At 42.6% G+C, this 144,179-nt stretch overlaps 1 pseudogene; it reads left to right on the top strand.

Annotated features, from left to right (window-relative positions):
* The first annotated feature begins 22,798 nt into the window (after positions 1–22,798).
* Positions 22,799–114,861, top strand: LOC132508413 (lipoxygenase homology domain-containing protein 1-like; annotated as a pseudogene).
* Positions 114,862–144,179: the final 29,318 nt, after the last annotated feature.

A 144,179-nucleotide genomic window follows, 5' to 3' on the forward strand; every position in this document is an offset into this window, starting at 1 on the left:
TGCTCCGCGGCATGTGGGATCTTCCTGGACCAGGGCTCGAACCCGTGTCCCCTGCATTGGCAGGCAGATTCTTAACCACTGTGCCACCAGGGAAGTCCCAAGGCCCAGTTTTATATTTCTATATTGTGGCATGAATCCATGGAGCAATGTGACAAATCACACTGCATAAGAAACATGTACTTAGTTAAATTTTTCACAGAAGGAGAATTTAATCTTGTGTCAGGAAGTAAGGGCAACTAAATCTGGGAAAACCACCTTAAGTAAAATTTTCCTTGGTTGAAAATAGCACGCTAACTGAAATTTCTAGGAATTTTTTTTTATGAGTAGCAAAATGCTTAACAGAAAATCTTTTATATATTTTATGCAGATTTTTTCTGGCAGAAGCATTTAAAAATGTTACCATTGTTAAATTTTTTTTTTAAGTTTAAGGTGTACAACATGTTGATATGATACATTTATATATTGCAATACGATTGCCATTGTAGCATTAGCTAACACCTCTACAGTGTCGTTTATTTACGTCTTCTCTGTGATGGGAATAATTAAGATCTAGTCTCTCAGTAAATTTGATGTTTATAATAAAATATCGTCTATAATCACAATAATGTACACGAGATCTCCAGGTCTTATTTGCAAGTTTGTACCTTAAATATTCCTCTTATTATCCCCCTCCTCCCAGCCCCTGTCCTTGGTGGCCACCATTTTACTTTCTGATTTCACGGGCTCGGCTCCTTCAGCTTCCACATGTAAGCGCCACCTTATGTGTCTCCGTCTGACTCACCTCACTCAGCGCAGTGTCCTCAAGGTCCATCGTGCTGCTGCAGATGGCAGGACTTCCTTTTTTCTCGTGGCTGAGTAATATTTTATATACATTATTATTTATGTATTGTATATGTTTTTGCTCTCTGTTCATCTGTTTAGGGGCACTTAGATTGTTTCCACATCTTGGGTATTTTGAATAATGCTGCAGTAAACATGGGAGTACATGTATCTCTGTGACGTCCTGTTTTCACTTCCACTGGGTAAATAACCAGAAGGGGAATTGCTGGATTGTGTGGCAGTTCTATTTTTAACTTTTTGAGAAACCTCCATAGTGTTTTCTATAGTTACTGCACCAATTTACATTCCCACCAACAGTGCACAAGTGTTCCCTTTTTTTTTTTTAACATCTTTATTGGAGTATAATTGCTTTACCATGGTGTAAAGCTTCTGCTGTATAAAAAAGTGAATCAGCTATACGTATACATATATAACCATATCCCCTCCCTCTTGCGTCTCCCTCCCACCTTCCCTGTTCCACTCCACTAGGTGGTCACAAAGCACCAAGCTGGTCTCCCTGTGCTATGCGGCTGCTTCCCTCTAGCTATGTATTTTACATTTGGTGGTGTACATATGTCCATTACACTCTCTCACTTCGTCCCAGCTTACCCTTCCCCCTCCCCATGTCCTCAAGTCCATTCTCTACATCTGCATCTTTATTCCTTTCCTGCCCCTAGGTTCTTCAGAACCATTTTTTTTTTTTTTTTTAGATTCCATATATATGTGTTAGCATACGGTATTTGTTTTGCTCTTTCTGACTTACTTCACTGTGTATGACAGACTCCAGGTCCATCCACCTCACTACAAATAACTCAATTTCGTTTCTTTTTATGGCTGAGAAATATTCCATTGTATATATGAGCCATATCTTCTTTATCCATTCATCTGTCAATGGACACTTAGGTTGCTTCCATGTCCTGGTTATTGTAATAGAGCTGCAGTGAACATTGTGGTACATGACTCTGTTTGAATAATGGTTTTCTCAGGGTATATGCCCAGTAGTGGGATTGCTGGGTCATATAGTAGTTCTATTTTTAGTTTTTTAAGGAACCTCCATACTGTTCTCCATAGTGGCTATATCAATTTACATTCCCACCAACAGTGCAAGAGGGTTTCCTTTTCTCCACACCTTCTCCAGCATTTATTGTTTCTAGATTTTTTGATGATGGCCATTCTGACTGGTGTGAGGAGATACCTCATTATAGTTTTGATTTATATTTCTCTAATGATTAGTGATGTTGAGCATCATTTCATGTGTTTGTTGGCAATCTGTGTATCTTCTTTGGAGAAGTGTCTGTTTAGGTCATCTGCCCATTTTTGGATTGGGTAGTTTGTTTTTTTGATATTGAGCTGCATGAGCTGCTTGTATATTGTGGAGATTAATCCTCTGTCAGTTGCTTCATTTGCAAATATGTTCTCCCCTTCTGAGGGTTGTCTTTTGGTCTTGTTTATGGTTTCCTTTGCTGTGCAAAAGCTTTTAAGTTTCATTAGGTCTCATTTGTTTATTTTTGTTTTTATTTCCATTTCTCTAGGAGGTGGGTCAAAAAGGATCTTGCTGTGTTTATGTCATAGACTGTTCTGCCTCTGTTTTTCTCTAAGAGTTTTATAGTGTCTGGCCTTATATTTAGGTCTTTAATCAATTTTGAGTTTATTTTTGTGTATGGTGTTAAGGCGTATTCTAATTTCATTCTTTTACATGTACCTGTCCAGTTTTCCCAGCACCACTTATTGAAGAGGCTGTTTTTTCTCCATTGTATATTCTTGCCTCCTTTATCAAAGATAAGGTGACCATATGTGCGTGGGTTTACCTCTGGGCTTTCTATCCTGTTCCATTGATCTATATTTCTGTTTTTGTGCCAGTACCGTACTGCCTTGATGACTGTAGCTTTGTAGTATAGTCTGAAGTCAGGGAGCCTGATTCCTCCAGCTCCGTTTTTCTTTCTCAAGATTGCTTTAGCTATTTGGGGTCTTTTGTGTTTCCACACAAATTGTGCAATTTTTTGTTCTAGTTCTGTGAAAAATGCCATTGGTAGTTTGATAGGGATTGCATTGAATCTGTAGATTCCTTTGGGTAGTCTAGTCATTTTCACAATGTTGATTCTTCCAATCCAGGAACATGGTATATCTCTCCATCTGTTTGTATCATCTTTAATTTATTTCATCAGAGTCTTACAGTTTTCTGCATACAGGTCTTTTGTCTCCTTAGGTAGGTTTATTCCTTAGGTAAGTATTTTATTCTTTTTGTTGCAGTGGTAAATGGGAGTGTTTCCTTAAGTTCTCTTTCAGATTTTTCATCATTAGTGTATAGGAATGCAAGAGATTTCTGTGCATTAACTTTGTATCCTTCTACTTTTCCAAATTCATTGATTAGCTCTAGTAGTTTTCTGGCAGAATCATGTATAGTATCATGTCATCTGTAAACGGTGACAGTTTTACTTCTTCTTTTCTGATTTGGATTCCTTTTATTTCTTTTTCTTCTCTGATTGCTGTGACTGAAACTTCCAAAAATATGTTGAATAATAGTGGTGAGACTGGGCAACCTTGTCTTGTTCCTGATCTTAGTGGAAATGGTTTCAGTTTTTCACCATTGAGAATGATGTGGCTGTGGGTTTGTCATATATGGCCTTTATTATGTTGAGGTAGGTTCACTCTATGCCCACTTTCTGGAGGGTTTTTTATCATAAAAGTGTGTTGAATTTTGTCAAAAGCTTTCTCTGCATCTATTGAGATGATCATATGTTTTTTCTCCTTCAATTGGTTAATATGGTGTATTAATTAATTAATATTGATTGATTTGCATATATTGAAAAATCCTTGCATTCCTGGGATAAACCCCACTTGATCATGGTGTATGATCCTTTTAATATGCTGTTGGATTCTGTGTGCTAGTATTTTGTTGAGGATTTTTGCATCTATGCTCATCAGTGGTATTGTCTGATAGTTTTCTTTTTTCATGACATCTGTGTCTGGTTTTGGTATCAGGGTGATGGTGACCTTATGAAATGAATTGGGAGTGTTCCCCCTCTGCTGTATTTTGGAAGAGTTTGAGAAGGATAGATGTTAGCTCTTCTCTAAATGCTTGAATTCACCTGTGAAACCATCTGGTCCTGGGCTTTTGTTTGTTGGAAGGTTTTGTGTTTTTGTTTTTGTTTTTTTTTTTTGCGGTACGTGGGCCTCTCACTGTTGTGGCCTCTCCCGTTGCGGAGCACAGGCTCCGGAAGCACAGGCTCAGCGGCCATGGCTCATGGGTCTAGCTGCTCTGCGGCATGTGGGATCTTCCCGGACCAGGGCACAAACCCGTGTCCCCTGCATCGGCAGGCGGACTCTCAACCACTGCGCCACCAGCCAAGCCCTGTTGGAAGGTTTTTAATCACAGCTTCAATTTCAGTGCTTCTAATTGGTCTGTTTATATATTCTGTTTCTTCCTGGTTCAGTCTCAGAAGGTTGCACTTTTCTAAGAATTTGTCCATTTCTTCCAGGTTGTCCATTTTAGTGGCATATAGTTGCTGGTAGCAATCTCTCATGATCCTTTGTATTTCTGCAGTGTCAGTTGTTATGTCTTTTTCATTTCTAAATTTATTGATTTGAGTCTTCTCCCTTTTTTTCTTGATGAGTCTGGCTAATGGTTTATCAATTTTGTTTATTTTCTCAAAGAACCAGCTTTTAGTTTTATTGATCTTTGCTGTTGTTTCCTTCATTTCTTTTTCATTTATTTCTGATCTGATCTTTACGATTTCTTTCCTTCTGCTTACTTTGGGGTATGTTTTGTTCTTCTTTCTCTATTTGCTTTAGGTGTAAGGTTAGGTTGTTTATTTGTAATGTTTCTTGTTTCTTGAGGTAGGATTGTATTGCTATAAACTTCCCTCTTAGAACTGCTTTTGTTGCATCCCATAGGTTTTGGGTCGTTGTGTTTTCATTATCATTTGTTTCTAGATATTTTTTGATTTCCTTTTTGATTTCTTCAGTGATCTCTTGGTTATTTAGTAGTGTATTGTTTAGCCTCCCTGTGTCTGTATTTTTTACAGATTTTTTTCCTGTAATTGATATCTAGTCTCGTAACATTGTGGTCAGAAAAGATACTTGATACGATTTCAATTTTCTTAAATTTACCAAGGCTTGATTGGTGACCCAGGATATGATCTATCCTGGAGAATGTTCCATGAGCACTTGAGAAGAAAGTGTATTCTGTTGTTTTTGGATGGAATGTCCTATAAATATCAATTAAGTCCATTTGTTTAATGTATGCTTTAAAGCTTGTGTTTCCTTATTTATTTTCATTTTGGATGAGCTGTCCATTGGTGAAAGTAGGGTGTTAAAGTTCCCTTCTATTATTGTGTTACTGTTGTATTCCCCTTTTATGGCTGTTAGCATTTGCCTTATGTATTGAGGTGCTCCTGTGTTGGTGCATAAATATTTACAATTGTTATATCTTCTTCTTGGATAGATCCGTTGATCATTATGTAGTGTCCTTCTTTGTCTCTTGTAATGTCTTTATTTTAAAGTCTGTTTTGTTTGATATAAGAATTGCTACTCAGCCTTTCTTTTGATTTCCATTTACATGGAGTATCTTTTTCCATCCCCTCACTTTCAGTCTGTATGTGTCCCTAGGTCTGAAGTGGGTCTCTTGTACACAGCATATATACGTGTCTTGTTTTTGTATCCATTCAGCCAGTCTGTGTCTTTTGGTTGGAACATTTAATCCATTTACATTTAAGGTAGTTACTGATATGTATGTTCCTATTACCATTTTCTTAATTGTTTTAGGTTTGTTATTGGAAGTCTTTTCATTCTCTTGTGTTTCCTGCCTAGAGAAGTTCCTTTAGCATTTGTTGTAAAGCTGCTTTGGTGGTGCTGAATTCTCTTAGCTTTTGCTTTTCTGTAAAGGTTTTAATTTCTCCATTGAATCTTGCTGGGTAGAGTAATCTTGGTTGTAGGTTTTCCCCTTTCATCATTTTAAATATGTCCTGCCGCTCCCTTCTGGCTTGCAGAGTTTCTGCTGAATGATCAGCTGTTAACCTTATGGGGATTCCCTTGTATGTTATTTGTTGCTTTTGCCTTGCTGCTTTTAATATTTTTCTTTGTATTTATTTTTTGATATTTTATTTATTATGTGTCTTGGCATGTTTCTCCTTGGATTGATCCTGTATAGGACTCTCTGTCCTTCCTCGACTTGATTGACTATTTCCTTTCCCATATTAGGGAAGTTTTCAACTATAATCGCTTCAAATATTTTCTCAGTCCCTTACTTTTTCTCTTCTTCTTCTACGACCTCTATAATTCGAATGTTGGTGCATTTAGTGTTGTCCCAGAGGTCTCTGAGACTGTCCTCAACTCTTTTCATTCTTTTTTCTTTATTCTGCTCTGTGGTAGTTATTTCCACTATTTTATCTTCCAGGTCACTTATCTGTTCTTTGGCCTCAGTTATTCTGCTATTGATTCCTTCTAGAGAATTTTTAATTTCACTTATTGTGTTGTTCCTCATTGTTTGTTTGCTCTTTAGTTCTTCTAGGTCCTTGTTAAACTTTTCTTATATTTTCTCCATTCTTTTTCCAAGATTTTGGATCATCTTTACTATCATTACTCTGAATTCTTTTTCAGGTAGCCTGCCCATTTCCTCTTCATTTGTTTGGTCTGGTGGGTTTTTACCTTGCTCCTTCATCTGCTGCATATTTCTCTGTCTTCTCATTTTGCTTAACTTACTGTGTTTGGGGTCTCCTTTTCACAGGCTGCAGGTTCGTAGTTCCTGTTCTTTTTGGTGTCTACCCCCAGTGGCTAAGATTGGTTCAGTGGGTTTTGTAGGCTTCCTGATGGAGGGGACTGGTGCCTGTATTCTGGTGGATGAGCCTGGATCTTGTTTGTCTGGTGGGCTGGACCCCATTTGGTGATGTGTTTTGGGGTATCTGTGATCTTATTATGATTTTAGGCAGCCCTTCTGCTAATGGCTGGGGTTGTGTTCCTGTCTTGCTAGTTGTTTGACATAGGGTGTCCAACACTGTAGCTTGTTGGTCGTTGAGTGGAGCTGGGTCTTAGCATTGAGATGGAGATCTCTGGGAGAGATTTCACTGTTTGATATTACATGGAGCTGGGAGGTCTCTGATGGACCAATGTTGTGAACTCAGCTCTCCCACCTCAGAGGCTCAGGCCTGACACCCGGCTGGAGCACCAAGACCCTGTCAGCCACATGGCTCAGAAGAAAGGGGAGAAAAAAAATGAAAAACCAAAAAATAAATAAATAAAATAAATAAAGTTATTAAAATAAAAAAGTAGTAAAAAAAAGAAAGAAACATGAGAGCAACCAGACCAGAAAACAAATCCACCAATGATAACAATCACTAAAAATTATACTAAAAAAAAAAAAAAACCCCAAAACGGACAGACAGAACCCTAGGACAAATGGTAAAAGCAAAGCTATACAGACAAAATCACACAAAGAAACATACACATACACACTGACAAAAATAAAAAAAGTAAAAGAATATATATGTGAAAAAAAAAGGAAGAGAGCAACCAAATCAGTACACATATCTACCAATGGTAAGAAGCTGTAAATACTAAACTAAGGTAAACATAAAACCAGAAACACATTAGATGCAGAAAGCAAACCCCAAGTCTACAGTTGCCCCCAAAGTCCACTGCCTCAGTTTGGGGATGACTCGTTGTCTATTCATGTATTCCACAGATGAAGGTACACCAAGTTGACTGTGGAGATTTAATCCGCTGCTCCTGAGGCTGCCGGGAGAGATTTCCCTTTCTCTTCTTTGTTTGCACAGCTTCTGGTGTTCAGCTTTGGGTTTGGCCCCGCTGCTGCCTGTAGGTTGCTGAGGGCGTCTGTTCTTCACTCAGACAGGATGGGGTTAAAGGAGTAGCTGATTCGGGGGCTCTGGCTCCCTCAGGCCAGGGGGAGGGAGGGGTACGGAATGTGGGGCGAGCCTGCAGAGGCCAGCGTGACGTTGCACCAGCCTGAGGCGCACCCTGCGTTCTCCCAGGGAAGTTGTCCCTGGATCCTGGGACCCTGGCAGTGGCGGGCTGCACAGCCTCCTGGGAGGGGAGGTGTGGACAGTGACCTGTGCTCACGCGCAGGCTTCTTGGTGGCGGCAGCAGCAGCCTTAGCATTTCATGCCCGTGTCTGTCATCTGCGCTGACAGCTGTGGCTCGCGCCTGTCTGTGGAACTCAGCTCCAAGCCCCAACCTGTCTTGGCAGGTGAGCAGACAAGCTTCTCGGGCTGGTGAGTGCCGGTCGGTACTGGTCCTCTGTGTGGGAATCTCCCCGCTTTGCCCTCCGCACCCCTGTGGCTGTGCTCTCCTTCATGGCTCCGAAGCTTCCCCCTGCCCAACCCCCACCTCCGCCAGTGAAGGGGCTTCCTAATGTGTGGAAACCTTTCCCCCTTCACAGCTCCTTTCCCGAGGGGCAGGTCGCATCCCTATTTTTGTCTCTGTTTTTTCTTTTTTCTTTTGCCCTACCCAGGTACGCAAGGAGTTTCTTGCCTTTTGGGAGGTTTGAGGTCTTCTGCCAGCGTTCAGTAGGTGTTCTGTAGGAGTTGTTCCACATGTAGATGTATCTCTGATGTATTTGTGGGGAGGAAGGTGATCTCCACGTCTTACTTCTCTGCCATCTTGAAGGTCCCTCCTCAAGTGTTCCATTTTCGCTACATCCTCACCAACACTTGTTATCTCTTGTCTTTTTGATAACAGCCATTCTAACAGGTGTGAGGTGACATCTCATTGTGGTTTTGTTTTGCAATCTGCTGCTGATTAGTGATGCTGAACATCTTTTCAAGTGCCTGTGGGCCTTTTGGTTGTCTTCTTTGGAAAATGTCACTTTAGTTCCTGTCCTTTTAAAAATTGAATTATTTGTTTTTTGTTATTGAGTTGTTCTTTATACATTTTGGATAATAATCCCTTATGTGATGCCATTGTTAAATTTGCAAGTATTGGAAAGTGTAAGTTTTATACTGAGGCAAGGCAGACCAAATCATTTTCAAAAATGATAAAATTAGGCTTCATGATAAATATAGACCTGTACAAATCATTCTTTCATTTAATAAATCATCAAATATGTGTTGCATGCCTACTTAATGTCAGATATAAGGAAATATAGTGATGGGTACAACATCTGACCTCTAGAAGTTCAGTCTAGTGATCCAGATAAGCATTGAACCTTTACACAGAAATATACAGTTAAAAATAGATAAATGAGATGAAGAAAAATATCTAAGGCAAGCTAGACACAAAATAAAATTTGTCATTAATTCATTGTGCAAAGACATAAGTTCTGTATTATAGTTGACGGCAGTACAGTAGAAATGAAGAGTGAGCGTAATTTATGAAGCTATTTTTTTTTTTTTTTTGGCTGAGTTGGGTCTCAGTTGCTGCGCGTGGGCTTTCTCTAGTTGCAGCGAGCAGGGGCTACTCTTCGTTGCGGTGTGCAGGCTTCTCATTGCGGGGGCTTCTCTTGTTGCGGAGCACAGGCTCTAGGCATGCGGGCTTCAGTAGTTGTGGCACGTGGGCTCAGTAGTTGTGGTTCACGGGCTCTAGAGCGCAGGTTCAGTAGTTGTGGTGCATGGGCTTAGTTGCTCCTAGGCTTGTGAGCTCTTCCTGGACCAGGGCTTTAACTGGCGTCCTCTGCATTGGCAGGCAGATTCTTAACCACTGCACCACCAGGGAAGCCCCTATGAAGCTATTCTAAATGCTGACATGGCACAGACTTTGGATTTGGACATGAAATCCTGAAAATCCAGATGATAAAACTCTCCTAATACAAATGCCATCTACGAAATGCCCATGACTTGTTTAAACTTTGCCTTCTCTGGTTGCAGTAGAAATGATTTTTATAAGCATCCGTGACTTAAGTGGAGAAAACATCTCTTCCCATATGAACATTACCTAGAAGACTCTCATTCATTGCTGATTAATTAGATCATGACTCTCTTCAGTTGTCTTCTTTCTACCTCTACCAAACCATAGTTAAAATTTGTTTCTCAAAAGAATACCTTCCTCTTGCGTTTGCAATTTAGCTGTCGTGCTAGATAGATTTGGGTTACATTAGCCATTCATATTAAAATCATGCTAGTTGAAAAATACTTCAGAAGACATATTTCATACTTTCAAAGACATCAGAGACAGCTGTCACCTCCTGCAGAATGAGATTATGTTTGTCAGTGTACTTTCAGGGTAGGGCAAGGTGTTCATTCACTGTTCAGGGAATTAGGTATTGTAGATAAAATAAACCTGTCCTCTGTATTCAAAATGCTCATTTAGTAAGAAATAAAAATGGGACTGTTCTCATCTACATCAAAGGCAGACAAAGATTTAGAACTTATAGTACCGCATATACAGTAAACGGTGCTTTTATAGAGGTAAATAGAGGTGCAGTGCTTGAAGTTGCAGTGCTCTCCTGAGGGCTATGGGTTGGATCATGTTGCTGGTTCTGTTAGGGAAAGTAGAGCTCAAGGAAGAAATCTTGTTTTTTAAAAGAAATTTTTAATCATGGAAAATTTCAAACATAAATAAAAGTAGAGAGAATTGAATAATGAATCCTCAGGTATCCATTGCTCAGTTTCAAAAATTACCAATATCTGCCTAATCTTGTTTGTTTAGAACTATAGATTTTATTCAGAAACACCCTGAAGGGGTCTGTCAGTTAATCCAGAGTCCCCATCAAATATTCTTCCAGCTTAGAATATTTTAAATCTCCAGTCGACAAAATCAAGGGCTTTTATGTTTCTCAAACAGATAAATTTATGGTCTGAGACTAATGGACTTTGGTTCATTTCCAAAAGATCAGGGCATTGAATTGAATTCATATTTAATTGACAACAGCACAGACTTTGATACATTGTTCTGTATTACAGGTTACACCACGTTCAGTCATCAATTTTTGTAAGGTGAGTGCACTCTGAAGATGTGCTGTGTTCATGCAAATGTTTTATGTTTGTGAAAATGCTAGAACGGGAAGAAGAGGCTTTGGAGACTAGCAACTTGTTTGCAGGTTAAATCACACAAACAAGCTGAGCTCAGACACACACGCACACACACACATGCAGACACACACGCTTGTGTGTGCACACCTGGAAAGCTAAACCCAAGTAACCACGGTCTGTGGACCCCACCCCAGCGTTCGTTCGTCTGTTTGCGGTTCCCGGTTCATCGTTCGTTTGCTGGCCTTCCTGCCCGGGTCTCTCCCAGCTCCATACAGCTTACCCGTTTCAGGCCGATGTTTCTAATACTCTAATCACCTTACCACCAGACTTTAGCAGATGGTGCCCGCACAACTGTGTCCCGACTCCCTCCCCACCTACCCGCGCCGTCTGCCGCCTCACTGTCTCTCCTCTTCTCACGTGACATCTGTGTGATGTCATGGTCAACACATGTCACCACGTGTGGTCCTCCCATCGTGCCCTCTGCTTCAGGCCTTTGTGCATGTGGACCTGCTGTTCCCTCCACCTGGAATGCCCTTCCCTTCTTTCTGCAAAATTCTGATTCATCGTCATACATCCAGCACGTGATTCCCTCAGGGATGCCCCTCCTGCCTGCCCCTCCACAGTCAGTCAATCCCTGCTCTCTGCTACATCTCAGCTTCATAGCATTTCTTTTGTTTTCTATGAGTGTGTCTGCTTGTTTGAAATCAAATACCTATACATCTGCCTTTCCCACTAGGCAATGTGTATCTCCAGGTTGAGATTTTCATTATTTTTCAAAATTTTAATCTCTGTCGTCAATATTTAGAGAGCCATGAACCACACACAGTGCCCAGCAAAATAATAGGAACTACATAAAGTTTTCTTGAATGCAGTAAAAATAATCCTTTTTGATGACTAAGATGCTGATTAAATGATTAGCCTCCTACAGCAACTTTTACTGACCTGGATCACTGGTTGCTCCCTGGCACTCACGAACGTGCTGTGGAGTTTTCCTCACTAGAGATCTGACCGCGCTCTTGTCTTGGGTCTGGAGAAGTTCCAAGTGGGTTTGCAAGGTTCCTGATGGTGCTTGACTAGAAATAGCGAGAAGAGTCAGCCAGCATTTGGGTGTTGAAGGTTAGATTGTGTCAGCAAGATTCGTTGGACCGATTTTTTGTGATCTTTCCCAGGGCAGCTACCTTTGATACTTCATCCAGGATGGCATGGGGCTCACGCTTGTCTGCCTAGGGTTCACGTTGAGTTCTTTGTTGCTGCCTGTGTAGCTCTGGGCAGACGATTCAACCTCTGAGTTCTGACCTGTCCACCTGTTTAATAGGGCTCCGTGCCTCTTAGGATAGTGTGAGGGATGAGCAAGGTTGACGTGACGCTGCACGTTCAGTGTGTAGGACAGTGCTCGGCACAGGGTGAAAGGTCTCGTGTCCCGGGGAACCCATGTCTAGTGGAGCAGCCCCATCTGGCTTGTTTAAGCACTGAGGCTTCGGAGTGTGACATCCCATCGTTTCCTTATTGCATGACTTGGGCATGTTAGTTAACCTCTGCCTCTTTTTCTCATCTTAAAATGGACATCAGAATTTGACTGACTTCATGGGGTGAGAAATGAATATGAAGTATTCATCACAGACCCTGCTATATAATAGGAGCTTGATAAATGGTGATTATTATAATTGAAGGGAAAAAAATGCCAGCTGTTATAATGACAGAAATTACCCAGTATAGTAAAGGAGGAGCAACTATTAAAAATGAATGCCAGTTCTTTCTTAGGACTTACAGTTTTTGTGTGTGTGTGTAGTTTTTATTTTAACATTTCTTCATCAGAGCAGGAAATAGCTAGTTATTTGCTGGGTTTGTTGTCATCGTTGTTGGTGCTGTACTGGTGAGACCGTAGGTGCTACCTAGGGTTGCCTGTAGTTTCAAGGAAGAGTCTTGGCTTCCTTTTAGCCATTTGACCTGAGGAAATCTGTCTCATTTCCTAAGTCTGCAATATTTCTACCTGAAAGTATCAGTGAAGAGCTGACGTGAGATTCTTGGGTCAATGCAGACACCAGTGCAGTGTAGCTTGGTACCCAGGATCTCCTTAGATGCGCGTACAGGCTAAAGCGAGTGCAAAGAGGGCAGCAGTTGTAACCCAGGTGTAACCGGGGCCTCGCTTCCTAAGCATCTCGTGTGGATGAGGAGTGGCTGTTTGGTGACTGCCGGCGGCTGCGGCCGCTACGGGGCAGGACCTGTTCCTCCCGCCACTGCAGCCTGGCCTGCTCAAAGCACCTCGGAAACCATTTGCATTTGTGACAATCCTACCTTCGGCTCCAAAACCTTTCACTGTTCTCTCTGATAGGGTACTTTTTTTTCCAGAAACAGTTCAAAAACTTTTCTGTCTCTTTCATTTGTCATTCTTACATCTCATTTGAAAATGTGTTTTAATTGCACTTTTCTTTTGTTAATTTATATTGTAGTCGTTCTGTCTAAAACTGTAAGCCAGGTGGGCAGATTCATGAAAAAACTGCAAATTCCAGCATGTACCCGTGTTGTGTTGAGGACAAGTGAAAGATTGCTAGGCACGTCAGATGGTTAACGCTCTAATTTAATTTACTTCAAGCAGTTGAGCTTCAGCTGACCAGAGCCCTGCTGTGAGGAGACAAGCACAAATCAATGCCCGGGAGTTGTAGCAGCTTGGAGCCTCCCTGTCCCACCCCAGCCCTCCCCGCTCAGGGTTGGTGTCCTTGGGCTCCAGGTGACAAAAGATACTGTCAGCCTGATGTTGCATCTGATGTGCTACTTTTTCCCCATAGCAGAAATCAGACCTTCCCAAAGCCGTGAGACTCCCCTGTCGGAAGATGAATGGAAGGTGTTAGTGTGACGGGAAACACAGGGACTCGAGCCAGTGTCCCACTCTGGGTGTATGGAGACCGGGGTGTCGCTGGACCAATCCCTCTCAGCAAGGACAGCCCAGAGCAGCTGTTCCTTCCCAGACAGGAAGATACGTTTCAGGTGGGCAGCATTGACCATCCTGTTGGTTTTATGAACATTTCAAAGGAATTTCTATAACACAGAGGGTGTGATTGTGTGTGTGTCCTATATAAAGTAAATCTCCGGTCCATTAGAATCCCTGTGAATGATGCTAATGCCTATTGTAATTATCAAAGGAAGCATTTTTTCCCCTACATATCTTATATTAGCCAAGTTGTAGAAGAAAATTGCTTTCTTTAAAAACAGCTCATGTTAAGCCATTGGTTTGAAACTCTCCCCATAAACTATCAACCTCAACTCAAATTTTAGCCAGATTATTAGCCATTTAGAGATTGTTCTGATGATGAAAACTCTTCTTTTATATGCTTGCATATACTCTTAGATGTTGCTCTGCTGACCTGTGTGGGTGTGAAATCATTTTCTTGACATCTTCAGAGGCTATTTTTTGAGGTTCTGCCAATGCTCATTTGAATATCTCTCTCCTTAGCATCAGAGAACACTGAGCTGCATTGTTTTGAGAATTTTGAGAATCGCTGGGTGCTTCCTCCAGTTCCTCAGGGCTTTGGACAGTTACATTCCACTTCGCTGATTCACCGCACTCCCACAGGGTGAAAGCTAAACAGGTCTGTGGTGCACTGTTCAAGGGCAGGTTTTCTCCCTGGGGAATGTTCCTTTGTGTCCTAAGACTAGACAGAGAATAGGGAATGATTGGGGCCAACTCAAGTCACCAGGAAGCCAAGGCTGCTTAGGTTGTAGTACATGGCCATCACTAATACTTACGTAGTTTACAGATTTTCAGACCTGAACCTGGCATTCTTCTTTTGCAACCATTAGGTTTTCAGTCAAGACTGCAGTCATGAAGGAGCACTTTGGACCAGTTCACAGGCAGTCATACCTTATACAACACGTGCATTTCAAAAGATTATTTGCAGATGATTGTTTAGAATTTAATATGCATGTGTTATGGCTAGATCCCTGGGCAACCCCACAAAAGTCTATTACCGAGAGTATACTTTGTGGTGTATGTATTTAATGTGTCGGTAAATCCTGTCAAGGTTTTCCTGGGAAGGTTCACCCAGGGTCCTACCTTGGAGTGGATGGCGTGGATTCTCAGTCTTGATTACACATTGGAATCATCTGGGGAGCTTTAAAAACCACCAAAGCCTCCTTGTTTTACCTCCAGACATTCCCATTCTAGGGTGCAGCCTGGGCGCTGAGGTGTTTAGAAGCTTCCCAAATGATTGTAAAGTGCAGCCAAGGTCGAGAATCCCAGTTGCAGCATTCGACTGCAGATCAGGTGAGCTGGATCAGAGCCCTAGCTTTCTGTGTATTCACTGTGTGACCTTGAATGTGTCCCTTATTTTCTCCAGGCCAGGATTATATTTACATATAGAATGGAGGAAATGATAATCTGTTTTTTCCCTAAATTCCAAGGTAGTCTGATGACAAAAAGAGACAATGTATATACATTAAAAAAATCCTATGGACATATAGAGAATGTAGTAAATTGGTTAAGAACAGAGGTCTTGGAGGTATAGAGACCAGTTTCGAATCCAGATGGGACACTCATTAGTTCTGTGTGACCTTGAGCAGATTGCTTATTCTCACTAATCTTGGATTTCCTTCCTAGTAAAGAGGGGGAGGTGGGTAATAATTCTACTTATTTAAAAGGCTCGTGAGGTTTAAAGACTGTCTGGGAATGTGTGTGATGGGCAGTGCCCCTGGGAGGTGGGTATCGATTACAGTTGCCGAGGACTCTCTCCTGGCCAGTGGCACCAGCATATGTTCCTATTGGCTGTGAAGTGAGAGCAGGACTTACCCAGCTCTAAGCTACTACCTCAACTGCAGAGGTTAGGGATGGGTACAAAAGTCCCCAGGAGTTTAGGGCCTTGTGGACCCTCAGCCAGCAGCATGGGCATCACCTGGGGCTTGTGAGACATCCAGGCTCTTGGGTCCCACACCAGACAGACTGAATCAAAATCTGCATTTTAACAGGATCCCCAGGTAATCTGTGTAGACACTAATGGTTTTCTGCATCCCTTACTTTCTTTTAATATTTTTTATTGAAGTATAGTTGATTTACAATATTGTGTTAGTTTCAGGTGTACAGCATAGTAATTCAGTATTTTTGCAGATTATACTCCATTATAGGTCATTATAAGATGATGGGTATAATTCCCTGTTCTATGCAACATATCCTTGTTGATTATGTACTTTCTATATGGTAGTGTGTATCTGTTAATCCCTTACCACTAATCTGTCCCTCCTCCTTCCCTCTCCCTTTGGTAACCACTTCTTTGTTTTCTGTCTGTGAGTCTGCTCCTGTCTTGCATATATATTCATTTGTATTATGTTTTAGATTCCACATATAAGTGATATTGTATGGTATTTGTCTTTCCTGTATGACTTATTTCACTTATTTAAGTTATTAAATAATAAGGTGGTGTATTGCCCTTTTGAATCCTCACAGTCCAATGGCCTAGACATATCTTACTATAGTGAAAATGTCTGCTTATAAATCTCCCTCCCTCACTAGACTAGAAATTTCTCTGAGTTAGGAACTATGCCATCACCTTCATCTTTGTATACCTGTGGCCTTGCACATTTCCTACATTATATGTTAAATAAACATTAATTTAGTTGAACTGAAAATTGTATGCAACAGACATTATGTCCATTCAACCCATAAAGAAACTGAGGACCAGAGATGTAAAACAACCTATTTTACCCAGATCACAGCATCTAAGATACCAACAGAGCCCAAAGTGATTCCAAAGCCAGTTCTCCACAATGCCACCTGGATAACAGATAGTCTTGGATCATGTCAGACACTAAGCAGGTGCACATGCTGTGTGTGCAAGTTTGTTTCTCTTCCTTGAGCTTTAAACATCTATGTCTTAGCCTATGAGTCTAACTGAGAGGATTTTCAGAGTAGAAGGAAGTTCTAGACTCACTGGTACTTTTTCTTAAGCTTGTAGAAATAGCTATATTTAACTTTGATGAAAATTGGTTTTTTTTTCTTCTTAAAATAAGAGCCCATCTTTCTGTCATTGGAACTGAGCTCAGAAGACGTTGGCTTCCAGTGAGACTGCGGTAGTCAGAGGACTGAGCATATGCATGCTCTTATCCTGTTCTTTCAGCTGACTCCTTCTGCATATTTTTTTTGTCAAGCCTCATGATATTTCTGTCTCATATTCTGTGTCTGTGGTGCCCACTGATAGCTTCTCAGGAGGGCTTAATCTGTAGACTCTGAAAGGGTCCCTGAGAGCTATTCAACTACAAGGAACAAAGAATGCATTTCGTTAAGAAGAGAAAGAATTTTTTAACATGCTTAACTTAAAACAGTCTTCTAATTTTTTCTTTGCATTTCATTCAGGTTGAAATAAGAAGCGTTGGTAAGATATATAAGGATAGGACATGATGGAACCGAGTGGAGCTTACAGAGGGTAATGTTTTTTCTTTTGTGCTTCATAGTTATTCCATTATGAAAAGAAATAAGCAGGATTATTAAAGCAATGAGAAAGATAACATATTTCTCTAGTTGTTGTGCAAAATGTGAACAAAATTTTGTAGATATTACACTTCAAATACATATGGTTCATCTTCGAGAGTTTTTTAAAAGTAGCATTTTAATTGTATTTGCAAAGGCAATGTGCGTTCATGGGAGATCTGAAGAATACAGTGAAGTATAAGAATGAAAGTAAGTAGTTATTCATTGATCATCAGGTGACCACTGGAGTGGTTCTTTTTCTTCAAATCCTTTTCCTATGAGTCTCTCTCACGAACTCTGTCTCCCTAAACACACAGACACACACACACACACACACACACACCCCTAAACATGTAAATGTTATATGTATGGAAGAATATATATTGTCTATGTACACTTACGCATATCTTGCCCTTTTATGAAATTGAATCATGCTATGTGTGCACTTTGGAATCCTACCTCAACAGTAACAGTAATAGCAATACCAGTAATCATAGGTGTTTGCTGAGTGCTTAGCATATACCAGCTGCCTTACAAATACTATCATATTTCTGTTGCCTAACAGCTACTCTTTGATTTAGGTGCCATTGATATTCCTATTTTATAGATAAGAAAACTGAGGCTCAATAAAGTTAACTAATTTGAAATAAAGTAATTTGAACCAAAGTCACTTAAAAATGGTTTTACTGTATTTTGGGCTCTGGGGACTGAGCTCTTAAGCACCATCATGGACCTCAAGTTTGTTTTCAGAAATAGAGAGCAGTTAAATTCTTAGAAGCCATGAGATTTCTGTATGGAAGCAGTAATTATTGTAGGGTCAGATAACATGGTTTGAATCATAGAACATCTCTGCTTTCTAGCTTTAAATGCAGAGTGTCACTGATCCTTTACAGGAATGTTATGATATGTTATTTAAAATTTTTTAAGGTTTAAAACTTTGAAAACCACTGACAGAATCTAGAAAATTTATCATTTTTCCATTTAAAAGTTTCTTGGCCTTATCTGTGATTTTTAACCTTGTGTGTTTGGTCATATAATGAAAGTAAATGAGAAAATGTTAAATTTGCTGAAATGTTTATTGTAGCATTTCTTAGCACATAACTAATACTATAATGAAAACTGGCATTCTTACCATATAGGAGCAGGTAAATATGTTCCAGTGAGTTAGGCAAGAAGTATTTTCCGAGCACCTAATATATGACTTGCGTTGTGCTAAGTGCTGGTGAGAACGGGAGAAAACCATATGGAGGCTTTAACGTTTTTCTAGTCAGAAGCTTTGCAGGGTTTCAAAGCAGAGACAAAAAGTGACCTTTTAAGAAGAAGATGCGAAACCCGTAGAACCTGCAAAATTTAGCAAAGTTACCAACTCTGTACTTGTGAATACTGGGAAAGACAAGTCAGAACATCTCAGAAAAGACCTGCCCGTTTGTCAAGTTGGCCTGTAGTTGCTAGCATGACTTGTGCTTTCTCTGGGGCCCTGGAATGAGAAGGGTGTTCAGGGTTACAGCAATATCACTGTGCAATGATCCTCCAGCTGGAGGGGAAAGCATCCCTGGGCAGTGGGCAGGGGCGCTGAGGGGAGGCAGGACTCCAGCCCTGGCCAGGCCTCTGCACGCACAAGATGCTCCCAGTAAATAGTTCCGTGGTGAAACACTGAGTTTTCATTCCTCTCTTGGAGATCTGCAATGCATGTTGATATGGCTAAGGCTCTGAGATGCCCTGGAGTAAAAAAAAATCTCACGGCATTTCCAAACTAAATGCACCATCAGACCATATTTTGCAGGTAGAATCTATTAACATCCCTTGAAATGAATATAGAGTATCATGCATTACTATAGAGGTTTGAGGTATTTGGGGGCCAATCGAGGAAAAACACATGACCACAAGAACAGCAGCAGTAGCACACCCGAGCTTCTTGTGTGAGGCCTCGCCAGGTTTGCACATGGGTGTGTCCCTCATAGCAGGAGTCTGTTCCTCCTCAGAAAGGGCAGAGGGCACAGGAGCTCCCGGGGAGAGGAAGATCTGGGGAGGGGGGTTTATACGTCTAGATGACGTCTCTCAGCAGCACAGTGGGGCGTCTCTGTGTCCCCGAGCTCCAAAGGACAGCAGATAGGGGCCTTATAACTGCAAGGCCCTATTTTCTCAAGGTAGGAGCTGTTGGGTGAGGTTTTTGTGGGGTATGCAAAGCAGGCAGACTGTAAATTGCTACAGATTTGCTTGTTGGAGCTATTTTTTTTTTTTTTTTATTGTGGAGAAAATCATTTGGGCTGTTTTAAAGTTATAAAATTTGAGTTTGCTGCCAGTGGGTTTTTGAGCTAATGGGTCTCTGTCTGCAGTGAAGAAATAATCAACCTATGGGCCAGTATACAGAGGTTACCTTTGACTCATTTATATAACAATTCCACACTGGGAAATGTGACAAGTTTATATGAATCCAATCATAGTTAATAATATGTAGGGGTTTATAATTTATATGATTTGGAAAATGACTAGCTAATGTCTAATCCACTCTTTTGAGCTCTCCAGGCCTGTGGAGAGCTCTAGGAGAGGTGATCAAAATGATCCTAAGGGACCATCTTTAACCTGGAAACAGCGCGGTGAATTATTGGGTTGCGATGGTATATCCAAGAGAAAATGATGGACTCACCACATGTCTGGCTTAGCCATTGCAGTGATACAAAATTAGATTCAACCATGGTTTCTGCTTTCAGTCTGCATGGAGAAAGAAGATCCAGTAGCAAGCATGCACAGAGTAGGGGGCAGTTAAATGCTGAATTGTATGTTCAGGCCCTAGTCGCAGTAGGTTTCCAGTAAGAGGTACCCGTGTACCCTGGAGGAACTGGGAAGGTTTGTGGACAAGGAGGTGTGAACAAGGGCAGAGCAGGGAGACGTGGGGAGAGGAAGGCTGCTCGGAGACGGCCTGCTTCAGTTATCAGTGCTGCACATGCGTTACCATGAAATATTATACAATTACAAGCGTAAAATGACTTGTCCCCCCACGAGGGAAAGTGAAGCTGAAGTAGTTTCCTCATGTTTGAACGGTGCTTTAATAGCCTAGAGTTTGTCAGACACAATTTGCTTGAGCTTGTTTAGGTAGAGTCAGTGGATAAATGCATTGACTTAAGGACCTTCCATCACCACGTCTTGCATTCCTAGAAAGGAATCTGTCTGTGACCAACATCTTCTGTTGATAATTACCCTCCAGCCATTATATCCTTTCTCAGTATTTCACAACTGCACGGGAAGTTCATGTCTGTGCAATAACAAGCTTTAGTCATCTCTATGCCTTGCCCAGAGGAGCAATGCAGTGATGTTTACATCTTCTACATGTTTTTCTTAATCAATATTTCCCTTTTCTTCCAGGACACCACCCCCCCACCGCGGCTTTTTTTTTTTTTTTAACTAGGACTAGCATAGTCCTACTTAAATTAGCTCTACATTTTAGGACAGAGCAGGACCAAGATAATTTCCCTTTTATATTTCAATATGCCTGGGTGGGAGGAAGAGAGCAACAGAGCTCTCTGTTCTGGACTTCGTTGCTCAAGTTAATAGTAACGCAGCCGCATAAAGGCGTGTATAATTGCACTCACACTCCAGGTACTCCAACAGGTTGTGCTGGAGCCCCCATGATGTAGAAGGGGTTCTGCCAGGAGTTCAAGCATGCCAGCATGACTAAGACGCAGCTCTTGTCTTCGATGAGTTCATTCCACAGTTGATCCGACTATAAGCCAGGTTGTGGTTTAGTTCTCCTCAGAGTTTTAATTTTAATAGTCATATATCCAAGGCAATGCCTATCTCACTACATCTTTCTTCCAGAAGATTTATTGAAGGAGCTAATTGATTTCTGCCATTCTCTCAAGTTCTGAGCAGAAATGGTGGGTAACCTGACTGAGGTGTTATAACCTCAGTGTTGAATTCTGATGTGTTAATTCAGGCCTTGTAAGTAGTACTTTGTGGCTGTTCCAGTGAGCTATTTTTGGGACATGTATGTACTCGGTTGAAATTTCTTAAAGTAATCCAGGAATTTTAGGTTTCTGAGAAAGCAGGAGTGAGTTTTTATGGTAATATTTTCTTGTAAAACGACTAATTTTTGCTGCTGTAAATCAGCAGGGGGAGCTCAGCAGATGAACTTTAGTTTCTACTGAAGCCATTCCTAAAATTCTTTCTATTCATTCAGAAAATTAAAACAAATGCTGAAGACTTAATATTATAAAGACACTGCTCTTCCTTAAGCATTTTATTTAGTTGTTTGTCTTAAAGGGGAAATGAATGTATGTTTCCATGAAAAAATACTTTTGGAAACTCACCCTTTTATTCCTCACACCCATCCCAACAGAAGATGGCTTTGAACCTTAATATCTCTGTATTTTTTTTCTCAGCCATACTTACTTTTTGTAATGCTCACATCTGGCAACTTTGTCTCAGAGCTAAAGCAACAGTCAGGGCTTCTGGTTTTTTCAGTAGAGTATACTGAGGATGCTGTGGTCTGAGAGCCAAAAGGAAATACTGTTTCCAAAAACAGAACGGTGGGTTCTATATAGATCAAAGGCTACCTTTTGTGGACTCAGAAAATCTATAAAGTCTGCCATTATTAGGATATGTGCTGTGAGGGTTTTTCCCCCATTGATAACGATGAACTGTTTACAGCCAACAGTTTCTTGTGATGAGCAACGAGAACACTTACCGGACATTACTGTTTGGGGGAACCAGTGCTTCTGACACGTGTTTGTTGGAATTATTCCTAGTATCCCAAGTTGAAATGGGTGAAAACATGCTCTTTTGCTTAGCATTTAGATTTTCAGGAGGGAATACCTGCCCCATTTCGTGACTCTCTGGCAGTGTGGGGTCTAGTGGTAGATTTTTATGTCATTCAGAGTTTGAGAGTTTTCCTTGATCATAATTTAGGTACCTCTTTGGAGGTCTGACTTGCTATTTCAGTCACAGTAATAACACATTAATACAGTTGTGCTAGCTAGCTTCCAAAATACTGATATAAATTATTAATCCAAGTCACTGAATTGATTCCAGGTAACCGATAGCTTGGAGCCCAAATAAAATGGCTCTAACTGGACACTGTCATATAGTAATTAACTTTGAATATTGAACAAAGGAGAGGGGCAGTCCAAGATGGTGGCACAGGAAGATCCTAAACTCATCTCCTCTCACAGACACACCACATCTCCAGCTGCATTTCAGAGGAACAATCCCCTCTGAAAAAACCCTGAAAACTAGCTGAACTGCTCCTCCACAACAAAGGATAAAAGGGCACATCAGGCCGGATAGGAGAGGCAGAGATGCAGGTAGCCAACAACCCTACGCCCAGCGTGGCATCCCTCGATAGGGATGGACTCACAAGTCCGGAGCTTCTCCCAGAGGACCTTCTCCTAGACCTGCACGGGAGAGATGAGCCCCCAAGACATCTGGCTTAGGAAACAAACGGGGCTGGTTCTCCTTTCAAAGGGCTTACATGTGATCTCTTTTGCCCAGGACCCAGCACAAAAGCAGCAGTTTGAAAAGCACCTAGGCTATATGTGAGGGGGATTCATTTGCTAATCTTAAAGCATCTACTGGAGGGGCAGGGGACGACTGGGACTCTCCAGGGACAATGGTGCTGATGGACACGGTTTTTGAACTCTCCCTCTACCCTGCTGGCATAGGTGGGAGAGTGCAGACATGGCACCTTCCTGAGCCCTGCTGAGGCCTGCAGGGGCAAGTGGCCATGGCACTGTCCTGCTGCCACGAAGAAGCAGGCAGACACTCTTACCACTCGCGGTTGGGGCTGGTGAACACACACACACACACACACACACACACATCACAGCATCCTCCTGATTCTTTGCTAAAGTGGATGGGCACCCACAGACTAGGTATTTTCCTGCTGCCTTGCTGAAGCCGGGAGTGTATCCCTCCCCCCGTGCTCTCCAGCTGCCTTGCTGGGGCTGGCAGGTACATGCATTCCACATGGAGGACAGCCCTTGATTACCTGGCCCTGGCGGCCAAGGGTGTTGCATTCCTGCACTCCACAGGATTGTAACAACTGGAAAGATGGTTCTTGGGAGGCTCCACTCCCAGGGCACTGCCCAGACAGCAGACTGAAACAGCTCCCCAACTCTTCCTGTGAAAGAGGCCTGTTTACTGGTTCAGGAGCTTCAGCCTGAGGGACAGGCTTCAGGTCTGTGCACATCCAGAGGCTGCAGACGTGCTCTCAGGGAGCATCAGCAGGGAGACACCATCCTTGCTAAGTCCTTAGGCCTCACTACACTGTGACAAAACCTCCCAGAAAGGAGCTTGTACACTCAGCCACGGGATACTTCATGCTCTCCTGGTCTGGAGGCCAGCAGGAGTTATGATTGTGACCCAATAGGACTAAATATATTTGCATACTTTAAAAGCTGCTGCCTCAGGGTTTGGCTTCCAATCACCTAAAACTAGGTGCTAAATGAGATCACTCCACCTGGAACACTGACACGTCTTGGCATACCCTCAACAACAGGGACCATGAATAAACCAGGCTACTTAGACAATCACACAGGTTTGAGAGACAACCAAGAGCTAGTGCAAGCTCGAACAATAAGGTCCATCACCTACACAAGGCCACTCCTTCAAGACTGGAAAGGTGGCTCTTTCACCTAATACATAGACAAAAACACAGAGAATCAGGCAAAATGAGGAAACGAATATGTTCTAAATGAAAGAACAAGATAAAAACTCAGAAGAAGACCTTAATGAAATGGAGATCAGTAACCTACCTAATAAAAAATTCAAAGTAATTGTCAAAAACATGCTCACTGACCTTGGAAAAAGAATTGATGAACATGGTGAGAACTTCAATAAAGAAACAGAAAACATAAAGCATTGAACAGAAGTCACAGCGCTTAAGGATACAATAATTGAACTAAAAAAATGCATTAAAGGGGTTCAACAGCAGGTTGGATGAGGTAAAAAAATGAATCAGTGAGTTGGCAGACAAAGCAATGAAACTCACTCAAACAGAGAGGCAAAAAGAAAAAAGAATTTTAAGAAGTGAAGATAGCTGGATGTATGGGACAACATCAAGCAGGATAGCATTAACATTATAGGGGTCCCAGAAGAAGAGGGAAAAAGGGACAGAATACTTATTTGAAGAAATAGTGGTTGAAAACTACTCTAACCTGGGGAAGGAAACAGACATTCAGGTCCGGGAAGACTGAGAGTTCCAAATAAGATGAACCCAAAGAGATCCACACCAAGATACACTATAATTAAAATGTCAAAAGTTAAAGATAGAGAAAATCTTAAAAGCAATGAGAGAAAAACAACTTGTTATGCACAAGGGAAATCCCATAAGGCTATCAGCAGATATTTCAGCAGAAATTTTTTGGGCCAGAAGGGAGTGACATGATATATTCAAAGTGCTGAAAGGAAAAAAAACTTCCAACCAAGAATACTCTATCTGGCAAAGTTATTCAGAATAGAAAGAGAGATAGAGTTTTCCAGACACAAAAACTAAAGGAGTTCATCACCACTAAACTGGCTTTATAAGAAATGTTAAAGGGATATCTTTAAGCTGAAAACAAATGACACTAGTTAATAACAAGAAAACATATGAAAGTAAAATCTCACTGGTAAAGGTAAATATATAATAAAGACAGTGGGTTAATCACCGATAAAGCTAGTATGAATGTTGAAAGACATAAGTTGTAAAATTAACGAAAACTACAAGAATTAAGGGGTATATAAAATTAAAATGTGACATTAAAATGTCACATAAAATGTCGAGTGGGGGAGTAAAAATGCAGAGTTTTGAAGTGAGTTCAAATTTCAGTTGCGAACTAGCTTAAAATAGACTCTTATATACATAGGATGTTATATGTGAACATCACAGTAACCACAAAGCAAAAACCTATAGGAGAAACACAAAAGAAAATGAGAAAGGAATCTAAATATAATACTAAAGAAAGTCATCCAACCATAAGGAAAGACAAAAAAGAGAAGAAAGGAACAAAGAGGAACTACAAAAATAGCCAGAAAAAAATTAACAAAATGGCAATAAGTACATACCTATCAATAATTACTTTAAATGTAAATGGACTAAATTCTCTAACAGAAGACATAGAGTGGCTGAAAAGGTAAAAAACCAAGACTCATTTATATGCTGCATACAAGAGATTCATTTCAGATATTAGGACACACACAGACTGAAAGTGAAGGGATGGAAAAAGATAGTCCACGCAAAAGAAATGAAAAGAAAGCTGAGGTACCTGTATTCATAACAGACAAAACAGACTTTAAAACGAAGATTGTAAGAAAAGACAAGGAAGTGCATTATATAATAATAAAGTGTTCAATTCACCGAGAAGATATAATGCTTGTAAATATATGTCTACCCAAAATAGGAGCACCAAAATATATAAAGCAAATATTAAGACCTGAAGGGAGAAACTGACAGCAGTGCAGTAATAGTAGGGGACTTTAACACTCCATGTACATCAATGGGTAAATCATCCAGGCAGAAAATCAAGAAGGAAAAGTCGGCCTTAAGTGACACATTAGTTCAGATAGACTTTATAAATGTGTACAGAACATTCTACCCCAAATCAGCAGCATACACATTCCTCTCAAGTGCACATGGGACATTCTCTAGGGTAGATCACACGTTAGTCCACAAAACAAGTCTCAATAAATTTAAGAATGAAATCATATCAAGCATTTTTTTCCAACCACAATCGTATGAAGCAAGAAATCTGAGAAAGAGACAAAGCCTGGAGAGCTTTGGAGGCTTGGCTGAGTCATGCAAAGTTAGTAGCTTTCGAGGCCAGAGCCCCTCCTCCTGACCCTTGGCCCGGTACTCTCTCCAAGTGTCTGGGCTGTCTCTGTAGCGTGTGCTACATGTGACCTGGATAAATTGGCTCACTTGGAATAGGAACTCTCTGGAAACTTCTTGATTCTTCTGAGCCTTTGAATTGAAATGAGATGTAGGTTTTCGTGTATTTGTTATTATTTTAAAATTAGTACTACTTGATGTGAGCTCTAGGCAGCCTTGAGATTAGCTAAACTAGGTAAGAGATTGCTTTCTTTCTTTATTTTTTGAAGTTTTAAGGCATCTTGTAAATATTTCCAGGTCCTTTTCATTTTCAGTTACTTCTTCACTTCAGGATTCTAGAAAGAACCACAAAAGAGAAAGAGCAAATTCTGAAATGCAGTAAGAAAAAGATTTGTTTCTGAGGATTTTCTGGTTCAGTGAATAGCAGGCAGCACCAGCTTCCTCTTCTCACAACATCTCCAGTCAAGTGTTTAATCTCGAAAGACTCCAGAAGTTCATAGAAACGTTCTAAAAGTTGTACCAGTTCATTTGAACCAAAGATAAATTCATGCATTTAATAGCTCCTCAGTCAGTTGCAGTTACCATGCTTGATCCTCTTTGTATAGTCCTTGTAACAAATAGAGTATTATCATGAGGAACAGACCAGAAATAAGGAGACTTAGAAGCAGGCTTTCACTTCGTATCAGATTTGCAACAATGCTTGGAGTGTTCTCTGAGAACAGGTTTAAGCCTTGCTCTCTTTTCATTTTTCCAACTCCAGAAAGAAAGCACCAACACTGGCATTAGTACTTGCACCTCCTTCCCTATTACCAGATCTTGTAGAACAGCATAAGCACTTTAAGTGCCCAACAAATGTGTTGGTGACTAGTTGCCTTTATTATTCATGTTTTTTAAGCATCATCGGACAAATTGAATACATAATAGAAGTAGAAGTATTTTTTTGTTTTATATTTACAACAAAGGTGTGTGACATTTCAGACTAGGATTCCTCAAAGTATTTTCCTCAGCTTTTCTCATCCTAATACATTCTGTATTTTATATCCAGTGTCCAGCAGACAACTAGCCTCAAGAATGTGTTTGTTGACTTTGACTATATATCGTTTCTCTTCCAAGAAAATATAAGATTGAATTTAGGATTAAATAATACACGTGAAGAGTGTTTCATAAAACAAAGTAGAATAGAAATATAGGTGGTGGTAATTGTTGTTGGTTAGTAACTGCATTTAGTCTGAGTCCTCACAGGCAGGAAATGAAGATGTGAGCCTGGGCCAGGGAGGAGGCCTTTACATCATTTTAAACTTAAAGCATCACCTACAGTAATAACATCACCCTTGCCAATAAAATACTGATCATGAAATATCCTCCTATGTCATACATAAAAGAACAGCTTTTTTTGTTGTTGTTTTTAAAGCTTTCATTTGTCTTTTTGAAAAAGCTATTTGCTTTTTTGGAGCATTTGCTCATAGTGTAAAAATGCCCATTTATAATTAAAATGAATGATTGAAAGATCAAAAATCTCTCCATAGATACAGCAAGTCCAGATTAGAGGCATTCTCATACAATGATTTTTATTGTAGCGTGGCCCATGGATCTGGGTTCCGTCTGTATGAACTCCCAGGTGATTAATTTCCTTGTTTCTCTCCCCTTTGCTTTGTCAGTAGTGAGATACCTTGCTGACATCCGTAACTGGGCAACTGAAGGAAGCAGAAACGGAGGCCGAAGTATCCCTGTGTCTCTGTGGGACACTGTGTCTCAGAGGTAAGACTCTGGTCTATGACTGCTGTACAAATCCAGCATGCCAGTGAAACTTCAAAGAGGACAGGTGTGTCTGCACAGATAACCTTCCCATGTTCTTAGCAATCTCTCCAAAGGTGGCCATACGTGATTGAAAGTTGACAAGGGCTTGACACCCTTCAAGTTTTCGTTTTAGAACATCTTTAGCACAAGTTTTCCTGACCCGACTTCCTAATGTGCTTTGTTTTAGAAGTTTTTCTTGAAAGAAAAATGGGACACACTATACTAGCAATGAATAATAGAACAAAGAAAAAGACATTAAAAATTAGTGAGGGTGTAAGTAAAAGAAAAAAATGAGATTATATCAGGGAAAAATATATGTGAACATACCCTGTCAGGACTGGGAAGTACAAAGCCTTATTCTAAAAGGTCAAGTCATAGAAGGGCCATTATAGGATATTTCTCAGAATAACGCAGCACCCTTTCTTTAAGACATCTTGAACGGAGCCAAATACATTATTCTCACACCTTAAAGCCCTTCATATTCCCTTTTGTCCTTTATATACACATATGAGTCTTTCTATATAGTAGATGTTTGAGGAGTTGCAGTGATGTATATAATCAACCCAGTTAATTTTTAATGTTATTTTGTTGTGTATAGAAAAAAAAAAGTACAATTTGGGGTCTGAGATTAAGAATAGGGATTATCTACAGCATGAGTACATTTTTAAGCAAGAAGACTCCCGAACCAGTTTGAGAGTGCTGTTTTTCAGACTGTTTTGTACTTGTAGTTTATGAAATATTTTGAAACATCAGAGCTCTTAAAGCTCACCTAAAGCTTTTATTTGTCACTGCAGGTAACACAGCTTTCATCACAGTGAGGGAAAACAACAAAATTATGCCTCATTTTTGCTGTTACAAGTGAATTATTAATTTTGAGCAGAAACAAAGTTTTAGATGCCATGATATTATTATTAATATTACACCAAGTGATCAGTGAAGCTATCCTGGCTTTCATTCCCAGGCGCTTTGACCCTCCCACTTGGTGGTGGTTGGTGAAGGGGCCGTCTCTCCTGGCCGCCTGCTGGTGGCTCGGCCCGCGCGGCATGGTGTGGGATTACCAACTAAGGTTTTGCAAGTGAAACGTCTGCATGGTGAATCGTCTTCAGTTCATCATCGTGTACAGCACCTCCCAGAGAGTGGGAAGGGTGTATTATAGATTGAAAACAATCCAGTGTATAAAAAGAGTAAACAGTGTAGGTTTAGTGGCATGTTCTATAGTTTAGAGTCAGAGATGTAACTGCTTTTCTTCCCTAGTTCATTTTAGAGTTCTCTATTATCTTCCTCAATGGATGGAATGTAATGGAAATGCCAAATGGTTTCAAGAGTTCTGCTGCAAGAAACTGTGGCAACGATCTTGTAGTTAATTGCCAGGATGATTCCACACGAACCACAGCTCACATCCTTAGCCACATCCTTCCCATTTTGATCATTTGTGACGTCAGGCAGGAACACATAAGGAAAAGGCTATTCATTTTTCTAAACCGAAGGGCCAGCACTGTCCTAATGTCTCTCCATGGGTTTATCTCTTCTGCTCATGTCCTCCCTATTTGCCCCTCAGAGGTGACCCCGTAGCCCTTTCCGTCCATGTCCTTAGGGCCTTGGGCTGGTTGTTGTCATTTTCTCTGCAAAGTGTACAGCTGTGTAGTCAACAGGCAGCCACACACATAATAGACCTAGTTTAGTTCTGTCTTCAAAACTAAAGATACTTGAAGAAAAAAGAGGAAACAGGAGAGCTGGTTCAGGCAATCTTTCTTGACCTTGAGGTATCCTCATTCAGATTTGCTTCGAAGCAGAACGTGAAGACCAGGGTAGTTGATCTGGGAGGGGATCCCAGTGTGACCTGAAGAGAATGGAGAAAAGCCCGAGAAGAGACAGTACTGAGCTGTGGCTACTGGGACTCCTTGCTAGAGAATTTCAGAGAAACCCTGTGGACACCCCTCAACACTGCCCCACCGGCGAAACTCTCAGGAGAAGAAGCCGTGAGCTGTAGGGTGTGAGATGGAGAGCTGTCAGCACGCCTGCACTATGGACCCACAAATGGCCCCAAGGACAAGGCTGGGGCCCAGTCGTATCTACCACCACAGGTGACGTGTATCAGGAAATGTCCCTTTTGAAGCACACTGGGGGTGCAGGAGAGTGACAGCGGGACTGTGCAGGGACACCAGGAACACACACAGTCACAATTTGGTGACCAAAATATCACAGGACTAGTGATGGTTTGGGTTTGGCCTAAACAGGAGAAGATTTCCATCAACAGCACGGAACCAACAGCTGATGCCAGGTAGTGTGTCTTCAAATATGAAATTGAAACGTACTCTAGTGCCCGTGCAGGCAGCTGCTCAGACAGCCTGTGCCACAGAAAAGTGATGCTGGATTTGCACTTCTACCGCAAAGTAGTGAAACCGTAGTTAGTATTCAACTGTCACTTCTGGGAACGTCGCAGACTTAATTAAATTCCGGACCCTTTCCTCAGATGATCTTCAGGTGGTCTGTTCTCAGCAGGAGTCTGTGAGGAAGTGACGTGTGAGTTCTTTCTCTTCCAACCAGCGTAGCACCTACGTTAGGTCCTGCGTCTCTGGAAACCTCAGTGAGTTTTTGCCATGATAAAATGAAGGTTCCAAGATGCTCTTTCACAACAAACCCGACGGTGTGCTTCACGTTATTTACAGAAGAAGGTGTTCGAGAAGGTTTATTGGGGAGAGAAAGGAGGGAGAGAAGGAAGAAAGGAAGGAAAGAGGGGAGGGAGGGAGAGAAAGGAATTTGTTCCTCCGTGCCTCAAGGAGAATCAGCAGTCATGGAAAGTAAGTGTGCTGTCAGGCCCCCACGGTCGCCAGCCTGATCATCTAGCAAACTGCGTCCCGGGGGCAGGAATCTAAGCAAGAGAAGAGCGCCAAACTGGAGGCCTTTGTGTTAGGGTTTGTTTCTTGGTTACACTGGACACGACCACAGTGGAGGAAATAAAACTCCAGGAGAGAAAAAAGCATAGCTAGAAATACATCTTTAATAGATAAAAAAGTAGTTGGCTTATTTTTCTTTCCTTACTACCCCGTTGGATGCTAGCTGTAGTAGCATCTCTGCCGAAGTATTGTGCTGCTCTCGGCACCCCTCGGGCTGTTATTATTGCCCCCATTCGTCTTGTGCTGGACTCACGCTATCTCTCTGGGGTTTTCTCTGCCTCCGGCACCGGGTGGATGCATTTCAAGTGGAAGCAGTGTCGCCTGGAAAACTGCAGAAGGCGCTGTGGCGCTGTGAGGCCAGTGACAAGTCTCAGGGCTGGTGCTGCAAGTTGGTGGTGGCCAGGGAGCCAGGGCTGCGTCCGCGTCCACCTTCTCCTGTGAAACGTAGTGCTGTCCCCGTGCCGCCTCAGAAGATGGAACTGCAGTGTGTGTGAGTGCGTTTGTGTGTTTAGGTGCATGGATTTGTGTCGTTTCCTCAGTATTCCACATCACGCATCACTCATCGAGTGTTTCAGTAAATAATCTATTGCTAAGCATCGTAAGGAAATCTTATCTTGTAATTTCTTATTATTTCAACTCGCTCTAAGTCACAAAAGGACAAAAGTTTCACACTGGAAATTACTGCCTACAACGTGAGAATATTTGTTTAAATATTGGTCCCTTTACGTTACTAAAATGGTAACGTTCTAACAATTTCATATCGAATTAAGCAAGGAGACTTTTAGAGGGAACTCTCAGAACATGAGAAAGACAAAGATGGAAACCTAGATAACTCGGGCTTTCCCGCAGGCCTCATAAGGAACAGACCGCAAGCACCTCCCTCCATTTCTGATCTGACCCTACAGCCTTGAGGTTAAGCTTTGCTTTCTAGATCCCTTCCTTTCTCAAGAAAACCCAGCTTCAGCTGGCTGGGGCCAGGAGGGGACCCAGACCCAAGACAGGACAGGTTTCTCCATGAAAACCCAATCTACTGTGGACATGGAGTGAGAATCCTGGAGCTCTATTCTGAAATTGTGGACCCTCAGTGTTGGGGACAGCCTTATCTTTCCAGATAAAGACAGATTATCTTTCCAAATAGATAATCAACCAGGAAATGAGGCACAGACAGGGGCACTGGAAAATTCAAGGGGGCAGATTTGGAGATGCCAAAGCCACTACGACTTTAATTACTAAGCAAAAAGCGGGTGAAAAACAATGAGTCAGTTCAACTAAAAATACTCACCATATACCACCAAAAACTACAAACACAGAGGTGATTGGCGGGGCTGCAGTCAATGGAGCAGCGAATGGCGCAGCGGGAACCAGGCCAGGGCAGGCTCGCCCGCCTGTTCCTCGCCTGGCCGGCGTTCGGTCGCTTTCTCAAGAGTTCCCGCTGAATTCATCCCGCTTCCTCCGTTGCCACTTCCTCCACCCTAATCAGCGTCCTTGTGTCTCAGCCTGGGTCTGAGCCGTCCTCTGATCGTCCCGGCTCTTTCTGCGCCCCTCGACCCCGCTGATGGCCTCCGCGCCGACTGTACTCTGGTGCTTATCTTGCTGATCTTCATTCGGACTCAAGCTTGTCTTTTCCTCTTTCATTCTTCCTTTGCTCTATTATGACTTTCATTCTCTAGCATTATATTGTATAGTTTTGCCCTAAATTTTTACAAGAAAAAGCGTGGGGGGGAGATCCTGTTCCTAAAGCAGTGTTTTAATTACATCATCCTCCTGTTCAAAAATCTGTATTAATCCCCATTGCCTACCAAAACCAAAACCAAACCTCATGATCTTTCCATTCAAGGCTTTATACCAACTGACTCCATTGCTTTCCCCTCCAGTCTGTTGCTGTAATTGTCCTCTTGCAGGATCTCAGTGAAGTCAGACCACCTGACTTCACCTCTTTGCTTCTGTCCCGCGGAGCGCGCTATTCTTCGCCCAGGTCGCCCTTCCTTGCTCTGCTCTGAGTGTCCTGACCCCGCCCACCCTTTAGTTCCCACTCAGAGTCCGCCCGCTCGCATGAGCGAATTGGCCCGATTAGCAACAGTGTCTCTCTCCTCCCGTGCTTACTCAGAGCTCAGCGCAGACGCCCCCGGCTGCTGAGTGGCAAGTGCGCGGAAGAGGCTTCAGCATCACAGCCCCGCCCACTCCCACCCCAGCACCGGGCCTCCTGGGGGCTGGGGGCAGCTGCATTTATTCCCCACGGCAGAGGAGCTAGGGAGTGATTCATCTAGGGTTTTCTTTTCAGGTTCTTAGGTTCTGACAAACGTTATCACATTAACTCAGCTGATTTATTTAGTTTTATATTTGTTTTTATTTTTTATTGAAATACAGTTGATTTACAATGTTGTGTTAGTTTCAGGCTTACAGAAAGTGATTCAGTTATACATATATATAAATATATATATTCTTTTTTAACATTCTCTTCCATTATAGATTATTACAATTTATTGAGTAGAGTTCCCTGTGCTATACAGTAGGTCCTTATTGGTTATCTATTTTATATATAGCAGTGTGTATAATTTAATTCCAAACCCCTAATTTATCCCTCCTCCCCCCTCTCCCCTTTGGTAACTATGAGTTTGCTTTCTATGTCTGTGAGTCTTGTTTCTCTTTTGTGTGTAAGTTCATCTGTATCACTTTTTTAGATTCCACATGTGAGCGATACCATGTGCTATTTGTCCTTCTCTGGTTTACTGCACTTCGCGTGATAATCCCTAGGTCCATCCACGTTACAGCTGATTTCTTTCCAACGTGAAATCTCCCAAAGATAGTTTGGATCCGTTCATCACACTGCCGTGCCTGCGCCACCGCCAGCCCCCCCGCTCCCATCCCCTCCTGCATCCCCTCCTGCATCCCCTCCTGCATCCCCTCCTGCATCCCCTCCTGCATCCCCTCCTGCATCCCCTCCGCGCACGTCTGTACTGTGCCAACGTGGCCTCGACTAGAAGTAAGTCGCCGAAGTAATAGCTTAGCTTAGTTTCAATGGGTTGTAGCTGAAACAATTTTAATTATAGAATACGTTAAGCGACCAAATGTCATATGACAGGTACGCACTGTCCTGGCGTAACAAATGCTGCTCTGATGTTCTGCCCGTCGCGGTAGGTCCCGAGAAACGGCAGCCGGTGCCCACTCACACAGCACCTGATGAAGAGGGTGAGCTGCAGCCCCCCTTCCCCCCCACCTGCAGACGCGGAGACAAGGCAGGTCCCACTTGCTTAGAGAAGCAGAAGAGCAGCGGCACCAGGGATAGCGCTCAGGCTGAGCCGACCGCTTTTACAACAGCAGCGGACTGCCCGGACCCGCTCGCGGTTGCCTCTGTGCCCCCAGAGCCTTCTCTCTGCGCGAGAAAGGTCCAGGACAGCTTCCCCGGAGGCGGGTGCCGGCCGAGAAGGCTGCGCCGACGGCTGAGGACACGGGCGCTGGGGCGGGACCTGGACCACCTGCCTCCTGTCACACCTCGGGCGGCGGGGGGCGGAGGGGCCAAGCTGGGCTGCAGGGTGCGCTCGTTGTGGGAATGAGATCTGGGGCGCTGGCAGCAGAGGCGCACATCAGCGGGGGAAGGGAAAGGCAATCTCAGTCGTGCTCCCGGAAGCTTCCGCACAGACAAGAATGTACAGCACAGCTGAACTGAGGCAGAGAGAAAGCCCACCAACGTTTCGTTCCTTTCCTAACTTAAGGGGGGAAGAGGCTTGGCTGAAATACAAGGCCCGGCGACTGGGCGAGGACACTTGTGCACCGTAGACGCCTCCTGAGAGGATTCGCATCTCCTCTTCAATTGAACACCCACGTCCTATGGCTTTATTTCTGTACCTGAAGATTTTATTTTTCTGCCTTTTCTGCAAAACTAGAGTATACGGCACTGAATTTCTACCATTTACACATAAGATTTAGCTATTTGAGGTTTGGAGCAAGCAAAATTTGCGTTTGCATGGGGCGGACATTCAACTGACTATGAACTGAAGTAAATATTCTTATTTACTCTTCGTATTAGTCGCTATGAATGCGGTAACAAAACACTATACACTTGGCGGCTTAAAGCAGCAGAACTGTGTCCTCTGACAGTTCTGGAGGCCAGGAGGCTGAAATCCAGGTAGGCCGGGCCCTGAAGTCTCTGGGGTGCTCCCTTCTAGCGCCGCTGCTGGTTGGGTGCGGCCCGCAGTCCTTGGTGCTCCTGGGCTTGCGGCTGCCTCGCTCCAGCCTCTACCTCTGTCGCCACAGCCTCTCCTCCTATTCTGAGGAGGACCCAGAGCTGAGGGCTGACCCTGCTCCAGTCTGATCTCATCTGAATCAGTTACATCTACAAAGAGCCGTTTCCACATGTGGCCGCGTTCTGAGATTCTGAGCGCACGTGAATCTGGGGGGCACTGTTTAACCCAGTGCACTGTTTGAGTGGACCCCCCAGTGTATTACCCACTGCAAGTTCATTAGCATTGAATTAGGTATCTCTAGACTTTTCTGTTTGTCATCAAACTTGTGCTATTGTGTACTCGTGCCTGTGTATGTGTGTGTGTGTGTGTGTGTGTGTGTAGACCTTTAATGAAATCATTTAAAAGAAGTTAGTATCTACCTTTAAATAGCAACAGTCTCATTTATGAATATATTCATTAACCCACTTGACCTAGAAGAGTCTAGATTCGCACACAGTTAGTAGCAAAGTTCTTCAGCTTCAGGACGAGGCAGCTTCCCAGCGTCGCCTTCCATTCCTCCCGACTGGTCTGGGAAGCGGCATTGACGTGAGTGGGTGCGAGCAGGTTATCTGAAATAAGGGCCTACTGTGGGCAGCTCTAAATGGGAGGAGACTTATGGATAAAGGAACTGAAAAGTTAAATACAGGTAAATGATACCTAAAACAGCTGCCTGGCTGGACTTGTCAGGGCACAGCAGAACGACCAGCTTTGTCTTCACAAAACCAAATCATGGTCAGATTCATGGTCAGATACGTGGGGTGACCCCAAGGCGTTTTGCCCTAAGGAGGGAGGCCGGGCAGCTGCACAGTTGTCCCCAGGGCTGAGGTTGCAGCCGACACTTGGAAAGTGTTCTAGCCTCACTGCTAGTCAGGAGGCTTTTTGTTGTTGTTGTTGAGGAAGGTTGAGATCATTTCCTTTGTGTAAAAATGGAAGGAAAGAAGACTTAAGAAGGTGTCCTCTATGGACGGCATAGACCACCAGCAAGTCCTGGATGCTTTCCGAAGGTGAATGCCACCACCACCACCCCCCGCCCCGCCCGCTCCAGGCCACGCCCCCTCAGTGCCTTCTTACTAATGTTGGAAAGAGGGTCTGTTGCGCCATTAGCCATTAAGAGGACTCACCTGCCCGCAGGCCGGCGAGGCAAGCGTTCGAGCAGAGGCGGGTAGGACGGCCTCCCCCCGGCCCCCTCGGGATCCCTCTCTGTCCTGGAGGCGGCCTCGGCCACACCCTGGGGTCGCTGCCAGGCCAAGAGGCCGCAGACTCGGTTCCTCTGTGCTCCCGGGCGGTCCCAGTGCCCTTCTCCCAACCTGCGCTCGCCCCGCTGCTGCTCGGCCCCGGTGCCCGGAGCCTAGCGCGCCCTCAAGGTGAATTTACTGTGAATTACCAAAAGGTATGTCCCTTCTGCCTGGAGCCTTCCCTGCAGCCTCGGGTTGGGCCAAGTGCCGCTTCCCGGTAAGCTTTTCCCAAAGCACATAACCCTAACCCGGTGCTTCCTATTCCTATTTCTGTGTTTCTGTCTAGCCTGCCTCTTCCAACTCGCGGAAGACTTTCCTCAAGGTCAGGTCCGTTGCTCCCCGTTTTTACTTACAGCCCCACCACGTTCCCTGGAATAGAACAGGTTAAAATTGCATGTTCAACGGAACCGAAGGGCGTGTGTTCTTGAAGACACCTTAAACCCTAAGGGAAATCACATGAAAGAAGGGATTGGAAATTAGAACATGGAATCTAAAATTTAGTTTAAATACGTCTTAATCTCACTAAGAGGTGTAGACAAAGTTAGCACTGAATATTCATTTGTAAGTATTAATACAGTACCGAAGAGTGACTCTTGGAATTAGCACAGGAGTTAAGAAGTCTGCTGTGCCACTGGTATAGATATTTAGGCAAAACACACTTTGTTAGAGCTACTTCAAGATATCTCAGTCTGGAAAAACTGAAGTTTATATATTTGTTTACTTTCAAAATACTTCAGCCCATGTACAAATTTTCCCTTTCTGGGAAAGGGGGGGAAATGATAAATTACATAGATAAGAAAGGATGTTGAAATTTTGATAAAGTACAGAAATATAAAACACTATGTTTATAGGGAAGAGAGAATAATAAAAATTATCATGAGACAGCGAGCAGTCATGTAACTTCACTGATTTTTTCTCCTGACAGAGGCCACTTTAATCATTTCTTGCTATTCTGGGCATGTTATTTGTGCTGCTGCAGGCTTCTGTGCTCTTCTTTGTCAGTTTGAGCCATTCCTTGGTACAAAAGTGACAAGTGGTGGTGGTGGAAGCTGACAGAATGAGGTGCAGGGCTGCGTCTTGCTCATTTTGGGGATGGGGGTGGAGACACAGAGCCTTCTTACAAGCATTTAGGTTTCTCCTGCTGTTTGCAGGGTGAGTGAGTGGTTGCCATATCTGAAACGTATCTCAGACAAAATCTAATCCCTACCACCTTCTTATACCCCCTCTCCACCGGAAACAACCCACGTGTCTTAGGGCCACATCACACAAACACATTCCATGGCTGTCTACTTTAATCATGAAAGACTAGAGAAATTTTGTTTGTTTCTGTATCTGTGTTTCCCAGCTGTCCCAGTGAAAGGGAACTCCCTGGTGACCTGGGGGTATTGAGGTGAGCTTTTGCTGTGGCTGCATAATGTGTACGGCGTTCTCGGGCACGCGAGCTCCTGCTGTTGGCGTTTTGATTCCATTCCTTTAATATCACCACGCCTCCCTCCAGGCTCACTGCTCTCATACTCCCACCTGTTCACTGGCTTTGGGGGGATGTTCACATCCTGATGTAAAATGTGGTTCACAGCCCTCGACCACTGGCCTTGGCTAGGTCACTCAGCTTCTTTTGCAGCACATGATGGAGTAGAAATTGAAGGATGGGCGTAGACACGTGCATAGGCAGGTAGATAGAGGCACATGCAGAAGAAACTACGCGTGCCCTACAAATGACTCTCATCGAAAGTAGCTAAAATCTATCCTGTTCTATTAGAAATGGTCCATGAGGAAACATCTGATGGCAATGTAAAACTGATTTTTTTTAAAAATCCCATAGAAATGATGGCCACTGAAGGGAATTAAGAGTTAACAGTTTTGATGATTTCAAGTGTATAAGAATCTAATCCTGGAGCCATCTAGAGGGAGTTATTTTTAGTACATATCTAGTGCTCAGAGGTCTCTGTGGCTTTCAGGGCCAGGGCATTGCTTTAGTCCAGTAGTTTCTGAAAGAAGAGAAATCAGAGAAGAGACATTCCATAGGTAGACTGAACAAAAGACAAGACTAGAGTATGATTTTTTAAATGTTAATTGGTCAGTCAATAAACCCTGGTTTGGTTGCAAGGATGAGAAATTCATGAAAGCTAATTTTAGAAATGGCAATTTTGAACGTGACTGTCATGGAATCCAGCTTTAAGAAATAAAGCTCAGGGTTTCCCTGGTGGCACAGTGGTTAAGAACCTGCCTGCCAATGCAGGGGACACAGGTTGAATCCCTCGCCCAGGAAGATCCCATATGCTGTGGAGCAGCTAAGCCCGCGCACCACAACTACTGAGCCTGCGCTCTAGAGCCTGTGCTCTGCAACAAGAGAAGCCACTGCAATGAGAAGCCCGTGCACCTCAATGAAGAGTAGCCCCTGCTCGCCTCAACTAGAGAAACCCCATGCACAGCAACGAAGACCCAACATAGCAAAAAATAACTAAATTAAAAGAAATAAAGCTCAACTTTGTAAACTAGAAAGTCGCCAGTCAGCCCGTCACTCTCTGAATTTTCAAAGTGTCTCTTCGTTGAAAATCTCCATTCTTCTCTCTGGAGATCAGATTCTTCTGGAAGGTTCTTCTCACCCATCTCTTTGGCTTGCAGCAGGCTCGGGTTCCAGAGTACCAGCTGGCCTTACCAGTACCAGTACCATGAAGCCTCCTTGGGCACCATTCTCGGATCATAGTTGCTGTATCTTTTAGGTCAAAATATTAAGAGAGAACATCTGATTAACTAATCTCCAGTCGGCTAGGATGGAAGGCAGGTTCTCTGGTACAAACCTTGCTCTCCAAGGCTTACTTCTTTCTGGAACATCTAAAAAGGGGATGGGGGATGGGGGATGACCGTCGCCTGAGTTACATTTGCTGTGACACCAACTATGTACAAGGTACTGTGTTTGGCAATGAGAGAATATACTAGTAATGATACTTCTTGACCATTTATCACATGTCAGATAGCAGGTGTCAGATGAGAAATTTAAATATGTATGTTTAATCCTGCATCCTTATGCTGTAGGTATGATTATTACCTATACTTTACAAATGAGGAAACTAGAGGCTTAGAGAGGTTAAGAACATGGGCCGGGCAGTCTGACTCCACACCATTCCTGAGCCTATGTTCTTACACACAAAAAGGTGACCTCCTTTGTCCTGGCCTGTGAAGGAAGCTATGCAGCCAGTCGTCTAGCTGCAAAGATGGGTGCATAAACCCAAACAAAGCAAGATGGCATAATTAGGGGCTAAGTCAATGCATAAAATAATGCTATGTTATTAGATTCTAGAGGGGGGAGAGAAAGGACACTGTGAGCTGAGTGGTCAGAGGAAATGAGGTCTCTCTTTGCCTTTGAAGGGTGCAGGGAAGAGCGGTCCTGACAGCTTAGTGGAATGTGTGAGCTCACAGGTCTCCTGTCAACCCCACCTGTTAGCATCCTCCAGTGATTTCCAGGCCAGTGTGGTGGAATTAGTGCCACAGCTCGGCCTCTGAACTCCTTGGCGTTCTCGTCCCCCTCCAGTGACCCCCGTGGCCCCCCGACTGCCCCATTGCACCCCCACCTTGTCTTGCCAGCAGCCTCCTGTACCTCGGCCCTGCAGCATCTGCTCTCCGTGCCTTCACCTGTGCTCCCCCTCCCTGCTGCGCCCTCCTGACCTCTGGCTTCCTGTCAAGCACCTGTTCACCGTCCAGATTCCAGCTGCATCGGCACCTCTTCGTTGAAATGTGCCTGTTCTTCCCCACTCTGGGCATTCGGAGGTGGCCAGTCCCCTTTCCTGCTCCTATAACACCTGGAAGCATTTCTTACATCACGTACGACGCTCTGCACAGCCACACGTTTGCACGTTCATCTCTCCTCTTATACTGAGCTTGTCTCTTGTTCTTGCATCTTCAGCACTTAGCAGAGGGCCTGGCACACACAAGGCTCTTCCTGAACGTCTGTTGCCTGGGTGGATGGATGGAAGGCATGTGGGATAACCGTAACTGTGGTTACCGTGGGATAATGGTAACATTCAGGTACCACTTAGTAGGACAGGCAGTGTTTCCACAAGGCTGTGCCTTTCAGCTTCATCACAGCTCTGAGGCAGGTAATCTAGTCAAGGAGACTGAGCTTCCAGAGGGTAACATTACAAGGCCAGGAAGTACTGAAGCTGTGTTTTCTGAGCTCAGCCTTCTTCTGCACAAGTTGCTTCTAACATGGAAGTGGGTTTGTTTAGAGGGAAGCTGCCAGGATGTGCTGTTACTCCCCGAAAGCACATTTCCCAAAGTGGGAATATTTGCCCTGAATTTTAGGTAATGTGATTCTTTTTGGAGATGCCAAGGAAAAGCTACTAAAGGAAGCTATGTGAGAGCAAGATAGAGTCGCCGCTCAGGATGTGCTAAAATGGTGTCACCTACCTTTCTGTGCCGGATTCCTTGAGACCAAGGGGTGGCCACTCTCCGCCCGAGCCCGGGGTCAGGCTCAGAGTCTCAGGCCCGCCCTTGGCCTCGTCACAGCCCCGTCATGAACAGCGACCCGCTGGGGGCCCGGCTGCATTTATCAGTGTTAGTGCGTGAGGACTGAGAGGCAGATGGTCGGTCCGCAGGTCTAGCAGTTCAGACGTTTCATTCTTCAAGCCACAGTTACGGCATCATTTTCCCACACTGATGAGTACACAGTAGATTGGATTGTGTTTGACTTTCTAAAAAGATACTCTTATAATTACCTTTTAACTTTCAAAATTAATGCAGAATCAAACTTATTGTAAAAATAGAGAAAAACAAAAATTGATTTTCTCTCCTGTTTTCTTCTCTCTCTCTCTCTTTTTTCCTTTTCCTCAGACGGCTTCCCTTTATGTCTCAGGGCATAATTCATTCAGAAATCGAACTTTATCTACAAGGTGAGGATTAATGACAGCTTCAATAGAAGAAAGTACAACATGATTTTGGTACAACTGACAGCTGGGACATCCCCAGGTGCCCCCAGGATGTCCCTTTAGGTAGCTTACCCTTCACATCAGATTTCCAGCTATTCCTCATGGTGAAAATAGAAGCATGTGTAAAGTGTGTCTTGGCAATGCAAATGCCCTCCTGTAAGTTAAAAACCAACCCAAGGATTTGCTCCCATTTAAGAGTTAAAGTCACACTTTTTTTTTCTCCCACTTATAATGTCATCAGACAGATCTATCATTAACTGCACTTTGCTTTTATTTTTTCAGAAATGCAAATAAATCATCAAGCTAAAATACAAGAGGAAGCAAATGGTAAGTGGTATTGCTACCCTTTGTCTTTTTAATTATCTGAAATAATTTATTTCTGTTTTAAGATTACCTGCCTTGTACAATTTTTAATATATTCGTATTGAGTTTAAACTATTGATTAAAAATACTTAAAATGAATCTAGAAACAGGTATTAAATTATAGCTTGATTTATAAAGAAATGAGCATAAGTAACTTTAGCCACAAAAGCTTTTTCCCTTCAATAACTTAAATGTATGGGGGAAATAATTGTTTTTCAAAGGATTAATTTCTATTAATATACTTTTTGTTAGCCACTAACTTTGCATATTGGTTTCTCAGTTTTATTTTTAAGTCCTTTGAGATTAGCTTTTGCTATTAGATCCTCTTAAAATCAACTTGCAACTGTGTTATTAATATGTTTACACTTTAAAGCTGATCTGAGTGAGGTAAATACGGATTCCTAATATGCATGTCAAGTCAACAAACGTCTATGTTTTCAACAATGTTTGTACTGTGTGTGGGAATTTGAAACCAGGCTAGGTTTAATGCTAGCATTATTATATTCATAAAGTCCCGTACCGACGAGGATGGTTGCTGAGATGCAAGCATCCTGTCCAGGCTGATGATTAGCATTTGCATTTATTGATGTTAGAAATTGCATTTCGGCTTAGATTTTACTTTATGTTTTTTAGTTATTTATAGAGAAAAGGCTGTGCATGTGTTAATATGGACAGGATTTTATTAATGTTCTGGAATCACTTAGTAAGTAACTTTAAGGGGTCTCAAAAGGTCTGTGTCTTACAATAAGCCCTTAAGTAATAGAGCTTGAAATGACATTCTAAGTGGAAAATTATCCATTAATTCCAGAACTCGGCAGGGCATATATGAATAATAGAGGCTAATAGTTTTAAACTGAAGATTCTAATTAAGGATGGAAGTGTTGAAATTCCTTTGTTAATAATATTAGCCATGTAATCAATATAAGTGTTACTGAACATAGTGAAGTTACGTTATACAGCAGAGGTGTTTACCTAGGAGTTTGGTAGATATAGTTTATCAGTGTAATTTTGGTTAAAATAAACTATTATAAGGTGGTTTTTCTGGTTATTATTTCTGTGGTTTTAGTTTTTTCTTATGGCCTCACTAAAATGTCTTCTTTTTTTTAACATTTTTATAGGAGTATAATTGCTTTACAATGGTGTGTTAGTTTCTGCTTTATAACAAAGTGAATCAGCTATACGTATACATATATCCCCATATCTCCTCCCTCTTGCGTCTCCCTCCCACCCTCCCTATCCCACCCCTCTAGGTGGTCACAAAGCACCAAGCTGATCTCCCTGTGCTATGCGGCTGCTTCCCACTAGCTATCTATTTTACGTTTGGTAGTGTATATATGTCCATGCCTCTCTCTCACCTCGTCCTGGCTTACCCTTCCCCCTCCCCGTGTCCCCAAGTCCACTCTCTATCTACGTCTTTATTCCTCTCCTGCCCCTAGGTTCTTCAGAACCTTTTTTTTTTTTTTTTAGATTCCGTATATATGTGTTAGCATACGGTATTTGTTTTTCTCTTTCTGACTTACTTCACTCTGTATGACAGACTCTAGGTCTGTCTTTGTTTTTACAGTACTAACGTGGATTAATCGCAGACCTTAGTTCGTGAGACACTATCATTGGTCTGTGAATGATCCTCTTTTATTTTATTTCATTTTTAAATTCTGAAGAATATGATCTTTAATATGTCTTGGGATATTGTTACCGAAAGTGGGGTCCCTGCTCCGTTTCAATATGATTCTAGAAATACATTGATAGTCTTATAGTTAGGTGAATAAGCTAATTTATGGTGTGGCAAGAACCTTGAGAAGTTAGGAAGCCTAAGCTGATGAGGCGGGGTTCCCTTGTGGTTCAGTCCTGAGGAGCAACCATGAGTCTTAGATTTTGAAAGTGTATGAAGCACATGTACATAATTCATCCCTTTTTATGTTGCTGCATAAAATATGCCATTTCAGTGTAATGGTAGAAGGAAAGGAAAAGGAAGGAATCAGCTGAGCTAATTTCATTTTGGGGTGATTAATAATAAGTACAATTAGGTACCATCACTAACTCTGTGCCATGTTTAATGAACTCCCATAATTATCTAAGACATATTTTCCAAAGCTTGACACCTTATAAACATAAGTATAATTCTATAGGTAAAAATCATTACCCTAGTAAAACTGCATTTCTGAGTTAGACTGGACTTGGTCATGAGATAATAGTTGTAATGTACATTGCTGGATTGAATTTTCTAACTTGTCAGTGCCTTCTGTGTAACGCTCTTATAGCTAGCCACTATGCTAAACCCTCTTATTAATGCCAATACGTTTATATTAATCCTATAATAATAAGTACATTTAAATTAAATGTGATTAAATTAAATCTGATTCTAATACATTTTCACAAGATACTTTTGCATGATCCGGAAAAACAGCCGTATCACATGTGAATGATCATCATGCCCCTTTTCTTGTCCTAAGATGCTGTCTAGGTCCCTGGTGCAATGTGGAGAAGCAGTAATGGGAGCATTAGTAGTGAACACATATAGGATTTGCTATGTCGGTGCTGAGCGTTTTAGATATACTCATTTATGTTATCCTCAAAATAACCCATGAGGTAGATAGTATCACTGCTCCATTTTACAGGTGATGAAACTAAAGGACAGAGAAGCTTTTTGTTTGTTTGATTTTTTTTAGCTTGCCTGAAGTCACACAGGTGGCAAATAGCAGATTTAGAATCTGAATCCAGATGGTTTTGACTCCATAGCCTGTACTGTTCTTGCTTTAAAGGAGCGCCTTCTAACTTCCCACGGACATTAAGAATGCGTGTGTTTATGTGTGTGTATATATCATCTATATCTTTGGGTTTACTTTGTTGTGTTATTTTTCTAACTTATTAGGCCATATTTTTGGATTTTTAGCTTTCAGCCTCATTCCGGGCCCAAGTGAAAGTATGTTTTTAACTGTCAGGGGAGATTATTATTGTTATTATCCTTATTAATCTCTTTTCCACCTAGAACCTTTGTGGAGACAAATTGTGTTTCTGCTAAACCCCCTTTGCTGACAGTTATTTGCTGGCCCACCTCTCACCAAGGCTGCAGCCCCTTTGGGCTCACTTCCAAAGTTGCCAGGCCGGCCTGCTCCCACCCGCTTGGGAGCCCAGCCCGGGGCCTCAGCACCTCCACAACAGGTCAGCCGGGCTTTCTTTTTTTAAATTTTATTTATTTTATTATTTATTTGGTTGCGCCGGCTCCTTAGTTGCGGCATGTGGGCTCCTTAGTTGCGGCCGGCAGCCTCCTTAGCAGTGGCATGCGAACTCTTAGTCGCGGCATGCCTGTGGGATCTAGTTCCCTGACCAGGGATTGAACCCGGGCCCCCTGCACTGGGAGCGTGGAGTCTTACCCACTGCGCCACCAGGGAAGTCCCTAGCCGTCTCGATTTCAACTGTGCTCACCCCTCGGTTTCTGCTGATGGCCCCTTTTATCGCTATTGTTATTTGGCACTGGGGATTTTTTCTTAACTTCCTTGGGAATGAAATAATGAACTAAAAAGTTTGGGGTTTTGAGTTTTTTTGTGTGTTTGTTTTTGCCATTTATTTGGAATCTAATGGTGTTATAGTGCAGGGCGGGGGGTGGGGGTGAGGGGATGGTGGTGGTGGTAAAAATCTCATCCCAGGAAACTGGCTCAGAAGTATCAGAAACTGGTCTTAAGTCAAGCAGTTAGTGAAAGAAAGAACTCAGTGCTTCACCGTTACACAAAACTGCTGCACTCCGAATGGCTCTGCTTCCTACACGCCCTCGAGGGTTTCTGACTGGAGGGACTGTAACATTCTTGGAGCACTTGCTCATTTGTTTACAGGCAATGCCAGCTCTTTGTAGCCTGATTATTAGCGACTTGGTGGATTATCTGTGGTAAATAGATTAAAATATTTCCTGTCTTCGTGATTCTATTTTCCATATATGCTCACTGGCCTCACAACCCACATGGCATCTGCTCTGGGGAAGGAACTGAAATTTAATTATTAGCCTCAGCTAAACATAATTAAGAACATAAACTATCCTATGAAATCCTCCTGCATCCCGAATTTAATGTCGATGGCTTGGGATTGCCCCCTGCTCCCATCACTTACGGCACAGTTTTCAGTGGCTGTGGGGACAGTAATGAACTCCTGCGTCAGAACCTTCTGCCCGTGTCAGTCTGGCTTCCTGGAGAGGAGGACACAGCGGGGGTGCCTGGGAACCGGTGGGGGGGTGCGGTGAGGGGCCAGCGTCGCAGAGAAGTGCCCGCGGTGTGTGCAGCGCACGTGCCAGCGAAGCCGCCTCTGGGCTCTGCCTCACCGGCCCTGACACACCGCCTGCAACCGGGCCATCAGACTCCAGGGGCTAATGGGCAGGAGGGGCCGTGTGTGAAGAGGTGTGGAACCCGAGGAGGAAGGTGAGCCTAGCGCGCTCTCCGCAGCAGAGGCCAGATGTTTGCTGGGACTTGCTGTTGGGTGCCCGGAACCTTCGGCGTGGGTCTAAGGAAGAGCTAAGTGAGCAGCCAGGAAGAGGACACAGGGCTTCCCAGGCCCCGGCTTGGCTTTCGCCTCATTTTCTCCTGCCGTTAAATAGCCAGTGTTTGGCTAGTCATTCGTGTGCCATTGATTCTAGAATATTGGTCCACGCCTTTCCCTGACTGAGACAAAAAACCCGTAATTCAACACAGTAATTGAATGGAGTGGATTTGACATTAGCACAGAAATACTGTGATCTCAGCATCTTCAGAACATCCAACAGCTATGCAGACACATTGCCACAAAGAGCCTACTTTCACCCAGTTTGTGTTTAGAGATAATTCACAGATAGCAGAGTACGGTTTGGGGTGAAATAAATTAATCGAGTGGTTCTTACTTAATCTGAGGCAAGGTTTCTCAGCGTTGAGACTGCTGACATTTGGGGCTGGATAATTCTTTGCTGTAGAGACTGTCAAATATAGGATGTTTAGCAGCATCCGTGGCCTCTACCCACTCCATGCTAATAACGTTCAACCCCAGTTGTGACCATAAAAAATGTCTCCAGGCATCACCACATGTCCCCTGGAAGCAAAATCAGCCCCCTGTTGGGATCCACTGAACTAGAGAATCGTGATTCTGTTGGAAAAGGGGGCTGAGGGGAGTCAGAAGGGGGCAGACTGCATCTGCTACACATGTTTGCAGTTATAACATTTCCTGTCCCATACACTCTTCCAGAACCTTGCCAATTCCTCATCACAAGGTGGAGTCACCTGGGCAAACTTTTAAGACTCCCTCAGCTAAGCGTGTGGGGCAGAAGTTACACTATGTGACATTTCTGCTGTGCACCGCAGGTCCTGAAAGGCGGATGTCGCTTCTGCCTGGCCCTGCCTCTCTCTCTGGGGATGTTTGGAACCCAGCCCCCATGCTACGGGGAGGCCTAGACCACGTGGAGAGGTCTGCTTGCGGAGACACAGAGGCTGTTGCCCTGAGCCCTGGCGGAGCTTCCAGTCATGTAAGAGCCATCCTGGAAGCAGATCCCCCCGCCCGCAATGGAGCCACCCCAGCTGACACCGTGTGGAGCAGGGAAGAGCCTTCGCTGCCGAGCCTGCCCCAAACTGCAGACACATTGGCAAGAGCAGCAGTCGTTGCTGTCTTACGGCATCAAGCTTAGGGTGGTTTGCTGCACGGCAGTCGATGACCGCAGCAGCAGAACTGGTAGAGGGTAGCTCACGGAGACATGCATGCCTCAGTCAAGACTTGACGTCTACGTAAAATGAAGGTCATGGGTTGCTGTTCTAGTGACTGGTGTACAGCGATGTGCTTCTGAAGGTAGGTTGGGACCTAGTACACTGCTTGGCGATCAGAACACAAAGTACTTGAGAACTGTTAGCAGATACCCACAGGGAGGCCTCTAGGTCAGCCAGAGTGAGGTGGTGGTGAGCAGAGGCCTCTAGGTCAGCCAGAGTGAGGTGGTAGGTCAGCAGAGTGAGGTGGTGGAGAGGCACGGGGAGAATTAGCAGCGAGTGTGAGTCTGATGGGGATTTTGTGATAGGACGCCTCTGATGAGAAGCTGGAATCCAGGCTGAGGCTGGTCACAGGGAACCTGGGCACCTGACAGGAACTTGCCGTTTAACTGTGATGCCGTCTTCCCTGCCAAGGGTCAAGGTTTGAAGTGGAGCTGAATATACCCCCCAGAGGGGCAGGGGATTCGTGGTAAACTGCCCTAGAGAACAGTCATTCTACCTGAATAGTGACATGTAACGGGTTCCAGCGTGCAGAGAGGCTACTGAGCATCTTGGTTAATAGCGTGGATTCTAAATCTTGATGGTACCACTTACTCCCTGCATGGCTTGGGTAAATCACTGTATTTCCCCGTGTCTCAGTTCCTTCTTTTAAAACGAAGACAGTAATAGAAACGATCAGGCTGCTGTGAAGATTAGGTAAAATTATATCTGTAAAGCGCTTACACAGACCCTGGTGCGTCGCATGTGCGCAGAAGATGCTCATTTTTAATCTCCTTTCCCTGGTGATGAGATGTGTCATGGGTCTTGAGCATCTGACAGCAGCCCCACTGGACCGGCATCTGGGCTGGAGAGGGGAGCAGGCTGCACCACTGTCCACGGTCTCTGGCACTGCTTCCCCACTTAGAACTGGGGTGTCCTTCACACAGCAATACACACTGAACAGAACCTGAGAGACGACAAGAGATTCCCCCTAATCCAACATCAGTATGAAATATATAATAGATTCATTGCTGATAGTGTTCTATGGTTGTTTTCCGGACTTAAAGTGGAGAATATTAAGCATTGTTTGAAAGCGTTTTATTCTAGGAAGCATAACTGTTTCTAATTCAGAATCAAATGTTTCCCAACTCGTGTGGTAGTCAGCATGTAATTTCTCTATTGCTTTACGTGTATAATAGGATTAATAATATTTGTCTCTTGGAAGAATAAAAATATTTGTAAAGTACTTAAAAATTTCAAAAAAATCTCATGATCCTCTTATGAGGTTGTATTTTGAAGGACTTGTGAGTTTATATACATAGAATTGTTTGGAGATAAAATGATCAAAATTAGAATAAAGTAACAATTTGTCTTATTTACAATGTCTTTGCCAATCTTATTGAAATGTATTTACTTACCCTTCAAAATTTGGGTCATACGAGGTCAATATTGTTTCTGTTATCTTTGTGCTAATAACAAGACCAATTATGAGGGAAATAACAATGTCCTTGTCCTTTGTACAAAAAATAACACTGATGACATATCATCAGAAAGACTTGTTCTTTGTTAATTGAGAAATATTTTTATATTGTGCTGAAACATTCCTAATAATACCTTGAATGCCCTTCCTCACCCATGAGGTCTTTACTTTTCAAAATACTTCTTAACAGATCCCCAAACGTTGTATGCACCTTTCACTCATTCTTTGTCTGAGAGGCTACCGTGTGCTGGTGTTGTGCTAGGCGTTGGGGACACAGGGACATTTAAGATAGAAACGTGCCCTTCAGGGGGTGGGAGGCATGGAGAGGTGGCGTTAATTTACTTGTCTAAGGGCTGAAGTGTGCCCGGGTCCAGGAGAGCAGGGACAGGCTTCATTCTCGTGAGTGGGAAGGGCGTCTGGAAACGCTCCTTAGAGGGAGTGACCTTGAGCTGAGCCCGGGGTCAAAGGAGTTCACGGGGGTGGAGGGGGTGGGGGGGAGGAGAAGAGGTAGGTGAGGGACATCCTGGCTGAGCCTGGAGGTGGGAAGGGGCCCTCTGGATGGCTGGAGGGTGGAGCAAAGCAAAGCTGTCCTGTGAGGGGGCCTCAGGGGTCGGAGGCTGCTTTCGGGGGTGCTGTGGCTCGGCGGGTGTCAGTATCACCAGCAGAGTTGAGTTAAGCATTTCACAGGCTTGCCGATCTGTAAGTAAGGTTAAAATACCGCCGTGGAAGTAAAGGTGGGGAAAGGCCCCTCTCAAGGGGCCAAGGGACGGTGGGTGGAAGGGATTCTTGGATTCACCACGTGGCGTCTGGGGGACCCTCCCCCGGGGGCTTTGGGGTGGAGGCGGATCTGTCTAACTTCAGGGCCTGCAGTTCTCTTTCTCTTCCATCTCCGCTGCGCCGAGGCTCCCCTCCACCTAGCAGGCGCTGCGCAAGCGTCTCGGCGGCGGCGTGGTACCTGTCTTCATGGGCTGGCCCCACCTTCCCTTCCCGTAACCAGGCCCGCGGAGGTGCACCTGCACAGGTGCACTGGGTGTTGTTACCTTCGCTGCGTCTCCCTGTGATGCTTGGGTACGTGTCGGGGGCGCTGCTGTGTGTGTGTCTTCAAGCAAAGTGTACCAGTCCCACAGTGGCTCCTGTGCTTTGCGTGGCCGCAGGCAGCTTGAAGACATTCCCTCAGTATGTGAACAAGCAAGTGCATGGCAAGAGCTTAATTTCCATGCATCCTCCCTGCGTTTCTTGAGTATTCACTCAGTGGAGAGTCGCCAAGTAACTGAAACCGCTTCTAGACACAGAAGTGTCTATATTCAACCACAGGGACAATTTTCTGAGCCACCACGTCAAGTCCGTGCACCCCTGTAACACAATGCACAGAATAAGGTGAAGATGAAGTGCTCAGATCTAAGAAAGGGCTTTGAACTCCACCAGCTACAGGGACTTTGTTCACCAAAGTAACTCGCTCATGCCTTCCTGAAGATAAACCTCCAATTAGTAAGAAAACTTGGAGAGGAAAAAGTTACCAGCAGGCCTGCAGTCTGTTTTGTTTTTTCCCCTTTACCTGGGAAATGGAAGGGATGCCTCAGTCAAAGTCCTTGCCTACATGCTAACAGTCAGCCCTCCTGGAAAAGACACAAATGGTATCTGTATGTAAAAAGATAATTGAGAGCTCCTGCCTGTGAATTGGTCTGAACAGCTGCTCCAGTTTTTTCTGCACAAGAAACCACCCCAAAACTTAGTGGCTCGAAACAGTGATTTATGTTATCTTTCAGTAGATTGTGGCTCAGCTAAGTGGGTTTGCCTAGGTGAATCTCCTGTGATTTCAGCCCCATGGTTCTGCCGCCGCGGGTGCTCACCTGGAGTTACCTACCTGCCTGAAGCCTCGCTGTGTGCCTCTGGGGGCCACGAGAGAGTGTTCTGACAGACCCAGGCTGACTTAGACTCGCAAGTCCCAGAATGTCACTTTTGCTGTGTTGTATTGGCCAAGGGCAGCCCAGACTCACGGGGAGGGAAATAGACTCCACCTCTTCACAGAGCAGTAGGGTGGTCACATTGCAGAAGAGCAAGTGGGTTGGGAGTTATCAGCGAGGAGTTCTCTAAATCATGCAGCATGACACAGCAGGATACGCCTGGTTTGTCCAGGCTGCCTGTTGTAAATAAACCTGGTGTTTGTGGATTGGGGCATGCTTGGAAACTGTTACGTGAGCTGGGAAATCGATGGGGCGTGATGGCTCTGCATTGCCTTGTTTATATCCCACACGTTCAATCTGAACCAGCACATGTTCCGCTGCAGGCTGGAGAGGACCTTTTTGAGTTGTATTGGTCATCTAGGGCAGGCGTTAGCGAACTTTTATGATAAAGAGCTGATTAATATGCATCTTAGGCTTTGCAAGCCGTGTGGTCTCTGTGGCAGCTACTCAACACTGCCATGTAGCACGAGAGCTCCCACGGACAATCCATAAACAAACGAGGGTGCTGGTTCCAGTGACACTTTAATTACAAAACAGGCGGCAGGTTGGATTTGGCCAGTGAGCCATAATTTGCCAACCCTGGTCTATGATCTTTCCAAAGGAAGAACACTTAGCTTGTGGTTTGCTAGTGAATCACCAGGAAGCTTGGTATTAGGTGAGATCTATAAACTCTGTTGAGTCCGATTTCCTGATTTGACTCGCGTGGTCCCTTAGAGCCTCTTGAATGTCCATCACAAGGCTTGTACGTAATATGGACACTTAATATCTGTAAACCAGCTGGTTAGCAGGTATTATGGAATTCCCATTGTTGGCATAGCTTTGTATCCTGAAGTTCAGGATTTTCTAGTTCGATTGTATATATACTTATTGCCCTTAGGTGCATAGGAATGTCAAACGACAGAGCCTATACTTTTCATTGTTAAAGTGGAAGTTCCTGTTAAACCTTACTTCCTTATTGACAAGAAATCCAAACTTACTACGGGCTATTTAGAGATCATAAAGTATATCTAGACTTCTTTAAAAATATTGTTGACACAAAAGAAAAATAAGCCTAGTAGGACGAAGTCTCCAAGAAATTTCTTCTCTTTTCTGTAGCAGGATTTAGTGTCTTCCCCAATTTAAGGTCAAAAGCCAACAAAAAGAGAATAAAATGGGACCGTCTGAGGTAGATTATCAACAATGGCATTTTTTAAGCCTTTCAAAACATTGGTAAACATAAGAAATACTTCAATTACATGAAATTCTGTTTCTTCCTTTGGGAGTTTTGAGTTAATAGAAATGATTTCTAAAGGGGTTAACAGATGACAGTATTTTGGGGTATGATTCCTTGGTTGAATAGATAGCAGCTACAAGGAAAGAAAAAAGAAAGAAAAACTTGTATAGACAGAATATCTGAACTCATGTTCTTTTGATTTTTTTGGTGAAAAAGTTTCACAAATTACAGAAAAAAGCTTGTAACTGTGACACATATTATACGCAATACAAAAATTATGAACATATTTTTAACTCTGATAAAAATCAACTGTTTCTCAGGACAGTAGAACTTTTAAATAGACTCAGAGTGTTCCTCTATGTTATTTTCTACAAATGTTCCTATTTTGTATGATACTGAGACATTCTTAGAGAAGTTAAGCGATCATATTTTAAAAGTATACTATAGAAATATTGGAAAATACTTACTTTCATCCAGTGGTAGAAAAGAAAATTATGCCCAGGAAAACTTGAAAATCAACAAAAATCATCACATTAGATATTTCATTAGTAACTCCATCTTTAAAGCTCATGTCCTGGTGACATGCTAGTTCCAAAAGGGAAGAACACAAGAGTATCATATAAATCCATGGATCATTGTTGCTTGCCTCTGTTTTAGTAAACAAGACATCCAAGCTGATGTGCAAACTCATTCCTGACCTTCTCCCCATGAAAGCATGATGCCAGGTCCCAGGGCAGGCTCAGGTGGCAGGGAAGGAGATGAGGATGAGATGGGAGAGATCTAGAAAAAGGAAAGAGATTCTTTAACTTCTTGAATTATTCATCAAAGCCCAGGTGGAAAGCTTTCTGTAAGAATCGAAATCGTGATAGGATTCTCAGTGGAATTATAGTTTGAAATTTGCATGTTTCCTGTTTTCCTATGTGAATAACAGTTCCTCAAAGCATACTTGCCACAGGGTAGAAGGGGCGGAGGGGTCCTTTCTCAGGTCTGTACTCCTGGGCCATCTTGGCACCAAGCCTTAAGCTCCGCCTTCATTATCAACTCTAACATTACACAAAATTTACTTCACACAAGTTGTGTTAAAGCAATCAGATATATGAATGATCTTTGTGGACACACTGGGGAGGGGAGGATAGCATTATGTATTGAAAGGAAGATAACGTCTTGGAGACGTTGCTGAGAACTCAGGTGTCCGGGTTGGTGGTGGGTCTTAATCACATTTTGAAAATGTAAAAAATGCTCACAAGGTGGTGTGTGTTCATGGAGCCTTTGGAAATAACTATAAAGACGTCTTTAAATTGTCCCTGCAATCCAGGGATGACCCATGATGAGTAGCCTGTGTGCCCTGCATAGATTTCCAGCCGACAGGACCTCATCCTCTGTTACGCCTAACTGCCTGGTGCGCCTCAGCGTCAGAGGGTTTACTGCTGCCGGGTTGATGGTATAGTTTTCCAAAGTGCACCAAATGATCAAATAAATACCATCTCGGTTCGTCTTTCCAGCTAAACAATCGTAGAACAAGCTGCAGATCTTTTAAAAAGATGTTTTCTGTCATTCTCTGCTTGCTCAGCCTTCCTGTGTTCCCAGCACCACCAGGGCAGGGAGCTCAGCCATCCATTCTGCTTACATGATATGTTGTCTTTCTTTATTTCAAATCCCTCTTTTCTTCATCCTCCGTCTCCCAAACCCAACTTCCTTTGCTGGGTCCTACATACAACATTCCAACCCTTAGGGGACTCCAGTATTTTTCCTTGAAAAAATTTTTAGCTCTTTTTGCTCTGTTTTTAGGTCTTCTGCATCATCTCCATGATTCTGCTCGGATCTCTAAAGTGTGTCACCAGCCCCGGCTTGAAAGGGTGACTCCTAGTGCAGATAATGCCTTCATGTTAGGCTGTCAGCATGTCTGTCACCCATTCCCACCCACACCTGCCAGTGATGCCTAAATAGACTCCTAAATCCGCCAGCCAAACACCTAGTGCTAAATTCCCCCAAGTATCTGTTGTCGTGAAAAGCCCACTGCTTATTTGCTTCGTAATTAAAATGCTATAAGATTGCCAAAACTTTTCTACATGCTACCTTCCAAAAGGGAGTCCATGATTAGCAATGATTTTCATACTTCTTAAGTTCACAAATTATTCATTTCAAAACTAAGTAGGTTACGCAGAATTCCTCATTTCCTAATATCAATGTGGTTTTCCTCCACAATTTCATATTGATTTCCTTTCTCCTTTGCAGAAGGAGATTGGAAGGTGACTGTTGTCACTGGGGATCTTGAGAATGCCGGCACTGCGGCAACAGTATCCCTTTATGTCTATGGAGAAACGAGATGTTCAGGTCCTATTATTTTGGGATCTGGGAAACACCAGCTGTTTAACCCCAACCATGCAGATATATTCAAGGTAAAATTGATATAACTTTCTTACTAAGACATATTATAATACACTCAAGATGGAATAGAGAAAAGTTTTGTTTGTTTGCTTTGGTATTGCGTTTGCATTACATTTTCTCGGTAAACATGAAATCTTTTACCCTGAGGGAGCTGGGAAACAAGAATAATGATGGGAGTATAAGACTTTTGTTTCTCCCTCGCTTTCTATTTGTATAAAGCCAAAAAGTATGTGAACTTTAGAAGGTTAAAGAATTAGAGTGAAAACATTTACTCCTAATCTTTCCATCAAGTCAGATGTTTCCATTTGGAGTATCTTTTTTGGTCCTTGTCTGTATCCCTGGCGTACGACGCTATGCTGGAAAGGTGGTCCAGCCTCCACCAAAGGTGGTCCAGGCTAAAACACGGTCTGAGGGGTCAGATGGCCAAGATTCAAATGCTGACCCTACCTCTTACTAGCATGCTGACCTCTGCAAGTTACTTAACTGCTATGTGCCTGAATATCACTTACCTCGAAGGGTTACCATGAGGATTAAATGAATTAATCCATGGAAAGTGTTTAGAGCAGTATCTGAAATGCTCAATACATGTTTGCTGTTAATATTGTAGCACATAAGCAAATTTGTAGCCCTTTATTTAAACAAGGAGCTAGTCTTCCCAGTTATAATTTTTATTGATTAAATATTATGTATATGAAATTTACCACTGCATTTACCAAAGGTAGATGAACACTTCACTATTGTTGGACATTTAAATGGCTTCTAGGTTTTAGCTATTATAAATAATGCTGTACAAAGACATTTTTTTACCTTAGTTTCTTCTTTTTACTTACCAAAACTGTCTTATTTCCTTATGACACTTTCTGAGAAATGGGATTCTCTTGATCCATTCTGACAAAGGACTTTGTAAAAGTGTCTAATTTATAGCACAGTGCCCAGCAAGACATAGTAATTGGTAAATTTTAATTGTTATTAAATCATTACTACACACCCCAAATCATGGTGTTTATTTCTGCCATATGTAGTGTTTAGTATCTTTCTTTTTTTTTTGCCCTGCAGTAAAACTGATGATATATTTAAAAAATCTTTTTAACTTTTTATTTTATATTGGATTATAGTTGATTTACAATGTTGTGTTAGTTTCAGTTGTACAGAAAAGTGATTCAGTTATACATATACATGTATCTATTCTTTTTCAAATTCTTTTCCCATTTAGGTTGTTACATAATATTGAGCAGAGTTCCCTGTGCTATACAGTATGTCCTTGTTGGTTATCCATTTTAAATATAGCCGTGTGTACATGTCAATCCCAAACTCCCTAACTATCCCTCCCTCCCCCACCCTTCCTCCCTATAACCATAAGTTCATTTCCTAAGTCTGTGAATCCTTTAATTAAAATTTCTCAGCACCTTGTTGCAAGCTACCGTATGTGACTATGGATCTATGTAAGTTATCTTCACTTCTTACCATTTTGTTAAAATAGCTTTGTGAAGATGAGTTCACGTACCATAACATTCACTTGTTTAAAGTGTACAATTTTTGGTGTTTAATATATTCTCAAAGTTGTACAACCATCACCACGCTCTAATTTGAGAACATTTTCATAACCCTCCCCCCAAAATCCATATGCAGTAGCAGTAACTCTCCAACCCCCTGTTCTCCAGCCTTTGGAAATCAGTAATTTACTCTCTATCTCCACCGATTGGCCTGTTCTAGATAGTTCACATTAAATGGAATCATACAACATGGAGTCTTTTGTGTATAGCTTTCTAAAATTTAGCATAATGCTTTAAGGTTAATCCCTGTTGTAACAAGTATGAGTATTTCATATTTTATGGTTAATATTTAATTGTATGGATAGACCACATTTTATTCAGCCGTTTATCAATTGATAGGCATTTGGGTTGTTTCTATTTTCCAGCTATGAATAAACATAATCTTTAGGTATAATGCTGCCATGAACATCCATGCTTGTGTGTGTCATCGTTTCTCTTGGGTAGACACCTAGCAGTAACATTACTGTATCACGTAGTAACTCTGTGTTTAACATTTTGAGGAGCTGCCAAATTGTTTTCCGAAGTGGCTGAAACATTTTTACATTCTCACCAGCAACGTCTGCGGACTGTTATTTCTCTGCCTTCTCACAGAAATGTATGATTGTCTGTTCTTTGATCCTAGTCGTCCTGGTAGGTGTGACATGATGTCTCATTGTGGTTTTGAGATGCGTTTCCCTAATGACTAGTAATGCTGAGCATCTTTTCATGCGCTGGTTGGACATTTGTATATCTTCACTGGAGAAATGTCTATTCAAATTCTTTGCTCGTTTTTAATTGGATTATTTATCTTTTTACTAAAGACTTTGAGCTCTTTATATATTCTGGATATGAGTCTCTTATCACATATGTGACTTATAAATGTTTTTTCCCATTTTGTGAGTTGTCTTTTAACTTTCTCAATGGTATGGGTTTGAATTATTTCTGGTGTCCTTTCAATTCAACCTCAAGGATTCCCTTTAGTTTCTATTGTAAGGCTGTTCCGCTAGTGATGAATTCTCGGAATGTCTTAATTAGCATGTAGAATTCCTGGTTGACAGTTTTTCTTTTGTCCGTTTGAAGATGTCATCCTACTGCTCTCTGATGTTTTCTAAGTCAGCTGTTAATTTTATTGAGGATCGCTTGTATGTGATGAGTTGTTTTCTTTTACTGCTTCCGGTGTTCTCCCCTTATTTTTGGTTTTCAGTAGTCTGTGTTGTGTCTGGAAGTACACAGGCTTCCTGTTGGTTTTCACAGCTACTGTGGTTGCAAGGTGGCTGAATTTTAAGGATATTGTGGAATTGGTGAGAGAAAAATGGAAGTAGATCAAGTTACAGTGCACAGACCCTTCTGTTCTTACCAAGGTTTAGAGTTTTCATTGAATAAGTACTCTTCAGATCATTGCGAGCCTTTGGTTAATTTCCAGAGTTCTTGAAATTTTGATTTCAATCATTTTTGCTATCGCATTTTTGGCGGAGTGGATACATGGAGGGACTCAATATGTCATTCCAGAAGTCATGATCTCCCCTTTATCATATTTTGTTCTATTAAACTTCTATTCCTCTATGAAATCTTCTATTTACGGCTGTGATTTCTGTAATCCGCTGCAGACGAATAAGGACCGACCTGATGCAAATGTGACTTTGCGCCTATAATATGTCATGTGACCAAATCCATGAAATTTAAGAGCTACCAGCCAAGTAGTGTTGAAACACTGACTATCTCATTACTGTCAGAACAGTGAAAATTTCCCTTTTGTATAACTGGTTCATGTTGTATGTGGCAGTGGGGCAACTGTAATGTTCTCCTGATCCAATCATAGGTCTTGAAGGGAGCCTTGATTGTAGGATGGTATAGAGAGTGGAGAAAGATTCTTCCTTCAAAAAAAGGCTTGCAAAATAATGTCAGGCTTTGCAGCAGTTTTGACAGCTACCCTCCGTAGACTACAGAGTCAACCCTAGAGGAGCACCTGAAATGTCACTGAGAGACAGGCTGGAAAAAAATGAGACATCTTTAGAAAAATGACCAAGACAAAATCAGAGCAAGGGTCCATTAGAGCAGAAAGTTCAAAGAGAGCAGGCAGAGAAGAGCTCCTAGACTGTAGGGCCTGGGCCTCGCTCAGCTGCTAACTCCTGAATCTTATCCGTTGACTGACATAGACGAGACACTCCTGCATATTCACGTTGAAAGCAGGAAAGTTTAATGACAGTGACTTGGCTGAAGTCTGTTGAATATTTGCTCATTGCTCTTGGGGCGTTCATTGTTAAATTTCCCTTGTGATCCTTCTCACTTTGAGGGCATCATAAAGGAATCCCACGTATCTTATATGGTTATTATTTGCTTATAAACCTGCCCAGAGATTCAGCTGAGCTTTTCATTGCATTTTTGCAAATTGAAACACTAAATAGTACTCTCTCTCTGTTGCTTGGGCAAAGTTAGTGGCTAAGCCCTTCACTCCTAGAAGGCAGTTTCCTGCTTCTCGTTTACTACTGTATGAAGGCAATTAGTTTTGTAGATGAATAGGTTTAATATTTATTAAGCGCTCACAGGGCATTTGCACAATCATTTGAATATCGCTTATGTTCCTAGAATAGAGTGCATCATACATTTTTGCCCTTTTAAGAACAATTTATACCAGCAGGAATTAGAAGACCTCTATTTGAGTTCCAGCTGTGACCTTTACTGTCTAGGAAATGTGGACAAACCACTTAATGTTTCTAAGCTTTAATTTCCTCCCTTGTAAAATGGGTACAATAATACCTTATAATGCTACTGTACAGATCGAAAGAGCTCACAATTAAAGCACTTTATATAAAGCATAAAACATTCTTGTCTTTATATTCCTGAGGCTGATTCTTAAAATCCTGCCCACAGACTGGGGTAGTCTTCCTGATGGGGTGGGATTTAAGATAATTTTTCAGATGAATGAGGGCAGGAAGGCAGCTTGGCAGATGGCTGGTGGGTGGCTATTGCTGGGATGGGGGTCTGTGCAGAAACACGAGTGGAGGCTACAGGCAGGAGGAAGTGCAGAGGGAGCCCAGGCTAGGCTGGTGGCCTGAGAAAGGCAGTGAGTGTGCACGTTAAGAGCAGGAACGTTTCTCTTGGGCCTCTTCATTGTCTGCAGGTTAGATGTCTATGCGGATCTACAGATTCTTAGCCATTAGCTAAATGGGGGCCAGCATGTCATTCTGATTTTGGCGAAGCTCTGTGTGGCTTTCTTCTGTATATTTCTCTTTTCTGTTCTCTCCTCTTCCCCTCCGTCCTCCGTCTTCGTCTTCTTCTTCTTCTTCTATTTATTTATGTGTTTGTTTATTTATCTTTTGGTGGACCTGAAACTTGGAATTTGGTGACATTTCGCACTGACTGCATTGGGCACGTAGGAATTGCAGCACTAAGCAATGCCCCGCTGACACGACTGACGCTCCTGTGGATGTCAGCTCCTAGGGACAATTTACCTTGAGTTTTTCCCTCAGTCACAGAAGTTGAAGTATTTTTGAATGACATCTACATCTCGACCACCAAATTTTCACATGTGAACTGTTACCGAGAAAAGCTGGTAGAGTTGCTCTGCTTAAATGCAGAAAAAACTTCAGAAACCGAAATCCCAACACAGAATAAATTACAAAAAGAAGGTAACCACTTTTCAGAGGGAATACATTTTCTCATTTAATGGCTACATATTAAACAAAAAGATTATGGGCCGCAGATAGTAATCAGGTTTTATGTATTGGAGGAATGCCAAAAAAGAATGGCTCGACCCTCCCCTTAATTAGGCCAAAAACCTTTGTGGGGAGAAGAGAAAAAGGGCGTTTAATGACGTCTGCTCTGAGATAGATGTTAGATGTTTGGTAAAGCTGAGACACGAGAGAAAAAAACATCTTTCTCTAACCCCTCCCTGGTGACCTGGTGAAATGGTGCCTTTTCAATGACCAGCACCGCGATGTGTGGTCTTCATCACATCCTCGTCTGCCTTTCAGGATGGTGTTCCATCAGCCGACCTTATTCTTCTTGCCTTTTCAGGATGCTTCTAGTTAACCTCTGCTTTCATTCTACCAAAATGCTATGCTCCCCTGTTCTCAGAATGACCCTTGTTCTGCTCTGAAACGACCGACTGTTCTCCTCCCCTTCTTTGCAAAACCTTTTGAAATACTAATCTACCCTTCTTGCTTTGTCTCTTTCTCTTCCCATTCTCTCCTAAATCTTTGCGGTTTGGGATTTTCTCCCATCATTCTATTTCAGCCATGTTTTCTGAGATCAGCAGTGAAGTACTAATTTTCCCAGTAGTTGTGATCCTGGGTTGCTGGTCAAAGGATTGTGATAGGTGTGGGTGTCAGGATCAGATCTCCTAGATTCACATTTGAGCCACTTGACCGGCTGTGTATTTGTGAGCAGCTATTTAAAACTTTATCCTCTGTAAAATGGGCAAAAAGAATTGCACCTATCTAAGAGTTGTGAGGATTGTGCGGAATATATAAAACCGATGTAAAATGTTTAGCACAGACGGGGGCACAGAGTAAACATTCAGAAATTTAAAAATATTTTTATTGCATTTGGAAAGCAAATGAACAAGAGAGTTTCAAGAAAGAAGAGGTGACTGTTATGGGCGTATCCCCCCAAAAGATGTTGACATCTTAACACTTGGTATCTGTGAATGTGACCTTATTTGGAAATAGGGTCTTTGCAGATGTGATTAAGATGTACATTAACAAGAGGTCATACTGGAAATAAGGCAGGCTCTTGATCCAGTACAACTGGTGTCCTAATAAGAGAGAAGAGTGACACATAGGGAAACGCCTGTGAGGACAGAGACAGAGACTGGAAGAAGGCTGCCGTGAGCCAAGGGTGATGGCCACGACCAGCAGCTAGAAAGAGGCAGGAAGGACTCGGTCCAGAGTCTCAGAGGGAGCACGGCCTTGCCGACAACTGGATTCAGACTTCCAGCCTCCACGACGGTGAGAGAACACGTTTCTATTGTTTTAGCCACCCAGCCTGTGGTGCTTTGCTATGGCAGCCCCAGGAAAATGAAACAGTGACCAGCAACCAGGTGTTTTACAGGAATGGGGCATGAAAATGGAAAGAAAAAGGATGAATTTGCCAGCAAGGAGGCTATTACCGAGAGAGCTGATAGGGAAGTAAAGAGTCTGTCATGGTGTGAAGAGATATGGTGGCTATAGATGTGGAGCCTTTCCCCTTACGCTTATTAGTTGAAGAGAATCAGGAGATTAGGCGGAGGCATGACAGGGTACAGAGTAGGACTTGGACAGAAAAAGGAGGTTGTCCGCTTTTCAGTGGGAGGACAAGGTGTCAGGGGAGAGACATTTTTTTACATCGAATTGCTGAAGAGAGCTGCTGCAAGTCTTAGAGCTATAGACCCCTTGAAGGACAGAGCGACCCACTGATTTAACTGCCACCAAAAGCACGGCTGGAAGAATAGGTTTCCTAAACGGGGAGGGCACCTCGTTAGAAGCATTGAGACTAGAAATTAGGATAAGAAGTAGATGTAATGGCAAATGTTAAGATGGAAATAAAGTGTAATTAGTTAAGCTATAACACTTGTTTTGAAAATGTGAATTTGTTCCAACATGATTGATATATTAAGGAACAATTTGAGCATAGCTAGAGTTTCACATGTGCTAATTATGCGTAAGATATCCACAAGAAACACAGAAAACTCCACCCAACTGAACCAGGTCACAGAGGAGTATAGAAACTACACACACACACACACACACACACACACACACACACACACGCACACGCACACGCACACACACACACCCCCGCATCCCAGGCATCTACCTCTATGTCAGTTCACTGTCTGTCACATCTGTCCATATCTGGTGTTAAAAATTTCCTTCCAATTTCTGATAACACTCCTTCCACCGCTTGACTATAACTCACAAGCTGCATTTCTTTGTACACACCTTCCCCGAGTAAATTTCATGTTTTTTCAAGGTAAAGTGCAACATCTATTGTAGTCCTTACATAGTTCTTAACCATTAACATGTATGAAACTGACTACCACTTTGATTAGGTATCTATCCTTTTTTTTTTTTTTTTTGCGGTACGCGGGCCTCTCACTGTTGTGGCCTCTCCCCTTGCGGAGCACAGGCTTCCGACGCGCAGACTCAGCGGCCATGGCTCACGGGCCCAGCCGCTCCGCGGCATGTGGGATCTTCCCGGACCGGGGCACAAACCCGTGTCCCCTGCATCGGCAGGCGGACTCTCAGCCACTGCGCCACCAGGGAAGCCCCAAAAGTTTTTTTTAAATGATGGACCTAGATGAAATGGACCAATTCAATGAAAGACACAATTTGCCAAAACTCACAAACACAAAAAAGAAATAGACAATCTGAATTGCTTATATCTATTATAGAAATTTAATCAATAATTAATACCTTTTCAAAACAGAAAGCACCAGGTGCAAATAGGTTCACTGATGAATTCTATCAAACATACCAGTTCTCCACAGTCTCTTTCAAGAATAGAAGTAGAGGGAATATTTCCTAGCACTACCCTAATACTAAAGCCAGGCAAGGACTTCACAAGAAAAGAAAACTATAGATCAACACCTCTGATGAACAAAGATGAAAAAATCCTCAACAAAATATTAGCCAATTGAATTTAACAATCTATAAAATCATTATTCACCACAACCAAGTGAGATTTATCCCAGGTATGCAAGGCTGGTTCAACATTCAAAAACCAATGAATGTGACCCATCACATCAACAAGCTAAAAAGGAAAAATCACTTGACCATAGCAACAGATCCAGAAAGAGCATCACACAAAATGTAACATGTGTTCATGATAAAAATTCTCAGTGAACTAGGAATAGAGGGGAACCTCCTCAACTTGATCAAGAATAGCTACAAAAACTACAGCCGACATCATACTTAATGATGAGAAACTTGAAACTTTCCCACTAAGATCAGGTACAAGACAAGGATGTCCCCTATCATCACTGCTTTACAAAATTATACTAGAAGTCCTAGCTAATGCATTAAAACAAGAACGAGAAGAAAAAAAGATATATTGATTGGAAAGGATGAAATAAAACTGTCTTTGTTCACAGATGACATGATCGCTTATATAGAAAATTTGTAATAATCAGCCAAAAAAAAAAAAAAAGACCTCCTGGAACTAATGTATGAGTGATAAAGCAAAGTTACAGGAAACAAGTTTAATATACAAAGTCAATTGACACAATACCATTTATACTAGCACCCCCCAAATGAAATACTTAAATATAAATTTAACAAAATAGGTATAAGAACTATATGAGGAAAACTACAAAAATGATGAATGAAATCAAAGAACTAAATAAATGGAGAAATGTTCCATGTTCATGGACAGAAAGACTCAATATTTTCAAGATGTCAGTTCTTCCCAGCTCGATCTGTAGGTTCAGTGCAATCCCAATAAAAATCCCAGAAAGTTATTTTGTAGGTATTGACAAACTGATTCTAAAGTTTATAGGGAGGGGAAAAAACCCAGAATAGCCAACACAATATCGAAGAAGAACAAAGTTGTAGAACTAACACTACCAGATTTCAAGACTTACTATAAAGCTATGGTAATTAAGACAATGTGGTATGTCTATGGTGGAAGAGTAGACAAATAGACAAATGGAACAGAATAGAAAGCCTAGAAATAGAACAATGTACAGTCAACTGATCCTGGACAAAGGAAATACAGTGGAGCAAAGAGAGACTTTAAATAAATAGTGCTGGAACAGCTGACATCCAACATGCAAAAAATTGAATCCAGACACACACCTTACACCCTTCACAAAAATGAACTCAAAAAAAGATCATAGCTCTAAATGTAAAACACAAAAATATACAACTCCTAGAAGATAACATAGGAGAAAACCTAGATGACTTTGGGTATGGTGATGATTTTTTTTTTTTTTTTTTTTTTTTTTTTGCGGTACGCGGGCCTCTCACTGTTGTGGCCTCTCCCATTGCGGAGCACAGGCTCCAGACGCGCAGGCTCAGCTGCCATGGCTCACGGGCCCAGCCGCTCCGCGGCACGTGGGATCTTCCCGGACCAGGGCACGCACCCGTGTCCCCTGCATCGGCAGGCGGACTCTCAACCACTGCGCCACCAGGGAAGCCCTGGTGATGATTTTTTTAGATGCAACACCAGAGGCATAATCTGTGAAAGAAATAATTGGTCAACTAGACTTCATTAAAATTTAAAACATGTGCTCTGTGGAAAACTGTCAAGAGAATGAGAAGACAAGACAAAGACTGGGAGAAAATATTTCAAAAGGAAACATAGCTGATAGAGGACTCTTCTTCAAAATATGTAAAGAACTCTTAAAACTCAAAAATAGGAAAACAAACAACCTGGTTAAAAATAGGCAGAAGGCCTTCACAGATACTTCACCAAAGAAGACATACAGATGACAAAAAAGCATACGAAAAGATGCTCCTCATCATGTGTCATCAAAGAAATGCAAATTAAAATAATGAAATCCCACTACACCATTAAAATGGCCCAAATTTTTTTTTTTTTTTTTTTTTTTTGCGGTACGCGGGCCTCTCACTGGTGTGGCCTCTCCCGTTGCGGAGCACAGGCTCCAGACGCGCAGGCTCAGCGGCCATGGCTCACGGGCCCAGCCGCTCCACGGCATGTGGGATCTTCCCGGACCGGGGCACGAACCCGTGTCCCCTGCCTCAGCAGGCGGACTCTCAACCACTGCGCCACCAGGGAAGCCCCTAAAATGGCCCAAATTTGAAACACTGACAACACCAAATGCTGGTGAAGATGTGGAGCAACAGGAATTATTCACTGCTGGTGAGAAGACGAAATGGTGCAGCCACTTTAGAAGACGGTCCGGCAGTTTCTTACAAAACAAAACGTACTCTTACCGTACACTCCAGAATTTTCACTATTTGGTACTTAGCCAAAGGAGTTGAAAACTTATATTTCTACAAAAACTTGCACAAAAATGTTTATAGCAACTCTATTCATAATTTCCAGAACTTGGAAGCAACCTAAATGCCCTTCAGTAGGTGAATGAATAAATAAACGGCAGTCCATCTAGACAATGGAATATCATTCAGCACTAAAAAGAAATGAGCTCTCAAGCCATGAAAAGACATGGAGGAGTCTTAAATGCATATCACTGAGTGAAAGAAGCAAATATGAAAAGCCTACAGATTCTGTTTCATTCCACCTATATGACATTCTAGAAAAGGCAAAACTATGGAGACAATAAAAAAGAAATCAGTGGTTGCCAGAGGTTGGGTGGTGAGGAGGGTTGTATAGGCAAAGGATTTTAGGGCAGTGAAAATCCTCTGTGTGATACCATAATGGTGGATGCATGTTATACATTTGTCCAGACCCACAGCATATGCAGCGTGAAGCGTGAGCTGTAATGTAAAGGGTGGACTTCGGGTGATTGTGATGAGCCAACGTAGGTTCACCATTTGCAATAAATGTACCATCTGGTGGCAGGTATTGATCATGGGGGAAGCTCTGCATTCGTGGGTGCAGCAGGTATATGGAAAATCTCTGTACACCCCCTCAATTTTCTGTGAACCTCAAACAGCTCTGAAAAAATGAAGTCCAAAGAAAAAAGGAAAACCAAGAAAAAAAACCCCAGTGACCTCTTTCATACCCATGACTTGAGTCATCTTATGCTGAGTGGCTTTACCTATTGTATGTTATACCCTGTGAAGCTGTGTCAAGTTGATTGAACTTGTTTTAAAAAGCCGCTGAGTTTATACAACTGGAAAATACAGTCAACCCGGTCAGACCCTCAGTGTTGTGTCAGTACATTAGTTATGACCTCTCTGGCAGTGACACCAGGTGCATGCTCGTGTAGTGGAAATGTTTTTCATTTTCCTAGATTTTTTTCCAGGCAGGTGCCACAGAAGGCAGATGAACATGGTCAATGATTTCTAGGCTGTTAGAGAATCCAGCCATTACATAGGGTACCTGAAACTGTGAATGATGGATCCTGTGGTACCTCGTGTTTCCCGGCAGCCTCCAGGATATATGCTAAGTGCTAAAAGGCAAACACTAATTCTTTTGAGTGGAGACCACCCTGCTCTAGTATAGAATGGATGTATCTACTACAGAAGTTGAAGAAGGTAGTGAATGTACTGTCTTTGTTTTGTTTCTTTTTTCTTAACATAGCATCAACTGGGGAGCTTAAAGATGGACATCTTCTCAATGTAAGATCATAGACATTTACCTTAGGTTTGGCTGATTAAAAAATACTGAAAACCATCTCTCTTTACAAGATCTCCTTGGTTACGTACCAGCCAAGAAGTATAACTGCTCTTTGGCAAGCAGTACGGCTCTGGCTTTTAGGCTTAAAATTTCAAACGCAGTTCTCATTTTTTAACCCCTATGTTTGTTTCCTGAACAAAATTCCTAAAGTTATACATCTTGCTGTATGTGAATATATGTGCTCTAAGAGCTCATAACTTATGTAATCAGGCTTACATTTCATTTGGTAATAGTTTTGAAGGTGTAGTTGGAATACGAGCCATCATAGATACTTAAGGAAGGGCTCATGTATTCCCCCTCCATTTCCTTTCCTGTATTTCTACTAAAAACATTCCTTGTTTTTAAAAAATTGTTGCCAGTAGTGGATGAGGAAGACCATTTAGTATCTCAAGGGGAGATGGATAGTAGTTCTCGTTCTCAGACAACACTGTTGTTAAGGTTACCGAATGCTGTGTGGAACCCAAAATAAACTGGGACACATCAATTTGTTACCTTTGTCTTTAAAGTCTGATTTGCCACAAAATTAGGCTTTTGAGAGAAAACTAATCCACACAAGCAGGTTCTCAATGGCAGAGATGTCTCATTCTTGTTTGCCTGATAGAGTATCAAAATTAATATTTATGGACCACCTGCAAAGGGCCAGGTTTGTGTGGAGTATTCTACATGGGACATTTAATTAAATGTCCTCCACCTGCTAGGATGCAGGCTACAAAATAACAGGTCACTTGAAAAGAGCAACGGGCACAGACTTTTGTGAGTCTAGGTATGCAAACTGTATCAGCCTTTCATTATATCACGTTGTCCATACGTTTAGAGACTGAGGTACTCTAACAGATTTCAAAGAACAGGGCAGGGGGTATCACTCATCCTTCAAAGAGAAAACTCTTCTAAACTGGGAATAATATTTTCCTCTTTTTAGTCGGAAGTAATCATAGTAGTTACTGGTTAGAGACTTCCCTCTCTAAAATGTGCCACAACCTAGGCCATCATATCACTAATCCATTCACCCCTTTGACTGCACGGGTATAAATTATGACGTATTGGATATGTTTTAAATCATGGGGATGTGATGTACAGCAGGGAGACTATACTTAATAATACTGTATTGTATATTTCAAAGGTGCTAAGGGAATAAATCTTAAAATTTTCCAACACAAGAAAAAATCTGTAATTATGTATGGTGACAAATAACTGGACTTATTGTGTTGATCATTTTGCAGTATATATAAATATCAAATCATTATGTTGTGCACCTGAAACTCATATAATGTTATATGTCAGTTATACCTCAATTAAAAACAGTTATAACCATCGTAGCCATGAAATTTCCTCATCAACCAAATGAAGAGGAGGTTATGGGATGCAGAGTTCACTGAGGTACAATAAAGCTCTCTCTTGTCCCAGAATCAGGAGGAGTGAAATGTTTGCCACTTGGCGATCCCTCAGTAAGTGCATGGAGGTTTACGCCATCCCATTAACTAGGCTGCCCTCCCCGCACAGCTGTCCACAAGGTGGTCTTAGGATGCCTGGTGTGAATGGTCAGAGATGGCCTTGCTTCTAGGTCTTGTCCAGCGTCCCTCGGCTGTCAGTAGTGTGAAGGTGGAGATGTCTGCATCCCCTCACATCCTGCACAGATTTGCCATCAGCCTAAGCTTTGGATGGCTTTGATTTAATACTGAGGTTCGTAACTTGTGGGAGGGTCACAGTCCTGATCTTCTGAGATCACTTGATTATATCACGGATTAAGACACCTGATTGGTCACTATAGATCATGCCTGCAGCTTCCATAAATCTTCTTAATGAATCAAGGAGATGGGAGCAAGGCTCTCTTTCCTATTCTTTAGTTTTCATTTGTATTCATTCTTTGACCATTTCTTTCTTAAAACTCTTACAAGGGTCTGGTGCACAGTTGTTGACGTACATTTGTTGAGCTCTCTGAAAAGTTGGTCGTTGTGTTACCAGGAGACCCTTGATGGCCACGCTCCATTCAACCTAGATCAACTTCACAGAGTCCAGCAAAGCTTCAAGTTCTTTCTGTGCCAATATGATCCGTCCCATTGCATAAATAATGAATGAATCTCATTTTATAATGCTAATGAAGAATATGAGCTCTCCAGGAAGCTAAAAGCTTGAGTTCTAGCAAATATTTGAATAGCTTTTAATTTATCCAAGTGATTGCGCTCTGCCCTTCAACCTTTGTTACTTAAGACATTACCCACATCTTCCTGTGTTTATTTCTCAACTCTGGGCAATGACATTTGCTTCCTTCACTGCCTTTCCCAGGAAAGAATGTGGGTCTATACAAGATCGAATGTGCTCTTATTAACTTGGAGATAGTTCTAAAGTTTAGAAGTACGGACAGCTGGTTAACACCTTATGCCGTCGTAAGTAAGCAGCTCATTTTTCTCATACCTTGTCTGTCTTCATTCTGCAACATGCAGAACTTGTATCAGGACCAGTGGGAGTTATGTTTCTGCTTCCAAAAGAAGCCTAATTCTCACAGGACATCAAAATAGCCTGCTCAGATAGTATTAGCAACAGGGACTCGGGAAGAGATGCAGTCTGCAGCTGGCATTTGAACGACGTAAAAGACAGATGCATGCAGTATGTAAGTAGTTGGTGACTGTGTTGGTCAGAAGAGCCTTAAATTCAAACATATTCTCTGTATTTATTTCAACCTTAGGCCAGGAAGACAGGCTGTATATAAAGATGACTGTTTCTTTTACAGCCATTGTACTGTAGAAGAAATAAAAATCTATCTTGTTTGGTGACTTTGCTAAGGGAAGAAACAACAGCACTCTCTCCTAGAGCAAACTGTGCAAAATCTACTTTGATACTGAGAACTGCACGCCTGACATTTGCAGGGACACTTGCCATCGTTAGGGGGATGCTGGAAATTAAGTAGCAAATTAAGTAGCTCTATTACTTCAGGTGGGATTAAGACCGTCACTTGTGATGCAGTGTGAGAGTGAGAGCATTTTCCCCTGAATGGCAGCGTGAACGGGGGTGCTGAAACACGCTTGACAGTGTTCTAGTTGGCAAACGCTAGCATTTTAATAAGTCAGTACTGCCGAGAGTTCGATGTAAGAGCTCATCTGAAAGTGAAATAAACTGATGTAAGCTCAGACCAGCGAACACTGTCACCATCCTCAACAAAGTGTACATGCGAGTTTGGAGCTCATGTATGAGTAACCTTTCAAAATAATGCACGCGTCTGATCACATGCTCTAGTGAATGCCATGAAAATCCCTGCCATGGTTTTTGGAGAGAAATAAACATAATTTATATTTGGCATCAGCATGAACTGGTAATTGTCTTGGGATAAAAAATACTAAGCAATATTTTAAAATCACTTGCGTGCTGGAGAGCTCTGCTTCCCATAAAGCAATCAGTGAGAGGAGATGGAAACTAAGGTGATTATTTAGATCTCAGCATAAAGATTTTTGGTGTTTTCTGAACATTTGAAATACTTAGTCCTGTTTGGGGGCAATTGTTCCCTTACAGCTAGTCGCTGATCACTTTTTAAATACATTTTTAAAAGCTCTGCGATTCTATCTTTTGCCTTTGGCCATTATTTATTATTATTATTATTATTACATCTGATTGTCCAAGTGTTGTTCCCGGAGAATATTCAAATCCCCTTCAAAGGCATGGAGCCTCTTAAAACTAACCATATATTGAATTATTTTTTCCCTTCTGTTGGAAAACAGTTGGAAATAAGTTGACTGTTAACTATTGTTCCCAAGTAAGTCCCACCAAGATCCCTGTGTTCCTTTCTCAGCGAGATAAACTTCACATTATTGCAACACATGACACATGTAATGCTTGCACAGTTCCTGTGGAGAATCCCTGTTCAAACGCTGTCCTGGTTACTGTTTTATGTTGCTTCTGGAGAGGAAAGAAGGGCCCGCCCAACATGACATAGAAGATTCACACTGCGTGTCACCACAGAGAAGGGCGTGGAAGGTGGCACCAACCCCCTCCCCAGCTTTAAAGCAGGACCTGTTATCTGGCCAAATCTTTATTTCTGCCACTCTCAATGATAAGAGGTTCAAATCTGTGCAAATGCATTGGAAAAAAGGATGCAGAACACATGTGGAGAGCCAAATCCAGGGTGGTTCTCTTTGTCCGTTTGGGCTGTTATAGCAAAGCTCCGCAGACTGGGTGGCTTATAAACCACAGAAGTTAACTTCTCGTGGTTCTGAAGCCTGGAAGCCTGAGACAAGGGTGCCAACGCGGCCGGGCTCTGGAGAGAGCCCTCTTCCAGGTTGCTGGCTTCCAGCTTCCCACTGTATCTTCACGTGGCCCAAAGAGGGCAAGAGAACTCTCTGGGGACTCTCCTATAAGGGCACTAATCCCACTCCTGAGGCCTCCACCCGCATGACCTTATGACTTCCCACTGTCCCCACAGTGCCATCACGCTGGAGGGGTAGGTTTTCAACATGTGAATTTAAGGGGACATACAGTGGTCATCTTTGAATGCTGTGAAAAGTAGTTTTGTGTAGAGGGTGAAGAGATAGCAGAATAAACCCTGCAGAATGGTCTCTAGGTCCCTTGCTACCATGAGATGCCCTCCTCCTTGCTTATTTTGAAAGAGCCAAAGTAAGTCCAGGCTTAGAGCAGGAGAAGCCCCTCATTTTGACAAGCACGTCATGTGAGGGTCCATCCATTTTGCTGTGTGTGACATGCATTGTGCAGCTTTCCTTGTAATTGTTGCTGCTTCCACCTAAACCAGACTTGTCCTTATTATAGGGCCCCCTGCCAGGATCACCCCCAAACCCACCGTCAGCATATTCTCATCAGCGCTATTTGCAATTTTAATAATAAAACATGACATTCCTTGAACCCTAGATGCACTTAAGTCAACATTTTGTGTTTCTCCACAGCCCTTCCCGCAGCATCACCTCCTGCCACACACAGGCCCTCAAATATCTGTGAAGTGGGTAAACCTGAGACTGCTAGTGAGTTTAAACACATATTTCAAAATTTAGATTTCCTTATGGGTGGAATCCACAGATTAAAAAGGTTGTGGTAGGGAACCCTAAAGTTTCCAGGTTTAACTGATTCCAGTTTAGGGCTTGATCTTGATGGTTTTCATGGAATCCAGGATTGTACAGATAAGTCCAAATGGGTTGCCCACTGACAACGTGCTTCCTCTCTTTCTGGTACCCAGTGAGGTTGGGGACAGAGCTCAGTCATAATCGAATCAAAGCATTTTATAGAAAAAAGTACTTGTGGAGTCAGTTTTAGGAACAGTCTGTATCCTGTTCTCTAAAACTGGTCTGTAAATTACAGAGTGGCACAGCTGTGTGATAGTGAGACCAAGAGAGGAACTTACAGAAGTCATCAACACCACCAGAAATATGGACATTTATAAGATTTTTGTTCCCTTATAAAATGCACATAGTGGCTCCAATCATATGATAATACACAGATTAATGTTCAAAACATTTCATCAGGACTTCCCTAGTGGCGCGGTGGTTAAGAATCCGCCTGCCAATGCAGGTGACACGGATTAGAGCCCTGGTCTGGGAAGATCCCACAGGCCTCGGAGCAACTAAGCCCGTGTGCCACAACTACTGAGCCCGTGTGCCGCAACTACTGAAGCCCACTTGCCTAGAGCCTGAGCTCCGCAACAAGAGAAGCCACCGCAATGAGCAGCCTGCGCACTGCAATGAAGAGTAGCCCCCGCTCGCCACAACTAGAGGAAGCCCACGCACAGCAATGAAGACCCAACGCAGCCAAAAATAAATAAATAAATAAATTTAGAAAACAAGCAAACCAAAAAAGTCTCATCCTCGGGACTGGCTTCTCAATAATCAACCTTAGAAACATCTATAAGGTTATTAGGGCTTCACTTCCATGTGTTTTCCTTTGTCTCATAAATACGTGTTAATTTTTGTCTCAAGCATAAACGTAGATTGTAGACTCTTTTACATGAGTCCAATTCTCTCTCTCTTCCTCCCTCCCTCTCTTTTTTATATCTACCTATCTATCTATCCATCCATCTAGCGTTTTTCTATTGAATTAGAAAGGAAGGGATGTAGGGATGATATTCTCGATAATCCTCCAAAGAGTCAAGCTATAGTTATTTCAGTCTCTTAAATGCCTGTGGTAACTCATTCTTACTAATCCATCTGGCCACCAGATTTCACTGGTGTCAACACTTCTGTGCCACAGTGAAAATGTAGTTTTAGCTCTTGTTTTCTGTGAGAATCATTTTGTGGGTAATGGTGAGGGGGTGTTAAGGGGAAACCCAGTCCAACTTGATGGCTTGCGGGCCAGGAAAATGAGTCACGTTTCAAGCATGAGAGCGAAGCCTTAGGCACTGAACTCTAGTTACTCCTAAATTGTCTCTAGCAGTGCCCCGAGTCTACTAACAGGAGGCGTCAAACAAATATCTGCGTGGTTCCCGTGAAATATTTTTCATTCTCCTTTAGCCAGACTCAGAGACTGAGTTCACGGACAGCAACCTCCAGACCCGAGGGCTGTCTCACTGTTTGAGGGTCTGAGTTTCGTGAACAGCCCTCCCGGACACGCCGGGGTGCATCCGCCCAGTGGTACCCTGCACCCTTTTCTCTGCAGCCTTCTCTGCCTTCAACACCCCAGCAAGCCGACAGGAGGCTTCTGCTGCCCTAATTCAGTCAGTTCTGTGTGTCGCCATGCCTGTGCTTTACTATTTAAATGTGCCTCAGTGTAGTGTCAGCATTTGCAGAAATGGTTAACCTTTGCCCCGAATGGGAATAGAAACGAGGTGCCCCGTAAGCCAGGCCTCTGCCCACAGAGCCCAGGAATGGTGGACGGATGCTGTCAGCCCGCTTACACTTAGAGCAAAATGGAAACCTTCCCCACTCAGCAGATGCAGAGGACATTTTAACTGAATCGGCCTTAATATTGTTTAAGCGTTTGCTCTTGCAAACGAAATATTACATAATTCCCTAGAGAATATTGTCGAAACTGGGGAGCTGGTCCTCGCAGTACAGTCACGCCTACACACTCACACATGACATTCATTTGATAGCACAGCTGCGTCTACACAAGGGTGATTGTGTAGACGGGAAGGGGTGGGAAGGGAGAAACTATTTGATTTACGCGTGAAACACCGATTTGTGATTGTCGTTACAGTTTTGTTTTGTTTTCCTCCGTGGACCGGACCGGGTTCACCTCCTGGGTTAAATCTTACGACTGTTTCTGGGTGCCCTGGGGTGGAAAGGCCTTGCACTATGGGATCCAGTCATGTTGAATTAAAGTCCTTGCTCAGAAACTTAGGGCCCAGGGGGCTTTGGGCACATGACACAACCTCTCTGAAGCTCCCTTTCCTCTTTTGCAAAATGGAGAGAATTACGTGTCTCTCAGGGTCGCTGCAAGGATTTGAAGTCACATGAAAGCGTTTGGCCACGACCCTCCTTCTCTCAGCAAACCTCAGGCCTTGGCCTCGTCACTGTTGTTACGACACCAGAAAGACATCTAGGATCTTGACTTGGTTTTTGTTGTGAGATTGGGTTCGTTCTAAGTGAAAAAACCCCAAATTCTTATTGTAATTCTGAAAATGAATGGACTTATGAAAGCCTCCAAGATGCTCATGGAACACAAGAAGGGAGAGAACCTTAAAGTGACGTCAGCCTGGAAGGAATGAGCCCACGAAGGACTCAAGAGTGAAAACTAAACAGAACCCAAACAAACAAAACTCAAAGTCTCTCAGAGTCACCGCTGTGTCCCTGGAGGTGTTTCAGGTGAGGCACTGGGTCGGACGGGGTGGATGTAGTTTCTCTGACCGTCGAGAACAAGGCGCGTGACCGGTGATCATGAGAACATACAAAGCCTGGTGTACTTTCTCAGAGTTCACCCAGCAAATTCTGCCGTGGATAGGCCCTGTAATGGGCCTCTGCATATCGGTGGGAGGGCACTAGACATGGAGTTTAGTTTCCCAATTTGCCCCGTGAAGCAAGGGCCCTGGTTATTGTGTCTTCAGAGCGAGCTCTCAGGTGTGCTGGTTACTCAGTACTCTCTCGTTTGGTAGAATTTTGACTTTGTTAAGCTGACTTTTGATCCTGCTAAAAGTCCTTCAGCTATTTTTTTCTTTCTCTCTCTTTGGAGAAGTTGGCCATTGATCATAAAATGATAGCGCCCATGGGCCCATGGAAAACAGTAGAAATTCTGCCTTAAAAAGAGCCTCAGCATATGGTCTAGCATTTCTTTCACAGTTTGGGTGATCTGACTGACACACACAGCTCTCCTCTCCTCTGACTCCACCACCACAGATTTCTATCCTTTGTGACTGAATTATTCTTTTAAAAGTCAGGCAGGTGGTTTATGGAAGAACTACTTTCAAAATATTTTGTGACGTGTTTGTTGAATGACTCTTAAGGCTTAGAATGCTTGTCTAATTCTCCAGTTAAAACCAAGCTTTAAAACTCTTTCTTCAAGATGTGGTATATTGTATACAATGGAATATTACTCAGCCGTAAAAAAGAACAAAGTAGTGCCATTTGCAGCAACATGGATGGACCTAGAGATTATCATACTAAGTTAAGTAAGCCAGACAGAGAAAGACAAATATCATATGATACCACTTATATGTGGAATCTAAAAAATATGATACAAATGAACTTATTTACAAAACAGAAATAGACCTACAGACATAGAAAAACAAATGTATGGTTACTAAAGGGGAAAGGAGGTGGGGGAGGGATAAATTAGGAGTTTGGGATTAGCAGATGCAAACTATTATATATAATGGATAAACAACAAGGTCCTACTGTATAGCACAGGGGACTATATTCAATATCCTGTAATAAACCAAAATGGAAAAGAATATGAAAAAGAATATATATGTGTGTGTGTGTGTGTGTGTGTGTATATATATATATATATATATATATACATATATATATATAAAACTGAATCACTTTGCTGTACACCAGAAACTAACACAACATTGTAAACCAACTATAATTCGATAAAAGAAATTTTTAAAAGTCCTCTCTTCTTCAAAGGGGAGTGAGGAAAATTTTGGAGGTGACAGGTTTATTACCTTGATTTTGGTGGTGGTTTCATGGGTATGTGCATATGCAGCTCATCAGATTGTGTATCTTAAATATGTACAGTTTTGCATGTCAATTATATCTCACTAAAGCTGTTAAAAATAAATTAATTTGAAACTCTCTTCTTGAACTTTTATTAAATGAAATAAAGTAATAACATAGTGACCATTACTTAATATTTGCCCTAACTCAAGGAAAAGGTGCAGTTTTAATATTCTAGCCTATGAGTACATCTAATACTGATTTTTTGTATTCCAGACAATGTAGTTTGATAATAATATTCCTAACATGCGATGTGAATATTGAGGTAGATTACCAAGGAAGTCTAGGATTTTCTTCATGGTCTGGGGTGGTTCATTTGTAGCTCAGACAGATGGGTTATACAGCATTGTAAACTGCTTTTCAGCCCTTTAATTCTTGGAACACTTTTATGACAACAAAATTGTGTGTGTGTGTGTGTGTGCGAGAGAGAGAGAGAGAGAGAGAGAGAGAATGAAGAAGACCAGGTCTAATATTGTAAATTTTAGAAATAGATGCCTGCCTTGAAGTTCTGTTTGCAAATGTTAATAATTTTCAGAAGATAGTTCATATTTGGTTCAGTTATAGCTAATTTTTAAAATGGGGATTAACTTATGTCTAGACGTGAACATTTTGCCTTTGCTTCTAGTGATGTTATTTCTTCAGGAATTTTAATACAGCTTGAATATAAACCTGTAGCATACTCATATATCCCAATGTGACCATAACACTATCTGGGTGTTACAGAGCTCTTGTCTACCAGCTCTGTCATGACTACTGGGTCTCAACTCTGTCCTTCACAGATGTAAATGTGAATCTTTGGGAGATTTGGCTTATAAGGAAAGGTAGATTCTTAAAAATAAAAACCTTACTCTCTAATTATAAACAATCCCAGTGAGAGAAAGGGGGAAATTATATAATAAAGTGATTACACAGAGATTTCTTTTATGAACTAAAATTTTGAAAGCTATGTTGTAAAATGCATATAGGGACAAAATTAAGAACACATTAAAAACAAACAGCAGGAACTTTCATAAAAGATCTCTGTAAGGTAAAGCTTTGTGCACCTGGAGATGTGGAAAAGGCCAGTGGTCCTTTAAAGCGAATAAGAAGGGATGAGGGATGTGAAATGGTGAATGTGAACGAAAGCCAGGGAAAAAGTAGAACTACTGAACTCTGACAGGACTTCAGTGAGGAAAATTTCTAACCTGGAAATATAAGGCAGATTAGGTGGAATTTCAGCCCAAGAAATTGAGGGTGTAGTCAGATAAAATACGTGGCATAGATGTACTTCCAAATACATGCGGAATCCTTCTTCTTCCCTCTGCGTCCATTTCCAACATCCTAGTTAAGGTCACCACGTTCTGTCACGCGGATTCACACCCTAGTCTCTTCTTTAGTCCCCCCACCCGGCTTTCACGTTACCGCCCTGCAATCCTTCTTTTGCAGAGCAGTCGGGAATCTTTTAAAAACATAAACCAGGTCACGCTATCTCCTGCTTACAATCCCATCCCTGACGGACGCTACATGTCCACCTCGCTGTCCTCCACCCGTTCTGGCTTCTCCTGGCCGAACAGCCCAGGGAACTTCTTTTTGCTCCACACTTGAACCAACCAAACTCATTCCCATGTTTGGGCTTTTCAAAGATTATGGTAGCTGTTCCCTCTGCTGGCAGTGCTCTCTCGTTAATATCCAGCAGCTGAATAGCTTTTGTCATTCAGATCTCGGCCTGAACGTCACCTCCTCCGAGAGGCCCTCCCTGGACATCCCATGTGAATGACAGCCCATTCAGTCCCTGTAGAGAGCTGAGCACGTCATTGCCTTTCTCCCATGTGTGTTTATTCTCTCTCACGTTAGGAGGGATGTGCCAGGAGAGTAAGTACCCTGTCTGTCTGATTCCTTGCTCTCTCTCCCCAGTGCCTAGAACGGTGCCTGGTATCTAATGGCTCTCAATAAAAGTTTTTGCATGAGTGACAGAATGCATGAATAATTAAGAGCTGAGGGAATTCAAAGACCAAGGTCATCAATGCAGGTTCGGGTTGGTGTCTTGGGGATGGTTTTGGAAGAGGTGGAATTGGGCTGGAAATTTGTCTGGGGCCTGGAAAGGTGGAGGAAAGGCCTGGGCACACACTGTGGGTGGGGAGATTAGTAGGAGGGAAGACATTAATGGGGAAGGCCCACAGCCCTCGGGAGCTGGTGAGGAGCTTGCGTGGCGGGAATGGCAGAGAATGAGACTGAACAGAGTGGGATCTGAGTAAAGGCAGGGGTATTGGAAAACTACAGAGCAGCTTGGTGACTTGGTGGAGACTAGAATGTGTGTTTTTATGTGTGCAAAATAAAACTATGTTTAATGCACAGGAAATTATGTCACAATTAATTTTCTAAACAATTTCTTCACTTATACACAAAATAATTTTTGTTAAATGACTCTAGAACACCTCATTACTGTATCTGTTAATTCTACTGATGTTCACACAGACATAAAGTAAAACGTTTTTCTTTAAAAATAATATGCGCTCTTCATTTTAATTTATTAGACTTGGCTCGTAGCTTTACAAAATCCCACTTACAAAGTCATAATTAATATATGGCCTATTTCATTTTATTTTCAGAAAAGAGCTATGTAAGCCATTTCATAATTGGGAAATGTGACATTTCCTAATAGAGCTTATTTTTCCTATTATAAAACTTGCCCCGGGCTTCCCTGGTGGCGCAGTGGTTGAGAGTCCGCCTGCCGATGCAGGGGACACGGGTTCGTGCCCTGGTCCCACATGCCGCGGAGCGGCTGGGCCCGTGAGCCATGGCCGCTGAGCCTGCGCGTCCGGAGCCTGTGCTCCGCAACGGGAGAGGCCACAACAGTGAGAGGCCCGCGTACCGCAAAAAAACCCAAAAAACAAAAAACAAAAAAAAAAACTTGACCAACTTAAATGCTCACAACCAGAGTTTGTCTATAAAATAAAAAAAAATCAAAAACATACAAAAAACCTCTCAATCCTTTTTAACACTGCAAAGATGGGCTATGTTAACACTGAGCTCACACCAAGGTCGTCTTCAGCTGCCTTGGTTAAGAGTAAACCTGACTGACAGTTTTGAACCAAATGTGCTGGAGGCCTGTGTTGTGAGTTTGTGTGCTTCCTATATAACCTTGGACTAGCTACTTTAGCTCAATTTTCTCAACTGTGAGATGGATTCAATGAACAGTGTATTTGCAAAGATGCAAACTGTGGCTGAAATCAGCCTTATGCTAATGATGGCCTGTCCTGACGGATTTCCTGTCCTCTAACTTCCACCAGCCCTAAGAAATGCTATTTTGTAAAAATCCATCAGATTTGCTTAGGTTGAGACTTTTTGTTCAGAACAGCATCGATCTCCCAATGAACACATGCAGATGGAGTAATGGTGAAAATCTCAACGTGGAAAACTAAGGCTAACCACAGCCGTCTTGATGCAGAAAGACATCTCAGTGGCACTGAGGCAGGAAGTGGGGCTCAGCTTTATGTAAGGAGGGCACCTGCCTCAGGAAAGGTGGTGAGATGTGTGCCGGGACCATCCCCCCCTGGTCCTCTGAGCTCCTCCGGGCCCACGCCTGCTGGAGAAGCCGGCCACCTGTCCTCTTCCTGTGGAACTACTGTGAGAGGCGGATTACTATTTGCTCTGCTTTTTCTTCAAGCAGGAGGACCCTTCCTGCCAGGATCTCAGAACAAGGCAGATACTTCAAATCTCAGAAACCAAGGACCCAAAAGTGGGAGGAAACTGGTGGTGACAGAGTGTACTTGTAAAGTGACGTCTTCAGGAGCGAAACCCTGGAGATGGGGCAGAAGGGACTCGGGGAGCAGTATTATTACAGTGTATCACAGAGAGGGAGCAGGGCGGGGGCGTGAGGATGGGGAGAGGTGAGACCACCGCGGGGCCCAGACAAGTTTAGGACAGCGGTGTCCTAACCAGAGAGCAAGAAGCCTTGGTCCCCAGGACCCCATAAAGGGGACCCATAAGGAGAGAGTGTCCTGAGACAAGTAGCAAGCTGAGGGGTAAAGCTGGAAGTGGCTCAGAAACAAAAAGGCAACAGCAGAATGGAAATGCATGCTTATATCTGGGAGTGAGAAGTAGCAGAGCCAAGATTGAATCAGCGATGTAGGACATGCCAGAAACGATCTCCCGGGACAGAAAGAGAGAGAGAAATAAAGCAAGGCATGGGTGGGGAACAAAAAGTAAATCAAGGTGTTTTGGAAAAAGAAACAAAAATTTATAATGATAGCCATAAAAAATAGAGCGGAACACAACTTCTAGGGTTATAGAAAGACTATCACATATCAACGAAAGGGCCCATCAAGTTCTACACACAGCTGGTGGAAAGAGGCCCATGTCCAGGTACACAGTGGCAGCTGTTGGGAGTGCTAAGGATAATCCAATAGGTGTTCGTTAAAAACAAAAAAAAGATCCTGCTAAACCATATGAATAATTCACATTAGCACATTTACACCAATTTCTATGGGCTTATATTGTCTGAAAGAAATTATCATACTTACGAGTTTGAGTCCATGTTCTGCTTTTCTGGGCAATGATGGCCAATTCAGTACTTTCTAAAACTCTGCCTTCTGATCTGTAGAAAGAGGTACAAATATAATCCCTTATATTGGTTGTGAACATCAAACTATCAGTATAGGTGGCTTCTCATATACTACGAAAAGTAGAGAAAGCAACTTAATGTGATAAACTGGAAAAATTAGTGTAAACTCATGACCTTAAAAAGGTGCAGATTTCTTCAATCTGTCACCAGTAATTGTCCCAACAGCAGCAGCACTTTCACCCCCCCCCTCATGTGTCCCTAGTGCCCATGTTTTGTACGTAGTGTTGCAGACCACGAAAAAGAATCAGGATACCTGGGTGGGAAATTGATTCCATGTCTCCCAGTGGGAAAAACAGAATTGGTCTGGAATATCATTTTGTTGTCCGGAATCAGTAATAGCTTCAAAAATGTCAAGGGCAGTGCTGAAGCACAGAAGGAGAAATTCAAAGGGGTTTGCATTTGCTAAGCTGGAAGTGTTATCTTCGTAATAATGATGATAATCGTAATAGTTAATTGAAATAAGTGGAGACTGTGAAAAGCCATGCATTGGTAATTGCATTCAAAAGAGAAAAGTGAATATGAAATGTACAAAATGTAGTTGTAATACAAAGAAGGGTATATATAATAGTATATGTTTAATTATTTATTGATTTTAATAAATAAAGGAGTGTTAATAAATGGAATTCCTGTAAAGCCCTGTGCATTTGAAATTTTAATAAATTCACTTCTATAAAAGATGTAAACAGTCTGCAAAATGCAATGGAAAAATTACCCACAGAGTAGAATATTCGATGGTGTAAATCTTATCTTTCAACCTATCCACCGTGATTTTGGATAATTTTGATGTCTTTCAGCATAGCATAGTTTTTATTACCTGGAATATAAAAGAAAGAAATTAGAAAAAATGAATCATTAGCAATTTAATTTAAATGATGAGTAATTTCCATCTCTCCTACATTTTGCAAATTGTTTATATCCTCCATAGATGAAAATGTATTAAAATTAAAAACTACACATTTACTTTATGGATAGCTTGAATATATGAGTATTTTGTTTCTTATTTTAATTATGTATTCAAATATCTTGAAAGTACCATCGTAACAATGTGTCTGCTTCAAAATATTTGTGCTTATCAGGCTTTAGTGAGAAAGTGTCTTTCCAAAATACTTACTGACAACCTGTAGCCAGTTTTAGATGAGAACGGCTGAGCTAAGATAAGTTTAAAAAATAAGCAAGCTTTCCTTAATGCTTTAGCCTTTATCCCAATACCCGTATTCAAGGGGGAAATGTGGGCTTCAGAGAGAGACAGATCCTTTCATTAGGGAGACAGCTGAAGCTCAGAGAAGCAGAGTCTGGCCTCAAATCCTGGTCTCAATCTGGGGCAGATGACACAGGTTTTCTGAGCGTCAGTTACTTTGTCTGTGAAATGGGGCTGATACCTATACTAGAGTGATCTCTGTGACATTGGCCATCCCACCCAGGGCACATTTGCGAGAGAAGAAGGGCTCCATTAATCATTACGCCCAGACAACAGATGTCAGTTGGGACCATTCCCCACTGCGTGGGGCTTCCCTCAGGAGGAGTGAGAGAGTGTGACCGCAGTGCTGTCACCTGGGTGGCACTCAGCACTAAATTGATCCCTTGGTCCTCTGCCTGAGACTTGTCTCTCTGTCCTGCTTCCTTCCTACTGCTTGGCTGGTGTCATTTCTATGTGTGTGGGAAGGAAAGAAAAAAACACAGAGAATTGTGAGTTATTTAAGTAATCCAGGAAAAAGTAGGTATTACACCAAGGCTATACCAAGGCAAAGAAGGATGGCCTTGGCCCTGGACACCCCTAACAGTCGACTTAAGGGGGGGTCACAATCTGCTCTAAAATGGTGAATTAGCTAGATGCCCAGATGAGAGCTAACTATGCAAACAAAAATCTCTCATCTCCTTGGAGATGAGACCTCTCAATGGCCTTACTGATCATAACGAAATGCTGGTAAGTCCATGTTTTAAAAAAAAAAAAACTTTTATTTTTAAATAATTATAGATTCACAGGAAGTTGCAAAGATAGTAGAGATCCGATATACTCTCTACCCAGTTTCCTCCAATGGGTTCATCTTACATAGTTACAGTTCAGTATCAAATCAAGACTTTGACATTGGTAGGTATCATTACATGTCATTCTATCAGGGGCATAGATTCATGTAACCACCACCACAAACAAGATACAGAGCTATTTCACCCCCCAAAGATCGCCCTTGAGCTATCCATTCAGGGTCACAGCCCCACGCCCACTCACGCACCACCACCATCCCCGGCCAACACTATTCTGTTTTAAATCTCTATAATTTTGTTGTTTTGAGAATGTTACATAATTGGAATTATACAGCATGTGAATTTTGAGATTAGCTTTTTTTTTTTCATTTATTATAAGCCCCTGAGATCGATCCAAATGGTTTCATGTAGTAATAGTTTATTCCTTTTTATGGCTGAGTTGTGGTCCGTGGTATGGACATACCATATTCACTCATTGAGGGACATTTTGGTTGTTACCAGTTTGGAACTCTGATAAATAAAGATGTTAGACCATTTTGTACAGGTCTTTGTGTGGACATAAGTTTTCATGCATCTGAGTGAATGCCAGGGGTGCAGTTGCTAGGTGGTATGGCAGTATGTTTAGCTTTTTAAAGAAAGTACCAAACTGTTTTCTAGATTGACTACCATTTTACACTCCCACCAGCAACGTATGAAATGTATGAGATCCAGTTTTTCTGCATCCTTGCAAGCATTTGGTATTGTCATTAATTTTTATTTTAGCTGTCCTAGTAAGTGTATAGTGGTATCTCACTGTGTCCTTAATTTGTATTTCCTTAATACAAAACATATTTTCACGTGCTTATTTGCCATTAATGTATCCTCTTTGGTAAAATGTTTCTTCATATCATTTGCCCATTTCTAATTGAAGTGTTTGTTTTTTTAATGTGTTTTGAGAAGTTTGTTTTATATATATATGTGTTTATATCTATAGGTCCTCATGTATTTCCTTATTGCAGTCATTCTTTATAGATATTGGCAACTCTGTAAGACATTAAGGTCCTGGGTATTGAAGGTTGAACATTAAATATTGTGTATGGGTACGAGTCCTCTGTCAGATATGCGGTTTGCAAATATTTTCCATCAGTTTGTAGCTTGCCATTTCATCTTTTAAAAGGGTTTTTGCAGAGCCAAAATGTTTAATTTTGAGGAAATCCAACTTATCATTTTTTCTTTTATGGGTTGTATTGTTTGAGTCACGTCTAAGAGCTTGGATCTGTATGCATTTTATTTCCTTTTCTTGAGTTATTGCACTGGTTAGAACTTTCGGCACTACATAGTAGAAGAACATAGAAAACACTTGCTGTGTTCCCTTCTTGGGGGAAAAGCGTTCAGTCTTTACCACTGAGTATAGCATTAGCTGCAGGATTTGTTTCTTTGTTTTGTAAATGCTCGTCCTATTTTTCTGAGAGTTTTTATCATGAGTGAGTGTTGAGTCATATGGTAATGGTTTGTTTAAATTCATGAGGAACTGCCAAATTTTCCACAGTGGCTGCACCTCATTGTTATTTTAACAATTTTAAAATATATTCTGGATACTGCAATCTTGTCAGATATACGATTTGCAAGTATTACTTTATTCCTCTTTCCTACCTTCTTTGGGAGTTAAACTAAATTTTTAACTATTCAGTTCATCTTCTCTTTTGGTGTTTTACTTATGCCTCTTGCCTCTTTTTATTTTTTGATGGTTTGTGTATGCATTATATGTTCTTAACATATACATGTCATATACTAAGCTTTAAAAAGTACCATTCCAGGGGATTCCTGGTCCAGTGGTTAGGACTCCACACTTTCATGCCGAGTGCACAGGTTCAATCCCTGGTCAGGGAACTAAGGTCCCACAAGCCATGTGGTGCAGCCAAAAAAAAGAAGAAAAGAAAAGAAAAGAAGAAAAAAAAGTACCATTTCATTTATGCCCCTTCCATTCTTTGTACAATTATTGTCATATATCTTATTTCTATATATGTTATAAACCCCCCAAAACATTGTTACATTTGCTTTAAACAGTCAACTTATTTGTATAAAATTTAATAAGATAGAAAAAATTATCTTTTATATTTTTTGCATATTTACAAATTCCATGCTATTCCTTTCTTACTGTAAATTTACATGTTCATCTAATGTCATTCCTCTTAAGCCTAGAGAATTTCCCTTTGCATTTCTTATAGTACAGATTGGCTGGCTATGAATCTTATTAGCTTTTGTCTGAATGAAAATATATTCATATGTCTTCATTTTTGCTAGATATAAAATTCTAGGTTGACAGCTTTTAATTTTACTTAGCCATTTATACACATTTAAATACATTGTTCCATTGTATTTTGTATTTCTAAAGAGAAGTTAGCCATCACCCTTATTTTTTTGCCCTATATATAGTCTTTTTTTTAAACTGCTTTTAAGAATTTTTCTTTCCTTTTCATCAGTTGGACTATGATTTGCTTCTTTATGTATATCTTGCTTGAGGTGCACTATGATTTCTGAATCTGTGGGATTTTGATCAAATTTGGAAAATTTTTAATAAATATTTCTTTAAATATTTTCCCTGCCCCATTCTCTCTCCTTTCCTTCCAGAACTCCAGTTACATATATGCTACTTTACTTGATAGTGTCTCACAGGTGACTGAGGCTTTGTTAAAAGTTTTTATTCAGTTTTTTCCTATTGTGTACTTCAGTGTGGATAAATTCTATTAATTTGTCTTCAGTTTTATTGATTCTTTTTTTGTATCTAAACCGTTATTAATCCCATTCAATTAATTTTTATTTCATTTGCATTTTTTAGACTTGAGATTTCCATTTGTTTTTTTTTTTTTCATATTTCCAGCTATCTCCTGAAAATTCCTATCTCTTTACCCATTATGTTTACATTTTCCTGTAGATTCTTTGGTGCATTTATTACAGCCGTTTTAAAGTTCTTTTCTCCTAATTTCAACCTCTGGGTTGTTTGTGGGTCTGTTTTTATTAACTGATTTTTCTGTTGACTAGGCTCACATTTTACAGTTTCTTCATGTCTGTTGAGTTTTGATTGCATACTAGAACTTGAGGATAATAGTGTAGAGACTCTGGATTGTGTTATATACCTCTGAAGAAGGGTGAGTTTTGTTAAATTACTGGTGGATCACCTTGAGCTTGTAGAGGTTTGTTTTTGTGCCTTGTTTGGGCAGTTATATCTCAGTTTTATCCTTAGCCTCGGGAGAATCTCTCTAGTAAAGAGATGTCGTCTTCACTTCTAATGCGTGGCACTTTCAGGGATTCACTGGAAAGCCCTAGGTGTTCACCAGGCTCTTATCACTTGCTGGGACTCAGACTCTAAAGTCTCTCCCTGTGGCCAGCAGCAGCTGCAACTGCCACTCTTCTTTCAGCTTCTGACTGTTGTTTTCTCTCCAAGCTCCTTGGAGTCTTAGCTGCCATGCATAGTGCAGCGCTTGGTCTAGAATTGGATTGGAATTTGTATGCATATTTGGGAATCACCTTTTTGTTTCCACCCTACTAGGACTTCCCCTCCCAATTTCCAGCTACACTGGCAGTCCCAAATTCAATCTGCTCACTCTTCAACAGATTATTCTATGGCTTTCTCCTTGAGTTCTGCCCTCTTTATGCCTTATAGACTTGGAAATGACCTCAGGGGAAAAGCCATGCTAATCTAGATTTTGCCCACTTTCAAGGGTAAGGTCTTTTTTTTGGCCATGATTTCAAGGTCAAATCCCCTCTTTTTCTGGCTACTTTGGTTGTTTCCCAGGGCTTTTAGACAGTTATTTTATCCAGAGTTTGTCATGGTTATTGCTAGAGGACTAGGTCAATACAAGCTACTCTGTCATTAATTAAACTGGAATTGGAATTGATCACAATCTGTTTATATTTGTCCAAGATATATCAAGATTTATGAGAATATCTGGAAAAAATACCTCTGCTATGTTAGAATAAATCAAAGATTCATACTATGGGACATTGGTTTTATCCTTTATCATACCACTCCTTATAAAGATATCAGGTTTTGTTTCCCAGTGCGTTCACTATCAAAAATTTAGATGACATAATATGGTAAAAGCCATGTTTTCATTCATTTGGACAGCATTAATTGGATTACAAATTATTACTGAGTTTAATAAAAAGCAACAAACATGTCAAAGTATGACTAAGACTTTTTCCTGGTTACTGGGGCTCAGATACCTACCACAAGTACGTCATAACAAGTCATTATAACTTTCCATATTATCATCAGATTTTTTCATCCACCAAAATATTTATAGAAATCAAAGAATATGAAGGAAACACATGAAAATAAAAAATAATTAAATTATTTATTCAGAAAATGTTTATAACCACCCATTCCATGCCAAATGCTGTGTAAATACTAAGGATACAGAAAAGAAGACAGAACTCAGGTCCTCAAAGAGTTCAGAGTCCAGTGGGGGAGATAGCAAAGTAAGTCAACAACCAGAAGAGACCAAAGATTGAAGTTTGTCAAGGTTTATGAAGAAATTGAGAGTACAGTGTGTAATGTACCCAGAATTAGTTTAGGGCTAGTGGCTCCCAAATCTTTAGAGACATCACTGGGTAATCAGGTGTGTGAGAAGCTGTTCTCTCTGAAAGTTAAGATCAGACCCAGGGACTGGGGACTGGGAATGGGGGAAAACCTAGTAGAATCTGAGATCACTAGGTTCCTTAAGCTTTTAAGATTGGTGAGAGAAGAGCTTTTGAACTTAACTTAGAATAATACATAAGGCATTCTTCAATTCAGAGACTCCTGTCTAGTTTCAGAAGGAGGTCTGAACATTCTAGGACCCAAATGTTTCCCCTTTAAAATCTAAATATCACTTATTAAGCTGGGAAAAGTTTCTTTTACACTTCTTTGAAGAGGAATGACATGGTTGGTGGATTGAAAAGGCCGGGGGGCAGGACCCCTAGGAAAGTGCATACCAATGGCAGCCTATGAAAAATGAGGAAGGAGTATCCTGCTTCCTGTCCTTTGAAGGGTACCCTGGAGCTGATTTATATCAAGAATGTTTACCCAGGATGTGTGTAGGAGAACAGCATCTTGTTTTCATTTTCATGTTGTATGACGTAACAAAGTGTCTGTGCTTATAGTTGTACCCAGGATGTGTGTAGGAGAACAGCATCTTGTTTTCATTTTCATGTTGTATGATGTAACAAAGTGTCTATGTTTATAGTTGCTCTGTGGATTTTGTGAGGGCTTTTTTGGAGGTGTTGCTTCCTCTAAAAAATTCACCCTAATACTTTTCAGTGTTTCTAACGTATTAGAACTCAAGTTTCCAGTCTACACATCCACATTCCTGTCCTGAGCTTTCAAGCCATAATATTCATTTGAAGGGCAATAAATACGTAAAATGAGCCATCCTCTATGAATTGAGAAATTGAGTTAAGATGAAACACCCCAGATGGGATTTTAGTGATCACAAAGTTAATTTATGTTCCATTATGTTTTTCCAAAACGTGAACGCCTTCTTAAACAAGAATACAGGCTTTGCACAACATGAAATTGGCTTCTAGAATAGATTTTAAGTTTAGAAAAATAACTTATTTACTGTTTATTGAGAAAATACTGAAGTTCTGCATGAAGAGATTTAGTGTCTCCAAATTAGAAAAATCCAAGTGAGCATTACATGTGCAAAAATGGCTGGATTAAGAGCTACATCTGAAAGTTGATACCTGAAGAGGGAATATTTTTTCCATAAACTTTTTGTGTGACTCTTCCTGGATCCACTAGGCATGTTGTTTTCCTTGAAAATATAGGCTATTCCTTCATAATTCTGTATCTGACCATTCTCTCATATGCTATGCAACTTTTAGTGTAAAAGGCCTCCTCTTTGAAAATGTAAGATATGCATTGTATTATGGAAGTTGAAAAAGGAGTGTATTTTATTCAAGTTGATTTTTCAACTTTGAGAATCTTTTCTGCTATTTTTTGCATGGACATTTCCATTTTTGTTCACAAATGAAAACATCCTTTCTTGTGATAATCCTGAGATTCTTTCTTGAGTAGCCCTCAAATTATTGCCTAATTTTCCCAGCTTTTTCAATCCCATGAGCTCCAAGAATAGGATCATGGTGGTCCGAACCCAAGATGTCAGTTCAAACCCTCCTGCTTATTCTTTAGAGACCTCTTCAAACCTCTCTACCCTGCTTTCTGTCCCTAGACCTGTATGGGTTGACACTCTACGAATTACAAAGCATTTTCACAAGATTATCTATTTTGGTCCTTTTTACAAATAGGAACTTGATGGTCAGGGATGTTGGTGGCATGAGAAGACTCAGCCTCTAGCCTGTTTTCCCCTGACAAGCTCCATGCTTCTCCTCTCGGGCTCTGCTTCCCAGAACTGGACTCTGATCCTACACGGCAGAGACAACCCTCCTTGGAGCCCCTGGTGATGCTGCTGGCTGGCAAGCACACCAGATAGACAGGACTGATCTCCTTTGGTTTATCTCCTGCTCCCATCTGAATGCCCAGCGCAGGGCTGGAGGGTCAAAGGCACTGGAAAAACTGCTTGTAGAATTAAAGCAAATGGTGTTTAGTTTTCTTCTCCCCATTGTATTCGTCACTGAATTCCTTCTAATCCCCCTTTACTACTACTAATAATTATTATTTTCCTTAGACCACCAGTGTTCATTGAGGATATAATATGTGTTAATTTGTCCAGTTTTTGCTAATTAATCTGTCACTTACTCTCATAACCTCCCAGCAAAGTGATTCTTAATACCCCATTTTGTAGATGAGAAAACTGAAGTTTAGAGAGAAGACGTAGCTTGCCCCCAAATCCCAGTGTCAGAAGGTCGTACTGCCTGCTTTGCACACGGTGCGTCTGATCCAAAGCCGGTGCCCTCAGGTCTCATGCTAGATGCTGCCTCGGCCCCCCGCCCCCTCCCCCAAGTAGAGGCCACCATGCCTGCTCCAGGTTCATTTCTCAGCAGCAGCATCTACCTTTGTGAAGTACCTGTTCGTAGCTGAAAGCATACTAGATTCTGTTCAAATAGAATACAACTCAGAATTTAAAAATTTCAGAAACAATGACCATTTCTACCCTGCTTGGTTTTGCTTGTGCCGTTTCCTGTCTCCTGCCCTCCTTCATGGACTTGCTTATTCCTCAAAGTCCAGGGCCCTCCCTGCCTGTCCCCCGTGCACTGAATCACCCCATCACACTCTTCTTGGGCCTCTGCTTTGCTTGCCTCTCTCTTTGAATGCAGTGAATTAGTGTCTCACATCTCTGTCTTCGTACGTGGGTTGAGAGCCCTGGTTTTTTTCATGTGTATATACTTGCTTAGGGCAGTGTTAGTATGTAATAAGAACTTCTTAAATGTTTACATGGTTTAATCTACTTGGTGCACATTTAAAATGTTCTTGGAGTAGTGTATATAATAAACAGAATTATCCAAAAATGTGGGTATACAGAGTGCTTTACTTTTGTCCTTAAATTCAGTGTATACTTAACCCTCTTTTTTTCTTTAACATCTTTATTGGAGTGTAATTGCTTTACAATGGTGTGTTAGTTTCTGCTTTATAACAAAGTGAATGAGCTATACGTATACATGTATCCCCATATCCCCTCCCTCTTGCGTCTCCCTCCCACCCTCCCTATCCCACCCCTCCAGCTGGTCACAAAGCGCCGAGCTGATCTCCCTGTGCTATGCGGCTGCTTCCCACTAGCTATCTATTTTACATTTGGCATCCTTTTTTTTGTTAATAATTCCAAGTACCCAAATCAGACATTCTCAGACAGCAATTTTTAAAAATCTTCATGTTCTGGCTATGTAGTGGGAGTTCACTGATATTATTGCAATTTTCAAAATGTGACATTAGAGCGATGGGAATGGACTATATGTGCACTTCTCTTCTGCCTTTCTCTCTCTGACCCCGTATCTCAGTCCCGAAAACCGTTTTATTTTTACCTGGGACTATCTTATTCTTTTATTAGATTATTTTATTCTTCAGATCTAACTACTGAAATAACTAATGTATATCAATAATTTCAAAAAAAACACTTACTTTGCAAAATAGTAGTTGCTAAAAAATGATATAATGAAAGCTAGTTGGATTTAATCTGTTGGTTTGTTTGTGGTCAATGGATTCTTGTTTCACCATATGAAACAGTATTTCATGGTGTCACAAGTTACTAGTTCTCATGGAAATCAGTAAGGAGTATGTGGGGCAAAAGTAGCCACTGAGTTCGAAATTGGATATGAACTTGCAATTTGAAAAATCAAATTGGAGATGTAGGGAGTTTTATTTACTTTTTTTCTTTGGTGCTGCAGTTTGATCTTAAAGATATTGGTGAAATGTATAAAACACGTATTGGAATGACAACAGCGGAAAGGATCCCAGGTAGTATCTGGAAGAAATTAGGCTTGAAAATATAGACACATGTGAGCTGTTGTGTCTACCTGTTGATTCCTGGATAGCTGAGAATGAAAATGGTGCAATACATGGAAGGAAATGCCCATTGTGAGAACTAACAAAGCACCCTTGCCAGGTATAGGATTTCATTTCCTTTGTGATGTGTATTAAAAATGTAAATAATTGAGATTAGTTGGGACACAGGTCAGCAATCTTCTTCTGTAGCTGGCCAAACACTAAATATTATGCTTTGGGGGCCATGAAGTCTCTCAAAACTACTCAACTTTGCCAGTTAGTGAGACACTGCTATAGATAATACATAAACTAATGGAATGGCTGTGTTCCAATAAAACTTTATCTGTGGACACTGAATTTGGAATTTTATATAATACTATTTGTCAAGGAATAGTATTCTGCTTTTGATTTTTTTGTTTTATTGCCTTTTTGACCATTAAGGAACAGTAACAAGCACTTTTAGCTCCTGGATTATGTGGACACAGGTGCTGGCAGATTTGGCCCAGAGGCCGTAGTTTGCCTCTGCCTGACTTAGAGCATTAGGGCTTTGGGATTGACACTTGTCTGGCTGCTCAGAAGGGAAAATGTCCACAGAAAGAGGTATGCATGTCGCCAGCTCATCTTTCTGTGAACTCTTTTGCTAGCCATTTAAATGTGACTTTCTTCTTGGCTATACCATGTTACCAAATGTTAGCAGTCATGAACTTAGAAGCACCTGAATTCATTTACTAAGTTTTTGTTTTTATTTTTGCCCAGCAGTGAACTCATACATGGCCTTGCTTTTCTCTCTGTGCGTTTCCTGTGTCTCTGATAACCACCCTGTTACTGCTGCCACCACTGTGGTAAAATTGTCCTCTCGATGGATACCGATGGCCTCTTTGTTTAAATGCCCCCGTGTATACGTGTTTGCGTGCATGCACACGTTTCCTCTGTGTCCCAGACCCCTCGTGTGAAGAGGCAGAGATTTCTGGAGCCTCTGGAAGCAGACGCACTGGGTGAGTCTGGGCGTGGCCATGTGTTTATAGCCTCGTCACCCTGGGCAACCTTCTTAGCCTCCCTTGGCCAACGTTGCCTTATGTATAAAACGGGGATCAAGGTGGTGTCTGTGTCATAGCATTGCCTCGAGTCTGCGCTGACGCGCTTAGTCTTTAGGATAATGTACTTCGGGTGCTTAGCTCCTGGCACTTCGTAATCAACGCGATAAACACTCGCTCTTACCGTCACTACCGTTAAATCTCTCTCCAGCCCTGACTTCCATCATGTGATACCACCCTAGCTCTGTTTCCTCTGATCTTTTTCTGTTTTTGTCCCTTGAACACGCAGATTGAGCTGCTGCGTTCCTCCGTGCCTGCTGAGCCTCTCCCCAGCTGCTGAGGGGCTCGCTCTGCACAGAGGAGAGCCAACTTCCACCCTCAGCTCTGTCCTCTCTCCTACCCAGAGCCCCAGCATCCCATTAAGTGACTCAGTGTCTCATCATTTTTAATACCCACTCATGGTCTGTTCATTCAGCCGTTCCACACGCAAAGGTAAGCACACGTACCAACAGGTATCGGGCGCCTAGTGTGCGCCAGGAGTAGTGAGCACCGTGCAGACAGGCTCCTGATCCCACATTTGCTCAGTTTTCACGGCTCTCGTTAGCATCTGCAGTCTAACGACCCCCCTCCTCTCCCCTCCCATCAGTTGCTTGTTTTCTGCTTCCCTCGGAAGGCTTGGCTCCGAGGATCACGGGTGCTTGGAAGCCATCACGTTCCCCTCCGCCTCAGCCTGTTTCCTCTCCATGTACGTGGGGAGTCTACCCTCCCCATGGGCTTCCTGTGAAGTAGCTGCGTCTCCCGCAGGACCTCTACGTGTTAGCATGACGCATGGGCCGTGTGCCGTAGAAATACTTGGTTAATTCAGATATGGTGAGAAAGATTTAGGATAAGGCCAGGTTAACGAATGGAGAAATGTTTTATAATAGTAATTCTTTTTTTTTTTTTTTGCGGTACGCGGGCCTCTCACTGCTGTGGCCTCTCCCGTTGCGGAGCACAGGCTCCGGACGCGCAGGCTCAGCGGCCATGGCTCACGAGCTCAGCCACTCCGCGGCATGTGGGATCTTCCCAGACCGGGGCACGCACCCGTGTCCCCTGCATCGGCAGGCGGACTCTCAACCACTGCGCCACCAGGGAAGCCCAATAGTAATTCTTTTTGTATATATTTTGACAGTTTGCAAAAGTGCTCTTTCATATAAAATCTCATTCAATACATACAGCTCCAGATCCTAATGGCTTTAGTTGTTCACAGTCATGTGAGGATAGCAGTGGTGTCCAGGGATGTCCAGAAGCCTGAAGTGGAAATGACAGAAGGCTCCTAAGAAATGTAGACTCCTGGTGTTCACCCTTCATCACCCTAGGACCTATCTAAACTATTCACCCAGTTGCTAACATTCATGAAGAATCCATTCTGCTCTTTAAAAACGATGTATAGAAGAATTTTGAAATCCATAGTACCAATAAGAAGGAGAAGAAATCTTATTGGTTTGTTTTATTTGTTATTTCTCAATCTGCAGTGCTTTAAAAGGCTGCATTATTTTAAAATGAACTTTATTTAAACTCTGTGAGGCAACCATTTTGAATTTTTTCCAGTTGCGTCCTAGTTGACATATGTGCACAATTTTTACACGTAGAAAAGTGTGGAAGGCAGTTGTATGGGTTTTTTTTTAAAATCCAGGATACAAAAGAAACGTCATCGTGCTTTACATGAACTATTGATTTTGGGTTCATTTAACTTGACCAGCAATAAAGGCTCGGCAGGCCTCCCCTGCATCTTTCTGTTCATCCTTTCCCCAGACTAGCTAATGAAACTTCTCCATTAGTATTTCCCATTTAGAGCGGTCATTTCTTAGCTGAAACACACCAACCATTTCTTAAGACATTTTCTCCTACAAAATAATATAAGGTAATACATGATACCTCGCTCTAAGCTCAGCCAGACTTCTCATTTTTCTCCGGTTCTGACAAATCAGTCCAGGTTCCCCTTTCCCAGACTATTTGCTCATTTAGGAGAAAATCATTAAAATAAGAAAGTGAGAAAATAATGACGCCTCAATGTTGAGGCATTAAGTAGGGATCAAAATGTCCTGGTGAGCACGGAGCAGTCTGGGGTGCTGTCTCCCCTTTGGAAAATCATGTTGGTGCCACGGAGAGGTTCATTTGCTCTTCCTGTGACATCACGGGAAGCCACAGCAGATCCAAACCACTGAATCGCTGCTTCTCCGGTTTGGATTTGGAAGGAGGAGTAAGGAGGGGTTGACCTTCAATATTTTAAAATTGTTCGTCTGTCAAAACATTTTGAAGCCGGCTTCGGGAAGAACACAAAGGGGGATGTGGAGGAATTTTTGTTTTAATTAAGCTATTAACACGTTGGGTTGCTAGGCTGCATAGAGTCCTAGGGACCCACTGGAGGTTAATATACATATTTTTAATTTGGTCGCACAAAATAGTGCTTTCCCTTGCATTTGGCCCTTACACTCCGAGCCAATTAATATTGTGACTTTGCCTCATCTTTTCAAAAGATTGCTGGAATGTTTTCAAAACAAAAGGATTCTGAGATGATTAGACTCTAAATCATCGCCCTTTGGGGGCCTGAGCTAGGTTGCTGATGGGATCAGTGATCTCCTCCTGGACGTGAGAGCCCTGGCGAGTGGAGCTCCTTCACGCATGCGGCTTCCACACCTTCCTGCTAGGTGTTCCCGTCTGTGGTTCGTGGGGAAAGGCCCTGGGAGCTGCTGTTGGCCCTCAGTTGGTTGTCCTGCAGGATCTGTAGTCAGTGGCCTGGCAGGGATGCCCGGAGCTGATAAGGTTGCCGGCTCAGCTCTCAGCAGCCTGCTCACATTCTGGCTCCGGGTTTTCTCCACACGAGATGGATGGTAACGGCAGATGAGCTTTGGGGCCACATCTGGGGCCAAAGAAATGTTTGATGCTAGGTTTTGGCAAGTGCACACGAGGTGTGCTTAGTGGTTTCCTTCAAATCAAGAAATAAGTGTGAGAGAATGTAAGAAAGTACCACCGAAATAATGTGTCTGCTTCAAAATATTTGTGTTTATCAGACTTTAAGTAGTGAGAAAGTGTCTTTCCAAAATGCTTACTGACAACCTGTAGCCAGTTTTAGATGAGAACAGCTAAGATAAGTTTAAAAAACAAGAAAGCTTTCCTTAATGCTTTAGCCTTTATCCCAATACCCATATTCAAGGGGGAAATGTGGGCTTCAGAGAGAGACAGATCCTTTCATTAGGGAGACAGCTGAAGCTCAGAGAAGCAGAGTCTGGCCTCAAATCCTGGTCTCAATCTGGGGCAGATGACACAGGTTTTCTGAGTCTCAGTTACTTTGTCTGTGAAATGGGGCTGATACCTATACTAGAGTGATCTCTGTGACATTGGCCATCCCACCCAGGGCACATTTGCGAGAGAAGAAGGGCTCCATTAATCATTGCGCCCAGACAACAGATGTCAGTTGGGACCATTGCAGACAAACCGGGGAGTGGTCACTGCGTGGGGCTTCCCTCAGGAGGAGTGAGAGTGTGACCGCAGTGCTGTCACCTGGGTGGCACTCAGCGCTAAATTGATCCCTTGGTCCTCTGCCTGAGACTTGTCTCTCGTACTGCTTCCTTCCTACTGCTTGGCTGGTGTCATGATGGGAGGACAAACACAAAGAACAGCCCGGGTAGAGGGCAGGCTCTTCTCAGCGCCACAGCCAGAGGGGCGCTCTGAGAATGTCTGTGTACGGCCCCGGGCGTCCCCGGGAGTCCCGACCAGCAGGACAAATCCTTGTGAGTCCGAGGAGGAACCTGTGGGGGTTGAAAAAAGGGGGAAGGGCAGGAGACGCGAAAGAATGGAGGCAAGACAGGATCCTGATCAAGCCTCAAACTTTTATTGCTGCGGTAGCTGTATTTATACACTGCAGAGAAAGGGGGGCGGGATTCAGAATGAGGGAAGTACTTGGCTAATCATCATTGGTGCTGCGTGCGCGGGCTTTCATTTTAGGCGCGAACTTCTATCTCATAAATCAGGAAGAGAAGCAGGGTGTCGGCCATCTTCTAATGGCGAAAACTTCTTGGCTCCCAACAGATGCCAGTCAGACTCCGGCACTCTTTCGCTTACTACGTCCCAACTTGCTCAGAGTAAAAGCCCAAGTCATCACCACCTCATACCAGTCCTTCCCTGGCTCCCCCAGATCCAGCCTCAGCGCTTCCCGATGTCGCCAGGCCTCAGCCCTTCTGCTACATCCGCTGTCCCCTGCCTCCCCGGCCTCTGCACGGACAGTTCCTTCACCCTCCATCAGGTCTTTGGTCCAGGGGCCTTCTCAGTTAGAAAATCCATCCCTCCCTTACCCTGGCATTTCTTTTCACTTTTCAGCAGTAAGATAAAAAATTTCAACCATGGGGATTCAGCCCCGAACCGCCAACGTATATGGTCTCGGGCCACAAACCTTCAGTGCAGATGGAGGTGTCTGCACGTGCTTGATGCTGAATCTCATTTACCATCTGTGTCTGAGCTCTGATTCTTTTGGGCAGTTTGTATCAACACGATCACACCATGATGAGTGCTGAGAAAGCTTAATTCTTGGTGAATTTAGGCAGTTTGTATCAACACGATCACGCCATGATGAGTGCTGAGAAAGCTTAATTCTTGGTGACCTGCAAGAAAGCCCTGAAACGTCCATTAGTTATATCCAATTAGAGATTCAGCCGAGGGCTTCCTCTTAGTGACGCTGAGTTGTGCTGCCTGCGTAGGCTTCCTGGTGCCGGGGGTTGCACTCCCCAGGCGGTGCCAACAGGCTCAGGGCTCACCGGGCCCTCCCCCCGCACCCCTCCCCCCACCCCTGTGCAGAGGGGCGGGCCCCACAGGATCCTGCAAGGGCAATGTTACGCAGTGTTACCTGGGAATATTTGAGCATTGTGGCTGAAAAGACGGTACTGGGGAAGTTCCCCAAACATAAACAACTACATCTCTTTTTCCGGATTGAGAACGTGTTCAGACAAAAACCCCCAAAGCTGACATTCGCTAAACACATTGTGTGCACTTTGACAGGAAGATGAGGACTCCCCTGTAAGGTTCATGGCTCTTTAGCCTTTTCCTTAGGCTCTGGGATTTCTTGTTTATGTCAGCCAAGGTTGGTAGGGCCTGAAATGTGTCAAGAGTTTGTCTTGGAGGAAAGGGCACTGAGAGGTCATGTCCCCAGGTCACCTGCCGGCTGGAGAGATTTGGGAGATGGGCTGGCCCAGAGATTCTTTGGTACCCCATCTCTAAATCGGGGAGCTAAGTATTTAGAAGGGCCTGGGTGGAGAATCTTTCAGTTAGGGCCCTACTTAGGATTTAAGGTCCCATGAGTTTCACTGGAGTATCACTGAGTTTGCCCCCAACTCAGGGCATGTGTGTGTGTGTGTGTGTGTGTCTACCCACAGACATTTGCACAGAGACACGTCTCTCTAGGGGAGGTCCCATAGGTCATTTCCCAATGAAAATTTGAACAGTGTACCCTCAGTGGAGAAGGGAAATCTGCAACATTAAGGACACAGCAGGAAGAATGATATATTTATGTGACTCTATCATTTATTTGATAAACGGAGAATTTTGTTGCAGCAGATTGAGAACTCTTGGAGTTTTAGACCAACAGGGAATGAATTACACCAATGGGCCATCTGCATAAAGAAGACGAGGAGGCCTTTGCTCGCTCGGCAGGAGCGTGGGGGGTTTGACAATGCTAGTTCTCTGCCCCGCTTTGTTCCTCAGTCACTGGGGGGTGCAGGTGCTCCTTGGAGAGGGTCAGAGTCTGGGAAACCAAACCCTGTTGTCCACTCCTACTGGCACATATAGATCTAAGATTAGGAGGCAAAGCCAAAGAGCCCAAAGCCAGGTGGACCCTGAAATAAACTGGGAATAAGAGCAAAGTTGGGTGCAAAAGGAGCCTGGGAAAGTAGGCTCTGTTTAAGGCACAGATCTGCGTGAAGAGCAGCCACAGCACTTTCTAGATGATTCACACTTGAGCAGTGCTTTGGGCAACCAGCAGGAGCAGGGCACAACACTTACTGATGGATGGGTGGATGGATGGATGGGTGGATGGATGGGTGGATGGATGGGTGGATGGATGGATGGATGGATGGATGGATGGATGGATGGATGGATAGGTGGATGGGTGGATGGATGGGTGGATGGGTGGATGGATGGATAGGTGGATGGATGGGTAGATGGATGGATGGATGGATGGATGGATGGATGGATGGATGGGTGGATGGATGGGTGGATGGATGGGTGGATGGATGGATGGATAGGTGGATGGATGGGTGGATGGATGGGTGGATGGGTGGATGCATGGATGGATGGATGGGTGGATGGGTGGATGGATGGATTACTAGGCGTTCATTTATTCAGTAGTATTCAGTATTTACAACCCTGGGAGCGAGGGGTTCAAAACTAAGGAAGACGTGAGCCCTGCACTTATGACACATATGGTTTAGGGGAGGGAGTTCAAGAGGCCCTGGACGCGGATAACTCACTTGTGCAGGAGGATGGCCCACGTGAGGTGGACAGTGTTTTGGCTGATAGACAATCTGTGAACGCATCCACCGTTTGACATATCATCAATAATTTCAGGTGATTTTCATAACAGAATTACTAGATATTCTTTCATTATTTATTCAAAATCATCCTAGATTGAGAAGATTGCTTCTCTTTAGGGCATTTCTCTTGAAATAGCTGCCTAGATCTGGAGGAATATTTCCTGGTTCAACTAATTTTTATGACACTCTGATACCGTAAATGGCAGATCGTGGAGTAAGGCAGCCGCCTGCTCCTTTCCGTATTTACTTCTGGGGCTGACTTTATTTGGCCATCGGTACTTCTTTAGAGTTGCTCAATCTTGACATCTTGGATGGGTTAGAGGTGGTCCTTTCCTCCTGAAACATACAATGGCCCTTAATGATCCTGAATGAGCCTGATGGCAAAGGACTCAATTCAGTTCCACAAATAAACTCCTGGTGTCTAGATGTTTAAAACTCTCCATTCCAGATAGATTTGTGAAGAGGCTGCCCCTCATCACCACATAGCTGATACCTTGGGTGATCAAGGGATCACCACCAAGGGAATGAAAAACTTCTTGGCGTGATAGGATATTAAGAGGTGCTCCTTCAAATGGAATTGAGATTAAAATCACAGAACATCACCAAATATATTATATTTTATATATTATATATAAATATATTATTTATATATAAAATATATAAATATATTATATTTATATATAATATATTTATATATTATATATAAAAATAATATATTTATATATAATATATAAAATATAATATATTTATATATTATATTAAAAATAATATATTTAATAAACAGTTAATTGGATTCAATGTCTTTATATGCTCATTCAAAAATCAGGCAGGTATCATGTCTGAGACAATATTTCTAGATATCATCCTGGCTATTACTATATCTGCATTGTTTTTATCATCATGTGATGGGTTTGAGTCTTCACAATCATAACGTTGAGGACTGCAAAAGCATAATCTTTTTTGTTCTCTATAACTGATTAAAATCACACCCCTCATGAGGAAACTTTTTAAGGTGATGGAAATGTTCTCTGTCTTGATTATGGTGATAATTAAAGGACTTGTGCATATTTGTGAAAACTCATCAAACCATATACCTTAAAAGAGTGAATTTTACTACATGTGAATAATATTTCTTGACTTACAAATATTCCAAGCCCCTCTTTCCACGGATGATGGAAATCTTAATCCTTTTAATTCAAAATAAACAGTAAATTCCAACACAGAGCTTAGTTTCTCTTGGGTGAAAACTGGTCAGTTTAGGATTCTTCTCTTTCTGCTCCCTCTCTTACTCCAAGTGGACATGTCAGTTCCTGGAACTCACCCTCAGATGTGGCGAGGACCCCTGTGTGAGCACCACCCTGTGTTCTTGGCCATCCCTGAGGTGTCTCTTTCTACTTCCTCTTTGGGTCATGCTTCCTCCCTCTTAACTTGTGCTGAAGGGAACGTGTCCCATCGTGCCTTTGGTTTCCCACTTGTAAACATCCAGTGAAAAATCATATCATAGCTTTCTCCCCAGCCATGTGACATTTTTAATATATCCTTGTGACTAAAGAATTATATGTGGCCCCATGAAGAGCAAATATATATAATGTAAATATAAATATAGATAGATAGATGGATTTTTAACTCTTTGTATGCAGTAAGCAGAAGCAGAAGAATCCAAGATTCCTTGTAAGGAAAATCATGAGGATACTATTTATGGCGATATTAAGGCTTGGAGTTGAGGCTGTTAAGTCATCAGGGTGAGCTGTGACAGGGCAAGAGAGAGGCATGGACATATATACACTAACAAACGTAAGGTAGATAGCTAGTGGGAAGCAGCCGCATAGCACAGGGAGATCAGCTCGGTGCTTTGTGACCGCCTGGAGGGGTGGGATAGGGAGGGTGGGAGAGAGGGAGACGCAAGAGGGAAGAGATATGGGAACATATGTATATGTATAACTGATTCACTTTGTTATAAAGCAGAAACTAACACACCACTGTAATGCAATTATACCCCAATAAAGATGTTAAAAACAAAAAACAAAAAAAACCAAAACGCTTGGCACAGACTCTGCCCTCAAATGATGTTTGGAAAAAAAAAAAAAACTGTGGGGGAAATTTGAAAGATTTTTGTGTCCCTCATGAGATGGTGTTAAATCTTATTATGTAGGCCAAAGGTTTATAAAGCCCAAAGAATGCTGAGCTTTGCAATGATACATATACTGTGCATTCCTTGAGAGATGGGGACATTGTCGAAATGACGATAAATACGGTAAATATAAGGACGAGAGTGTTCAAGATGGTGACATCACAAACACAAGTGAAAGAATGCCCCCCAAACAGTGAAAACAAACAGCTATTAAAGGAAGTGGATGACAATTGGGGTGAATAGAAGACAAGAATTTTCTTCTGTGCTGATGGCAGATGGGAAAGGCTTTCCGAACAGCTGAATCTACTGACTAATTGTCGGAAAGAAAAAGTCAACATCAGCTACGGTAAAAAGAACTTTTAAAAAATATTGGCAGAAACGCCCAACATATACGGATAACCTAAATCAGCAAGTTAACTTCTTCAAATACTTTTGGCTAAGGGGGTGATAGATACAACTATTTAAAACAACTACTTAAAATCCAGTGCTTCAAGAATGGTATTTGTAGTCAGAAATACCTGCCTTTGAATATGTTCAGGTAAAATGGTCTCTTTCATTCTGTATAACATTGACACCTGGAGACCCATCCTTATAGTTTTCAAGTATTCGAGCTAATTGCAGGTTCTCTTCTAACTCACATTTTGGCCTTATCACTGGGATCCCTCAGGAGTTCACCCTTGTGTGTGGGGTGTCCCTCTCCTAAAGATAATTTGCCAACCTCTACATTTTTACAACAGAATGCGTGTCGTTAAGCTAGAACATACAACCCTGCCGTTAAACCAACAATATCGAGCCCTGACTTTCATGCCCAAGGACAGACACTGAACAAAGGATTCCTGACCTTTTCTTGCTGTTTTAGCACATGGTATTTTAAGGTGTGTCTAAGCAACGTGGTAACTTTAAAAGTTCCCTTTGCATTGTTAGATAAGGAAGAATTTTATATTGCCTTAAGGATCATGAAAAAGTCTGGAGTTTTCAGAATCTATTGTGATGCATTTAGCATTTTTAAAAAGAATCTACATGCTTTCATTGCAGAAGCAAATGCTTCGTGAATCGTGTTATCTAATACCGGTAAAGGAGAATTACTGTTACAGATTCCAGCAAAACGTGTGTTTCTCGTAGCGGGATCATATGTTTTCTTTCAACTTAACAATATAAACTATGTGACTCTTCTTGATGTAATTTGAGAATAAAATTTAGTGCTCATCTATGATAATCACTTTGTTCTAAAATTTCTAGTACATTTATTTCTCTTCCTTTGAATTTAGACGATAAGTTAAGTTTTGTTTTATTTTTGGTGCGTGTATATTAAATTTAATTTATAGCAGCTTCTGGAAGCACAGAGTTGAGAAGTATTGAAGGTGCGTGCAGGTAGCAGTCAAGGTACAGGATGTGGTCATTGCCCTGTACAGTGATTGAGGGACGGCTGTGTTGTTTGTGCTGCAAATATATGTCTCGGTTCTAAATAATTTTTGATACGCATGTTTTAAACCTTTAACTGTTCATTCATTTTTGTCATATGTATTTTAATTTTTTAAAGGTCTTTATTATTTTTAAAAATTTTTACTGAGGTATAGTTGATTTACAATGTTGTGTTAGTTTCAGGTGTACAGCAAAGTGAATCAGCTATACATATATGTATATCCACTCTTTTTAAGATTCTTTTCCCATATAGTTTATTACAGAGTACTGAGTAGAGTTCCCTGTGCTATACAGTAGGTCTTCATTAGTTATCTATTTTATATATAATATCTTTATTTTTTTTTAAGTTGTAAACAAGTTCACTCTTTGCCTTAAATGAAAATATTCTGGGTAAACAGAAAGTGTTTCTCTATAAAGACTTCTGTTCATGTTCGTCCACACACTTGTCTTATGAAGAATTCTACCATGAGTTTTAGCTTAATTCAGTTCATGCAGCTACACAGGTTGTAAGACCAGATCATCTTAATAGGTAGTTTTTAAGGTTTCTGTGATTGTCCTAAATTCATCAGTGTTCTAATTTTCTGTTTAAGCTCAGCTGGGTTTCACTCTGGGGCATTTTAGAATATGTAAGACAGCACAAAGAAACTGATTTATCTTCTCTGCTTACACCATTTCCCAGTATACCACGTTTGTCTTTTTAAAGGTCAGGTGTGATGGAAACAGACAATGTTTCTCGGTTACTTTGTTTTCTTACTTGTTGGATTTTCATGTCTGAGTTCTTTGGAAAATGTTAATGTGAATTTCTATAAATGCAGCTGTTCAATTGCACTGAGGATGATTTAGAAAGAGTTCCAGGATCCTGGAATAAAAGGTACTCATTGTATCCAAGATATTATCCATATTAGTAGTATCAGCAAGAGCAATCTCCTTCCTAAATTAGTGACTTCTACCAGTGTCTCAGAAGTTGCTTTAATTCTAAGGTCAAATATAGTGGATCATAATTTGCTGGTACCTCACTGAGCTCTTTTTTAAAAACCATATTTAAATTTGGATCTCTCTAGGATCTTTGTATTTTTTCCCTCTCAAGGCTATTAAAAATCTCCATTATTGGAATAGTGATCTCCATGAAGTAGCAGCATGAGTGACCAGCTGTGATTAGAACAGCCAAACTTCAGGGGAAGAAATTGCCACTTTTATCTAATTAGGAGAGAGAAGAGTTTTTTTTTTTAAATACAATTTCTCATAATAACTGTGAAAGTGTAGTGGTTAATGAAAGTGCGTAATTGCTAACAATAATTATTTTGAAACAGTAGTTCTGGGAATAGCTGAGAGTCTGTATGAATGGGTTAAACATGAAATAGTCAAGAGTGTGTTTGGATAGGGGTGCACATAAGAAAAAGGGCCAAGGCCAAGTACCATGGAAAAATTCACATCAACTAGCTTAAAGAATGGTCTGATTCCCTTCCAGGGTATCTAACTACATTCAAAGAGAAAATAAATAGGAGAAAAATAATACCAGATTTCTGACATTTCAGTGGTGGTTTATGATATCTACGTGTACACTGGCAGGAGGCCAGGTGCCGAGTCAGAGTCTAACATGTTTATCAACCTCATCGGCACCAGAGGAGATTCAGGGAATCGAAGCCTTCATCAATCCAAAAATAACAAAGTCAAGTTTTGGCTTGGACAGGTAGTAAAAAGATCCTTCTAAATTCGTGCCCACAAGTTTTCCTCTAATTTCTCTAACCAAAAAGACACTCAAACAGAAAATTCCTGAGATGCTCATATGATACCAGCTAGGAAGTACAGTAGGTGTGGTCATTTCTTGGTATGCATCTTGTCCTCAAGTTGAGTTGAAGTGGGACTTAGCCAAGAACAATGCCACCATGAGTAAGTCCCAGTTTCCTCTTCTGTTAAAAACAAGTACCCTCACCCCCCACCAAAAAAAGAAAAAAAACCCCAAGATTCTACCTCCAGATAGGACGGACAGTATAGCTTGTAACAAAATGACCATCCTGCTGACAACTAGAAACGTGTGTCTTTTTTAATTGGTTTTGAAGGCACTGAAGGGCTGCCAAGGCAGTTAGGGCTTGAGGGTCCGCGATCTTCGATAGGAAGGAAGTTCGGAGGAGAACCTGATGCTCAGCAGAGCTTTCTGTTCCGTTGTTCGTTAAGTGGAAGCTTAGATCAGAAAGTGGCGTCAGAGAGCCTGAGAAGCTGTGCAGAGACTTAGGAGGCTCCTGGGGCGGGGATGCAGCCCAGCACTGAAGACAGACCCTCATGAGGCCCCACCGGAAAAGAGGGACCTTTGTGTGGGTTCTCCCCGGGGCGGGTCCTGCAGGTCATTAAAGGGGGAAGTGACCCCAGGAAGCAGCAGTGAAGGAAGGTGGAAGAGAGAAAGAGAGAGGCAGAGCCAATCTGAATATGTATCCCAGAGGTCACTGCTGTGGGTAGCAGGCACTGGATCGCTGTGACCTCAGCTGGCAGCCTGGGAACCCACAGCCCTGGTGCCAAAGCAGCGTTAGGGGAGGGAGCTCAGGTCCTCGGGCCACGCGGACAACTCTACCCCTGCCACCACGCTCGCTCCACCCGTGAGCCCATTTCACACAGGAACTTCGGGGCCACAGCAAGGCTCTACGTGGAAAACTACAGAATGTTATTGGAAAAATGGAAAAAGACACAAATTAATAGAGATATAGGGACTTCCCTGGCGGTCCAGTAGTTAAGAATCCAATGCAGGGGACGCAGGTTTGATCCCTGGTCGGGGAACTAAGATCCCACATGCCGCAGGGCAATGAAGCCCACGCGCCGCAGCTACTGAGCTCACATGCTCTGGAGCCCATGCGCCACCACTAGAGAAGCCCAGGCACTGCAACTAAAAAAAATAAAAATAAAGATATACTATGTTCCTGGATTGGAGGACTCAATATTATAAAATTCTCACTTCTCTCCTAATTGATCTGCAGTTTCCGTGCAATATCAATCAAAATTCCAGAAGTATTTTTTAATGGAAATTGACACTGTCATTCTAAAATATATGTGGAAATGCAAAGAGTCAAACACACCCCAAATAATCTTGAAGATGATTAATCTTGAGAAAAACAAAACCGGAGAACTCACACTGTCACATATCAAGATTTAAAGTTAATGCAATTAAAACAGCATTAATTGGTACAAGACAAATAGAGCAGAGAAACAGGCAAAAGCCAGAAGAATATCTACGTATCCTTATGTCCAGCATCAAGGAAACAATAGTCTTTTAATGAATTCAGAGAGTAAACTGGGTATCATTATAGAAAAAAAAAATCATGAGCCCTATTTTATACTAAACCTAAAAACCAATTCCATACAAATTTAGGTCTAAGTGTGAAAGATAAAACAATAAAATATCTAGAACATAGGAGAAAATCTTCATGACCCTGGGAATAGATTAGAATTTAAATTTTTTTTAATTGGGCTAAAGTATACATAACATGAATTTTACCATTTTAACCATAATTAACTGTACAATTTAGTGACATTAAGTACATTCACACTGTTGTGCAACCACCACCACCATCCATCTCCAGAACTCCTTCCTCTTGCAAAACTGAAACCCTGGAGCCATTAAGTAATGATGCCCATTCTCCTCTCTCTGTTCCCTAACCCCAGACCCTGGCTACACCTCTCCACTTTCTCTCTCTATGAATTAGAGTCCCTTAGGCACCTCATCTAAGTGGAATCATACAGCATTTGTTTTTTTTGTGGCTGGCTTATTTCACTTAGAACAGTATCTTCAAGATTCCTCTGTGTTGTAGCAGGTGTGAGAATTTACTTTTTTTTTTTAAGGCTGACTAATATTCCATTGAACATATATACATTTTGTTTACCCATTCACCCATCAATGAATTAATGCACCTTTTGGGCACTGTAAATAATGCTATGAACATGGGTGTACAAATATAGATAAGATTTTAAAGACAAAACAGAGAAAGCACTACAAATAAAGGGGGAAATGTAAATTACACCATTTTAATATTAAAGACTTTTGTTCTTCAAGACGCCATTAAGACAAGTCAGAAAGTGTGACAAGATATTGTAAAATAAATACAGGCTAAGGACTTGTTTCCAGACCATATATAGAATGCCCTCAAATCAACAAGAAAAAGAGAACCCAGTTTAAAAGATAAGCATGACACTTGAATATGTCCTTTGTAAAAGAGGTTGTCCAACTAGCCAGCAAATGTGAAAAATATATCCAACTTTGTTAGTAACCATGGAAATACACTGGAAACCACAATGAAGTGTCTGTGCGCGATCAGACAGCTTAAACCTGGGAAGAATCACAGCATCAAGTATTGACGAGCCTCTGGAGCACCTAGGCCTCTCACAGAGACACGGAGCCCACAGAGCATGCGTCAGCATCAGCATTTTGGAAAACTGAGACTATCTACCAAAGCTCTGTAACCCAGCAGTTCCCCAACAGAAACGTACGCACGTGCGCGTGAAAAGACATGTACGAGAGCCTTCTGAGCAGGGGGTTATTTGTAATACCCCAAACCTAGAAACTATTGTCCACAAGTAATATAGATAAATAATTTGGAATAATCTTCAGCAATGAAAATGAACAAAATGCTGTTAAACAAAACAATATGGATGAATTTCCCAAAGGTTGAGTGAGACAAGCCAAGCAGAAAGTGAACACACTGTGCTTCTGCTTGTGGTCCCAGACCTGGCAAGACTGATTAGAAGCATAAAAAGTCAGGTTACTGGTTCCACCTGGGGAGCTAATGACTGGATGGGCCATTGTGGGGGTGAGTCTTGGGTGAGGCTGACGTTTTATTATCTGCGTGGACGTGTGTGCGTTGAGTGTGTTGTGCACTTAGAATGTGTGCACTTTATATCTAGTTAACAAATAGTCTGTTTAAAAACTTTATATGTATACATACATACACATATTTCAGTACATAGTTCATTTGGAACTGAAAGCCACCGAGAGGCAAACAGCAGTGGTGGAAAAGCAGACCGCTGGGGTCTGAGTCTTGGTTCGGTCAGCTACTAGATGGTGTCCTTGGGTGAGGAATTTAATTCTGTGTGTCTCACTCCCTTCAACTGTAAAATGAGAAAATAAGTAGTGCTTACCTCATGGCTTATTCTAAGAATTAAATGAGTTACTATATAAAAAACCCTTAGAAGGGTTTGTACCTTGTAAGGGCTGTAAGAACCATTATTACCACTAGCAGTAGTAGACAAAATAAACGCTATGATTAAAATTTATAAATCTTTTTCTGGTAGACCGTATGATTGAGGAAGGCAAGAATTACATGTTACATGCTTGTGCGTGTCCCACAAGGCATAGGATAGGACGTTGAACGTAAAATAGTAAGTGGGTAATTTTTATGGTAATAGTAATAATATAGTAGTAATATATAGCAATATAGTAATGTACTAATATAATACTAATAGCAATGCTATTTTTTTCTAGAGAAAGGAAATGTCCTAATGGTCACTGAGTTCATTTTTTATCATACACGTTGATATTTTTTAATATCGAGGCAGTGTCTCTTGGAAAATTGAAGAAAGTTCTGGTTAGTCATGATGTGACAGGTCCAGGTAGGATTTTCTTAGTAAGAAGTTTGTTCTTCAGATTAATTAAAAGTAGCATAAAAGGTGGATGAAAGGAAAGATGAATGTATAACTCATGGAAAATTGAGATGAGAAAATAATTTTAAGAAATTATGGCTAGATGAAGTTTTGTTGGATTAGACTTATTACATGACTTTAAAAGCTCACTGCTATGTTATTATGAAGGACATTTCCTAGGAATACAGAAGCTTTATTGTGTGTGTGTGTGTGTGTCTGTGTGTGTGTGTGTGTGTGTCTGTGTGTGTGTGTGTGTGTGTGTTTAAAATCTCCAGACCCACTAGGCAGTTTTCAAAATTGCATCTATCATGTTTCCCTGCAGGTGCGTTTCCCCTGGCTCCTGTCTTCCACGCCCTGCAACAAACTAGAAACTTAGGAATCATCCTTGATTATCCTATTCTCTCCCTGTCTTCTACCCGTTCCACAACTGTTAACCAGGTCTTGTCAACTCTACCTCATTAATACCTTCTTTATCTTTATTAATATCGTCTTTATCTCCCTTAGAGCTGTTGAATTCAAACTTAAATTTATTTGACTCTGGAATCTGCATTATTTATTGCTAAAATGCAACTACATATTTTAACTCATATCATGGTACCTAAACCGTTTATTACATTTATTTCCAGACGCCTTTTCTCCTTCTACTAGATTTTGAATGTTTTGAGGTCTGGTATTATATGGTATTCATCTCTGTTTTCCCAGTGCCTAATTTAGTGCTTAATAGTGTAGAAATTTAATGAATGACAATGTATTGAATGAATGGATTTAAATCAGTGAAATGATTTTGAGTAAAGCTCTTCAAAAGGAATGAGGAGAGCTTAAAATGACTTTTGCAAGAAAGAAGTGTGTGTATTTTGGGCCAAACCGAGGAGAAAGGAAGAAGAAAAGGGAAGGTCAAGTGTATAGAAAGAAAACAGACACGTGATAAAGGAGATGAAGATCACGTGAAGGAAATTATTAGAAAGAAGCAGAAATAAGGAATTGAATAGAGGGAAGAAAGACACCCTCTTTCCCTCTTTTCCGTGTGTATAGCCAGTGGTACCCACTGCTTATCACAGGTTCCATCTTTTCCTGAGGGCTTGACAAAGTCTGCCCACCTCCATCACATACAGGCAGTCTTTGCTTTGCATGGCTTCTGTCTGCACTAATTCCAGTTACAATGATTTAGTTAAATAATAGAAATCCCCCGACAACATGCTTCAAACTTCAGTTACCACGGTTTGATCATGGTAACTGCATAAAGTCCAAATTTCACTGCTAGCTCTTCAGCCCATGAATCACCACCTAAGTCCCAGATGCACATCCTGAGCAGCGACCAATCACTGCGTTTCTCTCAGAGTCTGACGGTGACGCGTCACTGCCCGTCTGTCACACGGTTCATGCACAGACAGCAAAGCACGGAGTTGTAGTTGTAGCTGTATTGACTCCTTGTCTCCCAGTGACAAACTCAACTGACACTTTACAAAAATGTGTAATTCAAAGACGAAAGCACATCAAAGAAACCAAAAGGGATAATGCTGGAAGTGAAGCTCAAATCAGACATAAATGGAGTTACAGAAGCAACATCCGACTCTGGGAATGTTGACACTGTCACCATTTGTGAGACTTTAGATAATAGCCAGCAGAATTTAGTGAAAGGAACTTGTGACCATAAATGAGGAAAGTGGTTGTGACAGAAGGATGAACACGTCCCAGAGAAGGTGATGTTGGTAAAAAACGTCACATTAAAGGAACTCTTGGCGATATTTTATGGGATGAATTCACAGAGGATAAAATGAAGCTGAGGGAACCTCAGAAAGCAGGTGGCCAATTTGCTAAAGCAGAAAAATGATGCCTACTCTTCACGGTGAGCTGTATGCTGAGAAGCCAAGCACCAAATTACTCTTGATAAGGTTTATTTTTTTAAACAAAGACGTACACCTTTTAATTCTCAATGTTTCTAATGTATTAAATTACAGTGTTCTAAATATGGTGTTGATTTTTTTCATCTTATACATTTATAACTAACAGTAAGAGACTTTTTGATGTCTTTTGATATCACGCATGGTCTCAGCATGTGGTCTTTTCATGGTTCTGCCCTGTTGCTCAGAGCAACTTGTGTAAACGTGTAGGTCAATTCCAAGTCCTTTTTTCTATTCCATCAGTCAGTTTATCTATGTCAGCACCAATTCTGTGTTGTCTTACTTAGTATAGATTTATAATACATTTTGATACCTGGTAGGATGACTCTCCTACCTTACTGTAGTCCCGGAGTGCCTGAGACAGTCCTGGGCTGTGCTCATCCACGTACATCTTACCATGCACTTGTCAACTTTCTTGTAAAACCCTATGGTGAATTTGATGTAATTACATTGAAGTTTTGGACGTGACATCTCTAATTTCTTTATACTCATGAATATATATATCTCTATTTGTTTATGTCTTCTTTACTGTCACTCCTGAAATTTAGGTAATCTTTCTACAAAGTATACTACATCTGTCTTTAGATTTACCCTACATTCTGTTTTCTTTGCGGTACGTGGGCCTCTCACTGCTGTGGCCTCTCCCGTTGCGGAGCACAGGCTCCGGACGCGCAGGCTCAGCGGCCATGGCTCACGGGCCCAGTCGCTCCGCGGCATGTGGGATCTTCCCGGACCGGGGCACGAACCCGTGTCCCCTGCATCGGCAGGTGGACTCTCAACCACTGCGCCACCAGGGAAGCCCTACCCTACATTCTTAAGTTTTTATTACGCTTCTTGCCTGTTCCTTTCTGGTCAATAGAAATGTCATGGATTTTTATATATTTATTATATATCTAACCATTTTCCTCATCTCCATTGATTCCACTATTTTCTGTAACTTCTTGGGGTTTTAAATTTAGAAAGTCACATTATCCATGAATAATGACCGTTCTGTTTCTTCTTTTCCAACCAATTACTTTTCATTCTCCTTTCTTCCTTCCTTCTTTCCTTCCTTTTTTCTTTTTTTCCCTTTATTTAATTGCATTGACAAATGCAATAATCAGTGATAACTTCTAAATTTTTACCATTAAGAATGATGATTGTGACTTTACATTATTATTTAAACATATCAGTCTTCTCTAAATAACGTACTGAAATGCATTTATGTGAGTTAATTTTGCTGTGTTTGGCTTTTAAATACTTTTTAAAGAATGTAACAGAGAGTTTGTGCTCCTGGCAGAGAACCCTCTCTCTTCTTCTGCTTCCCCTGCTCTGAGTAATCAGGTAGCTCTCTGAGGCTTGCATCTCTCTGCTGCTATAACTTGGATGTGCGTAGTTTTGTACGCAAATTGCCTGACAAGTGTATTTTAACAGGAAATTAGGAGATTCTATGAATAAAATCACAGTACTAGTATATTTTATGCTAAGAGTCAAAGCGATCTCCTTTGTCAACGTACACAGGTAAACAGTTGGTTTCTTGAGAGGATTATTGTTAAATCTGAAAAGGAAGATGGCAATCAAGAAGTGCTGTTCCCGTGCAACAGGTGTGGTGTCACTGCCCATTTCTTCCAGCTGTGTCACCAGCCTGCCCCCTCCATCTGTCTGGCCACCTCCTCCCCTTCTTTAAAACCCGAGCTGAAGGCCTTCTCTCCCCAGGAAGCCGTTCTTTATCCACACTAGTAATTACTAAATGTTGTAACATTTAGCATTTTTCTTTTCTGGAATAAGCATGCTGAAATGGAAAGGACGCTGAATTAGGTCTTAGAAAACAGGTTTTTGATTCTGTTTCTCAAACAGGTGCTCTGTTTCCCGCTAGATCTGCAAACGTGGGTATTGCTGTCAATGTCTCTGAGGTTCAATTTCCTCGTATTTAAAGTGGGGATAATACCTGTTCCTCCTGGTTCATCTGAAGCATTTAAAATAAATGAAGGTGTATGTACAAACTGTGAACTCTAAAGCATTATTCTAATATGGTGTGGATATAATATAGGTTAAGAGAATTCAGTTGCAAGGGCAGCTCTGGAATTCATTGACCGTTCATAGGAGTATCACTTAAACTCTCTGGTCCTCAGTTTCAGACTCTTTATGCTAAGAATGATTAACTAAGACCTACCTACTTTATAGGGTTGTTATGAACAACATCTTAAAACAAAGTGCGCTATAAATAGAAATCATATAACGAATTTCCTGTTGTTATTAATCTGTAGAATATGTTGGTTCATTCATTCAGTCATGGTACAAATAGTAATTTACCATGAACCATAGTAGGAAGTGGAGTAGCTAAGGAGATTCAGGGATAAAGTAATATGGTCCCTGACTGCAAGGACTCAGTAGACGCCCACGTGAAAACAAATGTTCACGACCTAAGGGCCATGATAGAGACATGTGTGAGAGCCCAAGTGCCAAGGTGGATGTCTAGGTGATTACATGTTCCCTGAATCTAGAGAACACATGCATTGCATTGTGTTTATTCATTTATTCATCCGTTGACTCAAGCACAAACTGCATGCCTCCTAGGTGTCAGGCACCATACCAAGTCCTGGATATCTAGGGATAAAAAATGAAGCACCCCTGTCTTCAAGGAGCTTCCACTTGTTGATGAGGTAGGGGAGGAGGGATGCGTGCTCAGAGTTCAGCAGGTGTTTGGTCATCGCTGACTCCTGAAGAGGACACTCTTTCGGACACGTGGGGAAGCACTTCGGTTGACTGAGTGGGTTTTACCTTACAATAGTTCCGATTCTGGGAAATATCCATACTTTTGAAACTTTATAAGGAGTTGCATTCTTACTTGTATGAAGAAGTCTTCTGTTTGTTTTCTTACTACACATCCATTTGAAATGTATGTGCATCATAGGAGTTACTGCCATTTTATAACCTTCAAGTTGTAGGAAGAGACCTTATATTTTTAGTTTTTGCAAGAACTCTTTATTTCTTAATGGGGAAAAATTGAAGTTTTTCAGAACTGGCTTTGAATTACAGCTCTTTCACAGACTAGCTCTGGGAGCCTCTGTTTATTCTTATGTAAAATAGCAATAATGACACCTATTTTGCAAAGTTGTTTGAGGATTTCACACAATATACATAAATTACCTCAAAAAGTGTCTTGCAGTGATTAGAAGCTCCACAATGACAAATGTTATTGCAATAGAAGCAATTTTAGATTAAATAAATCTTTAGATACAATGCCATACATGCAAAGGAGGTAGAAACTTTTATTTCTAAATTATATGTCAAGTATTCAGAACTCTCCAAACAATTAACTTTCATTTTTAAAAATCTAGATCTGTACAGTCCGATACAGTAGCAATTGCTACATGTGACTAATACATGTAAATTAATGAAAATCAAATCAAATAAAAATTCAGTTCCTGGGTAGAACAAGATACAGTTCCAGGGCTCGATAGCTGCAGATGGTTAGTAGCTACTATATCGGGCAGCTTATACACCACATTTGGTTCTATATCACATCTAGATATTTGGTATCATGTGAAGCTATGCTTAATATTATCCAACATATTTTTATTGCTTTTAATACAGTGGTAAACATGGAAAAACCTAAAGAGTAAATAAAAGCTTATTGCTCTTATAAATGTGTCACATTTAAAAGATCAAGAGTCATCCGGAGCAGGTGCTAATAGTCATATTCTCTTCAGAGCTAAAATCAATGTTATTGGCAAATGCAAACGAGTAGAAGTCAAGATGGAAGTCACTTATTTCTCCAGGGTCTGTCAACATTTTGGAATAACTACAAACAAGGAAACTGTATTTGTAAAGAACGGAATGATACAAATGAAAGTAGTCACATGTTTTACTGTGTTATACTAGATCATATGAAATACTACACACGGCATATCATTGCACTGTTATCATTAACTGAACTCTAGCAGTATTGGCAGAGTTTGCCTAGCTCATTCTCCTTGAAGGCCCAGGGTTACATAAGTAAGAAAAGGGGAATTTTCTTGCTACCCCATTAGAGGTGGAAGAACCGTATTTAACATTTAGTCTCCTGCCTTGCTTGACAGATGAGAAAACTGACACCTAAGGAGATTAAATGCCCTGCGCAAATCACAGACAAGCCAGTCAGTGCAGGGCCTCCTGGTCCCTTGGACACTCTGTGGAATTTTAAGTTAGTGTCTGTCAACCTACTGTTTGCATTTTATCACCATGATTTTGTGAATTATCCACTAAGGAAGATCCCTGCAAAAATTACTGAGTTCAGTAATTTGATTACTGATTTGTCAGAAAATTTACTGAGATTGTAGAGAGTTTAGAAGACAGGTTTTGGGAATTCCCTGGTGGTCCAGTGGTTAGGATTCAGAGCTTTCACTGCCAGAGTCCCCGGTTCAATCCCTGGTCCGGGAACTAAGATCCCGCAAGCCACGCGGCACAGCCAAAAAAAAAAAAAAAAAAAAGAAGACAGGTTTCACTAGTTTCCTCAGCATAACTTAGCCATTTAAACTCAAGTCCCCTTCTACTAATAAGAAAAGAAAAAGTACCTGAGAAAGAAGTTATTTAGAACTTTATTGTAGAGTTAAAATAAGAGGGAGTCTACTCTGCTGTTGGACCCACTAAGATTTGTTTACGCCTCTCCTTCTGTGTGGCTGGGAGAACATCAGAGGCGTGTCCCCAGCTGGTGCTTACTGCTCTCTGACCCTGGAATAGGCTCCCCGGTGAAGCAAGACTACACACAATCTCATCTGATCCTCACAGACGACCTCTGCACGGGCTCTGTGATAACTGTATTCCACAGATGAGGAAGCTGAGACACAGAGGTCAAGTTTCTTAAATATGATCGGTTGAGTCAGGGTTCCGGTCAAGATACATCCGAATCTAGCATTGCACTGCCCCACACGGGAGCTAGGTGTCTGTTGAACTCTTGAGCTATGCCTATTCCAAATCAAGGTGTGATGTAGGTGTAAGGTCCATACCAGCTGTCAAAGATGTAGCATAAATAGAATGTAATTGTATAAAGCCATTCAGGCTGCTGTAACAAAAACTATAGTCTAGTGGCTTATAAACAACGGAAATTTATTTCTAACAATTCTGGAGGCTGGAAGTCCAAGATCAGGGTGCCAGCATTGTCAGGTTCTGATGAAGGCCCTCTTCCGGGCTGTGTTGCAAACTGCCAACTTCTTGCTGTGTCCTCCCAGAGGAGGGAGAAGGGAGCTCTCTGGAGCCTTGCTCAAAGGCACTAATCCCATCCAAAAGGGCTCCACCCTCCAAACTTTAAACACCTCCCAAAGGATTACAACATAAAAATCGGGGGGGAGACACAAATATTCAGACCATCACAGTAATATATCTTAGTAATTTTTATGTTGATTACATGTTGAAATGATCATTTTCTGAATTTATTAAAATGAAAATATTAAAATTAATTTCACCTTTTTCCTTTTATTACATACATGACTCTTGTTATATTTCTCTTGAAGAGTCCTGTTCTAGAGTCTGAGGGTTTAGCCACTGTATACACCTACCAATCACGTGAAAGGAGAGGTACAAAGGCTTCCACTGTGGAAACTGCAAATGAGAAAGTTTTACTGACTTTAAGATATATTAGAATATGTATAATGTTACCATAGGATGTTTCTGAAAACTGACGCGAAAGGATGACTCAATGTAACCTTCAGCTTGAGTGCAGGACAGTTTCACTGCAGTTGCCCTCCTAGAGAACGTTTGGTGTGGCTTGAAATCTTAAATGCTTTTAAAAATTTCTGAGCTTCTCTCTGAAGGCCTGCTTAAACCGCTTCTGTATTTTATTTTCCGTTCTTAGCCATGTGCCTTCTTTACATCCTCCCTCATGTTACTTACCTTCCCCCTCCCCTGGCAAGTGGTTGTACCAGTACCAGGATGATGGCAGGGCTGAGCGGGAGCTGCTCGCGGAAGGAAGCTGCGGGGCAGGAGGGACTGGATCCCAGCCTCCTGAGAGGGCCCACCTGGGTCTTCCGCTGTGCCTTCGACAGGCTATTTACCTGATGGTCACAGTGTGTCCGCCCTTTCCTCGTGCTGGGGCGAATCCCCGGCAGCGTCGCTTGTGTCGGACGCATTCATTGCTTTTGGGAGAAGTACCAGCCGGTGATGGACGGAGATCAGCCCGCAGAAGTCCCTCGGCGGGCGGGGAGAACCACTGAGCTGTTTGCCATTTACCCCGGTGCCTGACTCTGTGTCTGGGACACAGGAGACACTTAACAAACTTCTGCTTAACACACGGGTGTGTTTCCTCAGTACCTGCCTTGTGCGGGGCACAAATTGTTTCCTCTTCTTCCCACTTCCTCTTCCAGAAAACCTGACACCTGCTGGGTTTGCTGGAATGTTTAGGTGGCCTTAGTGGAAAGTCACTGAAGAGGTACATAATGCTTGATGGCAGTAAGAGGCTTTTATACAACCCATGTTAATTTTAAAGTGGAAGTCGTATTCTTGGAGAGCAGTCTGTCTCTCTTAGTGTTGGTGGTGATGTGCAGAGTACAATGTGAAAAGAAAACAGTTGATTGGTTACCATTCCCTCTGCACTTCACACCCACCCTCGTCCACTCGGTCTCTTGGGAGCTGGTCGCTGCGGCTGCAGCGGTGAGCTGGGCTTCCTGCAGGGCACACGTCTTCCATCCGCCGGTCAGTTTTCTCAGCGAGCCTCGCATCTTGTCAGCTCGGTGCTTCTTCCACCCCGTCCAGTGGCTCCGCGAGGAGCGCCATGGCTTTGACATCAGAGACCTGGGTTGGAATCTCGATGCTGCCACCGCGAGATGGATGCTCTCATCCTCCACATTTGGCCGGTGAGGAAGCAGAGACTGGGCGAGGCTTGCCCACGCTCATCGGGTGAAATAAATAGGAGAGCAGGACCTGCACCCGGCGGTTCCGCTCCAGAGCCCGCATCGCTCCGTGTGTGTTCAGGTGTCCCAGGAGATCACCCAGCTGATCCTGCACGTGACCTTCCTGTTCTTGTCACATGCAGGTACCACCGGGACCATTTATACTCCACATTTTTTTTCTTTAAACTGTCTTTAAATTAGGTTATTTGAGGGTGGAGGGAGCTTTGCCTCATTTTAAACCACATTCATAATATCCATGCAATCACTGATGTCATTACATTTTTTCCCTAAAACATATTAAATGAATCTATGTCTAACAGAAATCGTAGTTTAGGGCTTCCCTGGTGGCGCAGTGGTTGAGAGTCCGCCTGCCGATGCAGGGGACGCGGGTTCGTGCCCCGGTCCGGAAAGATCCCACGTGCCGCGGAGCGGCTGCGCCCGTGAGCCATGGCCGCTGAGCCTGCGCGTCCGGGGCCTGTGCTCCGCAACGGGAGAGGCCACAACAGTGAGAGGCCCGCGTACCGAAAAAAAAAAAAATCGTAGTTTAGATATATGCTACCTACAATTATCTTATAAACAACCGGTGGGTCTGACATACAGTGATCCACAGATAGTGTTTCAACAGATAGAAGCTGTTGTTATCACGGTTTACCTTTCACTGCTCCATGACTAAGGACTAACCTAGTCCTTAGAAATGGTACATTTCACATCTGAGTTTGAACACACATCAATAGTAGAGCTTCAGTGATTTGAAGTTTAAAACGCTTTTTTCCCTAAAGTGGCCAGCAGACCGTGTTAAGGGTTAGCACAGCCAGTATGTCTCACGCTGGCTGTAGGAGACCCTGGTGGGCCGCCTCTAGCCTCTGCTGTTGCTGCTGCATGGTGCCCCGCACAAGGCAGGTACTGAGGAAACACACCCGTGTGTTAAGCAGAAGTTTGTTAAGTGTCTCCCGTGTCCCAGACACAGAGTCAGGCACCGGGGTAAACGGCAAACAGCTCAGTGGTTCTCCCCGCCCGCCGGGGGACTTCTGCGCGAGTGGGGGACCCAGTGAGTAAAGCGTGGCTGCACACAGGTGGCACCCCTCCTGCTAGCTCCTGAGCCCTTTGGAGTCGGGGCCCTTCTATACTCCTCTGCGTGTTTTGTCCTGGCGCGCGGCCTGACTCACAGGAGGAACTCGGAGTCTATTAAATGCACGAATCACCCCTGCCCTGCGATTCAGCACACCTTTTAAGAGATTAGAATATTAAATTATACCTGGTTCAGCTCGTGTATTTATGGAATTCGTACTCACAAACAATCACACTCAATCCCTCCGCGTTTACAAACTTTCCTGCAACGATATATTTCAATTGTGAATGTAGTCCCGCCCCTTTAGTCCCACCACACGGACGGGAGCCGGACGCCTCCCACTTCTTTCCGGCGGGCGGCAGAGTCACCGTCCTCTCCTGGGGAGGAGGTGGTGTAAACGCTGATCTCGCCCAGTTAGTGCTGATCCTCCTTTGTTTACTGTGGCAGATTCTGGCACCATCTATCTCAGTCTAAGCCCCGTTCATATCGACTGTACCCTGAAAACTGGATAAAGTGCAGAGAAGCCATATTTATTTCTGGGTTTGCTGAGAAGGCAAAGATGAACAGAGAATGTGGTACAAAGAAGGCAAATAGATACTTTTTTTATATAAATTTATTCTATTTATTTAGTTTTGGTTTCGTTCGTCTTCGTTGCTGCGCGCAGGCTTTCTCTAGTTGCGGCGAGCAGGGGCTACTCTTCGTTGCGGTGCGTGAGCTTCTCATTGCGGTGGCTTCTCTTGCTGTGGAGCACGGACTCTAGGCATGTGGGCTTCAGTAGTTGTGGCTCCTGGGCTCAGTAGTTGTGGTGCATGGAGTTGCTCCGTGGCATGTGGGATCTTCCTGGACCAGGGCTCGAACCCTTGTCCCCTGAACCGGAAGGTGGATTCTTAACCACTGTGCCACCAGGGAAGCCCAGAAGGCAAATAGATTCTTGTTTTTTTAAGATGAATATTTTCATTTTAATTAATAAAACAAAAATGAAACAATGAAGACATATATTGGGACTTCACTCATTCACCAATTATGCAAGAAAAGTTAAATAAGATAATTTTTGAATCCAGAAAAAATATTTCCTCAAGTTCTGGTGCTATTCCCATTGTAATGGCTATAGACACAGTACACTTTTAAGTTTGGTCACCATTATTAACATTTTCTATATCACTTTATGTCTAGACAATCAACAAAACAATAAATCAAGACCTGATTTGCATTTGCCAATTTCTGTGGTGGAACTACTCCCACTGTGGTTGATTTCAATCTCACTGTTGGGAAGAGATGCATATCATTACAGTTGTCTCCCAGTATCCACAGGGGATGGGATCCAGGACCCCCTGCAGAAACTAAAAATCCATGGGTGCTCAAGTTCCTTACACAGAATGACGTTGTATTTGCATATAACCTACCCACATCCTCCCATATACTTTATTTTTATTTTTGTAAACATCTTTATTGGACTATAATTGCTTTCCATTGTTGTGTTAGTTTCTGCTGTATAAGGTCAAGTGGAAAGCAGTGTCCTTTTCTTGTGGAGAGAATCATGTTAACTCCTAATCCAGAAACTGCCGTGTGTGTCCCTGGGAAACGCTGGGGCTGGGAGACAAGTGCAAAAACAAGGGCTAAAAACACAATGTGGCTTGTTTCACGGAGCGCCATGATTGCCTAGCACAGCCCTGGCGGCTTCTCCTGTTGGCTTGCGTCTGGGGCAAAGTCAAGAGGGTGTGAAGAGACTTTCATCTGAGGAGCTGAATCCTCTATCTTCACCAGCAAGCTACAGTCATGGCGCAATGATGTTGCTGGTGTCCTGCTGGTTCTGCAGGGTTCTCATACATGCACTGCGCAAGCAGGCGTGGGTAAATACCAGTGATGCATTTGTTGTACCAAAGGATGATACAACTTCTCTGTGGCTTTAGGCAGTGCAGTGCCTTGGAGAGCTAAGCTGATCGCTCTTTAATAGGGAGGAGGGGCTTTCTAGAAAGCCCACCAGAGTTAGGCTTATCCTACAGTTATGAGGGCCTGTAATACTTCTGAATAGTTCACATTTCCAATTACTTTTAGAGGCAAAGAACCTCTGCAAAGTAGACCCTCCTCATGCTGATGTTTTGGAAAATGGAGGTTCATTTCAATTCCTTCAGGCAGTGGAATAGAATATACGAAACAAAGGCTCTCGAGTTCAGAAATTAACCTTCATTCACTACCACAAGTGGTCTGAAGTTCTGGGAAGGTAACAGCAGCTTCCCTGGGCTGTTTCCACGCCTCCGTGACAGCAACTGGAGAGAGAACCAATTAAACTGATTACGAAGTTTATAAATATGCAAAATCGTGATCATGAGGTCAACATTAGTCTTTGCAAGCTCAGGCATGCCAATGGATTGGAATGTTGCAAACACACCATTCTCTAGCTCTGTCCCCGTGTGGTTTTGTGTGCGTGGAAGGTCCTTCCCTCGTTGCCTGGAAAATGGGCTTTCACGTTCTGAGACCAAGCTTGAAGTGCTCAGCTCCAGTCAGAGTTATGTCACCCCATCCTCTGTGTTTCCATATCACTGTGCTTCCTCTCTAGTGGCAGCTGTCATTTCCATAGTGGGCGTGGATCTTAGTTTATATACTCAAAACTGTGGCAGATATTACACTTTTTATCTTCTATACTCCGACTTAATGTCTGGCTCTACGTCTCTGTCCCGCAGCCTGGTAGACAATTTCTTCTTAAGCATAGTCGTGGCACGTCCTCTTTCCCAAGGAGAATCTGACAGGCTGACGCTCTGTTTGGAAAGGAAGGAAAAGGGTCCTCCTCCCCCGTCTCTCATTGTCTCTGCTGAAGCAGGTTCGCTCTGCTTCCGGGCCACTCTCAAAATGCCAGGAGTTTTGGCAAGGCTGGTACCCTGAGTGCCTTGGGCCCCTCCTTTCCAGGCTGCTATGCAGCCTCTCCTGGGAAGTTTGCCCCCCCTCGGGATCTCTCCTTACGCGAAGATGACAAATCCAGTAGGGATCCCACCGCTCTGGGGACTGCGGACCTGTTTCCTCCTGGTAGAGAAAAATCTCTTCTCCTTACCCTGTTGCTTCTAAAAACCCTCTCCCTTCTCCTCCATCAGCACAAACCCTTATACATTTTGGCTTTCACGGATGACAGACAGGACTTTGTTCCCAATATGAACATGATGATGGCAGAGAAAAGAATCTTTCCCCTCTGTTCTTACTCAAATTAACAAAGGGACTGAAATGTACAATCTCAATTTCAGTGACTGTGTGAGGCAGTGGGAATCTGCAGACTCCCAGATACATGACATGGTCTGTCAAAAACAGCTGAAACAGACACTTGAGGGACCAAGCAGTGGCAGATCCTAGAAAGTGCGAACGTAAGCCCACTTCTGAAGGGTACATACCCTCCCGGGAAGTAAAGAAGCTGTATTTTGTATTCCTAACAGCTGGAGCAGGCATCTGTGTGGAGCCTAGTGGGGAAGGGGAGGGCTGAGATCAGGCAGAAGCTGTGCGGAGGAAGATTGGGTAGGGAATGCTCCTCTCATTAAGCCTCAAGGAATCCCCACAAATAATTTGCTAAGGAAAATGGACGGTGCCCGGTAAAATCAAAGCTCAGCTCTGAATTACAAGAAAGAAGCACTGATGAGTATTAGGAGACATAGAACCGCAAAGGCTTCGGATATCAGAGTTGTCCACAGACGACTGTGTATAAAAACATCTATAGTACATTTGAAAAAAAAAAAGCAACTGGTGTGAAAATATCTGTTTAAGTGGAAAACTGTAAAATTAATCTAGCATACTGAAAAAACCAACTAAATAGTGTTTGTAGAAATTTTAAAATGGAATGATTACAATTTAAATCTAGGTGTGTGGGTTTAACAGCAAATGAAGCTCAGTTAAAAAGAGAATTTGTTAACGGAAGTTAACAAGAATTTTCGAGAATGTAGCAGAGAAAGACTAAAGAGAAGATATGTGTGAATGAGAGGTGAAGAGGCTTTGAGAATAAAATGGTAAGTTCTATTACATCTAATCAAATTCCTAGAGAAAACACAAAGAATGTTAGAGGACAATATTTGAAGAGATAATGGTGGGGAAGTTTCCAGAAAAGTTGAAAGATACCATTTCCAACAGCCCAATGAATCTTAAACAGGATATGTGAAAGGAAACCCACATCTTAGCGCCAACGCGGTATATACTGCCTGATACCCAAACCGTGCAGAACAATGAACAAGCAGCCTGAGAGGAAAGTTACTTTACTTTCAAAGAAACAGGACGTAGAGTCGCAGACGGTGTTTCAGGAGCAACAAAGCGGCCAGAGGATGGAGGGACAGCTTGGGAATTCTGAAAAGTTGTGAGGAGGACCTAGAATTCTCCAGCCAGGGGGAGTGAGGCCAAAATGAAGATATTCTCTAGCACAAAAGATACACGCACAAAAATTCTAAGAGTTTGCCACTAGACCTTCACTAAGGGAAATTCTAAAGCAGGTGCTTCAGGTAGAAGGAAAGTGATTGCAGATGGAAAGACTGAGACTTCAGAGAAATGATGATCAGAGAAAGTGGCAAATAAGTAGGAAGACCTAAAATAACATAGACTGCAGGCATGTGATAGTACTGGGTTAAAATAAAATGAGATAGAATTAAAATAGGAAACAAGAAATACCATGTAAGTCTATAAGTTGGGGGGGGGAAGTAAAGCACTCTTTTCAAAGCCCTTGCTTTATCTAGGAGGATAAAGGTATTAGATTAAATACGTATGTTTGAATTTCTAGTGTAACCACCGAAAGGAAAAAAACAGGATAAAATTTTGCAAACGTGTGTTTGTGAGATTAAAAGGTTTAATATACCAGGAAGAGATTATAATTTTAAATTAATATGTCACTAATAATATAGCAGAAGTAAACATAAGCACAAATAAGAGTAGATGGATATATAATAACATTGGGAGATTTTAACACATACTTATTCTCTTGGTAATTGAGAGAATAAATAGCAAAAAGAAAAAAAAGACATTGAAGATTTAAATAACATGATTAACAAAGGACCTAATAGACAAATATAAAACACTGCATCCAACACATGCCAAATGCAACTTTCTTCAGATATCCATGGACCATCACAAATATGGAGCATGGGTTGGGCCATAAAGCAGCAACAAAAGTGAATGAACTACAGACACGTCGATGACACGGATGAATTTCATAAACACGATGTTGGGCAAAATAAGAAAGAAATACAAATATACGAATATAACTCTATATAAATTCCAAAAGCAGGTAAAACATTTTGTATATAATGTTTAATCCTATATATGGGTTGAACTGTTTTGGTTTTTTTTAAATTTAATTTTATTTATTTTCTTATACAGAAGGTCTTTATTAGTCATCCATTTTATACACATCAGTGTATACATGTCAATCCCAATCTCCCAATTCATCCCACCACCACCACCCCCACCACCCCCACCCCGACTTTCCCCCCTTGGTGTCCATATATTTGTTCTCTACGTCTGTGTCTCTATTTCTGCCCTGCAAGCCAGTTCATCTGTACCATTTTTCTAGGTTCCACATATATGCGTTAATATACGATACTTGTTTTTCTCTTTCTGACTTACTTCACTCTGTATGACAGTCTCTAGATCTATCCACGTCTCTACGAATGACCCAATTTCATTCCTTTTTATGGCTGAGTAATATTCCATTGTATATATGAGCCACATCTTCTTTATCCATTCAGCTGTCGATGGACACTTAGGTTGCTTCCATGACCTGGCTATTGTAAATAGTGCTGCAATGAACACTGGGGTGCATGCGTCTTTTTGAATTATGGTTTTCTCTGGGTATATGCCCAGTGGTGGGACTGCTGAATCATATGGTAATTCTATTTTTAGTTTTTTAAGGAACCGCCATACTGTTCTCCATAGTGGCTGTATCAATTTCCATTCCCACCAAGAGTGCAAGGGGGTTCCCTTTTCTCCACACCCTCTCCAACATTTGTTGCTTGTAGATTTTCTGATGATGCCCATTCTAACTGGTGTGAGGTGATACCATTTTTAGGTGTACAATTCCGTGGCATTAAGAACATTCACAATGTTGTCCAACCATCACCACTATCCATTTCCAGAACTGCTTCATCATTCCAAACAGAAACTCTGTACCCATTAAATAATTATCTCCCCATCTCCCTCTCCCCCGAGCTCCTGGTAATCTCTACCCTGTTTTCAGTCTCTATGAATTTGCTTCTTCCAGACATCCAAGAGATTAGTTAAAAGTTTTAAAAAGAGGTTACCAGTGGCAGGGCAGAGATGGGGTTGAGGAATGTGGAAGATGGAGGTGGGAATGAGTCTTGTCATGCCACTTGATTTGAATCGCTGAATTTGTAGTCTGTTGAAAAAATTAAGAATAGATGAATAATTGAATGAATGATTGAAAGTAAATGGGGGCTATCTTAGTTACCTGCATATGTAAGGGATACATTCCTGGAGGAGCCCCAGCCTTTCTCCCCAGGATTCTAGGGTCAGAGATTTGCCTTCCCTGACTCCTGCTTGGGAGAGGGAAGGGAGAAGAGTAAAGGAGAGAAGACCACTTTGGACACAGCAGTCCACTGCCCCCACTGGACAGTGAATTCGTGGAGAGCAGGAATTTTCATCTGTTTACCTTGTGTCCTCCCCCTGGATGAGTGCAGGCACAAAAAACTGTTACGTTTCCCTAATGGAAATTAAATATATACTTAAGGAATAATGGGGATAGTTGGGAGGCTGAGAAAATGGAAATAATTTAAGAAATTCATCTTGTTTTTTTTCCCCAACAGTTATTGTGATTCTGTTTTCGCCCAGTAAGATACTCTTAGAAAAATAGATCTGAGGAGTCTCTTGTTTTGCCACATGTCATTGTCAGTTAGTGCAACTAAAAATGTATCCTGAAGTGACAGTCCCAGAAGTTGTGGGTCAGAGTGCGCAATGATTTCCTCAGAATGTTCGGAAATGCTTTAAAATTGGCGATGAAGCTTAATGTGCTATCTTTGCTGAGACATTTGGCTAATAGAATCCATGAAAATGCAATCCCACTCCTTGAAATTACACTCGTGTTAGTAATATTACAGTGAATACCCTGTGGAGAAGAAAAGACTCAAGGTGAGCTCAAAAGGGTTTATTTTTGTAAATTTTCTGTCCCCAAAGTTATTTTACCGCCAATCCGCCCATTGTCCTAACTTTCGTGACTCTGTAGTTTATTTCACTGCTAATCTGCTTAGTGATTACTGGCTTTTTAAATTTTAACAATAAAGCTGGTGGTCGTTGAGGAGAGGAGAGGCCAAAGTGAAGCATGACACAGTCGCCTGAAGGTTTCAGGCGCACTGAAGTTGTCAGTAGATTGCCCAGCACGTAAAAATGCCCCTCCCCCCACCCCTTTTTTGGAGTTTAGCAGACTGAAGGGAGACGTGTTAAGTTAAATCCCAGGAGCCCTTCCTTAGTACTTACTGCGTTTGGGCCGCCCAGCACCCATCTCCCATTTCTAAGAACATCCCACTTTCCTTTTGAGAAATCAGCTTTTCCTAAGGACTGTGTTCCTTGTTCCTCTGTCCATTCCTCAGCTAGAGACGGGCTTGTGACCCAAGCAAAGCTAATACTCGGACTTTGAGTTGTGAATGGCAGAGACCAAAAAATGTTGGCATTTCATCCCGAGCCAGCAAGGGGCCCCGGGACTTCTGCCCTTGGTCCAGGGAGCTGCCTGGGTCCCTCCCTCGGCCCCCTGGCTGGTTCCCCACCCAGGAGCTGAAGCTGAATCTGGCCTCTGTACCCTGATACTGAATTAAATCTTGCAGACAGAGTTTTGGGTGAAGTAGAAAAGAGTAGCTTTATTGTCTTGCCAGGCAAAGAGGGCCACAGCGGGCTAGTGCCCTCGAAACCGTGTCTCCCAACCTGGAGGGGGTCGTGAGGAGTTTTATAGGCATGGGTCAAAGAGGGCGTGGTCAGCTCGTGGGCGTTCTTCTGATTGGTTGGAGGTGAGGTAATCGGAGCCGGCATCATCAAGCTTCCGGTTCCAGAGAGTCCGGGGTCTACGTGCTTGTGGGCAGCATACTGTTAACCGTTAACTTCTCCCACCTGGTGTGGGTTTCAGTATCTGCAAAACGGCTCAAAGGTACTGTGTGTATCCCTCGAGGGGGGCCCGGGACCCTGCCCCCAGGCTGCACCATTGTTTCCTGACTGCTCCTCCCTTATCTCCGCATCCCCTCTCTTCCCTGATGAGCATCTATTTGAACCTCCTCCTTGGACCTCAGGGAAGATCATGGAGGCTGAATGAAGCCTATTTCCTGTAATCGAGAAACAGGGGACACAGAAAGGCTTTTGTGTCCAGGAGCCCCCCAAGGTCCTGCTTGGTATCAGAGCCGGTCCTTCAAATACACTCCCATAACCACTGAAGTCATCAGTGTCAGTCCATCTCGTCTGCAGCCCAAGTGTTCTAGCAAGTTCAAGCTCTTTCCTCAGGCAGCTTTCATCCGCCCTTCCTGTCCTGTCTGCCTGGAGATCCTTCCTGCTTCCAGCCCTCTCTCACAGCAGGACAATTGCTCTGCCACTCCCACCCCAGCCCCTACTTCTTTAACTTCAGGCTGTAGTGAGTAGCCGCTGGCAGAGATATCCCTGTGGAACGGAGCTCTTGAACAGTGGGAGTAATGGGTTTTGCTTGTTATTTTATGTTACTTTGACGATGATGTGCACATAAACAGAGACCATCCTAATGAGCAGCGCAAAGGCTGTTTGCTCAGAGCTTGCTGTAGCAAGAAGCTCCACCCCCCTCACTTGCCCTGGGCAGAGACTCAAGGGCCTGATGAGAAGTGGAAAGCTTGAGAGTGGAAGGAAGGGAAGGTTTCAGGTGGCCCCGACTGGAGGCTGCTGGAGGGCCTGGGTGGAAGCCGCATTCCCTGGCAGTGCTTGGGGTGTATATTTGGCTTTTGCTGGTGGATCCTAAGTTGTGAGAAGGGACAGAAGCCAGGGAAGCTAGCAGTTATTGATCAAGTCCTGGCCATCTGGGGCCATTGCTACTGACTGGGCTGGTGGCAGCAGACGTGTGAGTTTTATGTCATTGTCAGTCTGCCTGCTGTCTGCTTATTCAGTCTCTCAATTAGCACTTGAGTTTGTGGTGTAGGTTTTATTTAGATTTCGGACACATTCTCTTTGCTTTTATTTCCATTCCAGTGCAAGGGAAAGGAAATGCTAAGGAATAAGATTCTCTGCCCGACGCCACCTCTTGAAACCCAGAAGTTCTGGTTTCTAACCACAGAACTTCTAAACCCAGAAGTTCTGGTTTCTATTTTTTTGTTTTGATTTAATACATTTAATACATGAAGATCATCTTTTAGTTTCTCTTTGTAGTTTCTAAGTGCAGGTGGTCAGGGCCTGCTTGTGAAGAGATTTTAAAATGCATTTGCAATCACATCTTCTGTCTCTGAATACATTTTTTAAAAGTCTGCAAGGAAGCCCAAAGTAAGAGTTTTCTTCCGTCTGACTCTGTTCAGGGTATTATTCCCAAATGTCAGTGTACATCAGAACAAGCTGGGGACATTATTTAAAATGCAGACCCCTGGGCCCCCCGCGGGCTTCGTGCACCGGACTTTCGGGAGGGTGGGGTCCAGAGCATTTTTTGTTGGTTCACTTGTTTGAGTACAAGAGGTGCCCAGAGTGACTCTCACGCCATCTGGTGGATGCTGGTCCTTGTGTTGGCATTTGGCAACTTTTTTTGGCCATGACATGCAGCTCGCGGGATCTTAGTTCCCATACCAGGCATTGAACCTGGGCCCTGGGCAGTGAAAGCGCCAAATCCTAACCACTGGACCGCTCGGGAATCCCCTGGGCAACTGTTGAATTAGGAATCCCACTGCTTCATGGTGGTGAGACTGAGGCTGTCCCATCATGTATCCTCTTCATAAATCTTGCCTTTGACAACGTATCCACATTTACATTTGTGTTTCTGAGGTTTGGAAATTGTGCAGCCTGGGGAATTTCTGATTTACCACTGTTGTATCTTTTTCACTACGCAGGCAGTGGGGACCTTTAAGGCGGGCCATGTTTGGGCTTTAAACACCCTGCCAAATTTCCTGAACGCAGAACAATTGTGAAGAACCAGTCTTCCCAACGTTACAAAGTTCAGGAAATAGCAGAGTTGTGGAACCTAAGCAGGAATCTATGTAACATGTCACAGGTAGTTTAAGGAAAGGAGCAGCCCTGTCGATTTAACCAAAGTGCCTAAAATAGCTTTTGCTCTAAATTCTTTGAAGCCTGGCTGTTCAGAGAGACAGAAAAAGTTCCACCTTGTGTCAGGCGCTGAGCTCTCAGGAGGTGACACCCAGGCAGGCAGAGCTCTGACTACAGGGCTTGGGGTTGAGAAGCCCTTTGTAGAGATGCAGGATTCTCAACCAGAAGTGACACAGGCTCCGTCAGCCTGAGCTTTTTATTAACCATAGACTCAAATAACAGATGTGGAAGTGGTCACTTGTTCTTTATAAATTGGGGTGGACTCAGTCACTTCTTGGCATTTAAGTTATTGTTCACCAGGCCCTGTATTCCCTGAATTGTCTCAGTTAGTACGTAATCCGAGAGACATGTACTGATGCCTACAGGAAAGACCTGGGCACTGAGGCGGAGGGAGGAGGTACTACCTCAGGCAGTCACAAACCTGAGTCTCAAAGCCAGGCCTTTGCCTCCAGAGCCCGAGCTCTTGACCACTCCACTGCCCAGAGGCACGTGGCATCCCGTGGGACACAGACCCAACTGCCTAATCTTTTACTGGAGGGTCTACAGAAAAAAAACCCGCACAGCATGGGAGCTGTAAGGTTCCATTTTATTTGGGGATTTACTGAGGACTGCAGCCCGGGAGATACCCTCTTAGATAGCCCTGAGGATCTGCTCCGAAAAGGTGGGAGCGTGGGCGAGGTCAGTATGTATATGATTTTGGTCAAAGTATACATGCCTCCCAGTAGAAGGTTGCTGCTAGTCAGAGGGAACAGATAGCTTACTTAATGGTTTTAGTGCTTTTCTAAGTATGGGAAGATGCAAGAATCTAGGTTCATAAAAAATTTCTTCTGAAATATTTCTAACTATCTAAGGACGTGGTCTGTCTGTTTTCCCAGAGCACAAGGTGCCTCACCCTGAATTCCTTGCAGGGTGTGTTGAGGGTCACCGACGGCAGTGGCTAATGACTTGATTCTTGTGGAACTGGATGGTGGGCAACATTCTTTATTTTGCAAGATTGATTTGTTTTCAGTTTGAGACTATTAGTAATAAAGCTGCTATTAACATGTGTGCACAGGTCTTTGGACATCTGCTTTCATTCCTCTTGGATGTGTCTAGGGGTGGGACTGCTTGGTCATATGATAAATGTATGTTTAACTTACGAGAAACTGTCAAACACATGTACCACAATGTTCATTGCAGCTCTATTTACAATAGCCAGGACATGGAAACAACCTAAGTGTCCATCGACAGATGAATGGATAAAGAAGATGTGGGACATATATACAATGGAATATTACTCAGCCATAAAAAGAGACGAAATTGAACTATTTGTAGTGAGGTGGATGGACCTAGAGTCTGTCATACAGAGTGAAGTAACTCAGAAAGAGAAAAACAAATACCGTATGCTAACACATATATATGGAATCCAAAAAAAAAAAAAAAAAGGTTCTGAAGAACCTAGGGGAAGGACAGGAATAAAGACGCAGACGCAGAGGATGGACCTGAGGATGCGGGGAGGGGGAAGGGTAAGCTGGGACGAAGTGAGAGAGTGGCATGGACATATACACACTACCAAATGTAAAATAGATAGCTAGTGGGAAGCAGCCGCACAGCACAGGGGGATCAGCTCGGTGCTTTGTGACCACCTAGAGGGCTGGGATAGGGAGGGTGGGAGGGAGACACAAGAGGGCGGGGATATGGGGATATATGTATATGTATAGCTGATTCACTTTGTTATAAAGCAGAAACTAACACACCATTGTAAAGCAATTATACTCCAATAAAGACGTTAAAAAAAAAAAGCACCTGTCAAACGGTTTCTGGGTGTGGCTGTCCCATTTTGCATCCCCACCATCCGTGTACAGGAGTTCAAACTGCTCCACCTTCTCGTCCACACATCGTGCGGTCAGTTTTTAAATTTTAGCTATTCTAGTATCTAATCAGGTTTTAATTTGCATTTTCCTAATGGTTAATAATATTAAACATCTCTTCAGGTGTTTATTTTTCACCAAGTCTCTTCTTTGGTGGGGAGTCTGTTCAAATATTTCCATGTTTAATTGGGTTAAGAGTCATTTAAAACACCTTTCCTCATTTTCCCAAAATTGATCAAGAACTGGTTGTACTTATCTATCTCCAGGAGATTTTTTGTTAGCCTTTCCACATAGGGTGGAAAATAGGGATGCGTCCTAGAGCCTGCCTCATGGGAACAGCTCTAGCCTTCCGTGTGTCAGTCTCCACTCTCATGGCTCAGCAAGGAGACAGGCAGTGACGGATTATGTACACAGCAAGCTCAGGAAGGGCTGCACTGGACCAGTGGCCCACGGTGCATCCTAGGATTATACCTCCTGCTAGCACCACGGCAAAGTCATGTCTTCCATCCAGTCTCACCAAGTGTGAAGTGCGTATTTTGATGCCCATCTGATGCCTGTCTTCTCCTCCATTTATTTGGAACCCACTGGGGAGAGGGTGTTACTGGATCCTGATAATCTCAATACACATTTTGGAACACATGTACTCTTAATGGCGTGTCTGCCTCCCTCCCTCCCTTCCATTCCGTCAATATTTACCAAGTACTTACCAAGCTCCAGGTATTGAGGCTTTAGAGATTTCCAAGTTTATTAAGCCTGACCTTGGAAGATTGAAGTGTACTCATATGGGGAAAAGGAAGGAAATATCTGTATTGCTATTTCTTCAGAGCATCTTTCTTTATCTGTGTCACGTCTATTTCCCTTACTCTGCCTGTGAGTAAAAAGAGATTTTCAACCTTTCATCTCTTTAATGTTTTGTCTTTGCTACTTTTCAAAATGTACCCTTCACAAAAAGCAACCAGAAATATTGAATGTAGGAATAATTTTATCTAGCATATTTTACCTGCGATACAGGTTCATGTTTGCAAACATTATCACCATTAGGTTTTAAGGTCTTATAGAAGCCACAATTTTCTACTTAGTTGGCAGTAGCTAGCCCCTTACTGGCACTGAGGTAATGCATGCTTTGTAAACAAATGAGTTTTGAAAGATCTTCCGCAATTAGAAGTTAAAAAGCTTATAAATTAAATACTTAAAAGATTGCATTTTGAACTTAAAAAGGTAATTTGAAGTCCATTTATATTTTTGGTGTGACATTTCTCAGCTTCAACATTTTTTTCAAGTTCATAAGCCCTCTTAAAGATTAGAAGGATGACAAATCATCAAGCCTTAAAGCCCTTGATGTTGACAAATATTCGACAGCATTTATACGTGTTGGGCAGAGGTGGATGGTAGGAGTTAACAACAGTTGAAAACTCTGCAGAAGCTCAGTGTGGGAAGAGCACACAGGTGGTTAATGGCTCAAGAGGAAGAAGCCATAACCTCCCCCTTTTCACCAGTCACCCCAGGACAAAGTGTTCTTCCTGCGGCTACCAGCAAATCCCTCGGAAGTCACTGAGAGATGCGCTTTGTATAATAAGTTGTGGAAATCCAACAGAAAGACAGAAACCGTCTGTAAAAAAGGATTTGCTGTGCCTTGAGTGCAGGGAGTTGGTGTGTCTAATGTGGATTTTAAAACTAAGCCTTATCAGGATTGTGCACGTGCGTGTGTTTTAACTCCCAGCACGTTTGATGGGCTATTTACAGAGCAGATGGTCAGCACCACAGCACTTAGTGGTCCCTGCTCTGGGATCATCCACTTGGAACTGTACTCATGGACCGTCCCAGAGCAGCCTCTTCTCTCTCATCAGATCTCAGCTCTGGTGTCACCAGCACACGTGGCTTTGCTGGCCACTTGCAGGTACCCCGTTCCTCCCGTGCCCCACTCACGGGCCCTTCTTATCCCATTTCCCCACCGTGTGTCTCTGTAGAACTTCACATCCTCCAGGAGAGTGCACGTTGATGGCCTGTTTGCTCCGTGGCTCTCTCCCACTGTAACGTGGGCTCTTGAAGGGCAGCCCTTCTGTTCTCGTGATCGCAGAATCCTGGGGGCCTGTGGTGCCTGGCACACAGTAGGATCCCACAAATCTTTGATGAAGGATCGAATACTAGGTTGCTAGCCCTAAGAACTAATCAGGCCAGATAGCTGCCCCTTTTCCAACTCGGATATCTTTATCTTTAAATGTGGATATCTTTAAACTGAGCCTAAGATTTTATGAAAAAAGAAGAATGAGGCTAAATCTTTGCATGGTCACAAGTAGAAAGTAATAGACTCTGGTAGGGCTGTGATCCTAAAACCTCTGCTAGGCCACGCCTGCCACGGCTGGCCACCAGTTCTTGGTGAAGCAGAGGACCAATGACAGAACTGCCTCTGCATGTAGAACCTGGGTCTTTTCCATCGTGGCCAGAGAAGGCTTTCCTCTTCTAAGGTGAATGTCCATGGCTGACAGTGAGGGACGGCTCCAGGAAGGTGGCCTGAGCCCAGGGTGGTGTGTCACAGAGAAGCCACTCTTGTCCAGCTGTTATGGGCACCCCTCCTGCCTCCCCCCCCCCCGACCATTCAGACCCCAGAGAGTAACTGGGGCAGCAGCACAGGTTCCTCCCTCAGGGCGCTGAAAGTCTCCTAATGCCTGTGGGTTATTTCATGGTCTGTTTGTCATACAAAAATATGAAGTCTGAGAGTTTCATGAAACAGAATGGACAGAAAACATGATTAGATTCCCCCAGCCTCACAGCTTCCTGATCAGAAGTGTCTATTTCAGTTCATACCCGTGAGGTATCCTTCAGGGAGACAGTTCTGCAAACTGTGACCATTTATTTTACTTTCGGCTTCATGAGGGTGTATTTACTTCACATTTGTACTTGGGTAGGTAACTCACTGGCCACTTGGAAATAGAATTCCGTGATTCTCGTTGGTCAAGATCCATGGGGAGAAGATACACTTCATCCTTCTTTACATATGATCTTGCTGGAACATTAGTATTCTCGAGGAGATTATTCTTTTTTAAATTTGAAGTGTTACTCTCTGAATGGATTGTGACGTTTTATCGATTTTTAAATACTATACAATAATCGGAACAGCAGGGTGTAGCGTTAGAAAGTTGATGTTTCATGGAAAACATCCTAGTTAGAAAGAATTGACTGCATAGGCTATGTTGTCGCTGGTCTTCTTTGCTGCCTTTATCAGTAAAGACTTTATGGGAATTAGAACATTCATTACTTAAGAAAACTGGCAGCATTCCACATATCATGTTTTTTAATTGGGGGAGGGTAACTATGTAATGATCAACTCAGTTGGGTAGTAAATCAAATCATTGGCACGATAAAATAGAATATAACCCTAAGACAGCAGAGATTGGAAGAAGGGGTAAAATTGGATAAAATTTCTGGAAGCTCAATAGTGAAATAAAAGTTTGATGTGTTCTGAGTGGTAGGAAGAATGTAGCAAAGTAATGAAATAGCAACTAGGTAGAGGCCAACATTCTGATGAATTTAACTAAAATAGTCAAGCATTTAAGAAATCTGTTTCTTGAAGAACATCTTAAAATTAGTGAGTAGGAGGGAAGTTTGGTTGCAAATGTATCTCCGTTGTGTATGGATGCAGTGAAAATCACCAAGTAAGTGAAAATCACCATGACTTTGAGAAGCTGAGTTTTTAAAAAAGTCTTTTTGACAGCAATCCAAACCATCGACTACAACAAAATATTCTTTTAAATGGCTTCCAGGTATTTTCCTATGTTTGTGTACATGCATGTGGGAAAAATATACCTATGAAGACATTGCTGTTCAAAGTCCCTTTTGCTAGTAAGAACCGGAAGCCAGGGGATGTTTGTTAGGGTGCAAGATGTTCTCCCCAATGAGTAGGCTGATTTGCAAGATTCTTTATCTTCCCAAACCAAGAGATTTCAAATACATTTTTTTCTAAAAGATCCAGTGTTATATTGAGACTTAGATTGAGAGATGCGTCTAATGCTGTGAAAAGCATGGACTTTAATGGTTCTGTGGAGGGTATGCTGTTAACTCAGGGGAAGAATGTATGGTTCCCGTGAAGCCATATTTGCCTTTAATTAAGAACCAAGGTCATGGTAGGGAAGACAGAGCGTTCACTCTTCGAAAATCTTCCCAGCCGCCTTATTCCATTTATACTTATGTACAAGCTTGCAAATCACTTTTTCTATTCATAGTCTATGTTAGAAAAGCTACTTTGTCATTTTTATATGTTCTCCTTAAATTTCCAAAACACTGTGAAGGTTTTTGAGTGATGGAATCCCTATTAACAAAGCATATAATCTCCAATCACAGAAAAGTGATCAGATGTCTAGTTAGAATTCCCCTCACACTGCATGAACTCCAGAAATCCTCTCTCAGTATACACTGGTCCAGCCCTCTTGGTACCCAGGGCAGGTTGGCCAGGCAGCGTGAAGCCGTGCACAAACCTACCGCATCCTTTCTTAGGGAATTATCATTCTTCCCAAAACTTACAAAGATGGTGATAAGAAAACGACCTTCTGATTTCACCTCTTAACTTGTTGGCCAAGTGTGTTGGGTAAAAGACATTTTATCAAGACTGCTATTTTCCGCTATAAAATGTGAATAATATTGTCCACTTCTCTGGATTTACGGCAAGGATGAAATGAGGTCATGGATGTAAAATTGCTCTAAAATTATGAAAATCATGATCCTGATAGTAACTATAACATGGTTCATTACAATTCTTGATCTTGCCATGCGAACAGGTGCATCTCCCACTGGGCAGAACTAATGATGCCTTGGCTGGCAAGTGGAGGCTTCAGTACCTGTTTCCCTTTTGAGTGCAAACTATTCACATTTGTTCTCCTTTCAGCTTTACTCTTGATTGCAAACCCTTTTGTAACACCAGAGAGTAGGAATGCACCCTGGGTACCCTAAATTGAAGTGGCTTATGGGGATGGGAACTCTGAGAACAAATTTTCTAGACTTATGATCAGTATTATGTTATGTTACAACCACGATGGGGTCACCATGGGCAAGATGGAGGAAGATAAAGCTCTCTGTGTCCTAGGGATGCCCAAGCTTTTATTTTTATAAAATAATGAGCTAAAAGGGAGATATCCAACTGTGTATATAATACTTATAAATGTTTAATTGATCATAGTGCTATGATTAACAGTAACCTGTTCATTATTCAATATATGGATTGTAGGCAGACACTAACGTGTTCAATAAATATTTTTAGCAGGATAACTCTAAAGTAGTCCTGCAAATTTCAGCGACAGAATCTCTGGTCTTGAAATTGCAGGGGTTAGGGAGGGTTTTAGAGTGTATTTCACATGTGATTCCAAACCTACATCACAGACGACCAATTCAAGAGAGGACGCTTTACTGGAGCTGGCTGTTACTAAAACAGTCCGGTCATAGCCACATTGCAAGATCCCTAGGAGACATGTGGCTGGAGACCCTTTGTCTTCCCGCTGAGCATGCTGACAACCACAAGCAGTGTAAAGAATGACAGTTCAGAGACACTTGGAGTCTGTGCTCCAGAGGCAGCAAAAGTAATTGAACCACTTACAAAAATCTGTGACCCTTCCTGGAAGTTGTGATGTCATCTCTGCTAACCAGCTCTGCAATTTCTTGAAATCCACGACAGCACCAGTACATACCTGTAAAGGGGAACTCAGGCAGTGCGTGGTGGCTTTGTGCTCAGTGCGTGTGTCCAGCTGGAGTCTGAAGCCCTGGACTGTCTTTGAGAGCAGTTCAGCCCCGCCTTGGTTTCTTTGCTGCAAGATAGGATTCAAAGTCCAGATGGCGAGAAACTAAATCTCGTGAACCACTTAATGTCTGACAAATTGGCGTTCTCCGAGTTTTAATTAAAAAAAGAAAGTCCTCAGTTGGATAAAATAGTTGAATACGTCTCTTCAACAAGTTTCCACAATCTGTCTAAAACAACACCCACCCCGAGGGGAAACCGCCGTCCTCTGTGTGACTTCTTTCAAGTGTCACATAAACCAACACTAGTTAATGACACAAAGACAAAGAAAAGGACCGAATGGCTGTGTTTTTAGCGTCGTGCAGACGGGCAGAGGCCGGGCCCGAGCTCCTAATGGCCAGCTCCATGGAAACCAGACACGTGATCTTCTCTTTGACTTGAAACTATTCGCCTACCTTATCCTGTTTCTTTTTTCATTGCTGGTATCCTGGGGCAAGTGGACATTTTTGGGTGAGTCATCTTTTATAATACCCCAGATTTTACGAAAAATTTTTAGTGGAATTTAGTTGAAACAGCTCAAAATAACGTTATCTAGTTATACTCGTCCTCACAAATAAATATTAACTAACCTAAGCCCTCTCGTTTGACAACTCGCGGCTGGGAGTTTTCTAACAGTAGTTAATGGTACTGTGTTGGCGCATCAATCTTCACCGCAAACGCCCCACACCACACTCAGCTGCAAGTTGCCTTCAGATCATTCTGTGCGTAAAAACACGTACCATGCACACCTTCTTTGCCCTCTTGTCTTGCTAGCCTAACATATGTTTTGTTTTGTTTTGTTTTGCGGTACGCGGGCCTCTCACTGCTGTGGCCTCTCCCGTTGCGGAGCACAGGCTCCGGACGCGCAGGCTCAGCGGCCATGGCTCACGGGCCCAGCCGCTCCGCGGCACGTGGGATTCTCCCGGCCCGGGGCACGAACCCGTGTCCCCTGCATCGGCAGGCGGACTCTCAACCACTGCGCCACCAGGGAAGCCTCTAAAATATGTTTTTTTAAGGCTAGCTAGACGCTAACTCAGTGAAGAGAGGAATTACGTTACAATAACTCTAATCAGATTCAATCAACTACTGATATGAACTATATAAAGGCTGCAACTGACAGGTTGACTCACTGGTGGGCTGGGGGGGGTCAGATAGACCAGGTGCAAATATTAATTCTCCTACTTATAAGTGAGCCCCAATTTCCTCATTTGGAAGCTGCGCTTAATACTGCCTAGTTTACGGGGTGATTGTGAGGACCCAGTGAGGGCTGCCTGTTCCCATTTAGCACAATGTCTGTTACACGGGACGGTCTTCCCAGAGCTGAAGCTGTTCGTGTAAAGTCTCTGCAGCACCATTAGTGTGTCTGCTTTCTCTCACACTCTGTTGCAGACTGCCTCCTGCATGCGGTACACCCGCCCGGGTTCGGGTCAGCCGTGAGGTCTCACCACCCCTCCCAGTCTTTCCACATAGAAAAGGAACATACAGATCACGAGGTGAACTGTGACAGTGGCTGCCGGTTCCCTCTTAAGAGAAAGACAGGCAACCGGGCAAAGAATTCTCTGCAGAGAGAAAGGACCAAAACATTTGTATCAGGTGAAAATGATGCTGAAGACAGAACAGTGTCAGCTAGGCTTTGAGAGCAAGCCAACGGAGCTTCCCATTTTAGTACTTTCCCTCCTCTTGATAACTGCTTCTGTGATGTTTTCATAATCACTTTGAACATGTGGCACTTTGGACATGTGTGTTTGTGTGATCGAGGTGCACAGAGTGTAGGGTGCCCATGGGTCGCTTGGGGGTGGTTGATCAGAGAAGCATCCTTGATGGCGTCTGCAAAGCACTTAGTAGGATCCACATCCAACTGATGATTTCTGAGCCCTGGACGCTGTGTGCCAACCTCTCCCCAGCCCTCCGTCATGCAGAGCACCTCAGTACTCTGGACGCGATGAGAAAGCAGTGGACCTCTTCAGCAGCCTCACGCGTGGCCCTCACCTCGCTCACATGCTCTCACTTTCCCCCGTGAGAACATTTGCAGGCTGGGTCGGGGGCTGTCTCTTGGCACTGAACTGACTGCCTTGGGGAAGGGGTGATGCAGGTAGAGTGACACGGTCGCTCTTACTCTCTTCAATGCATCCAATGTCAGATATTTTTTTTTATTTCAATGATGTACTAGAAGTTCGCTGGACTCCCTGACTCACACAGTTACTCTCATCTGTGAGTGAGAGTCAGAATTGGTGTTCTTTGGAGGGAAGACAGTGAAAACTATTCACTGTCTTGCTGACATCCCTCCTGGGTTTTGCGTAAGCCTTGACAGTTGAATGTTAGCACAATCTTCTCTCTCTCTCTGCTCCCTATAAATGGGATATTATTTGCATAAAAATCAGGGCTTTCTACCTGCTCTGTATATATCCAGACCTGGGCTTTTTGCATAAAAATCAGGGCTTTGTACCTGCTCTGTATAGATCCAGACCTGGGCTTTCCAGCACAGCAGCCGCTAGCCATACGTGGCTCTTTACATTTCAATTAACTAGACTTGAAAATTCAGTCCTTCATTGCACTGGCCACAGTTCCAGCGCTCAGTAGCCACCTAGCACAGATATGTAACATTTCTACCACTGCAGAAGGTTCTATTGGGGGTACTGCTCTAGAGTCATACTTAATTCTTTGGATGAACAAATGCTTGGCATTGGAGAGAACACAGAGAATGAGAGCCCTCTCAAACTGGCTGGGAAGAGTCCATGGGTAAATACCCAGGAATTTGGCAAGCCAGTTGATAAACTATTGGTATCTTGAAATTGGCCATAGTGGAAGCATTACACCATGGAAAAAGTCTCAAATCAGAGCTTTCTTTTCTTCCCTTTTCTCCTCTTTTCTTCTCCTCTCCTCTCTTCCCTCCCTTCCTTGCTTCCTTTCCTCCCTCCCTCCCTTCATCCTTTCTCCCTTTCTCTCCTTCTCTCTTTCTTTCTTTCTTTCCTTCCTTCCTTCCAGCTAGTTTACTAGCAACCTACTGCCTGACATGGCTTGCGTCAGATCTTTACTAGAGAGGAGAGACCCAGATAGTTGATCCCCTCACTACAGAGCCGCTTAGGCGACGCCATTATCACACCAGAAGCCCCAGCCGCTGTGGACTCTTCCCTCCTGCCACACGCGATCTGCAGTTATTCTGCCTCTACGATGTCTTCCCAGCATCCCAGCCCCTGCTGCCGCCTCGGAGCAGGCTGGCACTCCACTCTCCCAAACTGCCCTGGTAGTTCCCAGCTGGCCACGCTGCCTCCCCATCTGATCCCTTTCCTTCCTTGACTGCGAGATTCTGTTCTAAATGTCATCACTGATCATGTGGCCACCCATTAGGTAGAAAATAAGATCGAACTTCATGGGACTTTCCGGGCTCTCATTTTCCTGCCATCTCATTCCTATGACACCCCTCACCCACTGTTCCCCTCTCTGACAGACTTTCTTCCTCTGTCTCGGCACCCTCACTTCACGTTCAGTATGCGTTCAACGGATTCACACTTGCTCATCTCTGTGTTTTAAATCGTTTAGTCCCCCAAGTCCCAATATTCCCATCACTACTCAAATTCTGTTTCTTCCCTTTGTGGCTCTGCTCAGAATGTGCTCTCCATATAGATTCATTTTTGTCTTTCTTTCCCAACCCTATGTCACACTCTTTGCACTCAGCTCAAGCACCTTCTCTTTAGAAAGCCATCACTAACAGCCCTTCCACTTGGGACTGGGTAAGATGACTCTCAGGTGGCTCCCTGCAAGTATCTGTATCACGTCCCTTCCCAAACGGCATGGTCACTGTTACTACGTGTCTGTCCCCTCACCCCACTCCTGACACCAGGCTGAGTCCTGACATGCTGTAGACAATCAGTGCATAATTGGTGCGTGAATCAGTGAGCAGAGTCCAGGTCCTTTGGAAAGCCTTGCCAGATGTTCCCAGGCAGATCTGATGCCCCCTCTATCCCGACCTATCAAATCTTGCCCTGCAGTATACGTTCTGCACTCTGTGAGGACGGGTATCCTTCTGTAACTGTAGCCTCAGCTTCAGTCTGCAGAGTCATTTGAAAGTATTTTAAAAAAACACATTTGCTCACTTCTATTGATATGCATAAAACAGGGTTGGTGGAAAGGAATATTTCATGATCACTAAGGTTATTCAGTTTTAGTTCTGCCCATAATGACCCCATGCCTGGACGCAGCTGGCCACTCTGTGGGCCCCCACGTCACCAGGGATGCATTGGAAAAAGACCGTTTCTAACCAGCCAGTCATTTTCCTCCTTCCGACTCCAAATTACTTCTCCTCTAACAAGTCCTAGCACTGTGCCTCACTCTTGAGCTGTTCTGAAAAAAAAAAAAAAGTTTTCAAACCAATATAATTTCTTGCTTATATACATTCCTCACAAAGGAAATCTCATATATTGAACAGGCTTCCTCCTGAGAAACCCAAGAATGAGACATCCAGGACCCCCGTCCCTTAGGCACTCATGGGGGCATTTCTGGAGCTCACAGGCCCCTTCAGCCAGGTCCACAGCTCTGGAAAACTTGGTATAAAAGGACCTGGGTTCCTGAACCCAGCCTGCCGAGGTACCCTGCTGACCACTGTTCCCCTGTCTACCTGACAGATCACAAGTCATACAAGGTGTCGAAACTGACAGATACCAGAAGAAACTAACCAACTTAAGGGAGACACATGTCACTCAGTTCAAAAGCTACATATAGTACGACTCATATACATATAGTCTTCTACTCAGAAAATCTCTAAGTACCTTTAATTGTTGACTGTAGCCCTAAAAATGTACGGGTTGGTGCTTTTTAATGTTCTTTTAATAGTTTCAACTAATGGCATGTTTAATAGCATATTAATAATGTTTGTACCTACTCTTGTACCAAAGCTAGAAAAATGAAGTTTGCTATTAACACTGAACATTTTTCTTCCCTTTTATGCGTCTTGTTCACTTCACAACTTATAGAAAATCAAAACATTATTTTTCTTGTGTAGATGTACATCCTTCTTGGTACCACGCCTCTTCAGTAGGTGTGTTAATTCCCAGATTTCACCTGACCTCCTGCTAGGGAGTATCTTTTTTATCCTAACTTTGTCAAAACTATGCAGAATTGCCTTTTATCTCATTAGCAGTATGCTCCTTTTGGCATTTTGGAAGTATTTTAAATAATGACTGTGTAAAATGTCACAATATTTGGAATTGAGCCCTTTCATTATACCATTCAATATGAAAAGCTGATGAACAGGGCAGCAAGAAGACATCTAAAAATAAATATCTTGGGGCTTCCCTGGTGGCACAGTGGTTGAGAGTCCGCCTGCCGATGCAGGGGACGCGGGTTCGTGCCCCGGTCCGGGAAGATCCCACATGCCGCGGAGCGGCTGGGCCCGTGAGCCACGGCCGCTGGGCCTGCGCGTCCGGAGCCTGTGCTCCGCAACGGGAGGGGCCACAACAGTGAGAGGCCCGCGTACCGCAAAACAAACAAGCAAAAAACAAACAAAAAAACCCCAGAAACCTGGTGGTCTTAGGCCCTCCCCTCCCCAGCAGGCTGGCTGCCCAACAAGCCATCTCTCATAGCCAATTTCACACTTGTTTTGTCTTAAACCTTTGTTTTGACTGCTTTGGTTAAAAATCACTCTGTTACCTTTACTAATCTAAGAAGGAGAGGATGCAGTGCGTGAATTAGGCACATGGCTGCATGATTCAAAAAGCTTTCTCTTAAAGTACCAGATGATGGCCGGAAGCAGACCTGCCACAGAAAATAGGCTTGACACTGTGCTTCTCAGCAGTGAATTACCACCGTTTTTTTTCCTTCAAAATTGTCCCCAAAGAGGAAAATGACTGAATGTACTGTTCCAGAGCAATAGAGTCACCTCGAGGCAGAGAAAACAACAGTGTTTCTTCCCACTGGCTCCCCTCAGTCTGCTGCTTTTTCCAGTTATGAAGGCAGTGGCAACTTCGAAGAGAAACAAAATAACATTTGTAGCATCCACAGCATTGGCATCCAGTCATCACCTCCAATATTTATTAATCAGATATTTATTAAGATGCCTCTGAGGTAAACAGAAATAAAACGCATGGTTCCTGTTTTCTGTGTGGGTTCAATCTTCCGGGGAAGAGAAGACACGGCTCCTTTGCTAACCAATATTACAATTTAAAAAACAGTAATTTCACAGTAAAAATATCTCCATGTAGTTTTGATCTATCTGTTGTATTATCAGTGAGATTGAGCACATTTTCTTTCTTTCCTCACACAAGCTGGATCACTGCTTCATCAGGAAAGCAGCAGCTTACTGGCTATTACAAAGCTGCCTGGAGAGGGGGGGTGTTGATGGAGGAGCTCTGGGGGCCAACATTGAACTGACATCCATCAGGGATGTGCCTGAGGCCCGGCTGTGGTCTTCATCGATGTGTCCCCTTAGGACGTCACCTCACATCGCAAAATCTGATTTTTTTTAAAATCTACAAAACGGGATAGTACTCTTTGCCACGTCATTTGGCAGGACCACTGCTGTCGAGCAAGGTGACGAGTTGAAAATCCCTCGTGGAATGTAAGTCGGTGCAGCTACTGTGGGAAACAGGATGGAGGTTCCTCAGGAAACTAAAAATAGAGGTACCATATGATCCAGCGATCCCACTCCTGGGTGCATACCTGGACAGAACCATCATTCAAAGAGGTACCTGCACTGCTGTGTTCATAGCAGCACTATTCACAATAGCCAAGACATGGAAGCACCCTAAATGTCCATCAACATGTAGGTTGGATAAAGAAAATGTGGCACATATATACAATGGAATACTACTCAGCCATAAAAAAGAACAAAATAATGCCATTTGCAGTAATATGGATGCAACTAGAGATTATCATACTAGGTGAAGTAAGTCAGACACAGAAAAAGAGAAATATCATATGATATCACTTATATGCGGAATCTAAAATATGACACAAATTAACCTCTCCGTGAAACAGAAACAGAGTCACGGACATAGAGAACAGACCGGTGGTTGCCAAGGGGCAGGGGGGTGGCAGAGGGTAGGGGTGGGAGTTTGGGATTAGCAGATGCAAACTGGTATATATATGGAATGGATAAACACCAAGGTCCTACTTTATAGCACAGGGAACTATATTCAGGACCTTGTGATAAACCATAATGGGAGAGAATATGAAAAAGAATGTGTATGTATACCTGAGTCACTTTGCTGCACAGCAGAGATTGGGGCAACATTGTAATTCAACTATACTTCAATAAAAAATAAACTTTAAATTTTTAAATAAATAAAACACACACACAGAAAAGCCCGGAGACCCAGGCACCTCCTCCCCCACGTGAAATCCACCCTCTCCCCAGAGCATTTGGTGATACCAAGGAAATTTGACAGCCGCGCTCCCTACTTCATGGCCCAGCTGCTGTCTGGCCTGGCTGGAATCCCGGGGCTGCCTCGTGCTACTAGAGAAAATGCTTCACCTGTAAAACTACAGTTTCAGAAGAAGGTGATGAAATCAGGATAGTCTCCTAGTTCTGTGCAAATAAGCCTCAGCTGAGTTGCTAGCTAAGCATTTTGTGCTTTGAAGTCCTAAAATTCTGAAGTCCTCCTTGGAAATCGGCATGAGATCCAAGGCCAAGTTCTGACCTGCAAAGGGAGAGACGCCGAATGTTCAGGTCCAAGAGGGATGACTTGACTTTGTAATACGTGTCTTTTCTGATGAGAACTTGCTGGAAATGGACACAGTTAAAGCAAAGCAGACAGCCTGTTGGGATGAGAAACAGGGCCATTTTGGGCTGTGTCCGAACTGTTTTTCCGGGTTGCCTCTTAGATGTGGGAAGTTACTAATTTTAAAAGAAGAAAAATTAAATACTACTACTAGAGATTAAGAAGAATTATAACTCCTATCAGGCCTGTCAAACAAACGTGACACCAGAACTCAGAGGAGAGCTGGGTCTGATTCATTAAATTCCCACTGGCCTTAAAACACATTACGTGAATTAAAACCTGTCTGTGGTATTTATTCCAATTCAAACAGCAGAGGCTTAAAAATAGCTCATAAAACAAATATTTATCCAAAATTTCCAGAAGGTTTCTCCCCATAAAATTATCCCAATTTTATTAGCTGCAAAGATGAGCATGATAATCTATGTAGTGATAGTTTTCTAACTATTTCTAGTAGGAAGTGTCATTTAGCTTGTTTGGGCAGAATAAATAAGACAAAATCTACCAAAAAGCCTGTCATGTTTCTTAAAATTAAAAGCTTAATCTTCTTAAATAGGGGAGACCATTTATTGGATCTCAAATGTCATTCTTAAGTCAAATTCCCAGGCTTTTTGCACCTGAGTTTCTGACACTTGCTCCATGCTTGGATTTCAGTAATGGCCCCTTGGACTTGCGCTTTTGCATACATGACTAGTTGATGAATTTAACGACTCCCAGTACCGGTTCTGCTCTCAATCAGATAAGAAAGGGACAGTATATGCAAATGCACAGAGGCAGGATGTAACGTTGCATTTTCAAGAAACTAGGAGTATTGTGGAATTCCTGGAGTTTTAAAGAAAGGGACAATGACACAGGAGAGGACAAAGGTGGAGGGAGCCTCTTCCGTCTTGTTAAGGCACTTGAACTTTATCCTGGGTGATGAGTCCTCGCAGCAGGGAAGTTGAGTGTTGGCTTTGAGTAATTCTTCCTCGGGCAGTGTGGAGTCTTGTCTGCAGGGAAAGGAATTAGAAGAGGGGGACCTGCTGGCGACTACAGCAGAGAAGACCAAGTAGGTTAAGTACTTGTACCTCAACAGGGAAGAGCGGGGAGGAAAGAGAAGATGACGGCCAGAGCAGGGCACCTGCTCAGCAGGGAGTGTGTCTTATTGTAAAATGGGAGAAACTCGAGGTTAGGGAAAGAAACCAGAGGAGGAGTTGGGAGAACTTTCAGTCATGCAATGAGACTGATGAGCTGATGCCCCTTCCTCAGTTACACACGCGGCCTCTTTGCAGGGGATGCTGGGCATGGCGCCAAGACGGGCACTGGGACAGGGGACTGGCCGGGGACCACAGGAGGGGGGCAGGCTCGTGGCGATGCCTGGAACGGGAAGGGCCATCCTCTCTACACATCCTGCCTGTTGGCCTAGGAAGTGGCACCAGAAAAGGAAAAGAAAAATCTGTCTTTGTTTGGGTCTCTTGGGGGCAGGTAAATGAAAAAGCACATCTGCACAGGCACCTGTGGGGTCTGTTTCCTCTCCCTGTCTTTGTCTCTCTCTGTCTTTCTGGGATAAGCACGCTGAGCGAAAGAGTTAATCTGAAAACAGATTCCCATCAGGTTTCCAGAGAGAATGCAGTGCTAGGTTCCTAGAAAAAACGGGTTTCACAGCTTTGGGTACGGATTCCACAGGGGAACACAGCCGAGGTGAAGATGAAGCCCCTTCTACACCACAGAAAGGAAGTGGGTCATGACAGGAGGGAGCATCTCTCATAAGCACCGGAATCACCTCTCCTGGAAATTAACACTCTGACATTATAGAATAATTGTACTTGAAGTGATTATAAAAGGAAGAAAAAATACCTCAATGAATAAATTGGGCACTATCTTGAAAATAGGCAGATTTGAAATAAGACTAAACAGAATTCCAAGACATAAAAATATACTTACTGAATTTTAAACAATGTTCCTTGAAGACAGAGCTGAGGAAATTATGAGAATGCAGCAGAATGCTGAACACACTCTCTTTTTTTTTTTTTTTTTTTTTGCGGTACGCGGGC

This window comes from Lagenorhynchus albirostris, chromosome 17 (genome assembly GCF_949774975.1).
Source record: "Lagenorhynchus albirostris chromosome 17, mLagAlb1.1, whole genome shotgun sequence".
Classification (NCBI taxonomy): Eukaryota; Metazoa; Chordata; class Mammalia; order Artiodactyla; family Delphinidae; genus Lagenorhynchus; species Lagenorhynchus albirostris.